We start from the raw sequence: 122,157 nt of genomic DNA, 5'->3' as shown, positions 1-122,157 counted from the left end.
CGCAATGAATAGCCACAGTGGAAGACAGTATTAATACAGCCCAACTCACCATGACTAAAAACTCTGCTTGTAATCTTCATCATCTCCTGCTGAAAGGCTTGAGGGTGATGGGAAGAATAGGATTGGAAGAGGAAAAACGGTATTTTAAGTGGTGCTTCAAGGTGAGCAATTACAACTAACTGCAAAGCTGGTGTTCTCCTCCCACATTGTAGTGCTGGACTTATTTTTTGGCCCTCTTACTCATATATAGGATCTGATGCAGCAGTACTCCAACTTCAAAGGCCTCCTTTTCTGTAAGCATGTTCACCCACCCCTCTGGCATGTATACATATGCTCCATCTCCTGCCCTTGCCCAGGGTTTTTTCTCTTGCCATGTAGATAACTCTCTCTCTTCTCTGGTCTGCTTTCTACCACGGCGGCATGCACTTCAGTGCTCTCCTCTTAATGTAACTCTCTCCATCACCTTTTCTCTCCCCAACATCCTCAAAACAGCAACCCGCTCATATAGAAAACTTTCAGTAAAGTCTGTCCTGACTCTCTTCAGTTCAAAACCTGTGCTGCCCACCTCGGTTTCCAGCAGATGATCAGCGCCTTGTACTCCTAGTAACAAACACTTCCCTTGCCCCCACTAAAATCCTGTCTGTTCCAGCTGAACTCTCGGGCCTCCTCTCTACTCTCAGCCGGCTCCTCTGCTCACACCACCACGTTACCCCAAATGAATCACTCTTTCATCTCTTTTCTTTTGTATCAGAACGAATTTTTCAGACGTCTCTGTTGCATCACACTTAAAAATGGCAACTTCGCTACTTTATTATTTCCTTTCCATCCAGGCTAGCATTGATTACCTAGCCATGTCTGGAACAAACATTCTACTGTCAGCAAATGCTCGTCACACAAGATACGAAAAGGAGAAAAAGCCAAGAAAGTTCAGATCATGTGGCTGTAGAGTCAAGACAAGGACTGACAAGACCACTTAGCAGTGTACCCTGGGGGTACAATACTGGGTCCAATATTGTTCAACATCTCCATTAATTAATTGGAAAATGGGGCAGGGTGTTCCCTCAGCAAGATTGCTGGTGACACAAAACTGGGAGGAGTGGCTCAAACAGCACGTGCTGCCACCCGGAGGGACCTCAGTGGGTTGGAGAAATGGGCCAAAAGGAATATCATCAAGTTCAACTCGTGGCATTGGAAAGTCGTGCACCTGGGGAAGAGCAAGCCCGTGCACCAGGATATGCTGGGGTCTGACTGACTGGAAAGCAGCTTGGCAGAAAAGGATCTGGGGTCCTGATGGACACCAAGTGGAAAATGAGACAGCAGTGTGCCTGGGTGGCCAGGAAGGCCAAGAGGCAGCTGGGCTGCATTAGGAGGGGTGTTGCCAGCGGGGCGAGGGAAGAGAGAGCTGGGGCTGCTCAGCCTGGAGAAGAGAAGGCGCAGGAAGGATCTCATCCAGCTGTACAAATCTCTCGAAGGAGAGCGTAAAGAAGATGGAGCCAGGCTCTTTCCACTGGTGCCAAGCGACAAGAGGCAACGGGCACAAACGGAAACACAGGAGGTTCCTCCTGAATATCAGGACACACTTTTTTCCTGTGAGGGTGATGCAGCAATGGCACAAGTTGCCCAGAGAGCTGCTGGACTCCCCATCCTTGGAGATCGTCAGAAGCCACCTGGACATGGTCCTGGGCAACCGGCTGTAGGCGTCACTGCTTGAGCAGGGGGGTTGGACAAGAGGACCTCCAGAGGTCCCTTCCAAGCCCTGGGGCTTTCCCATGGCAGACAAGGGGCGAGTCCTTCTTCCCTGACAAGCCCTTGGAGGAGCCCAGGCAGGGCGCTCCGTTGGCACCGAGGAGGTCACTGGCGTTGCCCGCCTGCCACGTTACTGGGCTGCCCGTTGCCAGGTCGGGGGCAGCCCCAGAGCCCTCTGTGATGTCACTGGGAGGCATCTGTGACAGCCCCAGCCTCACTGCTCTTCAGCAGCCGCAGGCTCTGTCCCGGCGCCTTTGGTCCAGGGCTCCTGTGGGTGCACACGCGCAGCGTGCAAGCTCCATCAGGCCTGTGGACCTCCACCTGGAGTGCTGCCTTTGTGCAGAGCCTTGGCTGGCGGGGTGCTGCGGGTCCTGCACGGCGGCCGTGCCGTGGCTGTGGGCACCACTGAAGGCTCCCAGCCAGTTCCTCCGCCTTCCCTGACCACCTCCTTCAGGTGCCCTGTGCTAGCTCGAGTCGTGCTGGTTGTCCGGGGGGGAGCGGAGGGGCTGGGGGTCTTGGACTGTGGGCAGTGTCCCTGGGGGGAGGCGAGGGGGACAGGCGGGCAGGGAGGGCAGCCCTTGGGGCGGGCTGTGCTGCGGAGCTGCTTCTGCTGCCACTTTCCAGCCCGCAAGGAGACCCTTCGGGAGGCCCTTGCCTCCCCTCTCCCGCCGCTTTCTGGGGCTTTCTTTGCTTTGCCCTTCCTAGCGCCAGGACAGCTCTGAAGATCTCTCTCGGCAGGACATGGCGTCGGGTGCTGAGGAGGCTCTGGAGCAGAGCGGCTCTGCCGCGACGGCCGCCACCAGCCACCTGCAGCGGGCAGGGCAGTGGGAGGCAGCGGCACGCGACCCGTGCTCCATCTGCCTCTGCGAGGTCAACAACGCAGCCTATGTCGAGGGGTGCTTCCACACCTTCTGCTTCGGCTGCATCCGGCGGTGGGCTGCCACGAGAGCGGCGTGCCCGCTCTGCAGGCAGCCTTTCGACCGCATCCTGCACACGGTGAGGGCGGACGACGACTACCAAGAGTACGTGGTGGGCTCGTCCGCCCGCCGGCAGAGGACCACGGCCAGGGAGCGGGTGCGCAGCAGGTCCCCGCAGCGGCGCTACCACCTGCGCCCAAGGCCCACCAACAACCAGCCTGCCGCTGGGAGAAGGAGACCTGCGGGGAGGCAGCGAGGGGTGCGGGCTGATGCAGCTCCAGGGTCCTCCAACGCCTCCGCCTGACAGGCTGCAGGGGAGCGCCCGGCTGGCCCCGTGGATGGACCCGTCCTCCAGTACAACCTGGGGCTTCTGAGACAGCGGCTGCTGGCCTTTGTGGAAGCCCAATAAAGATCCAGAAGATTTTCAGGGTGTGTTTCTTTCAAAACCAAAGCACAAGCCATTGCAGGCAATGCTTTCCAGCCTCCCCGCCGCCCCCCCTTCCAAACACCGGGGCAGAGCTGTCTAAGTCCCTTGAGCATCTGCCGGGCCGCCTGTCCTGAAGACCCGCAAAGCGGGGTGCCATGGGCAGAGGCCACGCTGACAGCCCTGTCCCTGCTGGGTCCTGCCAGCACCTCCGCACCCAAACGGCCCCTGCCATCCTCCAGTCACAGCCCCCTCAGCCCTTCTCTGGCACTGCTCTACAACAGCAGCCCGACTCCTCCAGCCCTGAGCCCCGTGGCCATGGCTGGGAGGCAGGAGGCGGTTGCTCTTCTCTTCTGGGGACAGGCTGCCTGCTTCCCAAAAGCCACTGCAGAGGGGAATGAGGCCCGCCTGTCGCTCTGAACGCCTTGGCTCGGTCTCGGTCACAAAAGCAAAGCTCCAAGCCCCGAGCATCCTGGGATTTCGGCAGCCATCCAGAGGCAGGCTGCCATTCCAGCAAAGCACACTCGTGCCATGGGCTGAAACGTGCTGCTTCCCCACATCCAGCGAGACCCAGACCCGTCTCCCGCCTTTCAGCCTTCCCCCAGAAACCTCGGCATGAGCCTTGCACATTTCCACAAGCCCCTCAGCAACACCCCCTCGTAAAATCTGGGCACCCCCGAGCGCTCTTGCCCCCCCATCCCACAAAAACTCCCCCAGCCCTGCGGCCACTGACCCCCTGCTGCCTATTGCCAGGCCCCTGTGCTCAGAGGCGTGAACCTGTCATCATGGGACCTGTGAAATCTGAGGTTAACGCCTCCCCTGCCCCACTGCCCCAGGCCACAGGAAGATGTAATGTCCTTCTGCAATTGAGTAAGTGCGTTAGTGGACAACGGAAGAGCTACTGGTGCCATCTACAGGGACTTCTGTAAGGCCTTTGCTACGGTCCCCAACAACATTCTTTCCACTACATTGGAGAGATACTGAATTCATGGATGGACTTTTAGATGGATACAGAATTGGCTGGATGTCCGCATCCAAGGAGTTGCAGTCAATGGCTCCATGTCCAAGAGACGCAGGAAATAATATCCTAATATGTTGTTTGTTAGATGCCAGTAAAGGAGTACTGGTGGCGGCAGTATTTTTTCTGTGCATGTTTATATGCTGCCAAGGCTTTGGATAAACCATAACTTTCGACGGCAAAAGCATCTGTCAATGATATACTTGCTCTTACAACTGGGGCACTAAAATACCTGACGGCTCACTCTCAGAAATAGCACAGACCTGAATACTACAAACAGGTTAGTACATACTGTCCTGTCATATATGCTGGACAATTCACGTACATAACTCTTTGCAGTCTGAGGGCGTTCTGGTATGTTCTAGTGTGGCATCCGTTGTGCTCTTAATCTGTACTATTCAGTGGCTCTTTCTTTTCTTTTCTTTTCTTTTCTTTTCTTTTCTTTTCTTTTCTTTTCTTTTCTTTTCTTTTCTTTTCTTTTCTTTTCTTTTCTTTTCTTTTCTTTTCTTTTCTTTTCTTTTCTTTTTCAGCTTTCTTCTTGGTTTCCATGGGATATTAGTAAGGATTACAGAACACATCAAGTTTTATCTTTTATTTCTTTTTTTATCTAATCCACTATATGCTGAATGACGTCTTGAAGCTGAAAATTTTGGGGGGTTTTCACTTCTCTTCTCCTGCCTAATCAATATTAGAAAAAACCTGTCTTTTTTGTTCCCTAAAGAAACTGTTGGACCTTTGTGCTTCCATAATAACCTACTTGTTGAAACCCTAGCCCGCTTAAGTCAGTAGCAAGATTTCAGTTTAACAGGCTAGTATTCTCCTTAAGACTGTCTTGCTCTGGAGAGAGAAGAAAGATAAGAAGTTGTCAAAGCCTTTGAGTTCTCAGGAAACTATGGAATATGTTTATATATAAAATGAATTGAATCAGCTTTTTCTTGTAAAGTTATACCAATTTTTGTATGAAAAAAATACCAAGACTGTTGGCAAATGGCTTAGTTATTTTAAAATTTACTCTGAAGAATTTTGTTATCTCAGCAAGGTTTTTCTCTTGTAGGACACTGTCCTTCCTACCATCACTTCAGGCCGCAATGAATAGCCACAGTGGAAGACAGTATTAATACAGCCCAACTCACCATGACTAAAAACTCTGCTTATAGCAATCTTCATCATCTCCTGCTGAAAGGCTTGAGGGTGATGGGAAGAATAGGATTGGAAGAGGAAAAACGGTATTTTAAGTGGTGCTTCAAGGTGAGCAATTACAACTAACTGCAAAGCTGGTGTTCTCCTCCCACATTGTAGTGCTGGACTTATTTTTTGGCCCTCTTACTCATATATAGGATCTGATGCAGCAGTACTCCAACTTCAAAGGCCTCCTTTTCTGTAAGCATGTTCACCCACCCCTCTGGCATGTATACATATGCTCCATCTCCTGCCCTTGCCCAGGGTTTTTTCTCTTGCCATGTAGATAACTCTCTCTCTTCTCTGGTCTGCTTTCTACCACGGCGGCATGCACTTCAGTGCTCTCCTCTTAATGTAACTCTCTCCATCACCTTTTCTCTCCCCAACATCCTCAAAACAGCAACCCGCTCATATAGAAAACTTTCAGTAAAGTCTGTCCTGACTCTCTTCAGTTCAAAACCTGTGCTGCCCACCTCGGTTTCCAGCAGATGATCAGCGCCTTGTACTCCTAGTAACAAACACTTCCCTTGCCCCCACTAAAATCCTGTCTGTTCCAGCTGAACTCTCGGGCCTCCTCTCTACTCTCAGCCGGCTCCTCTGCTCACAACACCACGTTACCCCAAATGAATCACTCTTTCATCTCTTTTCTTTTGTATCAGAACGAATTTTTCAGACGTCTCTGTTGCATCACACTTAAAAATGGCAACTTCGCTACTTTATTATTTCCTTTCCATCCAGGCTAGCATTGATTACCTAGCCATGTCTGGAACAAACATTCTACTGTCAGCAAATGCTCGTCACACAAGATACGAAACGGAGAAAAAGCCAAGAAACTTCAGATCATGTGGCTGTAGAGTCAAGACAAGGACTGACAAGACCACTTAGCAGTGTACCCTGGGGGTACAATACTGGGTCCAATATTGTTCAACATCTCCATTAATTAATTGGAAAATGGGGCAGAGTGTTCCCTCAGCAAGATTGCTGGTGACACAAAACTGGGAGGAGTGGCTCAAACAGCACGTGCTGCCACCCGGAGGGACCTCAGTGGGTTGGAGAAATGGGCCAAAAGGAATATCATCAAGTTCAACTCGTGGCATTGGAAAGTCGTGCACCTGGGGAAGAGCAAGCCCGTGCACCAGGATATGCTGGGGTCTGACTGACTGGAAAGCAGCTTGGCAGAAAAGGATCTGGGGTCCTGATGGACACCAAGTGGAAAATGAGACAGCAGTGTGCCTGGGTGGCCAGGAAGGCCAAGAGGCAGCTGGGCTGCATTAGGAGGGGTGTTGCCAGCGGGGCGAGGGAAGAGAGAGCTGGGGCTGCTCAGCCTGGAGAAGAGAAGGCGCAGGAAGGATCTCATCCAGCTGTACAAATCTCTCGAAGGAGAGCGTAAAGAAGATGGAGCCAGGCTCTTTCCACTGGTGCCAAGCGACAAGAGGCAACGGGCACAAACGGAAACACAGGAGGTTCCTCCTGAATATCAGGACACACTTTTTTCCTGTGAGGGTGATGCAGCAATGGCACAAGTTGCCCAGAGAGCTGCTGGACTCCCCATCCTTGGAGATCGTCAGAAGCCACCTGGACATGGTCCTGGGCAACCGGCTGTAGGCGTCACTGCTTGAGCAGGGGGGTTGGACAAGAGGACCTCCAGAGGTCCCTTCCAAGCCCTGGGGCTTTCCCATGGCAGACAAGGGGCGAGTCCTTCTTCCCTGACAAGCCCTTGGAGGAGCCCAGGCAGGGCGCTCCGTTGGCACCGAGGAGGTCACTGGCGTTGCCCGCCTGCCACGTTACTGGGCTGCCCGTTGCCAGGTCGGGGGCAGCCCCAGAGCCCTCTGTGATGTCACTGGGAGGCATCTGTGACAGCCCCAGCCTCACTGCTCTTCAGCAGCCGCAGGCTCTGTCCCGGCGCCTTTGGTCCAGGGCTCCTGTGGGTGCACACGCGCAGCGTGCAAGCTCCATCAGGCCTGTGGACCTCCACCTGGAGTGCTGCCTTTGTGCAGAGCCTTGGCTGGCGGGGTGCTGCGGGTCCTGCACGGCGGCCGTGCCGTGGCTGTGGGCACCACTGAAGGCTCCCAGCCAGTTCCTCCGCCTTCCCTGACCACCTCCTTCAGGTGCCCTGTGCTAGCTCGAGTCGTGCTGGTTGTCCGGGGGGGAGCGGAGGGGCTGGGGGGTCTTGGACTGTGGGCAGTGTCCCTGGGGGGAGGCGAGGGGGACAGGCGGGCAGGGAGGGCAGCCCTTGGGGCGGGCTGTGCTGCGGAGCTGCTTCTGCTGCCACTTTCCAGCCCGCAAGGAGACCCTTCGGGAGGCCCTTGCCTCCCCTCTCCCGCCGCTTTCTGGGGCTTTCTTTGCTTTGCCCTTCCTAGCGCCAGGACAGCTCTGAAGATCTCTCTCGGCAGGACATGGCGTCGGGTGCTGAGGAGGCTCTGGAGCAGAGCGGCTCTGCCGCGACGGCCGCCACCAGCCACCTGCAGCGGGCAGGGCAGTGGGAGGCAGCGGCACGCGACCCGTGCTCCATCTGCCTCTGCGAGGTCAACAACGCAGCCTATGTCGAGGGGTGCTTCCACACCTTCTGCTTCGGCTGCATCCGGCGGTGGGCTGCCACGAGAGCGGCGTGCCCGCTCTGCAGGCAGCCTTTCGACCGCATCCTGCACACGGTGAGGGCGGACGACGACTACCAAGAGTACGTGGTGGGCTCGTCCGCCCGCCGGCAGAGGACCACGGCCAGGGAGCGGGTGCGCAGCAGGTCCCCGCAGCGGCGCTACCACCTGCGCCCAAGGCCCACCAACAACCAGCCTGCCGCTGGGAGAAGGAGACCTGCGGGGAGGCAGCGAGGGGTGCGGGCTGATGCAGCTCCAGGGTCCTCCAACGCCTCCGCCTGACAGGCTGCAGGGGAGCGCCCGGCTGGCCCCGTGGATGGACCCGTCCTCCAGTACAACCTGGGGCTTCTGAGACAGCGGCTGCTGGCCTTTGTGGAAGCCCAATAAAGATCCAGAAGATTTTCAGGGTGTGTTTCTTTCAAAACCAAAGCACAAGCCATTGCAGGCAATGCTTTCCAGCCTCCCCGCCGCCCCCCCTTCCAAACACCGGGGCAGAGCTGTCTAAGTCCCTTGAGCATCTGCCGGGCCGCCTGTCCTGAAGACCCGCAAAGCGGGGTGCCATGGGCAGAGGCCACGCTGACAGCCCTGTCCCTGCTGGGTCCTGCCAGCACCTCCGCACCCAAACGGCCCCTGCCATCCTCCAGTCACAGCCCCCTCAGCCCTTCTCTGGCACTGCTCTACAACAGCAGCCCGACTCCTCCAGCCCTGAGCCCCGTGGCCATGGCTGGGAGGCAGGACGCGGTTGCTCTTCTCTTCTGGGGACAGGCTGCCTGCTTCCCAAAAGCCACTGCAGAGGGGAATGAGGCCCGCCTGTCGCTCTGAACGCCTTGGCTCGGTCTCGGTCACAAAAGCAAAGCTCCAAGCCCCGAGCATCCTGGGATTTCGGCAGCCATCCAGAGGCAGGCTGCCATTCCAGCAAAGCACACTCGTGCCATGGGCTGAAACGTGCTGCTTCCCCACATCCAGCGAGACCCAGACCCGTCTCCCGCCTTTCAGCCTTCCCCCAGAAACCTCGGCATGAGCCTTGCACATTTCCACAAGCCCCTCAGCAACACCCCCTCGTAAAATCTGGGCACCCCCGAGCGCTCTTGCCCCCCATCCCACAAAAACTCCCCCAGCCCTGCGGCCACTGACCCCCTGCTGCCTATTGCCAGGCCCCTGTGCTCAGAGGCGTGAACCTGTCATCATGGGACCTGTGAAATCTGAGGTTAACGCCTCCCCTGCCCCACTGCCCCAGGCCACAGGAAGATGTAATGTCCTTCTGCAATTGAGTAAGTGCGTTAGTGGACAACGGAAGAGCTACTGGTGCCATCTACAGGGACTTCTGTAAGGCCTTTGCTACGGTCCCCAACAACATTCTTTCCACTACGTTGGAGAGATACTGAATTCATGGATGGACTTTTAGATGGATACAGAATTGGCTGGATGTCCGCATCCAAGGAGTTGCAGTCAATGGCTCCATGTCCAAGAGACGCAGGAAATAATATCCTAATATGTTGTTTGTTAGATGCCAGTAAAGGAGTACTGGTGGCGGCAGTATTTTTTCTGTGCATGTTTATATGCTGCCAAGGCTTTGGATAAACCATAACTTTCGACGGCAAAAGCATCTGTCAATGATATACTTGCTCTTACAACTGGGGCACTAAAATACCTGACGGCTCACTCTCAGAAATAGCACAGACCTGAATACTACAAACAGGTTAGTACATACTGTCCTGTCATATATGCTGGACAATTCACGTACATAACTCTTTGCAGTCTGAGGGCGTTCTGGTATGTTCTAGTGTGGCATCCGTTGTGCTCTTAATCTGTACTATTCAGTGGCTCTTTCTTTTCTTTTCTTTTCTTTTCTTTTCTTTTCTTTTCTTTTCTTTTCTTTTCTTTTTCAGCTTTCTTCTTGGTTTCCATGGGATATTAGTAAGGATTACAGAACACATCAAGTTTTATCTTTTATTTCTTTTTTTATCTAATCCACTATATGCTGAATGACGTCTTGAAGCTGAAAATTTTGGGGGGTTTTCACTTCTCTTCTCCTGCCTAATCAATATTAGAAAAAAACCTGTCTTTTTTGTTCCCTAAAGAAACTGTTGGACCTTTGTGCTTCCATAATAACCTACTTGTTGAAACCCTAGCCCGCTTAAGTCAGTAGCAAGATTTCAGTTTAACAGGCTAGTATTCTCCTTAAGACTGTCTTGCTCTGGAGAGAGAAGAAAGATAAGAAGTTGTCAAAGCCTTTGAGTTCTCAGGAAACTATGGAATATGTTTATATATAAAATGAATTGAATCAGCTTTTTCTTGTAAAGTTATACCAATTTTTGTATGAAAAAAATACCAAGACTGTTGGCAAATGGCTTAGTTATTTTAAAATTTACTCTGAAGAATTTTGTTATCTCAGCAAGGTTTTTCTCTTGTAGGACACTGTCCTTCCTACCATCACTTCAGGCCGCAATGAATAGCCACAGTGGAAGACAGTATTAATACAGCCCAACTCACCATGACTAAAAACTCTGCTTATAGCAATCTTCATCATCTCCTGCTGAAAGGCTTGAGGGTGATGGGAAGAATAGGATTGGAAGAGGAAAAACGGTATTTTAAGTGGTGCTTCAAGGTGAGCAATTACAACTAACTGCAAAGCTGGTGTTCTCCTCCCACATTGTAGTGCTGGACTTATTTTTTGGCCCTCTTACTCATATATAGGATCTGATGCAGCAGTACTCCAACTTCAAAGGCCTCCTTTTCTGTAAGAATGTTCACCCACCCCTCTGGCATGTATACATATGCTCCATCTCCTGCCCTTGCCCAGGGTTTTTTCTCTTGCCATGTAGATAACTCTCTCTCTTCTCTGGTCTGCTTTCTACCACGGCGGCATGCACTTCAGTGCTCTCCTCTTAATGTAACTCTCTCCATCACCTTTTCTCTCCCCAACATCCTCAAAACAGCAACCCGCTCATATAGAAACCTTTCAGTAAAGTCTGTCCTGACTCTCTTCAGTTCAAAACCTGTGCTGCCCACCTCGGTTTCCAGCAGATGATCAGCGCCTTGTACTCCTAGTAACAAACACTTCCCTTGCCCCCACTAAAATCCTGTCTGTTCCAGCTGAACGCTCGGGCCTCCTCTCTACTCTCAGCCGGCTCCTCTGCTCACACCACCACGTTACCCCAAATGAATCACTCTTTCATCTCTTTTCTTTTGTATCAGAACGAATTTTTCAGACGTCTCTGTTGCATCACACTTAAAAATGGCAACTTCGCTACTTTATTATTTCCTTTCCATCCAGGCTAGCATTGATTACCTAGCCATGTCTGGAACAAACATTCTACTGTCAGCAAATGCTCGTCACACAAGATACGAAAAGGAGAAAAAGCCAAGAAAGTTCAGATCATGTGGCTGTAGAGTCAAGACAAGGACTGACAAGACCACTTAGCAGTGTACCCTGGGGGTACAATACTGGGTCCAATATTGTTCAACATCTCCATTAATTAATTGGAAAATGGGGCAGAGTGTTCCCTCAGCAAGATTGCTGGTGACACAAAACTGGGAGGAGTGGCTCAAACAGCACGTGCTGCCACCCGGAGGGACCTCAGTGGGTTGGAGAAATGGGCCAAAAGGAATATCATCAAGTTCAACTCGTGGCATTGGAAAGTCGTGCACCTGGGGAAGAGCAAGCCCGTGCACCAGGATATGCTGGGGTCTGACTGACTGGAAAGCAGCTTGGCAGAAAAGGATCTGGGGTCCTGATGGACACCAAGTGGAAAATGAGACAGCAGTGTGCCTGGGTGGCCAGGAAGGCCAAGAGGCAGCTGGGCTGCATTAGGAGGGGTGTTGCCAGCGGGGCGAGGGAAGAGAGAGCTGGGGCTGCTCAGCCTGGAGAAGAGAAGGCGCAGGAAGGATCTCATCCAGCTGTACAAATCTCTCGAAGGAGAGCGTAAAGAAGATGGAGCCAGGCTCTTTCCACTGGTGCCAAGCGACAAGAGGCAATGGGCACAAACGGAAACACAGGAGGTTCCTCCTGAATATCAGGACACACTTTTTTCCTGTGAGGGTGATGCAGCAATGGCACAAGTTGCCCAGAGAACTGCTGGACTCCCCACCCTTGGAGATCGTCAGAAGCCACCTGGACATGGTCCTGGGCAACCGGCTGTAGGCGTCACTGCTTGAGCAGGGGGGTTGGACAAGAGGACCTCCAGAGGTCCCTTCCAAGCCCTGGGGCTTTCCCATGGCAGACAAGGGGCGAGTCCTTCTTCCCTGACAGCCCTTGGAGGAGCCCAGGCAGGGCGCTCCGTTGGCACCGAGGAGGTCACTGGCGTTGCCCGCCTGCCACGTTACTGGGCTGCCCGTTGCCAGGTCGGGGGCAGCCCCAGAGCCCTCTGTGATGTCACTGGGAGGCATCTGTGACAGCCCCAGCCTCACTGCTCTTCAGCAGCCGCAGGCTCTGTCCCGGCGCCTTTGGTCCAGGGCTCCTGTGGGTGCACACGCGCAGCGTGCAAGCTCCATCAGGCCTGTGGACCTCCACCTGGAGTGCTGCCTTTGTGCAGAGCCTTGGCTGGCGGGGTGCTGCGGGTCCTGCACGGCGGCCGTGCCGTGGCTGTGGGCACCACTGAAGGCTCCCAGCCAGTTCCTCCGCCTTCCCTGACCACCTCCTTCAGGTGCCCTGTGCTAGCTCGAGTCGTGCTGGTTGTCCGGGGGGGAGCGGAGGGGCTGGGGGGTCTTGGACTGTGGGCAGTGTCCCTGGGGGGAGGCGAGGGGGACAGGCGGGCAGGGAGGGCAGCCCTTGGGGCGGGCTGTGCTGCGGAGCTGCTTCTGCTGCCACTTTCCAGCCCGCAAGGAGACCCTTCGGGAGGCCCTTGCCTCCCCTCTCCCGCCGCTTTCTGGGGCTTTCTTTGCTTTGCCCTTCCTAGCGCCAGGACAGCTCTGAAGATCTCTCTCGGCAGGACATGGCGTCGGGTGCTGAGGAGGCTCTGGAGCAGAGCGGCTCTGCCGCGACGGCCGCCACCAGCCACCTGCAGCGGGCAGGGCAGTGGGAGGCAGCGGCACGCGACCCGTGCTCCATCTGCCTCTGCGAGGTCAACAACGCAGCCTATGTCGAGGGGTGCTTCCACACCTTCTGCTTCGGCTGCATCCGGCGGTGGGCTGCCACGAGAGCGGCGTGCCCGCTCTGCAGGCAGCCTTTCGACCGCATCCTGCACACGGTGAGGGCGGACGACGACTACCAAGAGTACGTGGTGGGCTCGTCCGCCCGCCGGCAGAGGACCACGGCCAGGGAGCGGGTGCGCAGCAGGTCCCCGCAGCGGCGCTACCACCTGCGCCCAAGGCCCACCAACAACCAGCCTGCCGCTGGGAGAAGGAGACCTGCGGGGAGGCAGCGAGGGGTGCGGGCTGATGCAGCTCCAGGGTCCTCCAACGCCTCCGCCTGACAGGCTGCAGGGGAGCGCCCGGCTGGCCCCGTGGATGGACCCGTCCTCCAGTACAACCTGGGGCTTCTGAGACAGCGGCTGCTGGCCTTTGTGGAAGCCCAATAAAGATCCAGAAGATTTTCAGGGTGTGTTTCTTTCAAAACCAAAGCACAAGCCATTGCAGGCAATGCTTTCCAGCCTCCCCGCCGCCCCCCCTTCCAAACACCGGGGCAGAGCTGTCGAAGTCCCTTGAGCATCTGCCGGGCCGCCTGTCCTGAAGACCCGCAAAGCGGGGTGCCATGGGCAGAGGCCACGCTGACAGCCCTGTCCCTGCTGGGTCCTGCCAGCACCTCCGCACCCAAACGGCCCCTGCCATCCTCCAGTCACAGCCCCCTCAGCCCTTCTCTGGCACTGCTCTACAACAGCAGCCCGACTCCTCCAGCCCTGAGCCCCGTGGCCATGGCTGGGAGGCAGGAGGCGGTTGCTCTTCTCTTCTGGGGACAGGCTGCCTGCTTCCCAAAAGCCACTGCAGAGGGGAATGAGGCCCGCCTGTCGCTCTGAACGCCTTGGCTCGGTCTCGGTCACAAAAGCAAAGCTCCAAGCCCCGAGCATCCTGGGATTTCGGCAGCCATCCAGAGGCAGGCTGCCATTCCAGCAAAGCACACTCGTGCCATGGGCTGAAACGTGCTGCTTCCCCACATCCAGCGAGACCCAGACCCGTCTCCCGCCTTTCAGCCTTCCCCCAGAAACCTCGGCATGAGCCTTGCACATTTCCACAAGCCCCTCAGCAACACCCCCTCGTAAAATCTGGGCACCCCCGAGCGCTCTTGCCCCCCATCCCACAAAAACTCCCCCAGCCCTGCGGCCACTGACCCCCTGCTGCCTATTGCCAGGCCCCTGTGCTCAGAGGCGTGAACCTGTCATCATGGGACCTGTGAAATCTGAGGTTAACGCCTCCCCTGCCCCACTGCCCCAGGCCACAGGAAGATGTAATGTCCTTCTGCAATTGAGTAAGTGCGTTAGTGGACAACGGAAGAGCTACTGGTGCCATCTACAGGGACTTCTGTAAGGCCTTTGCTACGGTCCCCAACAACATTCTTTCCACTACATTGGAGAGATACTGAATTCATGGATGGACTTTTAGATGGATACAGAATTGGCTGGATGTCCGCATCCAAGGAGTTGCAGTCAATGGCTCCATGTCCAAGAGACGCAGGAAATAATATCCTAATATGTTGTTTGTTAGATGCCAGTAAAGGAGTACTGGTGGCGGCAGTATTTTTTCTGTGCATGTTTATATGCTGCCAAGGCTTTGGATAAACCATAACTTTCGACGGCAAAAGCATCTGTCAATGATATACTTGCTCTTACAACTGGGGCACTAAAATACCTGACGGCTCACTCTCAGAAATAGCACAGACCTGAATACTACAAACAGGTTAGTACATACTGTCCTGTCATATATGCTGGACAATTCACGTACATAACTCTTTGCAGTCTGAGGGCGTTCTGGTATGTTCTAGTGTGGCGTCCGTTGTGCTCTTAATCTGTACTATTCAGTGGCTCTTTCTTTTCTTTTCTTTTCTTTTCTTTTTCAGCTTTCTTCTTGGTTTCCATGGGATATTAGTAAGGATTACAGAACACATCAAGTTTTATCTTTTATTTCTTTTTTTATCTAATCCACTATATGCTGAATGACGTCTTGAAGCTGAAAATTTTGGGGGGTTTTCACTTCTCTTCTCCTGCCTAATCAATATTAGAAAAAAACCTGTCTTTTTTGTTCCCTAAAGAAACTGTTGGACCTTTGTGCTTCCATAATAACCTACTTGTTGAAACCCTAGCCCGCTTAAGTCAGTAGCAAGATTTCAGTTTAACAGGCTAGTATTCTCCTTAAGACTGTCTTGCTCTGGAGAGAGAAGAAAGATAAGAAGTTGTCAAAGCCTTTGAGTTCTCAGGAAACTATGGAATATGTTTATATATAAAATGAATTGAATCAGCTTTTTCTTGTAAAGTTATACCAATTTTTGTATGAAAAAAATACCAAGACTGTTGGCAAATGGCTTAGTTATTTTAAAATTTACTCTGAAGAATTTTGTTATCTCAGCAAGGTTTTTCTCTTGTAGGACACTGTCCTTCCTACCGTCACTTCAGGCCGCAATGAATAGCCACAGTGGAAGACAGTATTAATACAGCCCAACTCACCATGACTAAAAACTCTGCTTATAGCAATCTTCATCATCTCCTGCTGAAAGGCTTGAGGGTGATGGGAAGAATAGGATTGGAAGAGGAAAAACGGTATTTTAAGTGGTGCTTCAAGGTGAGCAATTACAACTAACTGCAAAGCTGGTGTTCTCCTCCCACATTGTAGTGCTGGACTTATTTTTTGGCCCTCTTACTCATATATAGGATCTGATGCAGCAGTACTCCAACTTCAAAGGCCTCCTTTTCTGTAAGCATGTTCACCCACCCCTCTGGCATGTATACATATGCTCCATCTCCTGCCCTTGCCCAGGGTTTTTTCTCTTGCCATGTAGATAACTCTCTCTCTTCTCTGGTCTGCTTTCTACCACGGCGGCATGCACTTCAGTGCTCTCCTCTTAATGTAACTCTCTCCATCACCTTTTCTCTCCCCAACATCCTCAAAACAGCAACCCGCTCATATAGAAACCTTTCAGTAAAGTCTGTCCTGACTCTCTTCAGTTCAAAACCTGTGCTGCCCACCTCGGTTTCCAGCAGATGATCAGCGCCTTGTACTCCTAGTAACAAACACTTCCCTTGCCCCCACTAAAATCCTGTCTGTTCCAGCTGAACGCTCGGGCCTCCTCTCTACTCTCAGCCGGCTCCTCTGCTCACACCACCACGTTACCCCAAATGAATCACTCTTTCATCTCTTTTCTTTTGTATCAGAACGAATTTTTCAGACGTCTCTGTTGCATCACACTTTAAAATGGCAACTTCGCTACTTTATTATTTCCTTTCCATCCAGGCTAGCATTGATTACCTAGCCATGTCTGGAACAAACATTCTACTGTCAGCAAATGCTCGTCACACAAGATACGAAAAGGAGAAAAAGCCAAGAAAGTTCAGATCATGTGGCTGTAGAGTCAAGACAAGGACTGACAAGACCACTTAGCAGTGTACCCTGGGGGTACAATACTGGGTCCAATATTGTTCAACATCTCCATTAATTAATTGGAAAATGGGGCAGAGTGTTCCCTCAGCAAGATTGCTGGTGACACAAAACTGGGAGGAGTGGCTCAAACAGCACGTGCTGCCACCCGGAGGGACCTCAGTGGGTTGGAGAAATGGGCCAAAAGGAATATCATCAAGTTCAACTCGTGGCATTGGAAAGTCGTGCACCTGGGGAAGAGCAAGCCCGTGCACCAGGATATGCTGGGGTCTGACTGACTGGAAAGCAGCTTGGCAGAAAAGGATCTGGGGTCCTGATGGACACCAAGTGGAAAATGAGACAGCAGTGTGCCTGGGTGGCCAGGAAGGCCAAGAGGCAGCTGGGCTGCATTAGGAGGGGTGTTGCCAGCGGGGCGAGGGAAGAGAGAGCTGGGGCTGCTCAGCCTGGAGAAGAGAAGGCGCAGGAAGGATCTCATCCAGCTGTACAAATCTCTCGAAGGAGAGCGTAAAGAAGATGGAGCCAGGCTCTTTCCACTGGTGCCAAGCGACAAGAGGCAATGGGCACAAACGGAAACACAGGAGGTTCCTCCTGAATATCAGGACACACTTTTTTCCTGTGAGGGTGATGCAGCAATGGCACAAGTTGCCCAGAGAGCTGCTGGACTCCCCATCCTTGGAGATCGTCAGAAGCCACCTGGACATGGTCCTGGGCAACCGGCTGTAGGCGTCACTGCTTGAGCAGGGGGTTGGACAAGAGGACCTCCAGAGGTCCCTTCCAAGCCCTGGGGCTTTCCCATGGCAGACAAGGGGCGAGTCCTTCTTCCCTGACAAGCCCTTGGAGGAGCCCAGGCAGGGCGCTCCGTTGGCACCGAGGAGGTCACTGGCGTTGCCCGCCTGCCACGTTACTGGGCTGCCCGTTGCCAGGTCGGGGGCAGCCCCAGAGCCCTCTGTGATGTCACTGGGAGGCATCTGTGACAGCCCCAGCCTCACTGCTCTTCAGCAGCCGCAGGCTCTGTCCCGGCGCCTTTGGTCCAGGGCTCCTGTGGGTGCACACGCGCAGCGTGCAAGCTCCATCAGGCCTGTGGACCTCCACCTGGAGTGCTGCCTTTGTGCAGAGCCTTGGCTGGCGGGGTGCTGCGGGTCCTGCACGGCGGCCGTGCCGTGGCTGTGGGCACCACTGAAGGCTCCCAGCCAGTTCCTCCGCCTTCCCTGACCACCTCCTTCAGGTGCCCTGTGCTAGCTCGAGTCGTGCTGGTTGTCCGGGGGGGAGCGGAGGGGCTGGGGGTCTTGGACTGTGGGCAGTGTCCCTGGGGGGAGGCGAGGGGGACAGGCGGGCAGGGAGGGCAGCCCTTGGGGCGGGCTGTGCTGCGGAGCTGCTTCTGCTGCCACTTTCCAGCCCGCAAGGAGACCCTTCGGGAGGCCCTTGCCTCCCCTCTCCCGCCGCTTTCTGGGGCTTTCTTTGCTTTGCCCTTCCTAGCGCCAGGACAGCTCTGAAGATCTCTCTCGGCAGGACATGGCGTCGGGTGCTGAGGAGGCTCTGGAGCAGAGCGGCTCTGCCGCGACGGCCGCCACCAGCCACCTGCAGCGGGCAGGGCAGTGGGAGGCAGCGGCACGCGACCCGTGCTCCATCTGCCTCTGCGAGGTCAACAACGCAGCCTATGTCGAGGGGTGCTTCCACACCTTCTGCTTCGGCTGCATCCGGCGGTGGGCTGCCACGAGAGCGGCGTGCCCGCTCTGCAGGCAGCCTTTCGACCGCATCCTGCACACGGTGAGGGCGGACGACGACTACCAAGAGTACGTGGTGGGCTCGTCCGCCCGCCGGCAGAGGACCACGGCCAGGGAGCGGGTGCGCAGCAGGTCCCCGCAGCGGCGCTACCACCTGCGCCCAAGGCCCACCAACAACCAGCCTGCCACTGGGAGAAGGAGACCTGCGGGGAGGCAGCGAGGGGTGCGGGCTGATGCAGCTCCAGGGTCCTCCAACGCCTCCGGCCGACAGGCTGCAGGGGAGCGCCCGGCTGGCCCCGTGGATGGACCCGTCCTCCAGTACAACCTGGGGCTTCTGAGACAGCGGCTGCTGGCCTTTGTGGAAGCCCAGTAAAGATCCAGAAGATTTTCAGGGTGTGTTTCTTTCAAAACCAAAGCACAAGTCATTGCAGGCAATGCTTTTCAGCCTCCTCCCCCCCGCCCCGCTGCTTCCAAACACCGGGGCAGAGCTGTCTAAGTCCCTTGAGCATCTGTCCTGAAGACCCGCGAAGCGGGGTGCCATGGGCAGAGGCCACGCTGACAGCCCTGTCCCTGCTGGGTCCTGCCAGCACCTCCGCACCCAAACGGCCCCTGCCATCCTGCAGTCACAGCCTAGAGACAACACAGATCCCACCCTGTGGCATCATATCGTCCCACAGGGACCATCAGCAGGATGGAGTCACTCAGCTCTTCAGAATAACTGGTAGGATTTACAGTTTACCAGCGTTACGCAGAGAGGACTGAGCAGGGGCGAAAGGCAGGTGGAGCCTGTGGGTTCCGCTGCTGTGGTCTGACAGCAGAGGAATGACGTGCTGGGTCCTTTACCTGCATCTGGAGGAAACGTCTGCCCAGCCGAGCACACTGCCCATCCTGTTTCACCCATCAAATTTGAATAGTTCTGTCCCATCTATCACACCCCATTTCACCCTCTCCTTTTTTGGCTCCTCGGGTCTTTAGTATCTTTGACTTGCCAGTTCCAGCTTATAAACATCAGACTTCTCTATTCGCTGCCCTAGCATTCTGAAGCCTTCTTTCTATGATCCACCTTAGATTTTCCCCTTCCTAGTTTTTCATTGAATCAGGCTCCCTGCCTGTGAACCTTTTTCAAGCTTCTCCCACAGGATTTTAGCCCTGGGTGTTTATCTGATCTCTGTTTCATTCTTGATTCACTGGTTCCCACTCCTTTCCCTGCCATTTCTCTCTCTGGTCCTTAGTCATGGTTTCCATTTGGTCTTCTGACTGTTTTCCCATAATGTGAAAAGCTGGTCTGACTTTTTATCAAGCTGGTCCCAGTCTCAAATTTGTCTTCTCTCTTAAGCCTGAGCTGCAGAATGGCACTGGAGCAATCTTTACAGATTTGTAGGTCAATTCCCAAGTGTGTGTGAAAAGCAATTTTTTTTTTTTCAAAGTTTAGGCTGCTGTAAATTAGACCAACCTGCCGGAGGAATGGAAGAAGGCTAAAAGTGGAAAAAAAAAATTACTCAGAATGCTTATGGCCAAATTTAGTTTTTCTGCTTCACAGCACTAACAAGTGCGTCTCAAAGCTTGGTCAAACTATTCTCACATGGACAAAAAACATTGTATATGCTAGGACTTCATTCTCAGCAGCAGCTGAAGTCCAGGTGCATGGAAGCTCTGTGGAAATAGTTGGAAGTTCTGGATGTTCTTCATGGAAACGCTTACAGAAATATAGCGTAATTTTCTCTAAATATGACTTTTTCAAAGTCTCAGAAAAACTCACCTCTAAGAAGGAGAACTCAGGCAGAAAATTAAGCAGTTTCTTCAAATATTCATGATGCTATTGTTAGAACGTGTACAAGAACTCTTAAAAAATAACTAGGAAAGAAAAACTGCTAAAACCAGAAGCTAATTATTCTAAGGCAATCTCATATTCACCAGTGAATGAGTACTTCATATACTACAAGCTTTCAGACCCTGAGAAATAAACATATTAACTATTACTTCAAAGACAGGAAGCCTGGATAGAGAAATCATGGGTGATGTTTGGAATTTGTTAGTTCTACTAGAAATCAGCTTGGTCTGGTTTGGCAGGAGTGACCAAAAAGAAAAATGCCATATGATTCCTATGACTTACTCTTTCTGAAAACACAGACCATATTGTCTATAATGTAATTATGACTGAAAAAACCTTTTTTATCAGTATGTGGTTTCTTAGATGTGATCCACAGAGGACACACTAGAAAAGACAACTCATTGTGTGCAAGTACAGTTTTGCCAAGAAAGGAATGCTGTTGGAGAGGTTTCAGATCCACAATGCCATTATTGCTACATTTCAAAACTCATAAGTAAAAAATACACTGGGGTTTTTTTTACAATATTTTCAGCATCTCCAGCTGACACTGCAAAAATACCTGCAAGGATTTTGGGAAGCAAAGCTGAGTGATATACCTAGATAAAACTTGGACTAATTAGACAGAAATGACAAGATGACATAATCAGTCTACTGGCATCAACAGTGCTTTCTGTATGGTCAGAAAAAACACTGGAGGAAATAACAGCCACTGATAAACCTGACTAAGAAATGAAAGCATTACTCAGGGCTCAGTATCTTTAAAAAATTCCTGTAGGGGTGTAATGCCACAGAGCTGTGTAGGAGATGTGCAATCTATTTCTGGTGGTAAGACAATGAAATGTTGGAAGTGGGTGCCGGAAAACTAGCATTCACTGGCAACAGGCCAGAGTTAGAAATATTGGACCATAAGGCATTTCAGGGAATTATGTCATACAGTTGCTTTCAAAGACAAATCTAGCCTTAGTTTGAGAGTACCGCATTTACTTGAATATAAGGCAACACTTAGGTTTCTTCATCTATTCCAGGAGAAAAAATGGTGAATATAAATGTCTCCAGAATTCCTCCAGGCCCACCTGATATGACAGCGAAGATGCTTCTAGTCTGATGAAAATGCAGACAGAAAGCTTGGGCCCAGGGAAAAGGATGCCATATACTCTCTTCCCCTCTTTTCTCTACTTCATTTATAAATTAAACGCAGATCCTGCAAGGGAAAATGATGGAGAAGTGATCCCACTCACTGAAAGAAGCATGTGTGTGGGGAGGGAGGTTTGTGATTAGACAGGAGAAAGGAGGGCAAGGAAAAGGCATAAAGGAGTAGGAGGAAGGAAGAGACACAAAATAGCATCAATGCATGAGAAGTGAGGGAAGTGTGAGGTGCTGGCTCCCCCATCTTCAAAGGGAATAAACATCCTCGGTTTCCTTAGGGATTTCGGAATTTGCATTCATCTGGTATTAAACCAAACAGCAGCTGATGTAAGGGAGCAGCAGTAGCACCCCAGCCCAGAGCCCTGGAGGAAGTAGTGTCTGCGGGCTGCGAGCCAACAGAGGAAGGATGTCTCTATCCTTCCACCTTCACCTCCTCCCACATGGAGGCAGTGATGGCTGCCATCTGTGATTACTTTTCAGTCATTGTTTCTTTTGCACCCAGTCCTTATTTTGGAGGGCTGCTCTTGAAGCTGCCAGCTCCTTGAAGATGAACAACCTTTGGAGTGCCGGGAAAAAATCTTTATAGCGAGTTTATACTTATTTATTCTTTTGCACTTTAATAGCTCTTTTTGGTCTCTTACTTGTGTTGACTTCACCCAAAATATTTGGAGAGCATAATAGTATGTCGTATTGGGTTTTAGTTTGATAAGCCAAAAAAGCCAATTTTTATTTTTCTACTCTCAACAATGGCTCTGAGTTCCCTAAACATCCTTAGAGTTTCTGTCTGGTTTTGGTGCAGCTAGAATACCTTTTTTTTGAATGTGCTGACTAGAGCTGAACAAGGAATTGCAGTTCAAATATTTTCAGTGCTTTATCCAGTGAAATGGGATTTCCCTGTTTCTTACAAGCACATTTGCCTTTTCCATGGGAATGGTAGCTCCTAACCAATGTGCGATCAACCACTACAGATCTGGTGTTGCATGGAGAAAACAGAGGTACTGTGGAAGGTGAGGCAAAATGCAGACCCTTGCAGTGCTTCTTGCTTTTCCAGCCCTGTTCTGCTGCTCTTCCAGGACTTTGGCCAGGCCAGTGGCCATGTTGATACTCAGCAGGCTTGAGATTCAGACAGCACAGCCATCTGCTTTTTTTCCATCTACAGGTATCCCACCGGGAGGTTCAACCCAAAACCCCTCTCGGAGGTATCAATACTGCTGCCAAGTTTACAGGTGTTGCCCCAGGTGGTTGGCCATTCAGAACAGGTTTGGCAGCTCAGTCGTTGGCTATGAATATACATGCCAGGAATACGCTAATTCAGAGCAGCGAACAACAGTCTTTCTCCTGCACCACCCTGTGCCTTACCCTGCCTGAAGCCATCCATCCACCTCTTGTTTGATTGTGGCAATCCGTGGTATCTTTGCGGAGTAACAGCCACTGAGCTGCTGATTGTTGCCATCAGGCAGCGTGCTCTGCAGCTCAAGACTGCCTCCATCAGAGGGCTCTAGACAAAGAAGTGTTCTAAAATAGCAAGGGAAAAAAACCAAACCAACCAACTTAGAGCTGAGCCTCTTGTCATCACTATTAAGTTTCTCCATGTTACATTACTTCAGTCTTCAAGAAGAGGTGATTGTGTATTGTTTGTCCTGTTAATGTCTATGATTTAATCACCCAGCTTGCTTTCTTTGTATCTGCATGTACAGTTCAGCCTCAGCTGATGGATGTCACCATGTTTTTGTATCCTAGATTAATTTGGGGAATGGCAAGACAGAGAAGTGATTTCAGTGAGCTTGGCAAGCATAAACAAAGGCTTTTTCCACAAGACAAATAATGTTACCTCAATCAAATCAACCTGGAAACTGATCAAAATTGTAAATGGGTGCAATTGAGACAAAGCTTAAGGCTTAGAGAAAGCTCAGTCAGACCTGGAGGAGCAATAACAATAAATATGGAAGGGAAGTAATCAGTTATGTGGAGCTTCTACACTTAACTGTAATAATCAATTAACACTGTTTAAATGAAGGATTAAGAGGAAATAAAGAAAACCCATGAGATTTACATGGAGTGATGTTTTCTTTGTCCCTACAGCTCTGTTCCCCCACCCAGGATCTTTTCTGTCCCAGTACTCATATTTTATTATAGAGGAGCATGAAATGTATAGGGCATTTCACAAGTCAGTAAAGACATTCTTGGTATCCCACACGGGGTTGTTCTGGAGATAGCAGTGTTTCTTTGTCCCTGAATCTGTTCACACCTCTCATTCTCAAGTGAACATGCAATTCTTTCCCCCCAGGGCTCTCTGTGTGTTTGGTTTCTTTTATATCTTTTCTTTTATCTTCAGTCTCAGGGATTTCTGGTTTTGCACGGTGGGAAAACATACTTCATGCAAGCCAAGTATGTGAACAAGTTGAAAGGCAGAGACAGATGGAGCCATCTCTGTGATATCTCAACAAAATACTTTGGACATAATGAAATACTAAAGCATTTGCATTCGTGTGTGAGCTTGAGCTGAAAGAACAAAAATGATGCAAAAGAGTTACTCATATGTGGATTTAGAGCCTTAGTTTCTTTGCTCTTGTCCTGACATTACTGCATGCAAAATGCCATGTGGGACTTTTAGAAGCTAATGAATCTAGGCTCCTAGCTACTTGACATCAAACAATATATTTATAAGCTGTATGTTGTTTACAGTTGCCTAGTCTGAATTATTTTTTATCATAGTCTCTTTCACTCTTATTACTCTTATCATATGGAAGAAAGAACTGTTGTGGATCTTCATCTTTCCCCCACCAACACTGGGGACTACCTCAGACAGTTTTACTGACAGAAGCCTGTGCACCTAATTTGATTTTTAGTGGAAAATACATAGATCTTCCTATGTTTCAGAGTTAGCACGTGAAACCCAACCAAGAAATTACAACTGGACAACATCAGTCCAGAACAGTAACGCAGCCTCCTCGTAACTGTGCATGTTCTGAGCATTGCCCATAACAAACCTTAGACTGTTGCCACTCAGTCTAAAGTTTTTGCAGCTCAGTGCCTTTACTTTAGGTTATGAGGTAGTGTGTGAGAAATGGGAAACTGAGGAAGCCGTTGTTTTCTTCCTTGCGAGGCAGTCTGCCTCACTGCTACTGCTAGGAATGATTCATGCTAAGTTTCTTATTTTCATTTGGAGAAGGTTTCCCTTGATATTTAACTTGTCATCTTCACTCTTCCCAAAGCTGATTACTTTTATAGGTCAGAATGTTGAAGCAAGGGTCTGTAAAACACGTGCATGTGTGAATTAAAATAACTTTGGAAAACGTCTGTCCTTCCTCTGGGGAGACCAGATTACTAGGTAAATCCTTTTGCTGTCTTGCATTCCAGCCTCTTCCTGGGATACACTTGCTCCCAGGTAGTAGAGATCTCAGGAGAGGACAAACAACCTTTTGTTAAAGCAACGGCTGTGAACGTACCGTTGTTGGTTTTGGCATGTTTTACAATGCCATGACATCCATTGGTAAAACTTGGGTCTTCTTCCATTTTTACGTGGGGACATCTAGTATCTTATCGATATCTCCCTCTTACATTCATTATAGTTTAATACGCCTCCGGTGGCTACCACATCGCTTCAGCAGGAAAATACCATGAAAACAGTGAAAGTGGTCCTGGCAGTAGCAAGGAGCTGGGATGCACGTTCCACCTGGGGTATCCCGGTGCCATTGGCATTGCCCAGGAGCAGTTACACGTAATATTTATCAATTCAGGCCAACTTGGAGAGTTGAGGGAAGTATTTGCTGAACCTAAGATGAGGTAGGTGCCCAGGAAGGTGGTAGGTCGTGCTGGAGCTTGGGCTGCTCTGTTGAATAGAAGCAGCAGGAGATGCTGCCTGTTTGCACGGCACCATGGGAGGACCGAGCCCAAGACAGCCGGATCTGGCAAGCCCACAGTGCTGGCTGTTTCTTTGCAACGCTACTAGCACGGACGTGCTGGAATCTACATTTTGGGGGCAATTCCAGAATGGCCGCCGTGTTTCCTTCCCATTCAGGCAGCAGCGCTGCCGCGTTTGAAGTGTTTGCAAAGCAGGGGGATGCGGCCCTGCCTTTCGGCCGCGGACTGGCTGCCGCTGGAGCGGGGCGCCCCGCCGTTCCCCGCCCGCCCCGGGGCAGGAGGCGGGCAAGCTGCCGCAGCCGCATTCCGGGGTGGCTCCGCGCCGCCTTCACGCGTGGCTGTGAGGCTCTCCCCGCCGAGCCGCAGGCCGCACCGCCCGCGGCGGGCGCGAGGCGCGGCGGCGGGCGGGCGCGCGCGGCGTCGCCGTGGAGACGGCGCCGCAGGGGGCGGGAGCGGGGGAGGCGGTCCGCCCGCCGCCAGCGCCCCGAGGAGGCGCGCGGAGGCGGCCGCGCCGCGGCGGGCCCCGGCCCCCCCCCCCGCCCCGCTTCCCCCGCGCTCCCCCCGCCGCCGTTCCCTATTATAGAAGAGCTTCCGGCGGCGTGGAGCACTCTGACATCATCCCCCGCACCCTGGTGACGTCAGCGCCGGGAGCGGTGCGTGACGTCGGTGCGTAGGGGAGCGCGGTGACGTCTGCTATTTAAAGCTCCCCGGGCGGAGGATGGAGGCAGAGCGAGCAGGTGCCGCCGCTGGCAGGAGCGGGCTGGCCGCGTGCGGCGGGGTGCGCGCCGGACTGTAGGGCAGGGCGCGTCCCGGCGGGGCTCGGCCCGGCCCGGCTCGGCTCTTGCCTTCCTCCCCTTCCTCCCTTCCCCTTCCCTTCCGTTCCCTTCCGTTCCCTTCCCCCGGGAGGAGCGGGACGGAGGCGCGGGCTGCGCGCGGCGGCTGCGCCTGCCCGCCGCGAGGGGACGGGCGGGCGGTGGCGGAGGTGTGAGGCGGCGGCTCGGGGGCGCCGGAGCAGCCGGGCGCCGCCTGACGCGGCGCTGCCTCCCGCCCTCCCTCCGTCCCACCGGCGGGGCTGAGCCCGCGGCCCCGCCGCAGAGGAGCGGGGGCTCGGCGGCGGCGGCAGCAGCGGCCCCTCCCGCCGCCCGCTGGCAGCGACCGGCCCGCCGCGCCCCAGGACGATGCCCGCCCGCTCGCCGCAGAAGAAGGCGTGACGGCGAGGAGCGGACCCGCCGCCGCGGGAAGGAGGAGCGGCGCCCGTATCTCCGCAGCCGGGGGCGGGCGGGCAGGCGGATCGGGGGAGCGCGGCGCCCCGGCGCCCGCGGGGGACGCGCGGCCGCAGCCCGCCGCCAGCCGCTTCGCGCCGGGAGCCCGATGCCAGCGCCGGTGCCGCGGCTCGCTCTGCCTCCTCGGGAAAATGCGTCGGTGCCCGCCGCGCTGCCGGCGGGGCTGCTAGGGGGAGCGGCGGCGTGGAGCGCTGCGCGCACCGCCTGCCCCAGCCCGCTCCGCCTCTGAGGCGCACGGAGCCCTCGGCGGCCGCTCACGTCCCGGCGAGAAGCGCCGCAGCCGCCGGCAGCCCCTCGCGGAGAGGGCGAGCGCCTCCGCGTCCGCCCGCAGGAGGGGACCCTTCCGCCCCCGGAGCCGCCGCCGCCCGCCCGGGGGCCGGAGCCGCTGCCTGCGGGCGCCTGGCGCGGCCGGCGGCCATGGGAGCTCGGCCCGCGGGGGGCGCTCCCTAGGGCGCGGGCGGCCCCGCTCGGCCCGGCAGCCGCCAGCCGCCAGCCGGCGGCGCGGCCCCCCGGGCCTGCGCGGCGCGGCGGGCCCAGCGCAGCGGCCCGCCGCCACGGGGCTGCGGAGCTGCCGGCGCGGCGAGGAGCGCCCCGGGGACGCGGCCCGCGCGGCACCGCCGGTGCCCGGCGCCGCCGGCCGCCATGGGGTAAGGATCTCGCGGGGGCCGCCGGGCTGGTGCTGGTGCCGGTGCGGGGCGGGGGGCGGAGGCGGCTGTGGGAGCGGGCGCTGCCCGAGGAGGCGAGCGGTTTTGCTGGCGGGGTGCACGGGCGGGCGGCAGGAATCCTGCTGCGAGCGGTGCTGTGCACCAGCCCGGGGAGGGGAAGGCGGGGCGCTCCGTGCGGGGAGCACGGCGGTCTGCAGAGGCTTGTCTCCGCCCGAGCCGCATCGGATCGCGGGAAGAGCCGTCCTGGCTCCCGCATCCCCAGCGTGAGGACCTTCCCCGGGCCGCTAGGACACGGTCGGTCCTGAAAACGACTGCTTTAGGCTCAGTGTGACCAGGTGAAACTTCAGAGCAGCGAAGGCTCGTTGTAACTCTTCCGGAGCTTTCAGAGGATATAAAACAACGTGTGAATTTCCCAGTAAAGTGAAGGAGGCTCTAAGGCAGCCTGCTTTGCAGCAGGTCCCCTAGTAAATGGGGACATCTGCTTGAGGCTTTAAGGAAATGAGGAGGAATAAAATCTTTAAAATTAATCTGATCGCATCTAAATTAGTAGATTGAAAACTGACATAGATAGATACCTGTGAAAACTTTCCACAGTTGTATCCTTAGTAATTTGTATAGTGAGATGAAAAAATAAACCCTACTACTGGGCTTGTCTGATAGCCTCTGAACGGAATGGAAACTCATCCATGGTCAAAAGCAACAGAAACCTGGTATGATTTGGCTAACTGCAAGGTGGAGGCAGACTTTTAATGCATGAACAAGATGCTGTTTTTCTAAGACTTTATGACATAGTTCAAAGTGTAAAAGTTACAAATCACGTCCTTTGTATTTTGGTCACTCAAGAATTCAAATGTGAAATTGATATATTAATATGGAAGTTGAAAGTGTCGCTTTCCTCAAGCCGTTAAGGACACTTGGAGTTCTTCAATTTATTAACTTCCTTGCATGTGGGGTGGTAACAGCTGCATCCTTGGCTCTGTCCTAGTCACTGGAGTTTGCTGTACAAGATGTAGGAAGGAATGACTTACTAGGCTAGCTTTTATTTTGCTGCTGTCTTCCCTTCCATTTAAAAAAATAAAAAAGAAAAAAGAAAAAAAAGAAGAAAAAAATCCCAAATAGAATAAACCCAAGCTTGCAGCTATCTACATATTCAAGAAAGTGATAACATGTTTCAAAAACCTGCCAAAAGGCTGAATGATGTTGCGATGGTTTTGGGATATATTCTTAAAACTGTTAAGCAGACACAGAATTGTGTAGTTTTTTAAATTCAAATAATGGGAAACCTCTCATTTATTTAAAATCAGTATTGTGTTTGTAGATATGTCAGTTAAGTGTATCATATTACAAATACGGGGAACTGTTGAAGAGGAATAAATGTTCTTTCTCCAGAATTAAATTGAGCATTTCTCAAAACAAAAACCTGACTTCAACAACAAAAAAAAAAGATGGCCCCATTTCATCAACCCCAGTACTGCTGGTGTTTTAATGTCGTAGCTTCTTAACGAACAGTACAAATCCCTATCTGTAGAGGGATTTTAAATAATCCTAAATACTGAAGTTGTTGGTGTGATGACTTGAGTAGTATGTTGGCACATTGAGGTCAAGAAGACACAACTTGCTGGCAAAGATTTTGAAGACTCTTTAGACAGTACAGATTGAGGTATTGCAATATAAAGTTCCTTTGCAGACCACCTTGTAACAAGGTGGACAAAACCAGAAATGTAGATGTGTATTACTGATCATCTCCCTGCTCTCTAAATGTGAGCGAGCGCATCCAAGCCAGGGCCATCACCAAACTCTGTGAATCTGCGGTTAAGTATCAGACGTTTGCTAGTGTTCAGAGCAGAGGTCTGGATTTAGTAGCTATTTTGTATTAGCATCTAAATGCTGTTGCCCATGGATTTTGGAGTATTTCTAGACCAAAGTGTATGGGACTAAAATAGTCTCCTGATACTCTACTAAGGTCTTAAAAGTGAGTGCTCTAGAAGGGAGTTGCAAAATGGTTGATAATCCATATAACTGGCCATGGGCGGGTCTGTGTACTATATTCAGTATTTAATGGATACTGCTATCCTGTGTGAGCTTGCAGTACCCGGCTGGTGGAGAGTTTACCTATTCCAATGGTCAGAACACAGAAAACTTGAGATGGGGGAGAGGAATTGGCTTGCCAAACCAGCAGTGGCTTTCTTAGTCTCATTTATTATAGTGAAGAATTCACTGTTCTGCCAGTGTAGTTCAGCCTGCTCGGCGCATTGAATGCCATCAGGCAAGCCAGGTAATTATGCGCTGTGGATGTGGTGGATACCAAGCTGTGGGTGACTGGTCTCTGGACCAGCGCTGCTATTAAATACTTGTTTTGAGAAACTTGAAACTAGAGAATGGTCTATAGGGTGCAGTAGTTCAGGAGACACTCTTCTTAGTGCTGTATCCCATATGTCTGTGGGTGTCTCTCATCTCACAGGAGAAGGTAAACTAATCAAGCTCTGGGGACTGTATAGGCCAGGCACATGGGATGTCCACTCTTGCTTGTCTACCTGCCAGTCCGTCTCTCCTCTCCTAGTTCCTCATCCTTGTTACATAAAGGCAAGCTCTTACCCACAGTCACTGTTGAGTGATATAACCATGTATTTGTGCAGGCCCTTCTGTTGGGTTGACCACACAGAACAAAACGTTCTTTAATAGGAAAACATGGATTTTTGTGTAAATAAGATGACCTCAGTATGTTCTGTCCATGTCTCTCTTGTATTCCCGGTATTGAGAAATACAGAATTGGTCAGTATTGCGCAATCAGTCTTCTTTGAGCAGAGGTTTGTTTACATTAAAAATCCTCAAGAAAAAGATCTTAAGTAAACACACTCAGAATGTGTATTGGTAGCCTAGATTATTGTATACATTGACCAGGTAAATTCCATGTTAAAGCTGCAAATCATCACTGTATTTTACTGGTCATTGGTACTGCTTTTACTTTTAGCTGGGGGCAGGGGAGTTAGAGGTTTGTATTTGTGGGCTGCCATTGCTTAGGCTGAAATGAATACACTTCATGCTAGACACAGTATGGAAGCTGCACAGCCATAAATTCTGGTAGGGGTGAGAAGTTGGTGTCCTGTTAAACTTAATATCTTGGATAAATTCCTGGTTTATTAATGGATAGTCTCTCCATAACTACTTTTCTTTATGGCCTCTATGCTGTGGACAAGTATCCAAATTTATCTTACTAGCTTTTCCCTTCACTCTTGCTGAATGATAAGGAATTACAAGGTAAAAGCTTTTGTAAGATGTGCTTGTCTCTGTCATGTCATGTTAATCAAGATGTCTTTATAAAAAGACTTCAGCTTCTCTTCACTTTTGTTGGGACTATATTTAGTATTTTATCTTCATAAAGGTGGTTATGATATGTGTCAGTTTGAGATGGCAGAATTAGAATACTAGGGTTCTTAAGTCGGCTGGAGAATATTGTGGAAGATGAGTATTTTAGGGTGCACTTATTAGTGTTGTAGGTGCCTAGAAATAAGTATTTTAATTTAATTTTTGGCACTTGGGAAAATGTCTGGTGGTGGTTGATCCGCTCCTAGCTCTTACGCTTTTTGCAGGATGGGGAGTTAGTCAAATGCATTTCTTTAAAACACTCAGGATGCAGGGTCCCATTTTGAAGATTGGATATTATAGTTGTAGGGGAACTGGCAAATCATGCTAATTCTAAACTGTAGGATGTAATAATTTTTACAAAGCCCATTTGAAGCTTTAAAATCTAAAAATATGTGAAAGTCTGTACTGTTTGAACATATGGGACAGACAAATCTTGCTGCGGAAATTGGTTTTGGTTTGCTGCCTGTTGACTTGCTCTTTTAGGTGTTTCCAAACCATGGTCTTGTCCTTTAACTTTTCGCTTTCCTTTCTCTGTCTGGGTAGCAAGACATGAACACTATAAAGCTGTTAGGAGCCAGAAGCGAATTTGACTTGACTCAGGTTCTTCAACCTGTCTTTTTCCCTCCCACAAGGCTTTATGATAGCTCTCCCAAAACTTCGTATTAGCAACAGTTCCATCAGCTGTGCTCCTCTGACACAGAAATATTGCAGATAATAGAGCAGAAGGTAATGCTTCTTGGCAGTCGTTCCGTGTTACTGCAATTCCTGGCCATCTTGCTATCTCAGGGGTAAAATGAGATGCTTATTGTATGAAAGCAATGGCAGCAAAGTAGTTTATGCTGTCTTCTGCAGCAGCGTGGAGGGTGTAACAAGAACAGATCAACATCACTTTAGATAACACCCACAAAACTTGATTATCTGAAAAAAATTAGAAAGGTATAAATACCTAGACAGATTGACTGTATGTAAATCAGCTTGAAATGGTTAATGAACTACTTTGTCAGGCAGCAATGTGTGGAGACCTCTACCGTGCTTAAATTATCTTCTGTCACAGTAGTTTTATGACCATGAAATAAGCATGAGAAATCTAAACCAGCTCTTCTGACCTGGCAACACATAAACGAGTGTCCTGGACATCATGGGGGATGATTTCCATTCTGATCTAGTGAAGGTATTTGTAATGCCTTAAGGTTGCGATTGATCTGTTTCAGTATTTCCATGCATTATAAAGATTATATAGACCAGCTCTTTGGGTGAAATCCTAGTTCTGCTGAAAATAAACATTTCAGTCCTTCATATTCATCGTGTTGAGATTATTTTTATTCTCAGTGTCTCAAGGCAAACATCAGATGAATGCTTTCTGTCTATGTTCTTGTGATTTCCCTCTCCGAAACAGTGCTTGCCCTACTACTATTCCTGTTATCTTTGCAGGACTGATAACCAGATATTGAGCCAATACTTGAGGAAATATGCAGTCTCGAAGCCATAGAGATTGCAATAGCTTGAAATACTGTAACAGGCCAGCACTTCTAATTGGGGAAGGCAATGACACCTAACTGGATGTAGAGTGTTTCTGCCTGCTAGTTAGTAAAAGTAATAAGTAGAATTCAGATATTACTTTTATGGGAATTTTGTTGGAAAACGTTTATTCTTTATGACTGTCTTAAGACTGTAATTTGATTTAAAGCTCTTAGCTGATCAGTCTTTGTATCACAGCTTTCCAAATCTATGTCTACGCGTTAGTATACTACAAAGAGAAGAGCAATATCTTGTGATGTAGCACTAATTTACTAGTAGTTTCTCATTCATATAGGTGTCTGGGACATCATTTTAGCTGAGCCTATGGTTTTCCAGTGTATTCCAGATCAGTGACCGTCTAAACAATGCAAACACTTCATACAGATTAGAAACCTAATTCTTCTGCTCTTTTAGATATCTAATTTTGAAGCTGTTGAGGCCTAAAGTAATTACTAAGAGCTGATGTCTCTTCTAGTCCAAAAGTTATCGTTTAAGAGGCGCTTAGCAAGGGAGCAAATGTGGTGTAGAGATAGCCAATGAGGCTGAGATCAGATCTGGAACGGAACTCACATGAGTATATGTATATATATATGTATATATATATATATGCACACAGAAATTAAATGTGTTTGTGTTTTAACAATGTGCCCTTTGTATCTGAGACAGTCCTGCCCTTGAGAAAAATCTCGGACTTCCCCATATGTGTGGTTATAGTCTTAGTAACAAGAAAATGTAACAATGAACAAAGGGACAAAGTATTCTGTATTATTTAAAGTAAAACCAAAAATCTGAGTACTCAGTCCATCTCTTTCTTTTTTTTTTTTTTTTTTTTAAAGATACCATGTTAGGTTCAAATGTGTATTTAAAAGCCCTACTTAGGTCAAAGCCTTCTGTAAAAAAAAATTGCAAGAGCATGCTTTCTAGTTCAGAATTTCATGCTGTTCTCCCTGCAAGGCTTTTTCAGATGTATTCAGTCTTAAAGGTAGGGTACAATGGGTGTGGAAACATTGCATTATGAGAAATCCACTTTTGATAATAGGTTTCTATTCCCCATTCTGTTGCAAGTATTTTAGTTTTTATTTTTTCTAGGGCTGGGTTGTGTCAGATCCACCAAAATTAGTATAGTGTTCAGGACAGGGAAGATAGAGGGGAGAGGAGGCTACAGGGAGCCGTGGTTTTATTCCACCTGGCCCTTGCATCATGCAGTGTTCAGCTCTGTTGTATCTACACAGAGCCCTGGTAGTGGCATTAATGCTATCTGCTCCATTCTGCAAAGGAATAGACGTGTGTTTGAATACTGTATTGATTTGCTAGAACTGCATCACAAATATGCTTCCGGCAACACACTGCATTCTGACACGCTTCTGTGGTGGCAAGTAGTGGTGAATGCCAGTCATCATTAAAAAAATTAGTCTAGGGAGATGCTGTTTAAACATGCAATAGATGCTGCTGGATTGCTAGATACAAGCATATATTGACATTTCCAGTATGTAGTCGTGATTTTTTTTTTTTTTTTAGCTACACATATCAAGTTAGCTAACTTAAGCAGTCCACATCGCTCATTTTGACTAATGGCTTTTTTTCTGAATAAAGAGGGAAGAGCTTGAAATACATAGATCCTCCAAGGTTTTTCTTCTTCCTCCATATACATGCAAATGATTCACAGGCGCTAGTTTGTCCATCTTTGTGGCTGTATTCTTTGTCAGCATCTTGATCGTTATGTTTTCGCTGAGCTTGCCACCAAAAAGTGGGAAAACCAGAAGAAGGAGGCTGCTTTTTCCTGTTGTCTACTGCAGACAAACGTTTGTGCAGTGAGCCGCATCACTACTGTAACCTAGCTGACTGCATGGCTGTACAAATACCAGTGGTGGCACAAGGGAAGTGTCCTTACAGATGGGATAGACCTACCTTTTCCTACAGCAGTGTCTTTTTATTCTGGTGGGAAGTGTTCAAAAAGATCCAGAGTCAGAGCTATCCCTGCCCAAGTTTGCTCCTCAGTTTTGAAGCTCAAGTCTGGAAAGGTTTTTTTTTTTGAGACTGTTTACCAGGCTGAGTCTCAGCTTGTTGAGAAATGGCATTTTTTCCCCTTTTCTGTAGTGTCTTTCATAGTAAAAAACATAGTAGGTAATATTGCCAGGGTTTAGAATTTGGGGTTTTTAGATGCTTTTAAATGACTTATTCTGTAAATAGTATGCTATGGTCTTGAATCCACAGTCAATCTTGAAGCTATTCTTGCAACAGGACACATAATGAGATCTTCCTTGAGTTTTGAAAACAGGGGAATGAGCTTTAAATGGTCAACACTTTACAGTGAAGTGTTGGTGAAGTAAGTCATCTTTGACATGTATTCTCGGCATTCCTACTTCTTCTGCCTGCATTCCCAACAGTCTGCTAGCCCTGGCTTGTCTGTGCAAAAATCTAAAAGAATGTACTGTGTGATATAGGAGAAACCAGTGTTTTCTCCAACACATGACTTACTGTGGAGTATGCAGCCATGCCAGGGCTTCTTAGGGTATGAAGTGTTTTCCATACCAGCGAAAATAAGCATATGGAATAATATATGCTGTGTAGCTCTGTTGTCAAATCATTGCATGCAGTAACTGTGGTCCTAAACAGCTATTTGGCCAATTGACTTTGAAACTGGAACACCTGTACTTTCGCACAAGCCGTATTTTCCACAGGCTTGTGTGTGACTAGAAGAGTTAACCTGCAATTAGACAGGAACAATTTCTCTTGGATTAACTTACTTTCAATTTCTGGATACTGATTTCCAAGTGCTTTTTCAACATCCAAGTATATGTCCCTCCCATGTCAATATTTGTTCTTGTTCTTTTACAAAACATAGAAGGATTTCCTGTGTCTGCTTTAGCAAGCCTATGACCCAGGCATCAAGAGCTTTCTGCATCTAGACGTACACAGGAACTGGGTTCCTACCAGAACATGATTGGCAGTGTTTGGGAATAGGTGCTGTCCTGCTGATTTGAGTCCTAGGTAGGCTTGGTTCTTCAGAAGCACTGCACAGCTCAGATGGTAGCACGTCTGGCTATGCACAATACTAAAACTCCCAGAATCTTTGGGAAGTTTTCTGGAAAAAGACACAGGTGCTGAAGAACATGGTTAAGTAATGATCCATCTTGATGGGATTTCTGTGAAACGTGAGCACCAAACTCTAGATTCCTTAAGTTACCTCACATCTGAATGCAAATGCTGCCCGTGTCTCTTACAACAGATCTTGATGATCTGAGATAATTTTTGCTGATAACTATGTATTTGATGACCTTAAATGTGAGATACATCTTTTAAAAAAAATCCTCCCTTTTTGTCCACGTTAATGATGAATTTTTAAAATTAGGTTGGAACAAAAGCTGGAATAGTTCTATTAGTGGGATAGATTGAAGGGCATTATAGAGGCCTTTTCTATAACATCAGGATTTGAGAATTAATATTATTCTGGACAAAGTTTTTAGACAAAGGAAAACAATCTGCTACTTCCCCGACTGTTCTTATAAAGAAGAACTTAGCATGAAAATATATTTAAAGAGTCCTTCTCTTCTGCTCCTTAGTAACAACCTTAAATCCTAGATTTAAAGAATATCGCTGCTCTTGAGTGCTCAGATATGGACATGGTCATCCTCAAACCACTTGCACTAATTCAGCCTTTACAGATAGGACCCAAGTCTAGGTCTTGTAAAGGTTACCTTCTGTTCTACCTTCTTGCTTGTCGTCTTGTCTTGCTACTTCTGCCACTGGCTATTGTTTTTGTAATACTCAAAAACTTTGCTGATTCAGAGGACTTTGTTGTCACGTAGAACAACACGTGTAGGATGTGCCATATGTTTCTGGAATCATTTGGAAAAGAATAGTTGAACACCCTGGCGGGAGGATTCTGTCAAGGAAAAATATTAACTGTCAACGCCATGTTCACATTCAAAGTGGTTTTACAAAATCCAACCATCCAAACAGTTCTGCAACCTTGGAAAATGCTATCTGTTGTAGTGGGAACCTGGACCAGAGGTTTGATTTGCTGTCCTGTGTGGCTCTGGACAAATCCTAATGAGTCTATTTAGACCCTAAAAATTGCTGGCTTGATGATCCTGCAACTTGCGTATGACAATACTTTTCTGAAGTCCCTCAGGAAGAGTATGGGTGGAATTTAACCAGTTAGTAAGATACAGACTTTTTTGTCTTCACCCTGTACAAGTCCAGCTAGCTTCCTCATTGTAGAGGAGAAATATTGGGAGGGATAGAATGATGATTTCGGACTGTGGTAAGTGAACTGTTTTTTGGAAAGAAAACCAGATCATTGAATGCTGCCTCTTCTGAATACCAGTTTTGCAGCAAAGTACATGACTGTGTGCTGCTATTAAGAACTTGATGATAATGCACAGTTTATGATTAGTATTGCTGGTTATGATCACGCAGTGAAATTTCGTCTTTCACATTTGAAAAATGCAGCTAGTGTTCTTCTATGAGAAGCTTGTATCGAACAAGAAATATCCCTAACCAGAGTGGTACAATAGCAGTTAACCTTCTTCATTGAAACTTGACAGTCATGGTGACCTGTTTATGTCACTGGACACCTTAATGAAGGCTATTACAAAAAAGACAAAAGACAAGGATTCTGGCTTCAGATACCATTATGCTTATAAACTAATACGCTTGTATGCCAGAGGTTTGGGAAATTAGTGGTCATGATCAAACTTCACACAGAGCTGCTTAAGTAATGATTAAAACTGATACTTTAGACTTCACCTGGCAGATAGAAAATTTTGCTCTAAATCATGTTGTCTTATATGTATACTGTTCATTTTCCTGAAGAACTGTTCCTCTTCATTTTCTTGTAAACACTGAGGTTTTTTTGCAATTAAGTATGGTATTAGTACTTCCTACTCACGATATTCTATTTACTAGGTTAAGCCGTCATATATTGTAGTATGTATTCTGTTTCTAAACACAAAACCTGTTAGAGAGTGGGAAATGGCAGTTTCTGCTGCATGGACTTGTATTTGATGCTTCAGTTAAGTCTCTTTTGGAAGTAAACATGTGAGCACCTAAATGCTCCAATTTGGGAGGACTGCAGTACATTTAGCATACATGAGTAAAATGTTTTTAAGTACAGGTTTCTTTAAAACTGACTTGCAATGCAAGCATTCTGTAAGTAGCTAATAAACCTTGTTTCTGGCCACTGTTAATTTCATGGATACGGAAACACTAGGGCTTGGCTTCTACATTTAATATCTATTCTGATATTTATGCAAAGTAGTGGGTGGGGGAGGCTTTTCTAGTTCTTGGTTCGTACATAGGTTTTGAATGTGTTGAACCCTACCAGTTCTTTCAGGTACTGAGTAAGGAAAATCGTTCCTGTTCATAAAAAATGGTCATACTGAAATAACTAACTAGCTCTTAACAAGCACTGGTTCCTGGTCTTTGATTAGACACTTCCTAACTGTAGCAGCCTATACTTATTGCTTGAATATTTTTATTGAACTATTAAGTATAGGCTGCTAATGTAGGCAGTTCCAATTCCATGTGAAATAGGTAAGAAAATTCCACTTTTATCTGTCATACAGATATTTGAGCCAACACTTCTCCACAAACTGTATGGTCTGTATTTTGTTGCTCAGTTTGTCAAAATGCTGAGCAGTTTCCCAAGATCTGATTTCCTATAATTACACTTCCAACAAGTAAAGTAACTTCCATCTACGTAAAGCCCTGATACCTACCTGCTATCCTGGGGTTAGAACTACAGTCGTTGTAGGTGCCTTTCTGAAGTACAAGCTATATTTTGAAGTTTGCTTTGCAAAGTCGTTGATAATCTAGTTCCAGTACAACTAACACACAATACTTTGTCTTTACCAGCCTCCACCAGCACAATCAAAGCAAGCATATGAGCCATCAGTGAAGAGGTGTTTCTTTACATTATTTGGATAGCCATACCCAAGGGTAGTACTGATGCAGCCGTTGTGTTTCCAGCATGGTCGTCTTCCCTATGAGCTGCTCATCAGTGAGACAGCCTAGTCCAGGTATGGCCGTTCCTCTCCAGCTGTTGGGGCCCATCCCCACGGCACAGCACTTGGCACAATCCCTTGGCTGACATTGACTGTGCAAACCTGTGTACGTATACCCATGTCGGGCTCTGTAGTGGGCTGTGCAGGGCACCGTTTGCTCCGTGCACAGTGTGTGGTCATACTGGTATATTTAAAAATGGATTGTGCCCTGTATGCCTGTTGTGAATCTCACCATTACGGTGGGAAGTTGCCTGACAGTGCAAGGCATGTCATTGGGGAAACAGGATTTGGAGCTGTCCTAGGAATGCCTTCAGTGATCTGATGAGTGAACTGCTCTGGAGGCCTGTCAGGAACTGTATTTGGGTGTCCTGCCTTAGGACATGTTGCAGAATGTGTTTGGCATATGTGTGGTGTGAACAATCAGGGAAACTGAGATCTGTCACTTCCAGTTACAGCTCAATATAGATGCAACTACGGCTTCCAAAATTCAATAGTGTTTACTAGGCTGTAAGTTATCAGAAGGGAGGGACTTGCTGGCCTGGTAATGGCATGCTCAGAGTGAATTAAAGAGGCTTTATAGTTCCTGCAGTGCTCAGTGGGATGATTCAAATTGATTTGTTACTTATGAATATAAAATTAATTTGTTTACCTTTCTAGGAGTTTAATTCAGTTCCTTGATACAAATTAAATAATCTAATTCTCATCTCGTGATGTGGACCAGTGATTCTTTTTGAAACTTAGCATGCAGCTGTAGCAGTCTGGATGGGATTGCAGATTGTTTGCAGATCAGTTGATGGTGATTGTGATGAAATGCATGTTTATTCAGACTGGTTCGTTCTGCTTGCTCCATGTGTAAGTTCTGATACTTCCACTGGTGCTGGTGGAAGCATGACTTCGGCTTTGAGATGTCTGCAGTCAACGTGCAGGTTGTGCTAATGATTTGTCTCAGGGTGCTTATTTCTGAGGGTTAAGTGTAAAAGATCTCAAAACTGACTGTTAACTGACAACTTCTTAATGTTAAATAAGGGGTTTGTAGGTTTTAAGCTGGACATGAAAGGAATGACAAGTGCCAGGCCCACTAAAATAAAAAGCATTTTCACATGTAGAAAGCATGTCAAAATTAGTAACTTGGAGATGCAGAAAAAGGTGAGGTGGTTGATGGGGTGAGAAGTGGTAAGGAGGTGTGATCATTTCTGCATGAAGACCAACAAGGAAGCAAAATAGAAGTATGAAGCCAATAAGGAGGGTAATGAAAGAAAACTGGTAAGAAGCATTACAAGGAGGGGTTGCTGAAGATTGTGGTGCCAAGTGAGGAAGCCTTATTTTGCTGCAGAAATATGTTCGAGGCAAATTCCAAGTGTCTTCGAATAAACAAGGAAGATATGTATTCCTTGTTTTTTCTGTTGTGAACAAGTTACTGAGAGATATAGTCTTTAGAATAGCAAAATTTTGACTAGTGTTAGTTGAGTGTTGTCTCTCAAAGTCAAACATGATTGCAAAAAGAGCAGTTAAGCTTAACATCATCTAAAAATACTAATTTTTAAATACTATCACTGTTTACCATATAATTGCTGATTATCTCAGTGGAAACACATGATGAATTGATTCTAGGGTGTTGTCTTCCTTCTATTCCTTTTTGGGTTCCAAAATTCTTATCTGTCTCTATTGTCAAATGCCCCAGCTTTGTCTCTGCTGCCTCATACCTGTGAAATACAGCCATCAGAACAGAAATTCTTGTCATAGGCAATGATGAGACTTGATGGAGCACACAAAATCACACTGAATGTCAAATTAGAAAATACTGCATTACGTTGTTTATTGAACTTTGCCATGTTTTATGGAACTTAAGCTAATGTAGGGTTGCCACTCTATTCAGTGCTCTGCATGACTGCATGTCCTAGTGCCAGCCCTCTGTTCTTGGTTCCTTCTTGCTGTGCACAGTGACACTTGTCAATGCTGCTGAAGGATTTCATTACAGCAACTAAATTGATCTAATCAAACTTTAGAACAGAGCGTGTTGATTTTTGGACAGTCTTGTGCTTTCATGTTAGGACAAAGCAAGGAGTTTCAGTCTGTCAATTATTTGAATGTGCTGCTCTGGGTAGCACTTCTACCACTGCTGTCTTATGACCCTTATATCCCACCAAACAGTATGATTAACATCAAAGAATCTTCATGCGCTTGCAGGGTGCTGTTTTTCCCCATCTGTGCCTCAGCAACAGCACCAAAGTGGCCCCATCCAATTTGACTTAATTCTCACCTTGTTTAGTCAGCATCAATCGGTCTAATTACTTACTTGTGAGTGGCATTAACAGCCCTTCTCACAAACTGAAAATTGTTTTGCAAAGGAAGCTACTGAACTTCAGATCTCAAAGAGTCCATGAACTAATATGAGAGTGTCTGTGAAACCTGACAAGGAAAACATGCAGGATGGGAATAGGCTTGCATTCTGGAGATTGCAGTGGATTGAAAATCATGTCCCGTCTGGAGCCTTCCTCCTCATCCTCTCCCTCCATGCCCCTGGAAAGAAGAGCTGGGCCTGCTTGTAAAGCGGAGCACAGAGTCCTGGCTCACCAGCAGCATCTCTGGATCCCAGAGCAACTTGGTGCTCTTGCCCTCTCTGCTTCTGTATTTGGAGAGCTGTGCTTGTTATGCTGGTAAAGGGGTTTTTTTTCTTCCTTTTCTTTTTCTTCCTTAAAACTGTAGGTCTTGTAATGGTTCTGAAGACTATAGATACTGTCCCTGGGGACCATGTCTAGAAAATGTCTGTTTATTTAAACTGGAGAAAACTGGTGGTGCAGAGGGCAGGAAACTGTAATTTACGCGTTGTATGACTCTGTGTTGAAGTCCTATGCTGAGTAACAGTAGAAGTTCAAGCTGAACAGTTAAGCTGCTTTATGTTCTCCCTTAAAATACTTGCATGAGTTCTGGAAGAGTAATCTGACTGACACACAACTCCATTGCATGGGAGGTTTTAGATGTAGATTGCAAAGGAAAGATTGCCTCTATACAAAGATTAGCAAGGAACTAGGGGAATTAAAAAGAAGATCTGGTTATCAATTGCTTTTGGACCTTTCTAAACTTTTTTCCCTAACAGGTATGAATGATATTATTTCTTCCTTTGCTACATTGTGCTGTGTAGGCTTCATTCCTCTCATTTCTGTTTGTGTTGCAAGTGTGGCAAAGTTGCTTTTTCATGCTGTGTAATGGAGGGAAATGAGTATTTTTAGACTGTTGCCTGCCTGTTTCTTATTCCAGATGCAGCTTAGCTTAGTTTACTAGCATGTAAGGGCTGTTGCAAGAATGTTAACATCTAGACTACTTTCAGTAATGTCTCATTAGCCAGGGTTCTTTGTTCATAGAATAGAATCTGACATTAGGTGTTTTTTTCCGTTTGCTTCTGGTTAACACTTTCAGTGACTAGATGTGGAAAATAGCTGTACATCTTAAAATTAATTGTCTAGTCGTAAAGAAAGGGGAACTCATCTCTTGACTTCCTTGGCAAGAATTTTTGGACAGAGCAAAATCCGGGAATAAAATACAACTTTGGATCAATTTTAGCTATCATGATTACTTAGTATTTTTACTATAGGTAAATATCTATCCTAAAATTCAACCTAACATAGTTTAGCTGCTCTTAAGTTATTAAAAGCTGATGTTAGTTCTCTCCAATCTTGTAATTTAAGAACAAATCTAAGGTAAAACTTAATTCAGAGATACCTTTGTCCACTTACTTGCATGATTTGGAGGGATAACCACTTAGGTACTTAGAAAAATTCTGAAGATGCCTATATCCCTGGAATAACTTAATAAACTGAAGTGAAAAGCGTGAAGATAAAGGTGAGTACTTGTCCTTGATAATATGCTTTTTGTTATCTCATCTGACTCCCAAAGCTCTCACTTGATTTGTGGTATGAAAATGAGCTTTTGGAGGCTGGGTGGGAGGACAAAAAAGGAAAACCTTAGAGAGATGGACCTTCATGCAGCTATTAGAGGAACTTTCACAGTGATAAATTCTTGGCATGGATGTTTCCTGCAACACTTCAGCTGGTTGCCTGCCTGCAGAACTGGAGCAGCATGTGATAGCTGGGGGCATTGGAGAACAGGCATTTCTTAAAAATCCACAGAATTATAGAAGTGTAAGCAAATCCAATGTTTATCTATTTTTCTCTCTCCCCCCCCCCCTTTTTTTTTGATCAGGTTAACATTACACTGTACATATCCTCCAGGTACCTTTTTTTACTCTTTAGTGCAAGCAGCTCCATGTTCACTGACATTATACCAAAAATTTAAGAGTGTTTTTTTTTCTTTGCTCTAGAATATAAACCTTAATTTTAAGTAGTATCTATTTTATTCCAAATGTAGGAGTTTGCATCTTAATGGCAAATGTAGTTCACTGTGTTCTGTTTTGATCAGGACTTTGAGGGCATGTTGACTCTGCTTGTTAGAGCTCAGCCGGAATGCCTTTACCATCTTGGGAGCTCCAGAAAACAGCAGTGCTAGGCTGCAAGCTGTTCTGTGCAGTTAGGAGGCAGACTTCTAGCAGCGGTTCAGCATGGTGAGGACAAGCAACTAGTCAGATACTACTTAGATAGCAGGATGAAATGCCTGAGCTCCAGGTGTAATCGTTACTCACATCTAAGTAAGCTGAATTTTGCTGCAGAATGGTATGCACTATGTCCTGTTCTTTCTCTGAAGAATGTGCATACATTTTCATGTTTCAATTTTTGCTTTCTTCAGTTTGTGAGAAAGCAAAACATGAGTTTTTGCTGTTGATCTGGACATTGAGCATATCTAGTAAGACCCATCTGATTTCACCATATCATGGATGAATATGATCCATTGCTTGTCTCAAGAAAAATGAGTGGACACTGTCATTCAGATTTTCACTGTATTCTGAGAAATTGTAGTGCAACTAGAGAATTCACTTAAGTCTTCTCTACTGATATCTCAAATTTGTGCTGGAAATTAAGAAAAGAAAAAAAAATTAACACATCTGTTATGCAGTGAAGTTAACGCTGACCTACCAAAATAATTTATTCCATCCATCTCATGAATTTTAATTTAATGCCTTAAAACCGTCCCCACCTGATGTTAGGCATCTGGAGATGGGATGAGACAAAAGACAATTCTTGGCTTCTGAGTGCTTTTCCATTTTCTCTGCCTTGTGATATGGTGAGGGCCAAGGAGGGCTGCTGAGGGGGTTGTTCCTAATGCAAGATATGGAGGGCAGAATCTGTTTGCTTGGTGTGCTCAAAGTGCGCTAACTGAATTAGTGACCAACTTTATTATTAGCACACTTTGTAATGTCTTTGACATGGATATATGTGTGTGTGTATGTAAAAACTCTGATCAGAGCATGTCAAAATGAATGTGATGTTAGGGCCATGAAGGCAAGCAGGACAAGGAAGAGTATTGGAGACAAATTTTTAGGGGACAGCTGTTTAAGGGACCCTTGTTCACAGTTTCACGGTCAGTGAGATGCTTAAACAGAAGGGCTGGTGAAATAGATTGAAAAAGTGTATTTTCTAAGAGGGAAGGTGCCAAGGAAGAGTTGGTCAGGTCAAATGAATGATTTGCAATGAGGCAAGAAGGTACGTCTGAGAGATGGATCGAAGCCAGGTCACTTGGGTCCTGGTCTAATACTCGCTCCATTCTGTGCCTGGGTCTGCCAGCACAGGCAGTGTCCTGCCCTGCCACCACCACTGTCCTGACAATAAACTCATCGTGCCTGGCTTTTCTTGTCCTCTGTGGAGAGTGGGAACCTGGACACTGATTTGTCCTGTGCTTTGCGGCTCTGCCAGCTTCCATGCTGTTGATGTTACTAAATTTGTGAGAGTGTAATCTCTGTGCTGTGCTACAGTTAATTTTAAATCTGTGCTGTGGAAGAATATCTTTACTATTTTAAAGTTTACCAATAACTACTATCCTTCAGTGGTCTCTTATGAATGGGAAGCTCAGACGGAAGAGGAATGAGTTTAAATGAACTTTCTCATTGCTCTACATAATTACAGTTTTTGGGGTTTTGCTTTGTTTAATAGCAAGAGCCTTATTTCCCAAGGTATGGTAATCTTAGCTCTTGTGATTTTATGTGATGACTACAAATTTTAATTGCTGTCTGCAGTTGTCTTAGAGTGCCTGTTTGTAGGATACTCCTCTGCCTTTTTTTTCTCCCTTCATCCTCTGGAAGGTCTCATGTATGGGCTTCCTGAGCATTCAGTTGAGATTGGCAGATACTGAGTAGTTCATTTTTTTCCCGAATGGACTATTTTATTGGATTACATGCTCATAAATATGCCATCCACATAAGTGGATGTGCCAAAATGTTATCAGAAGGAATTGATTTCAGAAGTGTATTCTGCCCTACATTTTGAAGTTACCTGCTTTCCTGACTTGCCTCCTGTGGCATACAGTAACTTTTATTCATTTATGCAAATAATCATAAGTAGAGAGTTTTTCTACTAATGAAAGTCCACAGTCACTGACTTCATTAGAGTTCTGTCTACTCATAAGTGTCAAATTTAGCCTAGCTTCTGTAAAACTATGTTCTTTGCACCTAGCTGCATACATACATGTTTTGCATATACTTCTTAGCCCATAGTAAAATGTTGTAAGTTTTTTTGTGTTTTTTTTTTTTTAAAGCCTAGGGGTTTGAGGTATGCAAATGTAGTGCGACTGTTCCCCCTCCTGCCTGAATAGCTCTCAGATTTTGACTAGTCTTTATAGGGACAATGACATTTCAAAGATAATAGATTTATGAGAATTTTATGAAAATAAAAAGCCAGGTCGAAAAGAGTGCTTGCAGAGAGAGCAAGAGCTCAATTCCTAATAGTCACAGAGGAATCTCTTGGGTCAGATGTTCTGCCCGAAAATGCAGGAAGGTTTCAGGTGGAAGTTTCCTTTTGTTAGACACTGGAGGTCCAACTGTGAGTTAGAATTTTGGTTTAGACCAATTTTTATTAATTCTGCTATTTGTACAAATACTTAAAAAAAGGCAAAAGCAAAACTTGGTAGAGAAGAGAAAAAAGGGTTGCCATCATCACCAACAGCTTCTTATTGAATGAACAGAGTGTGGGACTGTGTGATACACTGTCTCTGTAGGACGATACAAAGTGATGCAAGTGTAAAATTGGATGAATATGAAGTTTTCTGTCACATTTCCACTGGAGCGGGTACCGTGATATTTCTGTGACGTCTAGTTGTCTGCCTTCACTATAAGCGATACCAGCGCTCTGGAGTCTTTTCCTGTAGGCTGTTTTCCATGGACTTTTGTATGAACCCATCACCGAATCATTCCCAGTAGTAAACAGCTTTTACAACTTGCACAATATCTTAGAGCATGTTGTGATTTCTCGTTCGCTGGACTAAAGCTACCAAGTCAATCTGGATTCTAAAACCAGCTATGACTCAATCCGTTTAACACTAGTGTCACCATTGTGCAGTGCAGTTTAAGAGGGGAGTCCAGCAATGCTTTTGCTTATTTATATACCCTTTAATGTTAGAAGCTGTTTCATCGATTCTGGGGGGGCTGTTTACTATTATCTTCTAAAGTTATTTGACATCTAAGGAACTTTAAAAATATAACGTTTGACTAATTCTTCAGTATTTTCAAAGTCTGATATGTAATTTCATAGGATTGGAATTACTTCAAACCATGTTCTGTGTTTCTAACATCTTTGAAACTTCTTTGTTCACATTTAAGACGAGCTAATGAGCAAAGAGCATGGACGAAGAAGCATAGATGCTGTAGTGTGAGCAACGGTGGAGGGGAGGGGGCAGAGTTTGCAGGCTGGGATTTGAACCTTTCCTTCCAAAAAATGGCAATGCGGGGCATCAAAATGTCTACCGTAGATGTATAAAAATAAATGTTAAAAACATAGGCTACAACTTACCCTTGGACCAGCAAAGATGATTAAGCCAGCAGGCCTGGCAGCTGTCTTGTGGCATATCAGCAAGGCCTTGTCTCCTGATCACCCATGATAAAACATTAATTTCATAGAAATGTAAATATAAGCAGATCACTAAATGATTTTCTTCTGACTTCCTGTATCCTATGTCCATTAAGTACAGTGCGGTATCTGATTTCCAGCTGAAACACTTTAGTTGGTCAAAAATTCAGATCCTTGAAAATCTAACGTACAGTATGTAATGATTTTTCTGTCAAAGGTAAACGTATATTTTACTTTGCCTTATAGGTTTAATGAAAGGTTATAGATAATTTTTCTCCCTTCAAATCCTGAAAAATTGCTGGTATTATTTGTGATGGTATGCTAACTCAGAAGTGGTTAAAGATCTAATTCTAAAAGCTGATTGATAAATGGGAACAAAATAGTGTAGAAAAAAGCTTGAAGGCACTGCTCTGTGCAGTATTATGTAGCTATAGAATATGTTCTATAAAGTAAGCCATTGAACTTTATAGGTAAATAGGCGCATATGTGCATTAACTTCTAACTGAATACAGAAAACTTACCAAGCTTTTTAGGAACAACTTCCCAAGCTTTTGCTAACCTTGAGTAAATCTAACTCAAACCCAAAACATAACAGCAAAGGAGGTCTAAGAATGTAAGTGTAAAACTAGATAAATTGCTGGTGGCATCAGAGAGATTTCAATCTGGTTGCTCTATTTTAACTTCCACTTTTTTCACTATCTCAAAGCTTGTTTTGGGACAGAGTTGTTATTGTATATATGTAATATAGAAAGCAAAATCTTAAGAAGTACTCATTTCACAAGTATGCTGAGTATATTTTGTTCAAGTACTTTATAAATTTAATTTTTATTCCAAGATAGCATTCGTCAGTCACTTTCTGCCCAGAAAAAGATTTTATTTCAGAACAGTTTCCATACAACAAGAAGCCAATGTTATGCAATGCTGTCCCACAAGCTATCATAGACAGTATTTATCGGACTTCAGAGCATTTTTAGGAATAAGGAAAACTCTGTTTTTCTGTTGCTTTGAATTGTGTTTCCAGAGCTTGACTCAGACTCCTGAGAAGCCATTGGCTGTGTTTGGATGCCATAGTTGACAAATTAGTTTTGACTATAGCTGCACTTTTAATCACTCTCCTCATTTCTTTTCAGGGATCTCTCCTCAAGCTGCTTAGAGTAAGAAAAGCTTACTACGGTTTTAAAAACAAGCTAGGGAGAGTATTTTTTTAAGACTGTAGCAGGGCATTGGGAGAAGGCTGTAGTTTTGATATGCTGTCATTTTGAAAAAGCAAAAAAGGTCTTTGTGCTATCCTAAATCTGAGGATAATCAGCAAATGCCTGAGAGATCCTGCAGGGGACTCATGTTGTCTTATATGAGGAGAAATTACCTTGGATGACAGATAGTATGGTGACTCAGAACTCACTGTGTGCAAAATTACCACCTGCAAAAACATGCGTGTGATGCCTACTGAGAGAGTTTGCAGTCCTTGGGACTGCCAGAGCACATGTGTTGAGCATGCAGGCTGCCATGTGGCGGGGTCTGCTGTGGCTGTAATGGACTGAGGGCAGCACACTTTATGTCCAGTCTCCACTGTGAATAGGGAACTTGGAGTGTGATTGTACTCCAGTTCTGAGCACAGGGATGTTGTCCTGTTTTTGGATGCACGGGGCATCATCTTCCTCTGAAGCTCTGAGACTGAAATCTGAAGGGTGGGATCTCGCTCTGTTTGCAACTTGCAAATGTGATGAAAAGGACTTCTAAGGCACATGTTGTTGGACTTGTCTTGAAAACAGTCTTGTATGTGGACTAGAGGTGCATCAAAAAAAGTAAGTCTGGATAATGCACTTTGGAGTTTTTAAGATCCATATCAGAGAAATAGAAATTGCTGACATGATTGACATAAATGTTCATTCTCATGGACTTTTCATTACTTGATACATACTTCAGAGCTATCAAAGCTGAGCTGAGTAGGAGGACCCCATCACACTGGACCTGCTTATTCATCCCCTTTTGTCCTGCTGCTTGGGGACAATAGCTCTGCTTAGAGATCTAAAACTTCTGGTGTATTTGAATGCTTTGGGGATCCAAGAGGCTGTTATATAAAGTTTTAGGTCTGTTTTTTTTGCATTTGTGGCAAGAAGGGAGTGTCATGCGCAACCAAACCATTTTGATTCAGGAAATTCAATTAAATTTAGTTTATTGCCAATGAAGATGAAGACAAACAATTAAATAAACACAGAAAACACACCTCATCTTCCCTGCGGACACCTCTCCAACTCCTTCCTGGTCTTCCGTCCCCTCACCACAGGTGGTACTCAGAAGATGGTGGTCAGTGCCTGTGATGGCTTTTTTTTTTTTTTTTTTTTTAACTCAATTCCTCCACGGGCCACAGTCCCCTCAGTGTTATACCTGATCCCGTGTCTGCTGTCTGCTCCTGCTTGGGCAGCTCTTTGCTCCAGCCCCTGCTCAGGTGTCATCTCCTGTGTCTTTTTTTCTCTAGTCCCAGTCCTGTTCTGTTCTTGAGTCTGCATAGGGCAGTCCCTGACCTTGTCCCACATGGTGCAGCACCCTCCCTACCAAAACCCTGTCAATTTATCCCAGTATGCAGGGGGAAGAAAGGGGTGTGTGTAACTTTTAAAATCTTCTTTAGCGTCATTAACACACCATAAGGGGAGGCAAGAAAGACATCAACTAACGTAGAAGTTTATACCTTCTTTTCAGTGGCCTTATTGTCTTTACAGTAACTAAGACAACAGAATCCCAGCCTTGAGAAGTTGTAGATATTATGGCAATGAAAATAACTTTGGAGTCATGGTAAACAACAGTGTGGGGAAAGAAATAAGAGGAAGGAGGTCTCCAGCTCTAGCATTGGCATGATCTGGAAGTACCAGACACATCAAAGAATAGATACTTTTTCTTAAAAAAAGCAAATATTAAGTATGGATTAGCAAGGAAAGTTCTTCCTATCCTTCTGTACTAACTTAAGCTTCTTTTGTGAAAGCTTTAATTAGTCTAACATATGGAAAAATGAAAGCTTAGGTTCTTATATTCAGTAGTCTGCATTTTTTTGAAAAGGAAGTGTTAAGATGTCAAAATGGAAAGAGTGGCTGAAAACACTGTTCATTCAACTGTTAGCTTTTCTCCTAAGCCTAGCCTAGGACTGATCACATACCAATGAAAGGATTTCTGTATCAATGATGAAAAAAACTGGTGTGACTCTACCTGCTTAAGAGGTACTTCTCATGCTTCTTTAGTCCCCACATTGCCACTCAAGTCCAGGAGGACTTAGCACTTATTTCTTTTTAGTCTGTGTTTGGCCATTGTGATGTTGCAGTCTAAGCCAATTAAAAACAGCAGCATATTAGCCTTAATGTTTCTGCCATGCCTGAGCAGACATTTTTAATAGTCAAACTGTGTTACTATGGCATTCTTGTTAGTTTCTTTTGGTTTTATTCAGCATCAGGATATTTCTGGAAAAATGAATGACTTCTCTTTGTAATTAGTGATGAGTTCTTGTCTTAGTTCCTATTAATGTCTTTAATGAATACTAAATACTTTCTGATAATGAAAGAAGGACAAGAGAAAGATGAAAAAGGAAGAGAAGAGAGGGAAGAGTAAGAAACTGATAGGGTTTTTTTACAGGATTGTTTTTTCTTATTTAAAGCTGTTCTATCTCAACTCTATATAGGCAAAAGTAGATTTTTAAATGTTTACATATATGTAATATATAATGTATATTATAAAATATAATATAATCGTATACATATTAATTGTATGAGCACTTAGCAAGGGAAAAAGGAAACTATTCTCCTATTTAACTAATACTAATACTCCTGTAACTGATACTACTTCAACTGAATTAATTGAAACTTCCAGACTAGGGGGTGTCATGTCCTGTGTGGATAATGGAAGAACAAAAAGTTTGAGTAAAGATTGATTAGCTGAAGTTACAAATCTTGTATATGTTTTAAATATTACCTTTTGTTTGTTCCTGAATGTTTTAGCAAATCTAAAATTTAAGCAGCTCTACAGTATGGTGCTACAGAAAATTTCAGATGACCTGATTGTATAGCAGCTTCGAAGGACTTCAGTGGCACATCAGTGACTGATTCTCTAACACTTTTAGTCCTGTAGACATAAGGTCCATAACTTCCATTTGTTTGAAGAAATAATCATTCTAAATGTTCATTATCAAGTGTCTAAACATTGGTCTAATTCTAGAGGCATCTGAAGTTTAACGTCTTTGTCAGAAAAAAATCCTAATTACCCCATTAATCTGGCAAAATCATGATTTATCCAGCTAGTTTAACGAAGGGAGCTATGCTTTTTTCCACAGAGTGTAGACAGCTTGTCATTCAGCAAAGCTGTAGTTTCAGTTAAAATATGGAAAGAAAAGACTGTAACTCTAGTTTTATCAGAAGCGATTTAAAAAGTGTAAGTAAGCTTCATTTACGCTCTTCCATACCTAACTGTGATGTCTATGCCGGACCCACACATGTGCCCTGCGAAATGCTCTGGTTTGTCTTTGAGCAACACTGCTGAGCAATCAGCAGGAATAAGCAGGCCACCTCGTGAAACAAATTGAGGATATTTAGCTGGGGCTATGGGAGATATTTGTGCTGCCAGTGCAGGAGAGCAGCAACTCAGGGCTGAACAATCAGACTTTTACTGACACTCCCGCTTGCTTTTAGTTGTAGAGTTTTTGCCTACCTTTTACATATTAAAATGCTAACCTGTGGTATGTTGAAAGTCCCACTTGTGTGATATACTGTACTGTGACAGAATTGAGTATCAGTGCTGGTCAAATGCATGTTCATTAACTACACATCTGCAGTTTGGATTCAGCTCTTCTTTGGTCTTTTTAGTCAATGTGGTCAGAGCCTTTATTTTCTCCTTTCAATGTCAGTCTTTATCCAAATAATTGTCAGGCTTCTAAGATTTTTGTTTTGATGGGCTCTTTAACTTTCCAAAGTTAAAGAACTGGTTGCATTACTGTAGTTTGCATCACATTACATTTGGATATGCTTAATTGGGAGGTAAATGCGAAGTATCTAATATCGAAGTAAAGAACTGAAGTTTAAGTATGATTGAAGAAGTAATTGTAGATATTTGAAAGAGCGATAAGATGTAAAGATTCTGTTAAACAAAAGGGCTACAAAAGTCACCTTTGCATAACCTGTGTTCGTGTGCAAGAGATTGGGATCAGGAAAACAGCTACCCACCCTCTAATTGCTTGGTGACTTAGAAGGAGAAGATGAGCTGGTGCTGAGGGTACAGTAACATTTGTATGGAGGACTAGCATGTCCATTGATCCCCCTGGCCTGCCTTCTCCTTTAGCTTTCACTGAAACTCTGTTTCGCTGTCTCTGGTCTGTTCTGTATCCTTTCTGTCACTTCTTCCAATGCCCAACATAGGAGAACACCACATCTTCTGGCAGATGGGCTTCAAGGAGCCGTAACTCCCAGCTGAGTAATACGATTCTGCTGCTGAAAGCAGCTGGTCTCAGCTGCTCTTGCTGCCAAGCAGGAGAGAGATTTCCGAGAGTTCACATGTACCCCTTTGTAATGAGGCCAGATTAAAAGCCTTTGACTATAAGTACCCCAAATCCTAATTTTTTCTTTTGCTTCTATTTTGGGCAGAAAAATGTATTAAAAACTTCCCTCTTAAAGGGAAAAGAGGGCAGGGACAAAGGATATTTTTCTTTACATCCTGGAAATGGGAGAAAAGAAGAGAGTCCAGAAACCTAAAAAGTTAAATCCAGCTTAAAGTTCTGGTACTTAATATCTTTGGGATTTGATGGCAATATTCCCTGAAGAATACAGCAATCTTTGTCACTAAAATGTAGCTAAATTTAAACTGACACCTATCTTGGTGATACTAAAATATTTTTAGATTTTTGTGCAATACTATATGTCCTGTTAAAGATCATGGGTTTTTTTTAGCTTATGTAATTTTATTTGCTAACATTTAACTTTGAACTGTGTATGTTATACATATTTAGTGTTGCTATGAAAATATTCAGGTGTGAAGCTGCAGAGAGTGAGGGTTTCACAACACATGTTCCTGGCCCTACTTAATGTTAGTTTTAGAGTAATTGCATTGAATCAGCCAGTTCAGTTTCAGATTATGGCCTAAAATTGATTAGAATAATCAGAGTATTAAAAGATTTTTATGAAGATGGGGGTTTGAAGTCATACACATTCAGCGGTGTAATGAAATGAAGTTATACATGTATTAGTGCCAGTTAGTTTAAAGGGACAGATGGAGGGTGAGGGCTGGGGACATTACGGGACATGATGGGCTGAGTCTATATTAGAGATGTCTGTCTTTATCTGACTCTATAACTGGGTGCTGATTTTTGCCTTAGAAGGCTTGCATTTTGCTTGCGTATGCTTATTAATGCACTTACCTGCTCTATGCAGCAACATATACAGAAGTTCTTAGGAAAAATTTATCATGCAAAGTGAAATGTGTACGTCCTAGTGGGCACAACTGGCAGATAACTTGTGTGCAATGATATTAGGTACAAATTAGATTAATGACTTTTACTCTCTGTCCTTCAGGGAACAACCCATCTTCAGCACCCGAGCTCACGTCTTCCAGATTGACCCAAACACTAAGAAGAACTGGGTTCCCACCAGCAAGCATGCTGTTACTGTGTCCTACTTCTATGACAGCACAAGAAATGTCTATAGGATAATCAGTTTGGATGGCTCAAAGGTAAGTTTTATTTCAGAAAAATTGCTTGCTTCATCAATTTTTGTATTTATCTCCTAGTCTGATATCCTTCATGTATCTTCTCAGATGCTTTTGTCATTATTTGAGTAATAAATTACTGACATGTTAAGATGGTAACATTGCTTCATTACGTGTTTTAAATGCTTCATTACGTTTTAGGTGTTTATTTGAAAATACTATTTTCCATGCATTCATATTTACTTTGAAAAATCTGTTGCTGAATTTAAGTGATGACCTGTTACATAGTTAATATTATGAGCAGGCTAAAAAGACATTCCCTGTGAGATGCACTAAAAAGTACAAATAGGGTTACAATAACCTGTTTTCGTCTCCACACATCAATATCATTGGTTTCAGCATTGTGAAGGACATCTGTTCAGTGCCTGTAATCACTTAGTAAATCCTTTGTTATGTAATCTTCCGATTTTTGCTGTAGAGAATATGAGGATTCCCTCCTAATAAATCTCTCCATGGTAAGCTTTTATCAAAATGCAGTTGGTTTGGGTTTGGGTTTTTTGGGGGGTGTTTTTCTTTTTTAATTAGAAAGGTTAATGTGTTGAGCTGCTGTTGTAAGAAACCTTGTCTAAGAAATTAATTTGATGTGGAGAAAATACTTGACTGTTCCTTAGATTCTGCCCCAAGTGGGTATAAAAACAATAACTTACAATCAGCGTATCAGAAAACTCTGCAATAAGGACATTAAAGATAGAGCGTAATCAAAAGTTGTAATCCGTTCAACTTGCACTTGCAGTTGCATTTGCAACTTCTGGAGATGCATCAGTTCATGATGGTTGGAACTGAAATACTCTGTTAAAGCATAGCAGTATTCACAGAGGTTTTGTGGCTATTGAAAGCTGAAAAATATTACCCTGATTGTTTTTTTTTTAAATATCCAGAGTATTGCTATTTTAAATGAGAAAGGAGAATTTCTATTATAAAGAAGTATACAGAAATAAATCTCATAGTCAAAAGATCTCTATATGATACTGCTTCAAGTGATTGAGACTCTGGTATCAAAGCCTACCAGAATTTTTCCAAGTTTAAGTCTTACTTTGTTTCTTCCCTTCCCAGCCTTCCTTCAAATGATTCTTTTAGTTCTGTCAAATAATTAAAACACCTTTTGTGTGACTGTTTATAAATAAAGGCTTTGGGATTGGAACTAGATGCTGTATGAAATCAAGGCTACCAGTTGTGATCTGTAGCACTTTAACTGATCTGCACAGTTTACAAAATCCTTATTCTGGTGTCCACTGGGGTTCCTCTGCCTTTGTCCAAAGCTGCAGCTCCTGCAAAGTGGCTGCTGAATTAAATTGTCAAGCCATTGTTCATCTATTTATTTGTTCTTTTGTCTACCGCAGCATTTCCTTTACATCTGCAGTACAATTGGCAAGGTGTATTGATAATGCAATCTATCACTTTTATTTACTCTCTCTGTGATTGCTGCAATCCTAATAATGTTTTCATCCAGGTGTTAGATGTCTGACTAAGATCTAGCATCCCAATCATGATTACACGTCCATTGTTTTAGGCATCACAACATCGCTCTGAAACACAGGTGAATAGCAGGAGGACCCATGGAAGAATTTTAAGGAGGTTTTCAGCATAATTCCCAGATAATTTTTTTGTTTTTAATTAAAGCGCTGTCTTTTTTAACATGTCTGCACATATACAATATAGTATGTACAAAGGGCTAAGTATAAATATAAAGCATTCTTAAGTTTGGAGTGCATCCAGATAATGTCTCTGCTATATGGCATACAGCTGAGTGTCAGTAACACTAGTGGCATCTGAGCTTGCAATGCCTTATATTGTTGATTGGTCAGACAGAAGTGTTTAATTTGCAAAGAAGAAAAAGCTATGCAATTTCATTCTCCCATTTTAAGTTTTGAAATGAAACTGAATAAAGATGATTTTGTGGTTTGTTTTTTTTTTAAAAAAAAAACAAATTTTACATAGAAAATATCTCAAATACACATGTTGCTAGTGGCCAAAAACACTTGTTGAACCATACTGGTTTTGAAGCTGTCATGCTCCTCCCTCAGAGGGAATAGATCCAACCAGGTTTTGTTGTATACCTTGGTGCTGGTGGGGTTTACAGGACCTTGTGGGTTTGTACAGTGGAGAGAATGATGTGCATGTGGCTGCTCAGTTGCAGTGGTTCTGGTGCAGAGCAGTAAGTCTTTTATTCTAAGTAAGTCTTTTATTCTAAGTCAGTCAGTAAGGGATGGGAACTCATACATATGTTGACTTAGACTGCAACAAGGAAAGTTTCAGAGAGATATACTTCAGGTTTGAGTGATAATCCTATTTCTGTCCCACACCCTTCCCTCTCTTTAGGTCAGTGGGTTTCAGTAGGATTCCTGGATAAAATTTAACTTCTGTACTGATTGTCTGAAAGTCATTAAATCTTTCTTCTTGAAAACAAGAGGACGTTTTTAAGACATGATCTTCGCTCAGCTCTGAGGGTTGCTATTGTACATTGCAGATTCCCACTTGAATTTGCTTGTGGGGTCTTTGGTGAATTTTGAGAGAGATATTTTTTTTTCCTTATTCCATATCAATGGGTCTATGAGCCAGATTCAGCTGACATAGGTCCTATAGAAGCAAGTTCTGCTTGTTTTTAATGCATTGCGTGTAATGGTGTTTTCTGAACCTACAGTCTCCTCTTAAAATACCTTGCACAAGAAATCATGCATCTCCCTCTAACTTGACTACAGAAAATGTTCTAGGACCATAAGGTGTTCCGTGTACAGGCCATATTTTATAGTGACGTACAGTATCTGGATCCCTGTTGCTCATCGCAGGGAGATCCTGATGCAAATAATCTGATAGAAGTCAAGGCTGGTTTCTGTGACCTCTTGAGTAAATATCTTTTATGAGACCTTTTTCTCCTGCCACTCTAGGAATCAAGAGAAAGCCTGAAAAATAAAATTTCTTATGCAATATGACATGACAACGCTGAGCAGTTGTTGCTAAGGCTTCCAGTTCTCATTAATTATATAGTCATTTCATAGCTCCTTGGAAAAATGTGTTTTAGTTACTCCTTTCTCCTAGGTGATGGAAGGAAGCCTCCATTATTTCTCCAGTAACACTGCAGACAGACACTAGGATTATTCCCAGAATCCCACTGTCTTTTCCATTCAATCTCTGGCAGTCACTGAGAAAAAAAAGGAGATAAGTAACATGTTTCCTGCAGTATTTGTTAACTCTCTGATAATTTTTTCACAGGTGCAAGATAGGAAAAAATCCCTAATGATTTGTGCTCATCTAAAACAAGACTCTGGAAAAGAGTGGTTTTCCAGTCTGTAGGTTCCATGAGCCTTGTATATATTACTTCTGAGTCAAGTCTCCCATCAGTGTTACTGCAATAGATGATCTTTACGTTTTCATGACAGTTATAAAACAAACTAGTCACACATTAAAGTGATAACCTGTTTAGTGCTAAATACAGTTTCAAGTAAGGCTTGTAAGCACAGGTCTTCAGTGATCTTCCTTTGAAGAAGTTAAAAAATACTGTGTGTCTTAATTATTGTTGCTATCAATTTTAGCACTAGATAAAATCATATTTGACCACTGCTGTATACCTTGCAGCTGTTGGGTTTGCAGTCAGTAAAATGAACAGCTAAGACACATGCCCTATTTTCTTATAGCTAAACTAATATGAAAGGAAAACATGAAAGCTGTTTCATTATTCCAACAAAATCTAAAGATAACAAAATCCATTTTCTTCAAAAGCTAAATGTCTGCCTGTCAGATTGACTCTGTTCTGTTTTTAAGATATTCTTGTACATTTATACTAACAGCATTCTTAAAAGTTGATGAAACACTTGATGCTTGTTATACTAGTAACTCTACAGTGAAATCTGGTGTAGAGGAGAGTAGTTAAAGGAGTACTTATTTGAGTAGGCAAGACAGGCTTAATTATAAGTTCTAATTTAAAAAATAAATCTTTTTTTTTTAAGCTAAAGATATGAAGGGTTCATATCTAGTATTTTCCAGAAGTAGCTGACGCTGACTGTATCTGTAGTATGCTCTAGCATTGCACTTTTTAGAAGCATAATTAATTTAGCATGTCAGAGATCTAGCTTAATAATAATAAATAAAAAAATAATAGTAATTAGTGCTTTTAATTCAGAGAAGATTGAAAGCCTTGATTTCCTTGTAAAATTTGTAAATCTAGTGAAAGGGCTCTTTTTTGTATCACCGGGATCTGAATGTAGTCTTCCCAGTGAGAAACTTGCTGTCTTTGGACTGATACTGTCCACTGGAGTGGAGCCGCTTCATTTTTCTCTGCTGGAAAATAAAGGGAAGAATCACAGCAACTCTTTCTCAACACAGTTGTTTTTTAAAAAGTTTTCTTCCTATCTTTCTCCCTTGCAAGGAAGCAATTTAACAGTCACTGTAACCCAGCCTAAATGCAGACTGCTGTCAAAACAGATATCCTATTCTGGTCCAGGCAACCTGTTCTGAGTTCTCTTGTACAGCCAGCCGCGTGGTCAGCTGAAGCACTGAGCGGTCTCAGCTAAAAACTGATTGGTTTCTCCAAGGTTTTTTGCTGGGTTGATTTGCAACCAGATATGCCACTGCAGCAAATGCCAGTCCTGCAGGCTTTAAACCTGCCTGTTGCTTGGAGGTCATAAGTCCCTATCCATAGAGTCAGCTTCTACGTTGAGGAAGTTACGTCCATGACCTAACATGCACACTCTCAAATCTGTGATGTAAATTCAAATTAATCAAGCAATGGATGGAACTAGGGCTTATGCAAGCTAGACAACACAGCTAGAGCTTGATTTGGGAGGAAGACTCTCTTCTACACTGTCCCCAGGATATTTAATTTCAAACATATTACTGTTGACAGCTTTCACAGCAAGAGAGATTGAGGTTTAAGTGAACTTGCACAACTTTGTTCAAGGCTTCCACCACGTTATTTCAGAAGTGGGCTTCCAAGCATTAACAGTGTACAAGAAGACGAGAAGCATACAAGAAAAAAAAGAGCTCCAGAACACCTCCTTTCCAAGAAGTCCACCTGCCTTTCTCACATTATCTCTTCTGTCCTATGTGGCATAGACAGCCATTTTCTATGAGCTCTGTTGGAGGCCATGGTGCAAGTGCAAGCGTGCTGCCTTTAGTTGGGCTCTGAACCTTATGCCTAAAAAAAGGAGAATGATGTTTGAATTACCAGTGACTTCACTGACAAGCTTCTCCTATATGAAAATCTGAGGATACATTTCGCGAACAATTAATGCCGGAAATGGTTCTCCAGTCTCTGATCACACAGGAAATCCTGGTTTTGACCTGATGAGGCTTGTTGGTACAAACGTAAGTTTTTTGGCATTCCAAAATTTTCCAGGTGTTGTTCACAACGATAGCCAAAACTTGCATTTTGAGGCAAAGGTTATCAGAGAGAATTGCCTGTTTGATATCCTCAGCTACACCCAGATTTGCTCTTCTAATTTAACGCGAGTATAGCGGAGCTGCCAAAGCCACTGCAGAAGATGCCAGTTCTGTTAAATTTGTCTGTGCTGCCATATTGTTGCTTGTCTTTCTACATGTTGCAATACAATGTGTTCTTCTGAACTTTCTTGCGGTACTCCACCACTTCATCTGAGAATCACTATATGCACATGGCAACTCTTTTTGGGCTTAGCTGCCCCCTCAGCTGTAAATTTTTCAGACTTGCCCTGCAGAATTCCGACAAAAATTTATGTTGATCGTAGCTGTGCTCCAGTGCTACCCAAATCTCAGCAAAAGCAAAGGGGGCTAAGTAAACTCCCTAACTACTCATTTTAATATCCACCCAGAAGGCCATCTCATACAAGTAGTATAGACTAATTTTGACTTCTAGAATGTCTTGAGCTTGGAAGAGCAGTACTTGGTCCCTCTGGTGTTGAAGTTTCTCACTGTCACCATCCCGAGAAAATACTGCTATTCTCTATGCATCTATACAGTTCCTGCCATTCAGAGAATAAAAGAAAGATTTCATTATTTACGACGGAGAAGATGTTTTAGTCCCTGTGGATTTTGTTGCTGCTCTAGGATTCTTCAGTAATCACTCGCTTTAACCTGCCAGGGGTAAGGCAGGGGTTGTGGTTTCATGGAAGCAGGAAACATTCACGCTGATGTTCAAAAGATTCCCAACTTGGTACTGTAAGACAGTTGCAGTAGGACACATACTGACAATAACCTTTGGAGCACAGTAACTGGCACGTAAGAAAGATTCTTGCTGAATTGTTCTGCTCACAGTGTGTGCTATTTCCTGGGAAGTTTTAAGGACGTTCTCTTTCACGTGGGTGTTACAAAGTACCAATGATTCATGAAAAGGGCTGTGAATTATTTAACAAATGTGGCTGAAACTCTTAGTAGCACCAGGCAGGTGAGAAAGCCTGCCTGCATTTCACTTCAAATACACCTGTCTTTGGGTTTATGGCTAGCCTTTCTTGTTCATGTTGGCTGGTTGTAAACTGTACTAACCATCAGATTTTTAGTTAAATGGAATCCATTGGTTTCACTATAAGACTTTATCCTGACATACTTTAAATCAGCTGGACAGTTCCACATCGCAGGTTTAGAATATGTTAGGCAAACTTTAATGTGATAGAAATACTGTTGAAATCCATGATAAATCTGTAGTTGCTTTTAGTGGAACCAGCATATCATCTAATAGTTGCATTTTTTGTTTGCATTAGCAGAAGTTGAATGCTGGAGGATGTGCTTCTTCCATCCTGTATGTAACAAGAACTAGAAAAGAAAAATGATTCTTAGAGTAGCTCTTCTTTTGTAGTTGGTATATGACCCCGTCGCTGTTAGACATGCTTGTCTAAAGCATACTTGTATAAAGGAAAAACAGATTCTTACAATACAGAAACTTAAAAAGAAATTGTCCTTCTTGTTTTATTGCATGTTTTCCAGTGAGAATCACATACGCAGCGGGGGTGGGCGGAATGCAACAGTGAAGCTTACAGTGGAGCTTGAGAGGCGTTGCCTTAGGGGACAAAGAAATACACTTGTGAGACAAAAAAGGACTTTGCTAGTTATTCTGATCTCATTAACCTATGTAGATGCTTTAAAGGACTTTTTTTAGACTTGGTAACTACTAAATGACTGCTTACAAATGCAAACAGGTGTGTGTGTGTCCCCAGCTTTTGCTCCTTTTACAGAATGTATGTGAAAATATGCTTTTGTAATTTTAGCTGTGATTGAATTAGAAAACTGACTACAATATTGGCATTTTCAATTACGAGTAGTTTTTAAAAGAAAAAATCAAAACCACAAAACCCCATTTTTACAACTATTACTTTTTTTCAGGCAATAATAAATAGCACTATCACCCCCAACATGACATTTACTAAAACATCCCAGAAGTTTGGCCAGTGGGCAGACAGCAGGGCGAATACAGTCTATGGCTTGGGATTTTCATCTGAACATCACCTTTCAAAAGTAAGTATGACCAGTGGTAACTATTCAGCTAGTCAAGCTGCTTAAAAATATTTGATTCCTTGACTCAGTGCTCACTACTGTTGTTATTTAAAAATAACTTATGAAAAAATGTTCTTTATCAATCCTTATAATGTAAAAAGACAAGACAAAGTGTGATACCTGCAAATTTTCTTTTAACTGATGGAGGAAAGAAGGGGGATTTAAGCTATCAGAGTATATGTTGTTAATGCTTTCTAATAATTCATTTGTTAGGTTTCTCTTTTTAAAAAATCGTTCTTCCATTACAGTTTTTCATGATAGAATTTAAAGGAGTAGACAATTTAGTGTTTCTTCTGTACTTAGATCTCCTAGAAAAAATATTGTTGGTAGTCTTCAGATGCATTTTTTTCTTTTAAGCCACATTCACTTTCACTTTTCTACTAGATAGTGCATCAAATTACAGATAATTTCAACATCTGCGGTCTTAAAGTGAAGCTAGTGGGAAATATATTCAATGTAAAAGAAAACTATATTTTCTCGTTGGAATACAAAAGTTGAAATGTTTACTAAAGAAATTCTGTGCCATACGTGAGTTGTTGTTGTTTTTTTTTCTCATCTACTTGTGCAGGAGGGAAGTACACCTTATTCTGAGGAAAGCAGTAACCCCTGTTTCTCAAAGTGATGGTATAGTGCCTCTGAGCACCTTCTCTTCCATACCTATTGCTACTGATACTACTCTGATAGTCCAGGAACCTGTACAAGCCAGTGTCATTTTTCTCCAGATGAGAAATTTCAGTTCAGTTTAAGAACATGTCTTTACATTAAGCAGAGTATTTTCATCTTTGAAGGATACAAAAGGTCTGGAAACCCAAGTGCAATGAAAGGAATGTATAGTACATGTTTAAGTAAGGAATAATGATTGGCTTGTTATTTAAAAAAAATAATCATACCAACGCTTTTGAGAAAGTAATTGTCACTATCCAAGGATAAGCATGGGCCTGTTAGAAAACCATTCAAATGAGAACCGGTACATCTGCTTTATTTGGACAAGTGTTACATTTGTAAAATTTCTTCGTTTCATAATCAGATAGCTTTCATTTCCATGAAGCAACACAAACACAGGAAATTCTGAATGCCACTAGTATTGCATGTGTGTTTGTGCACCTATCACTGCTTCAGTGAACTTGGAAAATTTGTCACTCACTTAAATTGGTGTGTATGTCCTAGAGGCACTTGCTTACCAATGTGGTAATAACTTTTCTTAGTATTTCACTGGATTTAGCATAAATGCTGATTTAGTTTACCTCTCTCAGACTAGCTCGTTTTCCTTAATCACAGAATGCTTCTTTGGAGGCAAAGTATCATGCTGTAGTCATGCACACTCTGTGTTTGCCTGACTTTAAACACTAGGTTATCCTTGCCAGTGGAAATATTTGGCGTTTTTTATCTGTCCTATCCTTGACTCTTGCTCTCCGCATGTGGTACTTACTGCCTTCTTAATTACAGTTGTTTCAATCCCATTCTTTCACTGACCTCAAACAGATGTGTAAGAGTTTTAATCATGCCCTTGGCTTAAGACTTTATATTGCTGTTGAAAAATAATCTGAAAAGCTACAGTAGATATTTTGTCTTAAGTACGTTTGATTAGCAGTGACTCAGATTGCTGTGTTTTACGAAGAATATGCAAATCTGTTGAGAAAAATACCAAGTCGCAGACCTTTTCTGAAGCTTATGGTTATGAATCTTCAGGACCTTTTCAGCAAACTGTTCCTGTTGTATTATATCTTAATTATCAAACAGATATTCGTGTGAGTTGAAATTGCTGATCGTTCCTACTAAAATCCATGAAGGTAAAACTTTTTGTGTTATTTTAAAATTAACAAACGTATTTGATGGGGGAAAGGAAAATTTTCTTTAGATTACAGTCTATCCAGTCACTGGAGTTGGTAAATATATTGGTCTTGGAACCAGAAAAGCTGAATTAGAAACCCTGGATCTGCTGTCTAACTTTAGAGAAATCACATCTATCGTCTCTTTCTTGTCTTGTCTCTCTGCTCAGATTACTAACTCTCACTTCTGTGCGCTGGCATTGTAGTCAGGTTTACCAGAGCACTCTTTGGTACACCTAGCACTGTAGGACATGAAATCCAATTTAGGGCTCAAGGTACTACTGGATATTAGTAATAAGGCTAACAAATAAACGGTGTTAATGGGTTTGTTCAGAAACAGGGTGCTTCTGGAAGTTGCCTTAAAAATTGATTCTGGAACTTCTTTTCTGTATTTTGATTTATCAAAGTCCTTAAGTGAACCGCCCTGTTGTATGTAACTTGTTCTGCAATAGTGTCTCTGGGCCCCAGGGAAATATTTGAAGTTCCAGGGAGCAGAAGACAGCCTGCAACCGCAAAAAACTTAGTCTAGTCTGTGACTGATTTCAACACATTAATGAAGCAAATAATCAGAGCAGATAAGAATAAACTGTTTATTCTCAGGTCATTGTCTGCTTAGCTTATAGTAAATGTTTGACTTTTAGGTTATTTGGGTTTGGTTCATGTGCCTTTGTCCTCCTAAACTAATTACTAGGGTAGAGTGCAACAGTGGTAACCTCCTTCTGTACAATTATTGTGACTGAGAATTAGCAGAGTGAGAATATCTGATAGAAAAATAATGGCACTCTAATCAACTCCATACACAAATAGTATAGAAGGAAACTAATTGAACATTTATTTATCTTCATTAGACCTTTTCTCAATATGTTAGACAACAAATTCACCTCAAGATTGTTCCATCATAAGTCAGCGATACCTGAAAGATGATGCCTATGTTGAAGAATATTCTTTTCTCAGGATCAGGATTTGCTGGCAGAGTCCCTCTTGCTGCAGTAGGAGGAACAGAATGTCCCATGATTTTCAGAAAAAACTGAGATGGCTTTCTCATTCAGAATATAAGTCTGTGCTGTTGATAGTATCCTGATACATGAGAAGAAATATTGCTTTCCAGGTTTGCTGTCTGTCTTACCCCTTTGAATTAGTTGACCTGATTTATTCCACATAACTTAAGAGTATGCTAAATGGTAAAAGTGCCACCACAGATACTTGTAAGAGCCTCTTGTAGTCTCCCTGCACAATTTTTCATCTTTTCCTTAAAATACTGATCTTCCAGAGAACCTTTTCTTTCATACCATGAGATCTCTGTTATCAGGAGATTGCTATTATCCATAACCTAACTGCCTCAAGGAATTCTAGTAAATTTATGAAAATTTCTACTACATTAGCCTTGTTGGCTCTTTCTTAGAATGTTACCTATTTATGTGTCTATTATATATTTTTTCACATTTTCCACCACTGTGATACAGAAGATCATACTTACTGCCTTGTGTGTCTTCAGCCATTTATTCTAAGCCTCAGCATCATGTTTTCCATTTACCAATCCTCTAATCTTAAAGCTGATTTAAATAATAGGTTACCCATCAGATTTTGAGGTCTATGTACAAATCTTAAATAAGTATCTAGTTCTGGTCATCTGTTGCCAATTTTATCATCTGTTCTGAGTCGGTTTTTGATGCTGGATTAGACTTTCAGGGTGGTATCTTTTTGTCTCCTTCTCTATTCAAGAAATGTATGCTTTTAAATAACCTGACAGGTGAAATATAGGATACAAGTGGAGAGAAAATATATTTCCTCAAATACTAATAGTCTACCAGGAGAAGAAGTTTAAAGACAATAAGGTTTTTAAGGTCTTGCATAGCAAGTGAAGTTCTGATTGAAAATAGTTGAGGAGATTGTGTCACACAAAGGGTAACCTTCGTCCCTTCTAAATACATGCGGTGCAAAACACTTTCTATGTGTGCTGCTGCTGGAGAGATGTAGGAGCTGTTAGTGAAGCTTCCAATGTTTTTGCAGAATGATTTCAGTCTTAAGCTGATCATAATAATATAATATTCTGTTTAAAGCAGTAGGAAAGAAAAACAAATGCTTGGCTACTATAGCAATTAGTGTAGTGTCAAGCTGAGATCTGTGAAGCCAAATTTTTCTCTAGCCAGACAAACTAGGCCTTATTCTTAATAAATTGATTTAATCTCTCAAGTTCAAGGGTGCATTTATTTCTAAATTGCTGCTTTAGCTATTTTCTGGAAGAGGTACAGTAGCATAGAAATTAAGCTTCATATGGCAGTTCAATGTGCAATTCTTGAATTTAGTGTTTAGTATATGCAAGTGCTTAGTTCAATGAATTTGTTCTTTAACTTGATTGATGTCAATGAACAATCAAGCAATGAACTTGACTCAATATTCCCACTGCTGCTTTTGTAATTAGCTATTGAAATTATAAATGCTGTTAAAATTTGGGAAGAAATCAGTCTTGTTTCAGTCATGAAAGAATGAAGCCCATTGAAAGCTCTAGGCTAATAGTGACCACAATAGGCTTCAGAACCAGATCATTTGTTGTCAGGAGGAGAGTACAACCTGACACTGAAAGCAGCTGTGTAAGGCAGTTTATCACTATTATGAGCCGTTTCTGAGGTGACGCTTTTTAACACTATCAGCAACAGATCAAACTTTGTTGCATCATAATTTTCCTGACATATGAACAGTGTACATTATGTCTGAAAGGTACTGAAAGGTGTATCACTGTGTAACTCACTTAAATGACTATCTAATAAGGAGAAAAATTTTTAAAAATCTACTGACAGAATTTGACTTTGTAAAATGTTAAGTACAGCATTCTGTTCTGCATGTAATGTACTATTTCACGCCTACTCTTTCTCTTTTTCCTTTTTTTTTTTTTTTAAACATATGTACCTTCAGTTTGCTGAAAAATTTCAGGAATTCAAAGAAGCTGCACGACTAGCAAAGGAAAAATCCCAAGAAAAGATGGAGCTAACAAGTACACCCTCTCAAGTGAGTCTTACTGCCTGATTCAAGCCTAGTACTTCATATTTGTGCTACTTACTATATTGTGTCTTACACACGCATGCTGTATTAAAAATGAATGGGATACTTCCCAGTTACCCTGAATCCTCTCAGCCGTCAGGTAGAAGTGTCAAGAAGTCTAAGAATACATTTAACGTACAGTACAGAAATGTCAAAGGGACTTGCTCTAAAATAAAATTGGCCTTTTGTTTATTCCTATTCCTTTCTCTGAGCTTTTTCCAGAAAATTAGTAAATATGGTAAGTGGTTATGTAAGTAAATCTACAGTAAACACCTTTTGTGTTTTTTCTTATTGTATCTATGAAACTTCAGGCAGTGCACTGTAAAGGATTTTTATAGAAGAATCATTACAACAAAAATCAAAGCCAAACCAGCAAACTATTTTTACTTATTTCCCACTGTGTACTATTCACTTGTGAAATGTGTTGAAGGAAGATGACAGATTCACATGCTGGTTCTGGAGTTTTATTACAGTTAGCCATGATGTAAAAGAAGAGTTTATAAAAGGTATCTCTGAACATGAACTGGGTTAATATAGGCCTAACAGGAGGATAAATTAACGTAGCCACATTTACATTAGTCATGCCTAACATTAATTTACTTGAAAATGAATACTTTCAACTTACTTTGAGAAAAGAAATCGCATGAGGCTTTTATGCCCCTCCACTCTCCCCCCCCCCCCCCCCCCCCCCGAGTGTTTCTGGCTCTATGTGTAGCTATTTGCTTTGTTTTAAGCAATAGTGAAGACTTCCTTCTCTTGGAGGATAAAGCAGCTTTAAAAATGCAGTGTGGTTCCTGAGTTGAGTAGGATTAATGCAGCTGAGTCTTTTTTCTGGGGAGTCTTCATTCATTGAATCAGTGCATCTCTTGGGTGCTTTGCGCTGTAATATGCTCCTGATCTTTGACGGAATAAGGATAGCAGGCAGTTTGCAACATGCTGTATGAATAGTTTTATTGCCACCAGAAAGCCACATCTGGTGTCCTTCCAAAAGAAGTCAGTGGAAACCAGAAGAATATACACAATGAACCAACCTCATGTTGTTTTCCCAGTAGGCATTTTGCCCAAGTGCTAGGTTGGCTTTTGCTGTTAACAGGAAACCACTTGCTTTACTGTAACAGGAGAAAAATAAGGCAGTCTTTTTTTATTAGTTTTCCTGACTGTCTCTAAATTTCTGATAAATTCCATAAACACAGAGATAATGGAAATAGGTATTTCAGTATTATAACCTAATGTACACTTGGCTTTAGAAACAGTGTAGTGCTTCAGCGAGGCCTCTAGTTACTCGATAGTATAGGCAAAACAATTACTCTGCTTCTCTTTTGACATGTTGATTAACAGTCTGGACTCAGAAGTTAAATCTGACATTGTCAAATGGAGTGACTTATTATTTGGTTTGGACATAAATTTGAACTACTCGCTCAGAGACAAGATGCTTTCTTGTAGCAGCTGCCCAGGGTTAAAGCTTTCTCTTAAACTATATGAGCTATTAATATGGTTCATTTTCCTGTACAGATTTCCTTTTATACTTGGAACCTAACATTTTATACTGTAGGCAGTTACAGAAATGTTACCTTGAGCGATTCTATAATGCACATTGAGAGCTGCAATTTAATTACTGCACACTTAGGAATAATTTCATATTCAGGCCTTACTTTTCATCTCTTGGCTTTTCACTGTGTTGATAAGTTAGCATATTATTCTGAAAGATACAGTTAGTGCAAATGCTGACACATCAGCATAATAGTCTTCACATACTTAATGCTTCTCATTAGTTCCCTAGAGAGAAGGGAGTTGAATCAGGAACCTTGGAGTTTGGAGCAGAGGAGAAGCAATGGCTTCATGGTGAACTGAAGCACTTCCATGGTGCGGGGGCTTGTCCACAGAGATTTATGACTTGGGGGAAGATGGGTGCTTGGTAGTGGCAAGGGAAAGTGGGACCCTAGAGGCATTTGAAGGAGCACTTGCTGTCACTTTGATTATCTGCCAAAAAGCAGCTGCAAGGCAAATAATTCAAGTGTTGCCTTTCTCAGTCATTTTACTGCTGCTCTTTCCCTTTTGCATAGTGATCCTTTGCAGAGAGGCAGAGTAAAAGAGGAAGGAGATATTTTCAGTGGCCAGTCAAGACTTCACAGGAACCTGGCTTTTTTAGGAAGCTTTGACAGGGAAGGCATTGGGAGGTAGCATGTGAGTAGTGAGCTCTATAACAGTAACCCGGTTAGCTACAAGTGTCTACCCCTCTGCTGTCTTGGACTTGCAGATATCCTTCTGCATTAAATTAATAATAGGTAGGAAGGTACTGCCTATTAAAACTGGAAAAAAAAAGTGTCAAACTTAAATAAAATGTTATATTTCTCTTGGTACTGCTTTAAAAATGCCCTTATTATATACCAGTTAATTGAAGTACCAGATATGGTACATTCCTCACCCTCTCTGCCACACCATTCTAAAAGAGAAAAAGGATGTGTTTTTTTCTGCATTCATTATGTCCCTACAGATTGAATCTTTATTAAAATATCTCTACAACTAGTGTAACAAAACCCTGCACAAGGTATTTGCTGTTCACTATTGTTTGATGTAACCCTGCAAATACTGCTGGTATGTGTGAGTTTCAATTCTGAATGTCTTGCAAAAATTTGTTGTGAAACTAAGGAGAAATAGAAAACAAAAGATAAGAACAGAAATATCTCAGAAATAGAATATGTATTTGTAGTTCAAGTACTTACCAGAGTTAGACATGTTAAAACTTAAGAACGATCTTATCTAAAATCCACTGAAGTTAGGCTACTTCTCTAAGGTGTTATACGCTTTAGCAAAGTGTTTGTACTATTTGGCTAGATATTTCCACCAGAAGAGTGCTTCAATGGCCAGGAAGTAGTAGTTCTGTGTTGAGTATTTTTTAGATATACTGTTTCATCTGATGGCATATATTCTTTGCCTTTTGTGTATGTGTGTGTGTAAAGCACGTAGTAGAAAGAAAACAATACATAGCCCAGTTTGCAATTACTTAATAGCAGGAGTTCCTTTTCCCCTGAGCTATGCTGCTGCTAATTTTAAATGCTGCATTCTTACTGTTTCTTCAATACTGCCTGTTCTCCTCCTATTTACCAGCGGGCTTTGCTTTAACTTCCCAGAATATCGGATAATATATAAAATCCCCATTTACCTTGACTGTGAAAAGAACGTAACTTGTCCAGAGAAAGACAGTGGCCTGGAACAACAAATTACAAGAGAGGTGGTGCTTTGTTATGTGTAAGTCCCACCGAGTGCATGGTGCTTTCCTGAAATGAAGAGGAAAGCATTGTTTCTGTGTCAGAGAACTTGTACTTTCAACCCATCTATATTAAGATGGATTCATATAATAAGACACACTTTATCTATATCTGTTATATCAGGAGGCTTCAGTCTAGAAAGAAGTTGTCTATTTTGGTACTTCTAAGACCACCTATGCACACAGGTACCCCATCTGGTGTCCCTTTAATCAGCCTTAGGTAATAAAGCTTTGCAATGCTCTTACCTTGTTTATATAAAACTAAAATATGGGCTCCCCTGCTGTGCCACCTCCTATTTCCCAGACTCATCCTTTAATACAGGGAATTATTTTGCTCATGTCATAAACTCCTGGATTGTACAGTGACAAGCCACCCATGGTCCAGTTTCAGTTACAAGGCTTGCCTGTGCACTGAAAGAGCAACACTTCGATCTGGAGTTCACTCAGCCATATGAAGCAATAGCCTGAAATCTGTGTCTTCCCCCCCTCCTTTTTTTTTTTTTTTTTCTTTTTTAAGCTAAGCTTAATTAGGTTCAAGTACAGAACTGAATGGAGCAGTTTGTGCAGTTTGCAGTCATACCCCATCAGTCTTAAAACCAACTGGAGTCTGAACCTTAGTTCTTCTTCTTTAAGTGAGAATCTGTCCTTAGATTTTTTTACTCCAGTCATTTCAGATTAAGAGCTCTGATAATTTCTGAAATTGTATGGTGAGTAATTTACTCAAAGTAGTCTTGTCTGCGATTCTGAGCCCCTCCTATGCAGACTATTAGGAATATCTATTGCCTGAGAAGTTTTAGAATCACAACATTTTTTTGTGCAAGGAATGGGTTGGTTTTGGCAAAATGGTTGTGGTTTATCATCTTTTGGCTTTTTCTTTGTAGAAGTACAAAATTTACTTACTTTATGTTGTAGAAGTACAAAACTTACTTACAAAAGTAACTTTCTGGGAGGTTATGTGAATTTCTATACTGGAACAAATGTTTCACGTGTTATGGTATCTGAGTCAGTAGCTGGCAGACTTATGCCATTGGCAGTCAGTAGTGAACAGAGAAGCACTATGAAGAACAGCGACGCCAGGGAAGTATATGGAATACTTAATGAGAAAACAGTATAACACTTAATAAGAAAACAAGCTGGAATTGGTTTGGTTTGTTCATGATTTTAGAACCAGCTACTTCTTTTTTTCTGTTCCGTATTTAGCCACCATTAAAAGGTGGCTTGATCTGTGCTGTGAAGTCTGCTTGTTTTACTTTAAAGACTCTTTTGTGAGTCCATGCATTTTGTTTATAATATTTTTAAATTTATGGCATCTTTTGATGAATTCCTCTCCATTGTGTTTTGTTTATATGCTGTAGGCACTGTTATTTTTATACTGCTTGGCATCACTGGAGTCCTGCATACTCATTAGTAGCACCAGAGCTCCTTTAGACCATGCAGATGTCTGACAAACTCTTAAATAGCAAAATATACCTGAGTCAGACTCTCACATTTACTTGTCACGTAGAAAAATACTAATCCTCAGTCCATGTCTGAGTCCAGGACTGGTGAGTGACTTAAAGTTCAATACCCTCCAGAAACCTATATATGATACAATAGTGGTTTTATACCACAGGAGAGCTGTTAATCCTTTCTTCTCAAATGCATGAGATGTCTATTTGTGGCTGTTGTGACTGGGAAGTATTAGGCCTTAAAATACATCATTGATTTACAGGAAGACTGTCGTTTTCAGTTTAAGCACTGGGTTTTTTTCCATGTAGTGTCTATACAGTTGAATATTAGAACTAAGTTAAGCTGCTCTCCCAGCTAGACGGGAAGGGTGAAAATATCTTTTTAAGATGACCGCAATTTCTTTCCCAGTTCTGTAAAGTCTGGAGTGGATGTGTGAAGTTACAATGATATGGAATAAAAACTTCATTACATATGAACATCTCATAAAGATCTTTCTAAAACTATTTTAGTGTCTCTAATTAATATAAAATGGGAACATATTATTTGTAAACATTTGTAAAAGGTTTGTTCTGTGTAAGTGGCTTTTTCTGTTGCCTTTGGTGCTTTATTCATAGCCAGCTTCATTATAGTTGGCTGCAAATAAATCGTTTATCAGGCATGGGTAGTTGTGAGTGTGTGAGAGCACTGATTAACCTGTGTTATTGGTGGAAGAAATACATTCTAGAATCTGATGCTTCTCTCGTACATAAAAAATCAGCCCTTCATGAATTTGCAGGCAGTGAACTTTTAGGTATTACATAGGCTGTGATGTTTGTCTGCATTAATTTTTGTCACTTGGATTTCATTCACGTTAGAAGTCTATGAAAGTGCTTTACTGAAAAATAAGCCTAAATGGAACTTGCACATTTGTTTTTCTTCTACTGAAGCAATTTTTATGCATTCACACTTAAAACATTTTAATAAGTAGGCCCTGGCTTTATGTGTCTAATAATAGTGATGTAGGAATTTTATCTTAAAGATACAAGCCATCCAGATTTTGTAGGATGTGGTATGTATATTTTAGAATATCTAGTGTAGTTTGGGAAGAGGAGGAAATAAAAGAGAAACTCTTGGGTCCATAAAGGCTTTCATTTAATGTCAGTGGAAACTGTTTATCAAATCAGAGAATAATAATAGACAAAACTATGTAATTTGTATAAAATAATTCATTTGCCTGATTATCTTGCCAACTTTGCTCCCCTTTCACACTTAATTTCAGTTCAGTTTCATTCAGTAAAATTGTTCTGTAAAAATCAAGATTTAATTTTGACTTTTAAAGTATTAACACTTAAAATAATAGTTTTGCGTGTAAAATAACAAGATTCTTCCTGAAAAGAGGTAACAATTTGCATTCATATAATTAAAAAAATTACATTTGTATTATAAATAACAGTTTATATCTGTGGAATTAAATCAGTGTAAGCTAATTATTTCTGCTTTTTAATCAGTAGGAATTTAATAAGAAGGTGCAGAATGGAGACACTGGTGCATGTGCATTGTATAACTTGATGAACGCTAAGTGTAGTAGAAGTCAAAGTCAGTATTAACATGTTGTATCACCCACTAATTCAAGTTGTAGAGTGAGATACAGATCTCTCACTATGTGAGAAATATGGCAGAATAAAAGCAAAATTTTGACAATTGTTGTGCTGCAAATGCTTAATGTAATTTAAAGTACAATGAAAATGTTGAACAACAATACTTTTGGTTAAGGGACTCCAGAAAGGTGTGGAAGGTGACGATGACAGCCAGGTCTTACTTTCTGTAAAAGAACGGAGTTTTTCCATCTAGTTAAGTCTCAAAGTCAAGGACAACATTTCCTATAGATGGACGATCAGATTCAGTGTTGGCTTTCAAAAAGCCTTATTCTTGTAAACTAGTTGAAGGCTACAAATGGAGGCTCAAGATTAAACCCTGATCTTATAAGATCATGACCATCTTCAGATACCTTGCAGTTCCTTCTGAGATTGCTGTTCTTCAGCTTCCTATGCAGAGTGGCAAAGAGCTGGGAAGAGGAGCTGCTGGCCTTCCAGAGACTGTGCTTGTGCTTCAGTTTAATAACATCAAATAGCAGTTTATCTGTTCTCCATGCAGATGGTAGAAGGCTGTGTGGCCATAGGAGATGCTTAGCTTTTGGAAGTACTGTAATTCAACCAGTCCTCTGCTGAATAGACACCCCTCCATGACATCCATTGAACTCTATTCATTAAATTCTTCTATCTTAAATGTTAACACTTGATTACTAAAAGCCTACTAAGACATTTTAAAATTGAGATGAGCTACTTGGCTTATATGACTGCTTATCTCCTGCAAAAATCATTACTTGAAAAAGAATATAATAGGAAAGAAAATACTAAAATTAAACCACATACAGGGACTGAAAAGCTTATGATGTTCTAACTTAGGATGTGGACTACAAGGGTGTACTTTGTTTGTATAAAAAAGAAGTACTTTTCAGTGACTAGAAATTAGCAAATGGTGTTTGTTGGCCAAAACATAAATGTACGTGTTGGCATGCGGTTATTAAAACCGCACCAGTGCCTCCTGCTGGGAGGCTGCCATTAAGTTTTTCAGGTGTCCAGTTACATAGCAGTAGCAGAAGCTGCTTGGGTGTAGCTGGAGTGTTCTCCTCCCCAGATGATACCATGACCAGCAAGAGCTAGACCAGGCTAACATGCCTATGAAAGTTTTGCAAGGACTCTGCTGAACAAGTGTTCTTTACAGATGGCTCATACATGAAACTGTGAAAGCACCACCAATGTCCCTTCTACTGTTCACTTTGGTTAATACAACAATATGAAAGCTAGATTTTGAAACAAATATCAGAATTGTTTGTTTCACTGTGTTAGAATATGAAGTAAGAGAAGAATCTTGGGTGTCAGTAGTCACCTATTGTGTAGCGGGATGAGGGATGAATGTAATACCAGGTAAGAGAGAGAGGTCTGTAATAAGCAGAAGGCTGGATACTTGCAAATAATTCATAGGTCAGTTGTGTTTTGTACAAGATAATGTGAATCTTATGGTAATATACTTCTAAATCCAGTTCACATGATGAAATATGACCATGAGGGATGCTGGAAATCTGAGCCTCACATTAATACTACCTGAAATTTGTGTATCATGTAAAAATTAATGTTAGTGCTTATACGCACATAACCTTCCTGAGCAGGTCAGTTTGTAATTTTAATGTGTTGTTTGTTTTACTTAAGGAATCAGCTGGAGGGGATATTCAGTCTCCTTTAACGCCGGAAAGTATTAACGGGACAGATGATGAGAGAGCGACGCCGGAAGTGACGCAGAACTCAGAACCAAGGGCTGAACCAACCCAGAACGCATTGCCATTTACCCATAGGTACAGATTCCATTCCCACATCCTGATTAAGTGATACCTGTCTCCTTCCTTGTTAAAGGGACCTTCTCCCATAATTGTGTGGGGAAAAAAACCTAAACACAACCTCCCCTGCCCCCCCTGCCCAAAAAAACCCAAAAAAAACCCTGGACTAGTTTTCAGATTTGCCATATAATCTTTGTTTTAAGAAAAAAAAAAAACATGGCTGAGAAAATCTCTTGGAATAAGATTTGGGGGAGTGTTGCTTTATAGTTTAATCAGCTTAACGTGAGCCCTTGAACACTGGTTAGTGCAGGTGTCCCTTTAACAGGAAGCATTATTTCAATGTCTGAGATCTTAGTAAAATTAACTGCTTCATAGGATATTCCAATTAAATTATTTTTGCACACATTCTTTAAATGACTGATAGGACTGGATGTCAGCCTTTCATTGACGAGTTGTTGGAAGAAAAGGGACTCTTACAACACTTCTGGATTGTGAAGTTTAAAGCAGCCTTTAAGTGAACAGTTCTGACAGTTGAAAACGTTTTTCAACTTCTTTTTGAAATACGAGAAAAATGTAGTTCTGCTTCAGACTGAATTATAATTCATTGCACTAGGAATGCTGTGCTCTGTTGTTCTTTAAGAAAGCTAGGACTTTTTTTTTTAATGATACAAATAACGGGTTAAGATGGATATAGAAATGACTGTAAATGGGTCACTCTCAGTAAAACACATAATGTATTGAGACCATGGAGAGTAGCTGAAACATTTAATAAACTTAGAACAGAGCTAGAAATACTAGATTTATTTTTTTAAACATTGTGTAATACAGTTTAAGTAGAGTTTAAGAGCTCTTGATTAAAGGTTGGGGAATAATAGGACGTCAGATATGTTATGCAATTCAGAATGAGCAGAGATGGAATTGGAATTGTGCAGGACTTCTCAGTTTTTGTAAGAGAATAATGCTATTAAACGTATCTGGAAAAATAATACATTTTCAAATGAGAAAAAGATTATACTTTTGCACTAATTTTTTAACAGAGTGATTGTGTTTATTTTTATACTTCAACTGTCACCAGTTCATCTATTATGTGTTTTAGAAGAAATGGTGCTTTGTAAGAGTGCTATGTGCATGTTGAAGGAGTATTACAAATGTTGCACATCTATCAGTGTTCTGTAAAGACTTCATTTAAAATGTTTGTGTGTTGGAATTCTCTATCAATATTTTTGTGAAAAGGAGTTGTGATAAAGTCCACACATGAGTAGTGGTGTTCGTTTTTTTAAAAAATGATAGCTGCAAGATCTCCCTTGTCATTCTGCACATATAAATATGTTTTTCTGGTATGCCAATATAGTAACTACGCTTTGCTCTGCACTGAGCGTGACCGAAGATATGTTTTGAAACTACCCAGTTGTAATTTTTGATGGTGTAGAATAGAGGTTACAAAACTTCTACGTGCTTTGCGTTTTTATATCTACTTCATGTATACAGTGTGAGTGCCTGCTGTTAGTTTTTTATCCTGTTAAATACCACTAGCTAGAATTGGTCTTCCAACAATAACTCTGCATTTTGAGGGTCACTTCTCATGATGATTCTCAAAAGACCAGAGTTTTGTCTTGCTAATGGTAGCTTCAGGTTTGTTAGTGAGCTATTACTGAAGAAAATGCAAATTTTTAAAACCCTTTGAAATAAATTGAATTTTGGACTAGATAAGGTTTTTATTATAAATAAATCAAGATTATTTATTACAAATAAATGAAGATGGATGAAACGCATGCATGAAAGGGATGGGAAGTGAACCCTCCAGGATTGTGTTAGTGCTGGTTAAATGGGCATGTTTTTGTGGAGGCATTTCATAATACTAAGTTGGCAACTAGGTAGACAAGCCTAGCTGCTTGTGCTGGCTGAAAGGGTGCTGTCTGCAGGCAGTCTACTTACCCTGATTTACAAGAAAAAAAAGAAATTAAATTTAAAACCTTACACCCCAATCATTGGGAACTCCCTGGGTTTTTCATGTGTCAGGGGTACAGAAAAGGGTTGTGCTCCTCCTTGTTCCCTGCCCTTCTGATAATGCTGTGTGTTGGTGGCACTCCACGTGTGACAGAGAGGGGTTGCTGAACTGAGCCCTTTCCTTGTGCACCTTGGTAACTCCCGCCGATCACTGAGCCTCTTCCTCCTGCACCCTGCGTTTCAGCAAAGGGAAAGTTTAGCCAGTGCTTCTGGGTGAGGACAGTAATGCTGGAAGAGCATTTGAGTGTTGTCTTGTGCATGGCAATACTTTTTACATATTTGCTTTTACTCCAGGAGCTTTTGATCAATCACTAGGTGCTTTTCAAAAGAAAAGGCACTGTAGTCTTCCCTCCAATGAGTTCAGCTGTAGGGGACATGAGAGTCACTGAGGCTGGCTATGCTTCACTGAAATAACACTACCATAGAAAGTTCATTTCTTCCATAAATAGCAAAGGTATATTGTGCTCTGGCATTGACAGTACATACTTATCCTGTGAAGAACCAAAAGGAGTGGTCCTCAGTGTAGGCTGGAGCACAGGAAAGGCATGCGTGGGGCTGCACGGCAGACACCTGGGCAGCCATGGGGCAAGCGTTGGAGCTTCGTGGGCAGGATGAGGTGCCGCAGCTCTGCACGGCGAGGGTGGCTGGTGAGGTGGGAGCCACGTTGCTGCTGAGAGGGTCGGCAAGCTCAGATGCATGCAGGTGTCTCTGTGGCAGAGGACAGGGGTAGAAGGTTTGAAGGGGGCTGCTGTCAAAACAGTGATATAGGTAAGGGGTTTTCATGTCTTTGTATGAACTGGAAGGGTCTGACAGGAGTTAACAAGGTCAGAAATCACCAGGTGTGGAGGTCATGCTTTAGTCTACATCTTACTACTTGTCAGTTTTAATCTGCACACCTGAAAAATGTTCAATTTGATATTGTTACAACACATCCTCACTGGCCATATATGTCCTCTTCTGCAAGTGTTCTTTTCTGCGCTTTCTATGTCTTAATGTAAGTAGTTGGGGCCTGTCATTTCAGCAGCATAAGTGTAGACTACATTGGCATTTATAGTTATTTTCTGACGACTTATACCCAAAAGCCAAAAAACAGCATTACTTAAGTCAGCAGAGTTTTGTTATTAGTACTCAAATTTCTTATTATTTCAGTAAATAATTGTAAATATTGAAATGAATGTTCTCCAGTATATGTCTAAAATCCTTTTCATATCCCATGAGCATAATAAAGCGGAAGCCTAGTTGCTTCAATTTATCCTCATCTGGAAAGTCCTCATGCTGTTCACAAGCAGTGTAACTCTAGTCAACCGCTTGAGAGATAAGGATATGAAAGATTTACGAGCCTTGCACAGAAGATAAACTCTTGTAATTTAACATCTTGCCTTTTTTTAAACTATCTATGATGGTTAATGTTGAATTATGAAGTAATATTACTTGGGAGCTCCCACATCCTATAATATACTATAGCCTGAGCACTGCTCTCATGAGTGAATGTTGCCAGAACAAATGAAAGTAAAATGTAGCCTAAACCTGGCATTAGAATTTTTAAAAATCTTGGCTGAGACACTGATCAGTCATTTTCTGAATGATAGCTAGTCCAGGAAGGCTTTTTTCTAACAGAAGCTAGTTAATCAAATCTAATATTTAGGATAATTAAGACTAAAAAAAGTACCTGTTTTCATTCTTAAGTAAATCTTAGTTTCCTCAGACATCTTCCTTGTTAAAAAAATATTTTCCACATTCTTTAAGTTGTGATTTTCTTTTTTTTTCCAACTAACAACTGTTGATCATAAAATGGGGTTTGGAGAGAAAAAAGTTGCTAAAAAATTTTAACTACTTCTGATGTGACTGGCTTTTAAATAAAAGTTTTAATCCTGATGGTGCATAGTATACAATTCCTGGTCGTCTGAATGAGTCCAAAGAAATACTATACTAAGCTCATTCAGCCTTAGAATATAATTCAAATATTAAAACTGAGTAGTATATCTGGCAAATTCTGCAACTGCTGCTTGGGGCTTTTTGGCAACTGTTTGGTGAACTTTTTCACCGTTGAAGAGAATACATTTGTTAATAACAAGCTTTATTCCATTTTTGGCACCTTGTGAAGCTGATAAAACACACTTTCAGAAACAAAATGTAAGAGGATTCTTCTGGGACAAATCTTGATAGTCTTCAATTTTCTGTCAAATGTGACTTGAACCTGTTCCCTCATTTTTTCTTGTAATACATAAAATTGGAATTTCTATTACATAATGTTTTGATCAGACAATATATATGTGTGTGTTTGTTGCTTGTTTGTTAAAATTCCTATTTTTGTATTCAAACAAGTTCGTAATAGGGAATTTTGTCTCATTGCCTTAGTGAAAATGGACTTATTTCAAATGATGTTTATATCTTAGATATGTTATTGTCTAGATAGCTTACCATTTAATAATGCTGCATGTAAATCCAATGCTGTACAACAAAGAAAAAACAAAAATCTTGCTGCTAGCTCATGTTCCTTCACCGAGTTTTCATTAAAAGTTGTATGCAGAAATCTCTTTAGTAGATTATTCACTTTGTGTATTAAAACTATTTACTTCTACAAGCTTAAATATTTTAGTTATGTTACAGTAAAGGTACTTTGTGGATCATGTTGAACTGTTAAGTTGGCTTTAAGGAAAAGTTTTGAGTTAATAATTTTTGTGGTGTTTTGTAATTTGAATTTATACTCAAATTCTAGTATTTGGATGTTCTTTATAGGGTTATGCATAGCTTCCTTATCAAATAGCCCTGGGAGTGTGTATTTTTTTTTCTTTTTTAATTCTTGGGTTTGTATGTTATTTAACCCGATCACAGGATAATTTCTTGTTGCGAGGAAGCTCAGGAGCTCTCTAATCCAAGCTCCTGCTCAGAGAAGGTCAGCTATGAGATCAGACCAAGCTGCTCTAAGCTTTATCCAGTTGGGTTTTCAAAACCTTCTAGAATGGAGACTGATAAAGCCAGGCTTTTTAAAAAGGTCTCTCTATAGCATAAAAGGCAGTAACTGTCTTCACGTTGCACAGTGCTATAATGAACTGTGACATTTTAGGGCACACCGGAGGAACTCTGGCAAATTCAATTACCCTGTTGAGAAAAGATTATTGAGGCACACTCAGAGAAGAAACTCAAAGGTGCTATGTTCCTGCTGTCAGTGTGAGCAAAGAACTGGTTAATATAGCAACTTAGACATAGGTCTTGACTTCACCTCAACCAACATTTGTTTGATGTTGTGAAGGTCGTAGCTGTACTGTTCTTCAGCCTTTTGTGCTCCACCGGCACGAGCCTGGTGGTCTCTGGAAGAAGCACACAAGGAGGGATTGCTCTCCCCTCCCTCCCTGACCCAGTTCCTGCTGCTTCCCACACTCCTGCCCTTCTGCCTAAGCTGCTGGGATCTAGCTCAAGTAGGCTATCCTTCAAAATAAAAGTTCTTGCTAGGAAATTACTAATTTGAAAGGAAATCTTACCTTGTGTTCGTGTAATTTTTTTTTCATGTCTCTGACTTTCCTGATTGTGACAATTTCTAAAAATTCTTTAAGGTATCTTTGTAATATGTAGTAAACCATTACATGGTTTTAAACCAGTAACACGTCAAACACAGCATAATACAGCTCATCTGTAACATTTTCTTAAGATATCTCTGGTAATGGAAGGAGAGGTGGAGAGGACTTGTATCTACTATTGGAAGAATGGTCATGGTGCATGTGTTGCTTAGCTTTTCAACATGAAGAAACTCTGCAACTAATAGAGCTAATTTTAATGGCTGGGGGAGTGGATGAGAGCCAAAACTAAAAATAGCCTAACACTTAAGAGAGTAATTTCACCACCTCCCTTGTGCACCTAAGCACTCTAGTTTGGAGCACGTGAATTGCCAACTTCCTGCCGTTTATGTAGTGAGAGTTCCAAGGGGTGATTCAGATGATGTGAGCTGGATGTTTGAAATTAGATAATATAAATACCATCCTGAGGGACAAGTGAGCACTCTTGAAACATATCTGTCGAGTACGTTCTTAGAAAAGGAATATAATCCTTATGCAATTTATATTTAAAACAAACTAACAAAACAAAACCAAAAACATACTACTTGTACTGTGTAATTTTTTTCCCCCTTTAATCACATACATAAGAAAAACAAGCCCACTAAAAGTGAAAGGAAAAAAACCCAAAGGAACTATCTTGCTTAAGGAATGAACTTTATTTTCTAAAATATATCCTTTGTGTTCAACCTATCCAAAGTATGGATGACATTAAAAGATTGTTTGTTAATACTTCAGCAACTGTAAACATTGGCTCTGTGAATTGGGATATATGATAACTCAACACTCAGTCAGATTCTATAGAGTGAGTGGTTTGGGGTTTGGGTTTTTTTTGGTTGCATCCATTGATTCACAACCATTAATTTTGTTAGGTATTTTCAAGAATACAGTTTTCTGAAATGTGTTACTCGTTTTAAGAGCCTACTCTTAGCACGCAGTGACTTTTTTGTCATTTTTAGGCATTGGTGGAGGAGCTGTTTTCTTTATTCTATATTTTCCTAGTAATTTATTTGAATAATTAACTTTTTCTATTTTGCATTTTGATACCAGTGTGTATGCTTATTTAAATTTGTGAGCACTGTCTGTGAGTTTTGGTTTATGGTATGATTTGTACATTGATCATTTAGAATCTACTGTTTTGTGAGTTGTAAGCTCAAACATGCAACCATCTTTTCAAGAAGAAGAATTAAAATGATAGTTATAGAAGATCTTATGTAGACAGTTGATACCTTATGTTTTCTTTACTCCTACTTCCATCAGTGGTTTTGTTACTGTTTAGCGTCATCATAGGAAACCTTTCAACCAGTAAGCAGGGATAAGCTGCGAACTGAACTTTCCCTGGACACCGTGAAGCCGCCTAAGGTGTTGTCTTTAATACACCAGAGATCTCTCTGGGTAAATTTTGCTGAAGTTAGGTCAGCATTTCCAACTATAACCAGTGTCTTTTCAAACATTTTTTTCAAAACTGAGAAGTGTCATTAGTATCAAAGAGAACAGACACCAAAGAAATGCTGCAGGTCTCAATGCACTATTCTCCAGAAAAAAAAAAAAAAACCCACAATGAAAAATTTGGAGAGGAAATAGCCACTTTGTAAAATTGCTTTTTATTTTAAAAAAATCATCTGTGAAAGGACTTAATACTTTGAAACTACAGATGTCATGCCTTGTTTGGATTGGAAGCCTCAGTGCATACTTAGAATTTTTCAGCCACCCATTAAAGAAACAGAAAGCTAGTAAGCCTGAAGTTACCAGGAAAAAAACCAAACACGTAACTATTGATCCCCTGACTCTCAAATGAATTTTCTAACAGTCATGACCTTTGAAAAGACAAGTCTTTTGTGAAAAACAAAGGCAGAGGGGATGTTTTGCAGGACAAACATATTTTTCACAAAGTCTGATCACTCAAACTTCACTGTCTCCTTGTTGGTTAGGAAAATTGATGCGTGAAAGTATTTCACAACCAAGATAACGTGAACCATTCAGGCCCATACCTTCAGCCTGGGATTAGTTCTTGATGAGGAGGTGGGGGGCTTTCTTCAGAGCCTGGAATTTTGGCCATTTGTAACAAGACTTTCCTATGGCAGTCTGTTCTGCAGGTAAGAGTATCACATAGTTTGCACCCATCTGTACACACACATGCTTTGCCTCTCCAAAGACACCTCTTCAAATTGTGCCCCAACAGCCACTCAAAAGTATATGTTAGAAGGTAAAGGCACCTCATAGCTCGTGTATAGCTGTTTGATTTCAAGTGCAAGACTTAGTCCTCTTATCTTTACCAACACAAAATACAATGCTTATGCAACCATCTATATGGGTAGACAAATGCTAAAGAAATTTTTCCGGACTTGTTCTTTTACTGCTTTCTGTCTCTAAATGGACTCTGTAGTTATAATCTGGTTCTATGAAACTGGAGAGTCATCTAGACTTGGGGTTTAGGGTACATATTCCCATCCACATAGAAATTATTGAAAAGGTTACACAGTTTTAGAGAAAGGAAATTAAAGAGAATTGAAGATTTGTGGCCTTCAGATCACTTCTAAGTATGCTGCAGAACAGTCTGCATCACTGTCTTATGTTGATTTTTGTGTATTTTACTCATCTCAAGGTTCACTTATTGTCAACTTTGGATTATTTTGTAAAATCATTATACAGAACATGGATGAACTTGTGTAACTTACAGTCATTGTAGTCATGGTGGAATGCCTCTGTCATATTCCTTAGAAGTAAAGGAACTCAAAGTGTTGCTGAACAGTTTTGAGTTCAAAGTCCACAAGCTAAAAAACATCTTTAAAAAAACTCAGAAAGCGAGATAAAACTTGGCTTTTTGTCAGTTTTGGTATATTAAAATATGTTAGAACTCATAGCAACAATATATTCTCAAAATACAGCCTTACTTTTTTAAAGCCCACATAAATCTACCCCTCAAAACCATACTTCCTTAAACATTTGTGAAGTGTGTTTTTTTTAATGAAGAAAGATCTCCAGTTGTTCAATTGCTTGAGTACTGGAATATTTTCACCCAAATGTCTTACGATGAGGGTGGTGAGACACCAGACCATGTTGCTCAGAGAAGTTGTGGATGCCCCATCATTGGAAGTGTTCAAGGTCAGGTTGGATGGGGCTTTGACAGTCTCTTGTAGTGAAAGATGTCCCTGCCCATGGCAGGGAGGCTGGACTAGATGATCTTTAAAGATTCCTTCCAACCCAAACCATTCTTTGATTCTGTACCAGGAATTAGCTTCCTGCTTTACTGAGAAGACAGGAGCTACAATTAAGTCACATGAAACAAACAAAAAACTAACTCCAGCAAAACAAAAATAAAAGCCCAAACCTTTCAGTTAGTGCCTCTTTTCTAATGTAGGCTCTTTGTGTTTCCAAGTCACTGGGCCCTTCTACCCCACACCAGGTATACTGTCTCTTTTGCCTGCTCCTCCGCTCTTCTGAAAGGTCTCTGTGTTGCTGTACCTCATCTGTCTGCTTTATTCTAAGAGAAAGGATATACGTTAAGTTTTTTAGGCAGCAGGGCGAAACCCAGTGGAATACTTGAGGGAAGTATTTTTAAAAATGGGGGGGGGGGGGGAAGTCTGTAGCCGAGTACATTTTAGTGAAGGTGAAGGTCCATTGAATGCATCTGACTGATACCGGTTTAGTCCTTCTCTTACTGATACCAACAAGATACTCCGCCTTCTGTGTTATCTCAGGTGTAGTGGTGGATCATGAGATACATGGACTGAGAAGCTGCACATAAGTATAGATAGATATCCACTTCTAAAATCGTATATATGCTATAGGGTTATGGTTTCATTGCTGTCTGGAAGGTCTGATGATAAACATACAACTATTATGACAACATTAATGACTAAATAATTACTATTCTTGAAACAGTGTAGAACTCATTTTTCTCAGACTTCCAAGCAGAATATAAATAAACATACCTTCATCCTTTAACAGCTCACATTGGGAATGAAGTTACCAATTTACTTTATGGATTTTTATATTTCTTTTAGTCTTTTCTGTATTACTCCCTTCTTAATTGCCCCCTCTCCTTAGAGAAGAGGTACGCTCTGGGAACAGAAATCAGTCTGAGTAGCACCATCTTCTGCAGATGTTTAAGCTTAAGGGCCTGTCATTCATTTTATTCCTACTGTCATTTATAAGGATACTATTAGGTACGGGGTAGGGGAATTTACATTACACGTGACCTGAGTTACAAGATGCCAAGCATCTTAAGTTATGGAGTGTTTCCACTTTAAGTCTTGGTGAATTATTAATTGTGGATTCACCTAAAATGCGCTACATGGATCCGTGGACCCTTGGATTTTGCCGTTTATAAAGTGCTTAGATGGTGTTAATGAAGCCCATACAGACTTAATAATTAGCTAATTTTTAATCAATTAGATAACTTTCTCATGACCATGAAAGTCAGAGCCAATGATAGCTGGCAGCAAATATTTAAGTTATGGATTCTTTTCCTGTTGAAGATGTGAGATAGATGTGCTGCTGTGCCAAACTCTGCTTGGGCTGAAAGGAAGCAGAGATGGAGCATGAGTTTAGGAGGTGGCTGCAGCTCCTATTCCTTTGCTCCCTCTCCGATGCTGTAGTTAAAGCTTCAGAATTAGCAATGGCAGTTAGCAACTGTATCTTGAGCAGCTGGTACAGGCTCCTCCAGCAGTCACACAGAAAGGAGTACTGGATAGAGCTGCGTGAATGCTTCTGTCCCCTGGAATATTTTTCACTCCCAGACATGTGTGGCTTAGGAACTAACTGCGCTGTGTCTGCTGACTTGTCCAGTTCAGAGCCAGCTTACAGTTGTCTCTGTGGTGCAAAGAAATCATGGTGAACTTGGTGAAGCCACTTTCTGGTCTTAGATATTTATAGATAGGATTCAGCCAAATGGATTACCCCTGCCTACTTCTTGAAAGAACACATATTTAAAAACTAAAGTTTTAAGAAAGCAGAGAAAAGCAATTTAGAAAACCCTCTATATTAAAAATACATAACATGAGTACTAACTTAGTATCTTTTTTTAAAGAATTGTTTCATATTTAAATGAATCCCTTAGACAAAAAATAGCTTTCATCAAAGTTATATTTTTCTAGAATTTGTCTGGAATAGAGCTGAAATTCATAAGCTGTGTAGCTGTGTATTCTTTGAGGGATCATTTTGCATCCCTGCAAGACATGTAGGACCAAGGTCCGGGAGCTCTTAATTTTCACATGAAGTAACAAGCTTGGTTTCAAGTCTAATCCAAAAGATCCATGCTGTTTTACTAACATGATACTCTTTGGAGTGTGTTGGTTTTGTCAGATGAATTAAGATTGCTAAAGATTTCTCCCTTATTTAGAGGTAGGCTTTACAAGTAAACCTAGTTATGGTAGTATTCCTTTGGAGAATGTTGTGGCCTGGGTCCTCTGGGGGAGAATCAGCAAATTCTGCCACATCCACATGACACTGAGGTTGAAAAATTACGCTTGAGGGAATTTCATAGTGCCTGGTGCGTTTCCTCCTAGATAGGCACCTGAGACTGGTCAGATGAAGTGCCATCTCAGGATGCTTAACCTGTCTTAGCTTTTAAACGTCTAAACCTGGGGAAGATGGGTTTCATCCACTAAGCCCTCCTTAACCAGGTCCAGCCTTAAATTGTACCTCCTGCCAACATTACGATCCCGAGTTGTGGTTCCTGTTTTCTATGGCGACAACACAGTGTCCTGTTCCCCAGCATTGCAGTCACCCTGCCCTGGCTCCCTGGTGAGCTGTTTCATTCACTTTCCCTACTCTGCAGGTCATGGTTCCTCTTCAGATAGCATAAGCCCCTGGAAGACTAGAGTAAAAGCTCACTGATCAAGTAAAAGTCAAAGTTGCTTTATTGTAAGCCACTTCAGAATGTGTATGAATGTGCAAACAGTATTCAGGCTCCACCCGAACGAGTTGTCTTATTGAATATAATTGTGTCGTGTTGATTATTTTCTGTCGCATTGTAGTAGGCAGACCCCTTGCAGTGGAACTTCGATAGCATCGACCTACTTCCTGCAGACACAGGTAGAAGTTAGGGGCAGGCACACATAAACACAGAAGTGGAATATTTTGTCTGTCAAAAGTATGAAGTATTTAATATGTTCTCTTCTTGAGGTAAGAGTTAGCTTGAAGAATAAAATGGGGAGTACAGCTAAACGGAGATGAACATTTCCGTCAGCTTTAGGCTTTAGGGAAGGCTTCTGCACCTAAAGAATCACATCTTCTGAGTTCCTTTAATATTGCTGTAGATGCCAGTGACGATTTGTGGTACAGGCAGAAAGTGGTTTGTGTTGATCAGTGTTTACAGGGGGCTCTGCTGAGATGAATATAAGTTGCTGATTAGCACTTTGGTGAGATGTGGACAACTGGCAATTCATAAGCATCATCAGAGTATTTCACAGTAACACCAAACAGCCATCAGGTTTTGCCTGTAATGAATTGAGCTAGCACAAATCAGCAGTGAACTAGAATATAAGAGGGTTTTTTTTAATCAGGTTTTAAGCCATTTGGCAAATGAAGGAAGCTGGAGCTGGGTGAAGGTGCTGAAATAAAATGTCCGGGATGTCTAGGACTCTGTTTTCTCAAGTACGCAATAATAAAACATTACGTGTGGTCCATTTCTTGTGATGAACTTCGATTGTAGCGTTGTTGCTTTTGCAGATTTTACTCTATGGCACTGTGGTGTAAGGATGTGCTGTCTTCCTGTCATGAAAAGCAGAGGGTTTGGTTTCGAAATTAAAGTTAGAATAGTGGAAACTGTTCTTCTGGGAGACTGCAACCACGTAGGAAATTAAGAAGTAATTTTATTTAAACAACATGGCTCAGACAAAAAATCCAAACCAAAACAAAACCCTAAAACTGAATTGACTGAATTGTAATAAGTTATCCAACTCTGTAGTTTGCCAAAGGAAGAAAAATAAAAGTTTTTTTCCCCTCACTATAGTAAAAATAGGTACAGAAATAAGATATGGGTTCATTGTCTGAAGCAAAATGCTTTTTCATGTAGGCAATACATTCAGATTAAGTTGGCCTGAATTTTAAGAATATAGCTAAAATAGTTTCCTACATGCCCAAAGTGTGATCCAACTGATCACTCTGTATGACTGCGACTTACCTGTTTGCTTTATTTAGGAAATACTCTGAAATTTGAAACCAATGTAATTAGATGACAACACCAATTGTGTAACACTGTCTTTCTGCACTCTCCAGAGATTTTAGTATTCTTGTTTAATTCCACTTTAGCACTTTAGGGATCATTTGTGCTGGGCTTATGTTCAGCACAGCGGGATGCTGAGGAAAGCTGGCTTTTAAACATCTTCACATCATGCTGTTTGCCCTACCCTTTTCCTAGTCTAGGTGCCTTATCAGGGAAAGTGAAATAGAGCTCACAATATTAGAAAGCAAACGTGCTGAAATAGTGCCGTGGCACACAGGCATAGCCTCATGAAAGGATGGGAGCACAGCATCTGTTCTGCTGTCTGTGAATTCACAACAAGCAAAACTCACGTGCAACTTCATACTCTTGGCATCCCTCTTGGGTTTGTGATGAGTTAAGTAAGACGGGGCGGGGAGAGAAGTGGGGAGCCAAGCTTTATATTCCTCTTTGAAACTATTGTGTCAATTAAGTGTTGAATTGGGAAGAACGGGTCTATAAATTACTGTATTTTTAACTTCCAGCTGAGTTTTTGAGCCAAATCATCTGACCTATACATTATTCTGAAGAGAAGCTGAAGAAAATCTAAGATCACTTAGTCTAGACTGAGTAAATAAGAACTAGCAACTACCAGTGAATTAAGGAAGGTGCCATGTTAGGTTTTTTTCTTAAAAACTGGAATTTTTTACAATAGGGGAGAGAGAGAAACTTATATAGGTACTGCTTCCTCTCAGCGTTAACCTGTAGTTCATAGAAAAAGTGCCAGTATCAGAGACTTGCCACGTATTAAATGCATTCTTTTTTTCATCCATTTAATCTCTTTTTAGTAAATTTTACACTAGGATCAACATGGTGCAAGAAATTTAGTCTTTTCTTGGATTCAGATTTTGTTTTAACAAGGCAAATTTAATAATTCCATTCTCTTAAAAAGCTGGGATGGAAAAAAACATGAGTTGCAGTACCCACTTATAAGTGTTGCAGCTCACTTGCGAGTTGTTTTCTTCAAACCTATACAGTCAATAAATGTTTTACTGTGATGATATAGTTCATGTGACTTACTGCTTGTTCTTCAAAGTACTTCTGACAGCTCCGTAGATGGTTTAGTTTGGGCTTTATATATAGGCTATTGACTCTTAAGTAACTGTATGTCTATCACAGGAGATAAATGAAACTTAATTAAATTTGCTGTGCTCTCGCATAGCTTCTGTTCCCTTAATGGAATAAAATTATTTTGTTGTCAGCATGTAAACAGACAGTTCATCTCCTGCGCTAACTGTGCGGTTAATGCATGTCGTATTTACCGGGATAAGCAAACTGGCAGTTGTAATGCAAAAATGAATTGCACCAGTAGTTATTATTTGATATTGTAGGATAACCTAATGCACTAGCTGGGTGAAGGCTAAATAGTCACAATTCAGAATCTTTATGCAACTGCCTAACAACGTATTTCTGTAGGTCATTCTACAGAATGTCTTTCTGTTGCTGGTAGTGGAGTTGTGAGACGCTGCAGCTGTAATGATTGTTCTGCTGACTTCAGTGCTTGCTATGAAAGTAAGAAAGACAGGAACTAGCATTAAGGGGTCTTAGAGGCTGAGCTATGCTGTGGTATCACTAACAGAAGGTTCAACTAAGATCTAAAATAGGCACTTGCAAATCTTTTGCATTCCGCCACTCGTAACAGCTGCTGTCTTCAGCAGAGGCACAACACACTCCAGTTAAAGCTGTAACATTACCTAGAAATGGAGGCAGAGGCTTGCGCTGAGGATGTCCACCCCTTCGTTGCATGTGGTGTGTGTCAGATTTAGAAGGTTGGGAGAGGTCCCTTTGGCCACATCACTGCTCTACATGTGGCTGCAATTGCTCAGAGCATCTCTCTTACTGTCTTCACTCTGTTGTTGCAAAGCTGGGAATCTCTGCTGAGCTTCATAGAATTGACCTGTAGCTGCAAAAGACTGATGGGATGCTTCTAAATGGCTAAACAAAATGGGCCTTGGCGCTGAGGGCTGTGGGCTGAACCATTTCCACATGTTACAGCAATGACGCTGGATCTGTTCTGTGCCCATGCAGTGTTCTTGTGGCTGTAAGACACAGGTACTGTTTTGTATGGAGTCCTTTTCCAGTTCCACATACCTGCAATGATTTGAGGGCTGCATTACCACCCACTGGAGTGGTATTCTCCTTGCACATAAACAGGGATGTGCATTGCATGCCCAGAAGTGTTTAGGGTGGCCATGGGAGGACTGCAGATCACATAAAGCCTTGGAAGACTGTAGAGATGGAAGGGTGCTAAACCTCACTATATGCAAACTCTGCTTGAGATCTGTCTGGCCAGCTGACACGGACCAGGGCAGTTTGCGGAGAGTGTAAACTCCCCAATCTATGTGGCCTTCAGAAGCTCGGGGCTTATTGGCCCTGTTTTACTTAGTGGTGAAAGTATGGTCAATGGGGAAAGAGTTGTTCCTTGTCCTTACTACCACAGCATTTTTGTGGTGAAACCAGGGATGGTTCTCAAACTCACTGAGGTGTAACTGAGAGCACAGTTCAGTGAAACTCTTAAATACTCTCAAATACTCTCTTCTCTTCTGTTATATTGCTAACAGAGTGTGGATTGATTCAATGCACACACAAATTGTTATGCGTAGGATTTTTGAAAGAGACACAGAGTTTTATCTAGCCAGGGGCCTCAGCAAGATTAATCTGTACTAATGCCAAGTGTGAATTTACAGTTAAACTGCTTTAAATTCTTGTGTGTACAAACGAGTTCCAGAATGAAAGTGGTCTTAATTCAGCTCATTTTAGTGTCAGGGTCACTGTGTCCTGGTATCTGACTTGCCGATAACCACATCATCTAATTGCTTTCATAAAGTGATTAAGTACTATAGAAGCCCAAGTCAATTTGACTTTCTTCACAGTCAAATACCTAGTCATTTTAGAAAATGGGACATAAGTTCCTAAATAACTTAGGTTGCTTTTGAAAAGGAAGTTTTGTTGGAATATTTGAAGTATTCAGCACCATAGCAACAGGAAGGAATTATGCCTGGTGTTTAATCCACTAAAAAAACTTATTGGGTATCAGTTGTGAAAAACATGACACATTACAGGCGTGAGAATAAACTACTTCCAGTGATACCAATAAGCAATTTCAGTAAAGGAACAAGGGCAAATCTTTTTTTACTTTTTCAGAGTATGTGATAAAATTTTAAGTCTGCAAGGTCTCACAGGCGTGAGAATAAAATACTTGCAGAGATACTGATAAGCAATTTCAGTAAGGGAGCAAGGGCAAATCTTTATTAATTTTTCACAGTATGTGATAAATGTTGGGCCTACAAGGTTTTAATGTTTAGTGCCAAAAAAAGCTAGAAATTAATTAGCTATGCTTGCTTTTGCAAAGGGCTAAAAGTTATAAGACAGAGTTACTGATTTTGGTTTATGGTCTATGGCCTTCATGAAGAGATAACTTAGTGTATCTTTACTATATAAAATTAAATGACTAAGACAAAAATGAGATCTTTTTAAAAGAATAAAATTAAAATAAAAGTTGAGCCTCTTCAGAGAAATCAGGGATTTTCTTAGTGCTACTGTGATGATTCAGGTTACATACAAGTGTTTTGCATTGTCGTACAGCATACAAAAGACATGCATAAAACTGTTCTTAACAGTGTAAGTTTAATGAAAAACAGAGTTTAAATGTCACCTATGTAGACACATCCAGCATACAACAGCAGACAATACAAGAAGCTTGGAAACTTCATTGTTTCTTGTGGAGAAGAGTGACTCTTCTCTTTGTCCCCTGCTTTAACTTGGGTCAGGACTGCGATCTAAGTCCCTGATTGATAAGGATCATAGCTGAAGCAGTAGTTCTGTGCTAATACCCAGTCTTCTGCATCCCATGGTGTGCCTTTCAGGAGCTCTTCCATTACTATTGACTCTTAGTGTTTCAATAAGCAGTGAACACCACCATACTTGGGCATTTTTTTCTCTGGCGTTGGTGTCTTCTGCAGGAATACCGTGCTGGGTTACCATAGAGAATATTTCTGTGAAATTTTCCTTCCTTAAAAAGAATTTGATATCCAGTGTATTCCTCAGTGGTAAGCTTCCATATTGAAAGGTGCTCTGTGGTTTGTATGGGCCCTGTGATAAACAAAGGCTGTATTACAAAATGCAGAACATGGATTTAGGTGGTGGATCTAAATAGGGTATAGCCACCAATTTGCATTGCATAGTGGTCTGCTATATAGTGGATTCTGTACCATTACTCAGCCTCTTTGGTCATCTTCATCTGTCAAGTCTGCAAAGATCTTGAGCCTTCCCCAGTGAGCTGATAAAGCATAGCACAAGAGATGCCTAAGAACAGGACTGCCTGTAGCAGAACTAGAAAGGCAACTCTTCTTCTGTCCATGGGCTGCACAGGTACTTTGGGTGATTCAGAATCTGAGAGCATGGTCAAACTGAAAGGCTAAACAAAAGCGAACGGTCATATATGAAACACCTTGAAAGAGAAATCTGTAATAGCTCCATAAGCACCCCTCTGGCCAAATTTCCAAAAAAAAGCTTCTGCATTTCTGTCTTCTACACTGACATAGAAATTGGGAGTTCAAGCATGTTGTAGCTCTGAGTTGAACAAAGGGGTGTGCAAAACAAAACAAAGCAGTATATCCTGGAGTGGGATAAACCTTCAACATTTGTAGAGAATGATAGACTCAGAAAAGTCAAGCTCTCATCTGCTGATTTCAGCCATTCTGCTGCCTTTCTCACTTTCCAATAGGTGTGTGTGGCTTTGCTGTTAGTCACCTCACTTAAAGTAAAATGTGCTTCAAGGGCCTCCTTCATCTTTTTTGCTATAATCAAATTTGTCATTTAACCAGTCTAAAGAGCTGATTCACAACTATGTTTCCCTAGTTTTGTGCTGATATAACTCCACTGAAATCATGAAGATATTCCTTATCCCAAAGGGAAGAACAGATCTTTCATGCTCCATTAATGTTCCTACTTCTCTCCCCAGGGGAGCTATCCTCCTTTGCTAAAAATTCTTTTGAATACTCTAATTAAGGATAAGGATCTCTTTCAATATTAATTAGTTTTTCATTGGCCTCACTCAAAATATTTAACTCAAAGCAATTTCCTGGTAATTATCTCTTGATTATAACTTTGAGAGGTTTTACCCTTTTTTAATAAATTCCAGTTTATCAAATAAGACTTCCTTTTGTATGTGTCCAGTTAATCACAACTACAGATAAGACAATAAGCAGTAGTGGTAAAGAGGCAATTTTGTTTTGTTTCTTAAGTTTTCTTCTTAGAAAAGCTGCCATTCTTACCATAGCTTTCCCTCTTTTGCTGGTCTTTAATTATTTACACTGTAGATGACTGTGTCCCCCATGCACATAAGTCTTGTGAGTGACTGAATCGACTGGGCCTGTACAAGCAGACAGCTTTGTACAAAGACTAGAATGGCAGAACAACTCAAAACTTTTCTTTCTTGCCTCTTCCAGGAATGGTGAGATAGGACCTGATCTACTCCACTGCTCTTTCTTCAACTCCCCACTCATTCTAGGACTCCTAATTAGGTATAATTAAATAAATGACAAAACCCCTTTCTGTTTCCAATTTTGCTTTGAATGTTCAAGAGAGAGGGAGAAATTTCCTTATCAAGGGCATATGGTACTTGGGACTAGCAGCAGGACAAACTCTAAAACCATCATGTTTAAATCCTTTCTATCATGAAGTAATTTTACACATTTAATAGATGGCCACAGAAGATGCCTTTTGAAATCTCTGAAAAGGGGTGAAATTCCCAAAATACCTGTTTAAAATTTTTTCTAAATCAGGACATGAAGTGAGGAGCTTAACTCTCATTCCCAGCATGAATAAGATGAGGACTCTTGTGAGCTTTTAGGAATACCTTGAGGGATACTGCACTCATTTTCTGTGCTAGCAGAGTCAACATCTCCATCTAATAGGACAGTCACATGATTCCCATGTAGGCAATAGCAAGCATAGCCTGTTGCAGAGATCTCACCCTTCCAGCCCGGGACCTCAGCGTTACCTGAAGCTTATTTCATGTGGAGGATTTCATAAGGACCTTGTGCAGAATTCCTTCCCAAATGCACTAGGGAGTTTTACATAAACCCAAACACTTGCCTTACACTTCCAAAGAGAAGAAGTTACACTACTTGAGTTCATTAGAGCTCTTGGATACTACTGTAAGAGAACCAAATCATTCACAATCCCCCTTTGCTTCCTTAAGCTTGAAGAGCTGCTCCGTAAGGCTCACCAGCAAGGCTGTCAGAAAGGATCACCCCTTGCTGCCAGCACAGCTAATGCATTGTAACCAGCTGGTTGACATACCTCTCCCACTGGTAGGTAATGCTCACTCCACCAGACTCTTGGGCTGCTTCCAATGCATGCCACTATTTATAATCTGGGCAGCAGCTACAGAGACTCTGCTTTGTTCGTATTTGTCAAGTCTTATGGATTTAGTTACTATGCCAGTTGCCAAATTTTGTAGTGAAAGTACTCCATTCTCTACTCAGCTGAATTCTTCCTCATTTCTGTTGTCGCAAGACAGCACTGCTCACCATACACCTGCAGTGCAGATCAGAGTGACACCTGAAAAGAATTTAAGTGCTCTTGAGTAACTGTAGTTCTTTGAAACCATGACTACACTATAGTAAGAAATCCAATTTTTAAATTAATTAGTTTTATGCAATGAATCCAATATTAAAACCCATAAAATATTAATAAAGCACAATTCTGTACACACTTCTATAAATCTGAAATAAAGCTTGAACCATGTTTTATAGTGTTGGTACTGCATACAAGTTGGCAAACAATGAATAAGCAATACTGATTGAAAAAGCAGAAAACATCTCTTGATTTGAACTGCTGTGGTGGTTTTGACTGGGGTAGAGTTAATTTTCTTCACAGTGGCTAGTATGGGGCTATGTTTTGGATTTGTGCTGAAAACAGTGTTGATAATACAGGGATGCTCTTGTTATCGCTGAGCAGTGCTTACAGAGTCAAGACCTTTTCTGCTTCTCACCCCACCCCACCAGCGAGTAGGCTGGGGGTGCACAAGAAGCTGGGAGGGGGCACAGCCAGGACAGCTGACCCAGACTGACCAAAGGGCTAGTCCATACCATATAACGTCATGCTCAGCATATAAAGCTGGGGGAAGAAGGAAGAGGGGGACATCGGGAGTGATGGCGGTTGTCTTCCCAAGTAACTGTTATGCATGATGGAGCCCTGCTTTTGTTTCTTTGTTTCATGAAGACATCTCTCAAAAGAACTCCATTCTGAATGCAGCTCATTAATGTGTGCTCCCCGCCCCCTGCCTTTGCAAGCCTTCTCCAACTGCCTAAACGTGGTGACTGGAGCTTTTTGGATTAATTTTCCTTAAGTGACCTACTTTGCAGAGAAAGATAATCATGCATTTATAGCCTCTGGCACTCTATTCAGGTCACAGATGGACAGATAGCAAAGCTATTCCTCAGTGATTGACTGGGGTTGTAACTAATCCCCAATGAGAAAGGAGCTTGGCCTGATGTTAATTGGTCAGAATGCCTAAAAGTATGGAAGATCATTGACTCCTACTTTAATTTTCAGAGGGTGTTACAGTTAGGCTGGCTGATACCAGCCAGCAGTTGTTCTAGAAGGGTTTTGTGGTAGTGATCAAATTACTGGATGCCATAGATGTTAAATATCTGAGTTTGAATCCTTTGCCTTGACAGTGGAGCACCATGTTGTGTTCTAACTGTGGATATGTCTGACGTTACACACATACCAGATATCGTGGCCAGCACCAAGGATCAGAGATTCAGGAGAGTTCTGACCTTTTGCTTGCTAACAAATGCTTATGATCCCGTGAACAGTTGTCATTGTAAAGACAATTTTTTGTGCAATCAGACCTAAACCTCTGTTATGAAAGAATTTTTTTGTATAGCATGATCAGTTGAGCCAATAAAACCCATATTTTGCTGTTATCCATTAGAGGCCCATTCTCCTTGTATTTGGCACTAATGTAGTGATGTATGCAAAACAGCTTGTTCTCTTATATTCAGATGTTCAGACGTTTCACAAGGGAAATAACCAGGATTTATTCTCTGTTAGGATATGTTTAAAAGTTTGATGGAGCTTTTCACACTGAGAAAGAGGCAACAAGCAGGAGTGTTAAGGATGTCTCGTTTTTTGAAGGACCGTCTTGAAACTTTGAGCGTGCCAGGCAGTCAGTGAAGTTAATTCTGACAGGTCTGAAGAAATAACTGTTAAAATTGTGACACTGCCAGCAAAGGGATGGATGGCTTTCAGAACAGAACAAAACACGTATACAGGTTGAATTCTTGCACCACAGGACTGCAAACGTGTATGCCTGTGTCCCCCAATGTATACATACAGCTTTGCACTTTGCACTGCAGTGCAAAATCGAAAGGTGTTCTGGTAGAAGTTGCATTGTAGTTTGGATCACTTTGATCACTGAGTAAGCGTTCTTATTTCATGTGCCTCCTAGAGCAAATAATCTCCAAACACGTGAGGAATGATTTAGGCTTGGTTTAGATATTTAAATCGGTTAAGACAACCTGACAGAGCTCTGTGTGTATTTCCTATGACAGAATCTAATGCATCGAGGGCAAAATCAATTCCTTTTACCAAAAAGCCTTTCAAACAGGAAATAAGTAAAAGGTTTTAGAAAGAGTATGTGCAGCCTTTCTGTACCTATCCTGAGGGACTGTAGTGCAGCTCTTCCGCCATCAAAATTGTGGCTATGGGCTCTAGCAGTTGTTGGGAGCCCTTTGAATTTTCCACACGTGTCCTTCAGCTGCTGGATCTGTGTGTTCCCTCTCCCAGGTGTTAACCCCAGCATCTTCTCTTCCAAGGGATAAATCTCATTGTGCCTGAACTGCATGTTTCTCAGTGTTTCCTCTGGAAGTGTTGATAAATTTGAACCAATGTAGCTCTACAGATATAGGCATCAATGCAGATATTCTTAGTCTAGTTTAAGAACAGCCTGCTGTAGGTGTGCTTTTATTTCGTCCTGAAATAATTAATCTAAATTGAAATAAATCCAATTTTAACCAAAATAATCCACAAAGCATAATTTCATTTACTTTTTTTTTTCTTTGTTAGTTTGTCAGGAAAATATTTGAAAAAAGTAAGACAGCACTGCCAGGACTGGTTATGGGCTGTTTTAATCAAATGGCAATTTTATGAAACAAAAAATTGACATCTTTGGTTCTGTGTTTCCTGGTATGATATCCATCATGTGGTTTTGTTTCTGTCAGAGAATGTGGAGTTTTGTAAAAAGAAACGGGATAAGTCTAAATAGTTGGGAAGTCATTATGTATTATCAGATACAAAACTAGATTAATTTAAGTAATAGGTTTCTATTTTATGGAGCCATAGTACAATCTATAGAAGATACAGTAAAAATTATTTGTAGAAAAAAATAGTATATGCTACAAACAAATAACATCTGCAATACAATAGACATGTTCAAGCCTGCCATGTAGATCTCTTAGGGATAAAAGGTATGGCTGAGAAATAATACTGGTGCATTCCTATTGAAAACAACCAATTTAAAAATAACTGGTTCCAAAGAAACCACCTAGCTTTTGAACCAGGGTAGCGATAGCAGTAATAGAAAATACATGCTTCATATTTAATGCTGACTTCCAGTATACAAGCAATAACTTAAGAGCTCCTGGCTGTTTTCTTGGCAGGGTGTTGAGGGCACTGGGCAAAGATGAAGGTGAAACACGCCACGAATCCGCCTTGCGTTATTACTCGGCACTACTAGGGAGTCTGTCTTCTGGGTTCTTCGTGGCTTAGAAGTTTACCTTGTATCATTGTGGGTGTACAAATTATTACACTGAAAAAAAAAAAAATCCATTCACTTCCCTGTTTGCATATTAAATTAGGATACTAAGTGATCAAACAGTTCTCATCATGTAACTGTCCCGGATACAAAGCTTTTAATCTGCTGTGTAAGATCAATATAAAATCTTGTGTGTATATTTCTTATGTGGGGAAAGATGAGTAGTAAGGCACATTTTGTAAACATGTATAGGTGTCATACACACACAATTTGCTGCTAGTTCTGCCATTGCAGGACTACTAAATAGAACTACTCACTTGCATGAAATGGCTGGAATGAATATTTGTTTGCCAGATCAGAACATCAAGGAGGAGTTATGAATATGATAATGAACTAGATTTTTTTTAGCATATTTTTTACAGAATTTGTTGATCTGTTGTGCTACTGTAAGTGAAAAGTAAATCTGATTAGAGAAACAGAAGAGTAGACATTGTTACAGAAATTTGTTCTCATCATCTTTCATATGAGTCAGTGTTCCCTGATGAAGTAGGATTATCATTATTTTAGTTTAGTCATTTAAGATTTAAAATTTCCAGTGGTGAACTTCTAATTAGTTGAATAGATCATGAAATGCTAGAGCAATTTGAAAGCACCTGTACTCCTCTTCTGAAGGAACTTGTATTCCTGTTTAAGGGGATGAAGCAGTGTATGTGGAAGGAAATGCTGGAGCGTGGAAGAATCAGACATCATGTTTTAGTGAAATGGTAGATGTGATCTGAATTGGTAATGAATGTTCCTTGGTGGCTTGTTGATTCTGAACACCTAAGGAGCATTTGTAGGAGTCATAATGTTTTTAAAATATGCTTTGGTGGGATGGGCTGTGCATATGCATGAAATGGAAGAAGGAAACTCAGTGGACAAAACGATGGCGGAATGTTTCATTGTTCGTATGTACAAAGTTCAAATAAGCCTATAAATTTACATGCAAAATAGTAGTAATTGATAATTAAATTAAGGATATTAAAATGTATTTATTATAATAAGTAATTAGATTATATTAATTCCTCATAATTCATCACAAACCTATATACAAAATCATTTTGGCCACGGTTACAGATCTTTGGTTTTCAATGATGCCTTTAATAATAAGCCAATTAGACAAAATGAATTATTTTCTGTATGTGTTTTCCATGTAGGTGTGCACCTCATATGCTGTTATCATTATACAAGTAGCCATTAATGTGCTATGTGCATACTAATACATTCACCTGATGTGTCTGAGATGTTTTTCCCTTGCATACTGAGTGCAAAGATACGGTCTGTGGATGATGGCAAACTAATTACCTGTGAAAATTAAAGCCCTGTGTTTGCTCAGAGAATAACTAAACTGTAGGCAAGGATTGTTCCTCCATAGGCTACTTCAGTCCCCAACATTGGCTGCCTCTTTGCAAGAAAGCAATAATATCTCTATGATCCTTGATCTCCAGTCTCTTTGCTGATATTATTGAGGAAAGGCATATTCATAGTATTATGGTGTTGAAATTCAAGATCCTTGAGTTTGCAAGAAGAAATTAAATATGGTATTTAATAAAGAAAGTATATTTCAGGGATAGAAGGCTTGCATTAAGACAACTAAGCTGTAGTTCCAAAGCTCTACATTAGCTTTCTTTACTCAAGTTGGTGACGAATCTTTATCTGCAATATATTTTGTAAAGTAGTAGATTAAAAAAGCACTTTCACTCAATACTTATATATTAAAATAGTGACTAATCTTATACATATTCTAGAATTACACTGTTGCTTTTGGGAAACTGATATGGATTTTATCATCCTTAACATTCTCTTAAGAAAAAAAATACCCTGTTGAACTGGGACGGTAGACGGGTTTTTCCAATAGTGATACTTCTCTATTTTCTGAATTTATAGTTGATGATTTGAGCATTTGGATTCTCATTTGGACATTCAGTCATAGGATTTTAGCATAATTCTGTTTTTCCTGAGTATTTGGAAAATAATTATAAGACATTTTAAGGGGAAAAAAAAAGAAAGAGATCTGGGGGCTCTGACCATTCTCATTCTGTCTGTGCAGTTCGACAATCAGCAAGCATTGGGAGGCAGAACTGGCGACGCTCAAGGGAAATAACGCTAAGCTCACAGCAGCCCTGCTGGAGTCCACTGCCAACGTAAAACAATGGAAACAACAACTTGCTGCCTATCAGGAGGAAGCAGAACGTCTTCATAAGCGGGTAAGTCGAGGCAAACAGCCAGGATCCTTGAGGTGGAAGTACTGGTGACTGTATTAGCTCATTTTCAAGTAAAACAAGTAAGTTTATTTTTGGGGCTTTAGGTTAATCTTTGAGACAGAAATGAATGATTACTTTAAAGCACACAGGGTTCCTCCATTGGGAAAATCTTTCCTTGGTAGCAGTTCTTTTTCTGCAAAGGGTATTGTTGCAGGAAGAGTTATCTAACCTTTTGACATGTTTGCCAGCTTTCACTCTTCATTTGATGCCGTCACATCTGTTTCAGGACCTTCTCCATAGCATTACACTTCAGTCCCTCTTGCATTTATGCCCACAGAAACTCGACATCAAATCTGTAAGTTAAAGAAACCCTATTGTAGTTTCCACATATAACAAAGACGAACAGCTTCCTCTCATCCTTGCACCTAGAGAAAACTGAACATAGATTGAAGATCATTATATGCAATTAGAGATCTGCTCCCACTTTCATGCAGCAGGGGCTGGGTCCTGTTCCCTTCATTGTAAATTTTGCAGAGGTCATTTGGCAAACCAGAAATCAGTGCACAGTGGGGGAAGGAGTGACAGTGTTTGAGGGAGGAATAAAGCATGCAAGTCTGAAGCCTGCATTATTAAAACAAGTATACAATATTTTAATTTCTCTTCTCTTTTCACATGTAACTCTTTACATATTGCATAATCTATTCACCTTTATCCATATGAATTTGTCATCATAGCTTAGGACACATTTTTGCGCCAAGTGAAGGCAAGATTAGCACATGTATGGAGGGAAGATGTCTTTGACGAAGCTGTATTGCTTTTGTTAATATCAGTTAACTTAGAAAAATATCAAGGAGATGTACTTAGTTAAGAAAGTAAAAACAAACAAAAGCATTGCTTTTTTGCATGAAAACTAGTTTTGTGAATATGATGACAAGAAGGGAAAGGTCAAGTAGCAGACATGGCAGACCTTTTAATTTGGTTTTGAATGCTGTACTCATCTGTATGAAATAAGGTATGGCAACTACAGGTAGCCAAATCCTGCAAATTGCAAAAGGTTCTTTCAGACCTGAATTGGACCTGTCCAACTGGAGGCTTAGTAGACCCAAGAGCAAGGCTCATATTCATCTGACGGGAGAGAAATTCAGCAGACTACTTCTAACCTGGGGATGTGGAAGAGTAGCAAGAATTCCCTTGAGCTTGAGAAACCTGGGGAAATGGCAGGTTGTTGGGGCTGTCCTATACCTAGACTGACTTGCAGACAAGGATCCTGAAGTCCCAGCCGAATGATTTGGTAGGGAAGAATGACAGTTTCCGATAGACTGTAACTGTGTGTGCCATAGCTGGCTGGATGAAATACATAAAGCGTAATTAAAACTGGTGGTTTTTGCCAAGTGCTTTCAGTTCAAGAAATTGGCAGTTGCTGATAAAACTGCTTTGCTTCAGAAATTTTCCAGTCAGGCACAAGCTTTTCATGTGTGTCTGTACAGAGGGAGACTTTCGCTTTGTCTGTCATCTCATTTAAGCTTCTCCTTTGGAAGGGTTGGAGTTCTAACCTGTGCTCCAGGTTTGTGAATAGATGATAATAGTCATTGTTGATATCTCATGTAGAATATAGGAACGCTCTGTGCCTATGTCTCTCTTGGCATGCCTGTAAATTATGACAGGATAGTTCGTCAAGAGCGCTGCCCTCTGTGGGAATTGCCTTCAGAAAAATACAGACTTGGCTAACCCAATAAATTGAACTCTCTAGGCAAAAGTATGCGGAACGTGAAAAAAAAGCAATCTCAATCTGTTACCCATACGGTGCAATACAAGAGCTCTTCTAACCTGCATGCTGGAGACTGATCTTTCAAACTGAAATAGTGCCCCATTTCAGAAAGAAATTGCAAGTCAGATACTTCTCTCTTAGACAGATCAAAAATGCGCTGTTGAAATGGCAGATCTGGAGACTGTTGGTTGTGGTACACGTGCTAGCAGTGTTAAGTCACTGTATTGTGTTATCTTCCTGTTTGGTTCATCTGTTAAGCTCAGTATAAACACATAGCTGCAGCTGATCCAAAAAATGTTCCTCAAACTGGAATCCATCTCACCTGAGATTATGTAGAAGTTATATATCATGTCTAAGATGGTCATCTTTTTTTCTTGTAATTCTTGGAGAGACAAAAGCATGAAGGGTAAGTGTCCCAGTCTTAAGAAAACTAAGGTGTTGAGTTAAATTTGCTTCTGTAAGTGCTTGTCTTTCTCCATAGGATAATCATCTGGATATACTTTTAGTAAGATGAAATTAACTCCATCCTTAGTTCATAGAATCACAGAATAATTTATCTTGCAGGGGAACTTTGGAGGGTATCTGGTCCAATTCTCCACTGAAAGCAGGGCCAGCTTTGAAGTTAGATCCAGTTCCAGGGCTGGATCAGGTTACTCAGGGCTGTGAATCAAGTCTCAAAAAGCTGAGATCCCACAGCCTCTCTGGGCAGCCTGTTCCAATATTTGACCACCCTTGTCAAATTATTTTTCCTAATATTTTATCTAATTGAAATTTGTCGTGCTGCAACCTACATCTGTTGCCAGTTCAGAAGAAAAATAGGGTTTGATCCAAAACAAACTTTGGTGAGAAAAGTTGAATAGACCAGACTTTTAGAAATACTCATAGGAAAATTGATTTAAAGGAGAAAGCAAAATTCGGAAATTAGTTTGCATGTTCAGTTGTAATGTAATTGGTTTTTTATACAGAAAAGTTGGCTGTCACAGCATCTTGCCCACTGGAGAAGAAGAATATGTGTAGATATGTATGCATTGGAGGGATATGCTCACTCACAAGATCATAGTCTTGTAAAATAGACCATCCTCCAAAATGAAGAATGTCACTGCTGACATTAGCTGCTATATTTAGTTCAGTTTAATAGTATATTATGTGGTTTATATATAATATAATTGTGGTATTCTCTCCCTACATGCTTTATGTTTATATATAAGTTTTGGTGCCCGAGTCATCTGTCTACAAGCTACAGCAGACTCATATCCTCTGTCAACTGGGGCTGGGGGGGAAGTAATGCATATTGATTAGCAAACTTTGCATTATTATTTCCATCTTTAGTTTCTTCTTTATATAAATAGCCTTATAAATAGCCTTATTTATATAAATAGTTTCCTCTTTATATTAAAAAAAAATATTGCTAATACTGTCTTATTAATTGACTTCTTATGGTACCTTTTTCCGCAGTCTGAACTTAGTCATGTTTTATTTATAAACATTCTTTGATTTTACATTATATTTCATTCTTTTATCTTCTATTTTTTTCATTCACTGTGGTAAACTGAGTCTTTCGTCTCATGCAGTATTTGTTCTAAACTTTGCTTTTTAAGTTGTTTTCAATTATTTTAAGCCCAACATTTTTTGTTCTTTAATTGTTTTCAAAGCTGACTGAAATAGTTTTTCTGTGTATCACATTGTTTACACATTTAAAATACAGAAACAAAACTAAAATGCCCCTTTCTTTGATTTTGAATGCATTTTGTAAAATTAATTTCATTTATTTTTTGCCATTTCTGATTAAGTATAAGATTTAGTCATCTATCAGTTCAGTTTTTCCTATTAACCTACATTTATTTGCTTTCTCTGAGGCCTTTATCTTCTTTCTTCCATTTCTTCTCTGCATTAATAATGCCTAGAGCTGAGACAAAACAGAATACAGATTCAGTGTGGCTGAGTGCAAAGTTCTCAATAAATTAAAGTTTTGTACTCTCTTCTGATACATTGTGAGCTTAAGCCAGAAATACTGTACTTTGATATTTTGTCAGACATTGTATTTTTCAGAAGTTTGCTAAATGAGCCTATGGATTTTTCCGTCTCAAATACAAAGAGATAATAACTCTGGGAAGATGTGATGCCCAGTCAAGAGCTTAGCTTAGAGCTCTCAGCCTTCTCTCCTCTGATCTGCTCAGAAGCAGCTTAACAACAAGGTTTTCCCTTAAACAGGGTTGGGGAGCACTCCTACGTATGTTGCATAGCTTTTTGAAGTCAAAAGGGATTCATGAGTTTAGAACAGCTCAGTAACAGAAAGAAAAAACCCTGAGGTGAGCTACTTCAGACAAATAGAATACCATTGGTACTAACATTAATCCTGATACCACAAGAAGGAAAGGATTGAATGGTGATATGAATTATGGAAAGTAACCCAAAGTTCTGTCTTTGTCATGTTAAAAATTAAGATGATGATTTTTTTTCTTGCATGCTAACTGTGAAAGTAGATCATCCTATGACACTGGGCCATAGCACAGAGTAATAACACCAGTGCATAATAGTAAGAGCTGCAGTCCTTGAAGATCATTCATCTGCAGGAAAAGAAACCTAAGATAAAAAGAGATGAAGGGAAGTGATAAAGCTCTTGGGTATTCCTGAAAGAACAGAGGGGTAAACTCTTGAATTCTAGCTTGTTATTTTACCAGGATTTCCTAGGAAATAAGATAAAATTAGCCTATTATGTTCTGGTTCTTTTATTCAATGAATGAAATAAGTACGAGGACATCTTCTGTAGTCATCAAAACCACCTAATGAATAATGGACCCTGATTTCACTACTGTTAAAAGGAATTTTAAAACGGATATTGAAAAAATGCATAAGCATACAGAAACAAAACCATGGTCATTTTATTGGGCTATTTCTGTGCTACTTAAAGAAAACAACAATCTATAAAAGCAGTTATTAAAGTCTGCAAGAAATATGGGATACTGTATAAGCCATCTGCTCAGATTATCTATAGAAAATCTTTCCAGACCCTTTAGCAGTCACCTCCACGTTTCCACCAGCTGCATTAATAACTGAATAACCAAAACTAAATTTTGAACATGCAGATGTGATGAAGTTGCTTACTGAATCAGAGCCCATATTGTGGACTTCATACTTGCTGAGAAGTCTTACTAGCACCACTGTAGGACTACCTACTGTTTCATGTTATGTGGCCAAGGAAGGACATGATCTAAAAGCGGAAATATGAAAGAAGGTCACAGAAAGTGTGGTAACAAGAAATTTATGAATGGCGTTTTGATCCAAAAATTTATTGACAATGCACCTTTTCTATGTGATGCCTATCTCTTGTCGTCCTCCCTTTAAGACTGTGTCCCTTCTACTCCCACTGAACAATCCAAACTTACATTATCTTTAAATTTGGTTTGATTGGTTAAAGAAAGAAGTTATCCAAGTATAATTTCCTTCTTAAGATATTGTAATTAGCATGTGGCTAGATAGCAGCTTGGTACCATTTGTTTATAATGAAAATAGATGAGCATTTTGCAGGGTAGATATGGGTAGCTTGGCAATTTAATCAGAACAGTGGGATTATAATTTTGTTAGTATTTGTCTAAGCATTTATTTGAATATGTGTGCAGATGGACCAATTCTGAGTGCACAAAAATGGACAACTAAGTGCATATATTTACGTATGCAGTCCTTTCATCTGGAATTACAAGCAAACTCTTGTTGCACTCAAAACTCCTGGAAAGGAAAAAAACAGGGCAGCTCATGCCCAAGTGAGGTCATAGTGTTAAATATTGACCAAATGTTCAAGAGAGATGTTCTGGGGAATATTACAGTTTTGAGGGACACAGTAAGATCTGGAAAGGCTAATTGTTCTGTGATAGTCAGTTTTTTAGAAGACATATGGGAATATAGTGACTGTTTTTTATTTTTGAAATTACAATCTTGCCTTAAAAAGGAGTTTATGTTTCAGAGCAGGCTGTAATTATCTGTGTAAGGTCAGTTATCCTTCTCACAGTGGAACTAGTTTCTAGTAAAAAGAAATCCAGAGTAATATTTTAAAAATCCTTGAGAAACCATTGCAGAGGCTAGTCACATTCTTTGCATGGCATTAGGGGATACCAAAGGAAAAATACAAGCATTTTATTTCAGGGGATATATATTTTTTTTATCAGATGTACATTTTTGTTCCTCCAATATCCATTTCAGCTATCATAAGTTCCATATGATTTTTGAAATGGTAAGTGTTGTCAGTCTTGACGTTGGACTATCAGAGCATTTCCTAGGACAGGATTTCTGAAACCAGCATATACTCTCAGCTCCCTTTCTGTGTGTGATTCCTAATACAAATAATCCACATCTAGCCTTTATCAAGATTCAACCCTTGGTTAATAATTACAGTTTACTAAAGACAGTCTCTTTTCAGACAGAGAAGGTGAATCAGGTTATGTTCCTGAAATCAAAATGTGAATTTGGCTTTTTTTAATGAGCAGTGAACTGAAGGCGAGTCTTTTCTGTCGTTTTCCATTTGCCTTGATTTGTTTTTAAAGCAGATTGGCATTTAGGAGCCAAGACTATTTCATTAGGTTTTTTTCTGCAAATTCACTTTCACTGAATGTGTCATATATGAGATTATAATTTGAAAAAAAAAACAAACCACCGACCAAACTACTGTCATTCTGGGAAAGGAAAAAAAAAAGTTTTCACAGAAGGGTCTCTCATCGCCATCTTAATCTTTCTAAAAAACCTAAGAAAAGCGTTAAGATCCATTTATCTGCAAGTTATAAAAAGCATACTTTGTGGAGGCATGCCACAAAAATTTTATGTAGTCAATGCTTTGTAGAATGAAACATATCCTGTAATTCCAAAACTCCACTGGAGAATGAGGAAATTATGGGATTTAAATCCTCAGGATTAAAGGATGACATATCTGTACTGTGTTTGCAATTACATGTATTTCACGAGCTGGCCAGATAGCTGGAAAAAGTATTTGCTAATTAGGTTGCATAGAAAGGGATGTCCCCTGAAGTTAGTATTAGCATTATCAGTTGCAAACAATAATGCATGGCTGAAGCTCAAAGCATCAATTTTAGTAAACTTCTTATATTTTCAAATATTTCTACTGCAGTGTCATTACTTCCTTCACAAAAATAAGCAGATGATGGATTATTCCTCTTTTATCTCTGTAGAAGTAAATGACTGTGGAAAACATTTTGATATTTCCATGGCTTGAGGCATCAGTGCCCACAGAGAAAAATGTGTCCCTTTCAGCAAAATCTTTAATTGTTTTCTCTGTTGAAAAAACTAATATATTGTTGGTAATGGGTAAAACTTCCCCCTGCCCCAGGTTATAATTTTTTCTATGAGTAAGTCTTGGAAAACAACAATAATTAATTTGCTGTCAGAAGTGATGTATATGAATAGTACTATGGTGTGCTTTTTGTTCTTTCAGCAGCAACCTTGAAAAGCAATTTTCCTTGTTTTCTGCATTTTCACATTTCTTAGCACCAAAAATCTTTCCAGAGTTTTTTATTCTTGAAAGCTATACTAGAATTATTTTTATGATGGGCTTGTTGCATGCTGTCTTGCATCTTACTGTCCCCCATGAAGAACTTAGAAGCTTCTTCTGCATAAAATATGTGAAACTCTGTGCAGTTCTTCCTAGCTTTGCTGAGCCACACAACATCATTTCTCTTCTCCCTGTGGAAAGCAAAGGACTCTTTTCTCTTTGTAGGACGTTCATCTTGAATTATTGATGGAATAATATTGTCACAGTCACAGTTATGATCCATTTAGGGGTGTAACTCAACCAGCTAAAAATACATAATTAATACTTAAATTCAGTGTTGCATGGGAGCACTGTGCCTGTTCCACACTGTAGCCTGGGCTAGTAGACCTTGGATGTTGCATTCCACAGTAAATAGAAGGGATAAAAATACCTTTAGGAAACAACAGGTTAATAGTGTCAGGTATATAAAATAGGCTACAGCTACACTGAAAATTTGTTCTGAACTGTCTTTCTTTGCATTTCTGTAGCAGTTGAAGTAATTTCTCTATGAAGTTTAGAAGGAATTTCATGATCTGTTGGTACTGAATTTAAGATGCTGAATAAAAGCTATTGTTGTTTGACATCAACAGTGTACCAATTTATCTCAAGAAAGTGGTTTGAAAAAATGAATCAACCTGCAGCAAACGTAGAGCAGATCCATTCAGTCAAGAATTGCTTGTGGAAGGTGACCACTCGAAATATTTCTGTCATTTCTTTGCCTCTGTCTAACTGACGTCTTTACTTGTAAAGTTGTTGTCTGTGTTGGAATTTGATACAATCTCCTCTCTTGGTTTCTTTGTGATTTGATTTGGTTTGTTTTCTTTGAGAGATTCTTCAGTCTTCTGAAGCTTTGGGCAGTCACTGCCTTAAGCTCACATCAAGGCTGTTACTCTTTGTTGTGTTACGTGGCCAAAAGCCTCACTCCTCCAGTCTTCCCAACAGCCCAGTGTGTGCTAGCTGTCTGCTGCAATGAAAACTTCTGCCTGACATCCTCCTCTATTTGTAGACTGTTGACCCTAGATTAAAATTTCCAGAAAACTCTAGAATGGCCTCGGCTGAGAAGGTCTAGGTTCTGCCAGAACAAGTTGCCTTGCTGTCTTATTTCAGCTGATGTATTTCTCACTGAAGTACACAGTTAAGTATAATGCCAGCCATATACTAGAAGAGTTAACTCGTTAAATAGTCACTAAAAAGCCCATTCAGAATTTTTTTCCCAACGTGCAATCCTTACCTGGATGATAAATGCAAAATAAAGAAGCAGAGGCTAAGAACAATACTTTTTCAGTCTCAAATATGAAGCCACAATCTTGACTTTTTTCAGATATGCAAGTCAGTGCAGTCTTATGATTGCACAATAGAAGAACTTTGTTTAATCAGTTATTGTTCAAAGACTGTTCTTTCAGTCCGAATTCTGTACTGGAAAAAACACTTAATCACAGGTACATTGCTCAATGTTGCTGTGCAAAGGCTTGAATGATTGATTGAGCCTTACTCTTAAACATGAAACACTGACTGAGGAGATGTCCCTGAAAATAGCATGTGGGAGTGTCAGACTAAAGCTTCCTTTTATGCCCCATTCTGTGAATAATGCATAAACAGTTATTTTTAATGATTTTTGGACCACTGGTCATGAGAAAAATAAATTCAATTTGAAACAAGGAAATAGAGCAAGTAAATGCTATCCAGATTTTTGCCTAGAGCTTTATCTTTTGTTACTTCTGTTTTCAATTGCATATTCTTTATATCACATCATTTTCCAGCCCATCTTACTGTACAGATTTTTTTGAAAGGGTCACAATATGATTTTCTTTTTTATAGGTACATTCAAGAAGATAACATCATGAAGATATTTGACATCTTTTCAGATCTTTGTAGGGATGGGCGTTTAAATAAGACTGCAATTAAAGTATCCCTGTTTTTTAATTGAATTTGTTCTTTTTTTCCAACTTACTGAATTTTCAACGAACAGTAAACAAAACAGTTGAACAACGCATTATTTTCTTGCATAAGCAGTAAGAGGTGGACATTTGCCCAGAGAAAACCTGGACCAGAGTAAGACATCACAGCCCTTTTAGTGCTGGTAATTAATTGCCCTTCTAACAGCAGTTGCCTCTCTTGGCAAGAAGGTTTGTGAGAGGACTCCCTGCTCTGCTCAAGCAAAATTAGCTGTGTTTGCTTAAGCAATTTCAATAGGTGTCTGGAGTTAGTATGGACCAGAGTGTACTGAGGAGTGCTCACATGAGCCATGCAGCTGGTAGGGCTGTTGAAGAAGGTATTTTCAGCCAGCCACAATACACGCAGCCGAAGGCAGTAACATTTCATCCACTGCAGTTCAACCCATTGGCCCCCTTGGATTCCAAGCTTGCACCAACACATGCATCCTCTCTGTGTGTACCAGTCCAGAGGAAACCATGGGGAGAACAGTGGGGGTCCAAGTGCTTCCGTAGTCACAGGCTGAGACACCTCTGCATACTTGCTTCCAAGGCAATAGGACAGAGGCGGTCTGGGGACTGGATTTTCTTCTGTCTCTTCAGTTGAGGCTCTTACACTTTGTATAAATGAGTATTCACTGTGCCAGTGCTTGGTAAGAGCCAGTGGGTATTGCTGAGTGCAACAGCTTTAAAAGAGAGATTGACCACCTTGGAGGTTACCATACAATGTTCCAGTGTTTCACAGTGGGTGGGAGAGGGCCTGTCCCTGGGTTCCCCTAACAACCCTAGCCCTGGGTTCACAGAGGCTTCCACCTCCAATTCAAGACTCAGTTCAGCAGAAAAGCTTGGAAATGTTTAAGAAGTTAAACATCAGAAGGGGTGAAGGTGGGTGAGGTGGGTGAGTCTGACAGTTCCAGCAAAACTTAGGAATGAACTAGAGCTCTGCATAAACCTGCAGTATCAGAAATATAGGAACCCGTGTAAAACTGTGGCAGCTCTACTAGATAGTGAAGGGTTCTTGACTGGGAAAGACCCTGAGCAACCAAATGTGACCTCAAAATTGGCCCTATTTTGAGCAGGAGGCCTTGGCCAGATGACCACCAGGGTCCCCTTCCAGTTTAAATTATTCTGTGATTCTTGCTGTATCTAGATGTTAGTTCAGACACTGTGTAGACATAGGTGTATCCCAGTCGGTGTGTTCCAATTCCACTTGTTTGTGTTTGTGTAATTGTAGAGGTGAATACTGTAACAGTCACAATTGGTAGCAGTCATAAGGAGTCTAAATAAATATGTTACTGTGTAATTGAAGCAAATTCAGAAAATTATCTAAGACTTCAGTTGTAATGCTCAGTGGCATATAAAACTGAGCAAACTGCTATTACTTTTTACCATGAGCACTGATATTTCTTTTGGGCCAATTCCAGCAAATAAGATAGTTCTTTGGGGTGGGGGGTGGGGTGTTGTGTTACCAAGCCATATCCTCAACCCTCATTCCCCTTACCCTTCCAGGAATTTGCTGTAATCTCAGTTCTCTCCATTTATAAACCTTATGTTCAAAAATGTCTAATCACAGTTTTCCAGTAGAAGGAACTAGACTCGTCATGGCTGTTACAAAGGGGAAGTTCATGCCCTGTGACTCAGAAAGGAGAAGCTGATAAGGATTTTGTTTTAATTTTCTTGTATTTCATCTTGGCTTTCCTTTGACTTTTCTCTGCACTAAGTAATCTACCTTGTGAGCCTACAAATATCTGAGAGTCTGAAATTACTGGCATCACAGTGACTTCACTAGTGAGACTACATTGGTGCGGAAGGGCACCAACCTGGATTCCTCGAGATGTTCTTTCACCTAAGAAATAAAATTGCCCTGGAGAATGCATGCCCGCTGTCTCAGGGCTACTTCTCCAAGAAAGTTAAATGGAGACCGAAAGGTTTTCATTGCAGAATTGGGTAGCACTTTGTTCAAAGGAGTTTTTGGGCCAGATTTGCTAGTTACTGTAGGTAGATGATGCAGCTCTGTTGAAGACTGTATATGAAGATTGACAGGCTTATATCTTCTGGAAAAAAATGAGTTATTAGGTTTTAAATAGAATTTTAAATATTTTAAGTTTGTTATTAAACAAAAAGGTTTTAGAGCACACATCCACACGGACTCGCAGTGTGCGAGTTCTCTTAATATTTTGATCTGTAATTTGAGAGGTACATCAACAAAGACTTTTCCGTGCAGAAGCTGTTTTTTGACAACTGTTTATCTGTGAATGGCAGGACATTAACATCTCTTCGATTAAAAAATAAAATAAAAAGGACGTACCACTGCCAGGTATCTTAACTTATCCGAGGGCAGATGGAGAGCGTTCGCTGTCTGCTAATAAAGAGGAACTGTGCAAATCCAAATTGTGCCATTAGCTGTTGGCTTTGTGACTGAGAGATGAGATCTGAAACTAGAGGAAGTAAGAAGTTGGCAGCTGTACCTTGGTGGCTGAGTGTCTGCTATTACACTGTTGATGCCGAGTCAGAAATTGAGGCTGCAAAATGTTAATTGGCTTGCTAGGAAGTGGGTGAGCATTGTGGCTTAGTTGATTAAGATGATACAACATTAAAAATTGTCAGATGGAGAGGTTAGTTAGACAGACAGCTCTGTGTTTAATTGTCTAACCATTACTGTTTCTGAAATGATAATTCAGCTTCTTTCATAAAATTTTCAATAATTAGTAAGTGTAAGTTTTAATTAATGTTCTTTTCAGCCTGCAACTTATTAAATTTATTGTTTCCAGGAAGTCATAGCAACCATTTTATGCTAAGCAATTTGTTAAGGAATTTTATGCTAACTTCATAAGAACACCTTCACCATTTTAATCAACAGAAGTCACCCTGTACTAAAGGTGTATTTCAAATGCACCTATCTATGCGAAGAAGTAATAGTACCTTGAATTTGTTGAAATTAATTCTGCATGTGTTGTTTCTACTTATTTCAACAGGTGACTGAGCTAGAGTGTGTGAGCAGTCAAGCCAATGCAGTCCACACACATAAAACAGAATTAAACCAGACAATACAGGAGTTGGAGTCTACGCTGAAGAAAAAAGAAGAGGTATTTGCTAACATTTATTCTTGACTTTTCTGTTATGTCATTTCTAAAGGCTTTCAATATTAAGTTTGTGATGGCTGGTAAATTCTGTATTATTTCCTATAGATATTACGAAGTAAATTTTTTTTCGGTTTCTTTGAAATGGTTAATATTTTTCCTTGTATACAATTACATCAGTCCAATATAGAGCTGGGTATCTGAACAACCAAAAAAAGTATCATGTTGCTTTTATCCTGTTTGCTTTTACCAAGCCTCTCTGTTTGCAGAAGTAAGTCATAAGTGGTTTCCACAGAGCAGTCATCACACTGATGCAGTCCAAATTCACTAAGAAGGGAAGCTGTCGTACGCATTATTTCCTTTTTCTGGAGAGTAGGGTTTGGGACAAGTAATAGATCAATGCCTTTTTTGGGCCAATCTGTTTATCAGGCTATGTTAATATAGCTGACATTTATGATCCCTAAGATCAGCATTTTCCTTAAACACTTGCCAAACCCCCGGCCTGAAACTTGATGATATTATTTATTGTGCCATCTGCCTTGGGCTGGACGAGCAGCAAGAAAATAAAAGGAATTGGAGTAACACCTGCACTGGCACAGGTCCTAGAAGAAAGCAGATTTGTGTCACAGGATGATCGAGAATCGCCCCGTTATGGATGGGAAAAAGGAGGTGGAAGGAGCCGTATATGAAGGATTATTTGCCCTGTGTAAGACCAGATCCTGAGCCCTCCACGACAGACGCAGCGGGCATGGGTGCACGTGTTCGTAGGGCACGTGTGTCTTGCAGGGTCTTGCCTCCAGCAGGGCAGTTGTTAGGTGTTTCCAAGGAGGATGCAGGAGAGGCACAACAGTTACAGAATATCCTCCCAAAATGCAACAAAGCCTTTTCCAAACTCCCTCATACTTAAGAGGTTAGCCTCAGGTTGGTAATGTTTCCCATTTTGGTGCCCATTCACTTTTGAATTATGCTGAGCTATTGGCTGCCAAGAGATCTTTCCAAAAGGAGTTCTGGGAGGTGAATATGCCCTTCTGGGGAAAAGTACTTAATAGTTCTAAGTTCAATACCTTTGAGTTTCATTAACTGTTTCTGTTCTTGTCTCCTGAAAGTAAGCTAAGAAAATGTTTCTCTTCCATTCATTATTTTATCTATATTTGTTGTTTTTATACCTTATTACTTTCTTCTTGCTAAATTAAAGATACTATTTCTTTTAGACTCTCTTTTTACAGAAATCAATGGTCAAAGCAGGGAATTTTTTTATGCTCAGTCCTGCTGCTAGTAACATAATAAGCAGCTCACAGATGAAAATTGGATTTTTCTCTTGAAAAAATGGAGAAGGATAGATTCAAATAGAATTTCAAGTATAAAATAGTTTCTCTAATTACAAGAACCCTTGATTTCAGATCTTTTGCCTGGGAGAGGAAAACTTGGACTTCTATAAAAGAAAATGCTTATCTCTATTGTTGTTTATTCACACTGGAATTGCTGTTTTAGGACTGTGATCCAGGAGTATTAAGAGCAGGGCTTAAACTTCATGTGCTGTGATGGGCAGTAGCCAACTGCCAGTTTTGGTATCATTGCAATGGCTTGCTCAGGAGAAGTGGTAGCCAGCTTACCTGCACTGAGGCCAAGCCAGGTAATGTGTTGCTAGCAAGGTTGTTTCTTCTCCCTTAGGAAATAGAAGGATTGAAACAAGAAATCGACAATGCCAGAGAGCTCCAGGCACAGAGGGATTCTCTGACCCAGAAGTTACAGGTGAGCTATAGTGCATCATCTTAATTTAGAGAGAAGGGAAAAATTATCAAGTGAGTGGTTTACATCAGCAACTTGTGCTCTGTTCACTGAAGGTGCCAGATAAATATGTAAGTTAGACTGCATTGCAAAGTGGTGGGTTGGGATGATTCTTAGGAATTCCTATCAAAATTTTCACCTGCTGTAAGTTGCTATTTTTGCCCAAGGGAACAGACCCAAATTTCATTTACAAGCCCACAGAGTACTCTCAGGCTAGCAGATGTCCCTCATCGATACATGTCCTGGGCAGTTCTGGTCTCATTTTCACTGCAATGTCTTCCCATAGGTCTTGTGTGCCACTGAAACTGTGTATCAGGCTGTGTATCATCAGGTTGGGATGAGTTTGTATTCAGCTTTTAAACATGCCCTGAGAAAGTTACAGTTAAAACATTTTTGTGTAGTACAGACTTTAAAAACACACTTAGACTTGTTCTTGGAATTATTCAGAATCATTATGTTTTTATTGTTTTTTCTGGGTTGTTTCTTTACTGTGTGTAAAGCCAGATACCTCAGCCTACTGGAATCAGTGTGCCCTCAGTATACCCTCTCTTGCTATGTCTGAGCTGCTGTCTATCTGTCGCTGGGCTGACTGGCCAGCACATACGCACCTCCCTTGTGAAACCTGCCTTCAGAATGAGGCTGACCCAAAGCTTAGGTGGGTTAAACTCTGAATTCAGGCTTCAGAGTTTTGATAGGACTGGAAATTCAGGCATTAAATAGCTCCAAATCCAAAGTGCTGAAACGTGACCCTTGCTGTTCTGTGGCTCGACCTAAATCATGCTGAAAGCAAGCCCTTCAGACTAGCCACGGCTTACAAATCATTAAGCAGGTATTCTTTGAAATGCATTAATGAATTGGAACTTCCTTGAATCTCGTTTTAACCTACAGAATAAACCACATAAGAAGAAAGTTATTTTATTCATTTTTTCCCATTCTTAAGTCAAATTATTTGGAAAAAGTATGTTATTACGTTAAACAATCTTTAAAGATTGTTTTGAGTGCAGCTGAGCTTGCCTGTTCCACTATTGCAAAAATTGTTGCTGGATTTAGGGTAAAAATGGGAGTTTTCATCTGAAAAGGTGCTTATCTGAGAGACTCAAAAGGGAGATTATAATGAAAGTTGGAAATTGTTCTAGCAGTAGCATATGCAGTAATTTCAGTGTAAGATCATATGAAAAGTAATAGTGAGCCAGGAATTGGCTGTCCTTAGCAAGCAGAATTATCAGAGGCTAGTAAGAGATGAAAGATTAGAAAATGCTAAATTTTTATTAAGATTTGTACTTTATAAAGTCAGTACCTCCCTTTTGGTATATTTATATCTTTAGTAACCAAACGGATAAATTATGTATGTGTGTCCATACGTCACATTGTAGGCGATCAGTTTCTGAAAATAGTTCTATGTGGTTCTATTCAAATAAATATAAAGCTTACTTAGGATCTGAGTTAAAAGTTGCTTTTCTTAAGCGTAAAGCTTATTCTTGACCTGATGCAGCCCATCTAAAAGATCTTGAGTCTTTACTTTGCTATAATCATCCTGCTTTGATTGTACTGGCCTTCTTTGAGCCTCTTCACCCTACATCTGTGACGTCAGTGAAGTGGTGTCTTCTTCTGTAGCTCCAGACTAACCGTCTCACATCTGTTCACTTAGTTGACTCATCATCTGTTTTCAGGGTGATTGTCTCCAGGGTCCATATCTGTTCGTCTCACTCCTTTTTCTTCTGCTTTATTTTTTCCCTCTTGTGCTTGCAAATGGATTAGGTAACTCTTAAAATATTTCAGAATATAGCCTGTATGAAAAATGCTATACAAAGAAATTACTATTTCAAGGTGTATTGCATTTCTGACACAGTCATATCAGGGAATGAATTAGAAATCCATCATTGGCAAATTCAGTGAAGAGCAGTATGTTATCACTGTGAAGGGTAAGTATTGGGGCCCTTGTTACTTAATTTCAGAGAAGAAATCTTAATAAATGCAGAGAAGACGTATCAATGAGTCATGATCAGTGTGACTCTCACAGTAAGTCAGGGTGTCTTTATTACTATGGCTGATTCCTAAATATAGCTGTTGTGTATGGTTTGAATATTTTATTCGGATCCTTGCACTGAATTCCACGAAAGATTATTACAGTGCAAACAACAAACATAACGTATTAATAATTTATTTCTTTTCTAAAAGAAAACAATGTATGAGAAATGATTATGTCTGCTGAAAGAAGAGTTTGAAAAAATGGTGTAAAATACTCCTTGCAAGGGGCCTGAATGCATCAGAAGAGTCAGTTTATTGTTAGCTGAGATTAAGTGCAAATAAAGTGAAATGACAGAACTGGGGGAATAGATTACATTTAATGGACACCTCTCCACTTCTTCCAATCAAGAAGCAACAGGTTTGAGGTAGACTGATTTGTAATAGGAAACTGCACATGAGCTGGACATGAACTTGTAATGCAATGCTATTGCAAAAATCATTAATGCTAATCTAGAGAAACTATGTGTAAGGATCAAATGTAAAATTTGGGAAGAAACATATTCCAGAAATTAAAAGCAACAGCTCCTTGCATATTTCAGTTAGTTCTACTTCCCATATGCCATTAGATATGTTGAGCATAAGTTAGGGAAAATAAACAGGAGGAAGTGTGGGAGAAAGTATATCTGAGGAAATGTTTGAGAAGCTGAATGTGCATAGATGAGGAAAGAGATTTCAAGAATGGAATATAAATAAAATATGCAAACTGGAAGTTTAAACAGAAGAAGGGAGCTCTTCTGGTTTGAAGAGATACAGGGCAAGGACTAGCAACTGAGAGTTAGCCTTTTGTTGAATATGGATGGAAGTTTCAGCGTCTAACATAAAACTTTCAGTTTTACCTTGGTGCTGCCACCCTAACAGCTCACAGCAGAACAGTTCCTCAGTTCAAGAGTGTCTGAGGAGGGCCTGAAAGATGATCTTCATCTCCATACAGGCCAATGGGATGCTTTTCAGGCCCAGATACTACAAAATAAGACCATATATGTATCCGTGGATTTGTTCCAAAGTGGTCCCTTTCATCACTGGCTTGCCTACTTATAGAAATTAATTATTTCTGGGGTAAGACCAGTGGCAAGGAGACTTCCTAGAGCACACACATTTGGTGCGTAGAAGAGGAGCAGGGACAGGAGAAGCAGGATGCGTGAGCAAACATGGAAAAACAGCAATAGGTCTTGTGTGAGCTAAAGAAAGGACCGTGTCATTCCTGCAGAGCTGAGGGGACCTTGGATTTCCCTTTTTGTCCTGTACTGCAGTCACTTGGCCTCAGAGGGTCTTGAACCCATGCCATCACTATACCAAGTAGTACTTATCAGTACCAGGTTTGGAGGGCAGGAGTAGGGTAAATGAAGGAAAGACTTCAGAGGGTATGGCTAGGTTATAATCAGTTAGCTTGTTCATTTATAGCAGCGGTGGGGTAGCTAATCACTACATAAGCATATATGTATTTTAATTTATATTGTTTCTACAAATATTTTTTTCAGTTAGCTTCCTTTAGTGCTTTGGCAACTATATTGTTCAGTGTTAAACAGATTAAACTAATTCTTCTCTTGGTCCTGGCAGCAAGGGGTAATTCTTGCCCTCAGCTGTGCTGTTCAAGACCAGTGCCTAAAACTCTGTAATTTTTAACTTGCCCATTTACAAACAAGAAGTAAGGGAGGTATTCCAGTTCAGCTTGGACATAACCCTTGGCTGCAGAAGCAGCCACAATTATGAGGAGATCAGGTTCCTGAGGCTCTGCCTTCTCCACCTGCACCACTGCTGGCGGTTCCAGAGCTCTCCCCTGCTGCAGAGGCTGGGAGCCAAAACTGATCACTGGCCACATCACCCCATCCCTCCTCTGGCCAGGGATGCAGCGGCCGATGGACGCTGCCAGCAGACCCCTCACGGATGGAAACGTGTCTTGGGCCACAGACTTTGACACAAGGCCGCCGTTTTATACCTGTTACTCTTGACTACCCAAATATGTATTCTGTATGGGTCAGGTTGTTTCTTATGCGATCTCTCCAATGTAAACATGAATATATTTGTTAGCTTTGAGGGAGACAGAACAATCATAACAAAAACAGTGGGAGGGTGGGAGGGCAGAAAGAGGAGTTGCTCATGCTGCGAGCCAAATCTCCCTCCCTATGGCTGTGTGAAACCAGTCGTCGTAAAAACTCAGAGCAGGCCCGTTAAAGCTTTGTGACACAAAGCCACTGTAAAGGGAAGCGGTGTTGAAAAAATGTTAATGTATGTAAATACGAATTCATTATGCACTTTTCCAGAGAATGGCTGCACAGGGTGTATGGTATACTAAATACACTGTCCCTCTGCTGCCTTTGAAAGTGTTTTTCATAACTGAAATTAGGAAATTTAGCATGAATTTATGAGACGCGCAATGAATGGGGCAAATCACAATATGCTATTCCAGACCCACGTGACTGCTACATTAGTAATTTGATAGAAGAGAGGGCACCGGGTTTGCACAGAGCCGAGCAGCCGCGACCTCCCTCCACTGTCCGGTGCAAGCCAGAGCTGTGAGGGGTCCCAGCGGGCTGGCACCAGGGGAGCTTCTCTTCCTTGTGAATGAGAGCTGAGCTTGCTCAGGCTCAGATACCCTCAGCTGCGTGTTAAGATGCCACCGCTTCCACTGTATGGGAACAGCTTGTCCATACCGCACTGGTGGCTCGCGTGCTTTCCCTGCTCCCACAGCTGTGGGGCTTGCAGGTGGGTGCTCCAGGGCACTGTGCAGCAATACAAGACATTCAGCTTGCACTTGCTGGTTTAAATTTGTTGCAATCAATGTCATCTTGACATCAGTCTTGCTAGTTTATGTTTTTGTCTTAATTTTCAGGGTGAAAAGGCCTATAATGTGGGACAGGAGTAAGGTAGTACTCCTCCATCCATAAAGCAGTATTCTGGATGAGTTTCTGTATGAGACCATTTAATGGGGACTATGTCCTGGAGCAATTCATGTAGTCTAAATCAGGGAATACTTGAACTTAAGTAAACCTTTGAGAAGCTGTTTTCAGTAGATGGCACATTTCTGAATGATAGCAGCAGTAACTTTTAGCTGGATAAGTATACCATATACGCTGTTCAAGTTTTACCCCTCTCCAAAAGTTTCTGTCCTTCAGATGAATTATTTTAAAAATGGAGGAAGTGGTAGTACATACGCAATTGTAGTAACAATTTGGGTTCTGGTTTTGGCTTAGTGGAAACTGTAAAGGGTCACAAACTATTTTAAAAATGAGTTGACAAAAATAGCACACAAATACCAGCAGGAGGTTAGACTGCTTTCTGTTTACAGACAACACATTAACATGTTATGTATTTTCTCTGAAGGAAGTAGAAATTCGAAACAAAGACCTGGAAGGCCAGCTGTCTGATCTAGAGCAACGTCTGGAGAAAAGTCAGAATGAGCAAGAAGCTTTTCGCAATAACTTGAAGACACTTTTAGAAATTCTTGATGGAAAAATATTTGAACTAACAGAGTTACGAGATAACTTGGCCAAGCTAATAGAATGCAGCTAAAGAAAATGGGATTTCAGTGCCAATCAGCTTAAAGATGCACTGTCTCTCTTCATAGGACTGTGTTGGGCTCTGCATCAAAGTTGCACAAAATTAGGAAATGCTCCTCTGAGAGGGCTTGTTTTAAATTTGAGTCATATTTCAATGTAAAATTTAGAACTCAGCTTGTAGCTAGTTGAAGAAAAAAACAACAAACAAAAAAACTTGAATTACAAATTACCTCCTTGTACATTATTGGCCATAGATAACTTGAAAGATATTAACAGTAATTGAATGCAATCCTTTTCTAATTATCAGTGACAGAAGAATTAGCAGTGTCCCAGGTCACATCCCCTTTTTGTGATAGATACAATATAGGTTATCTGCTGTTTTATTTATTTAAGATATTTAATTGCTGTGTTTTGTGCAAGAACTTAGTGATGACAGCCCTGTATTTTGTTGTTCTTAATAATTTCTCAGGATACTTTGCACTGTGGAGAAGCAGTGCCATTACCAATTTATTCTTGCCAGGAGTGAGAGAGAGTTGCATCTTTAATTGAAACAAAGTTGCTATAACTGCTTGTATAAAGTTCTTCCTTTTGGGTTTTTTTTGGTTGATTGGTTGGTTGGTTGTTTTCTGGGTTTTTTTATATATATATAGATATATATATATACTGGAAGATACCGTATTTCTTTATGGAGCTTACTCTGGTGTTCTACAATATTGTCCAATGTAAGTTTTACTTTTTCATATGAATTCCATGTAATTACAGTGAGATACTATCTTCCACTTAACTATATTTTGAAGCCAACCAATGATAGAAGGTGAGTCCCCCAGGAAAAAAAAAGGCAAAAAAACCCTGAGAATTTTAAATGTAAAATTTGACATGCACAGATAACAAGGAATAGCCAGTTGTTTGTTTTCTGGCCTTGATACATATATCGAATATGTATGTTCAATTAACTGTTAACCTGTTCTGCAGGAGACTTTTTCAGAATGTCACACGAATTTCAGGTTTTGTGAATAATGGCTTATGGGGAGCACTGTTTTATTACCGATTGCATTAAGGGCATAGAGCTATTGCAAGGGATTACTCGTACACTGAACTTGTCCAGCCAAGAAAGCTGTTTCTAGAAGTTTTGTTGTCATAGCAAATTGAAATGGAGACATGTTTACTCCTTTATGGGTCTTCATATCACATCTTTATTGAAACTACACCAGGCAATATTCTGAACTGTTAACTAAATGTTTAAAAACAGGAAATTGGATTCAGTTATCCTCAGTGAGCAGGTTTTAAAGTTGTTTTGATGTAATTTTAACAGACTTTTGGCAAACACACATTTCTTTATATAATAGATTTATTTAGAAAAAAAACCTCTTTGAAAGGTAAGCCAAGTGTCATGTGTCTTGCATCAAAGTACATTCTTGCCATAAATTGCTTGTAATGTTGAAGAGGGCTTTTTTAATATGTATGAATGTCAGACTTCAGAGTCGAAAGATGCACGGACCTTTGTTTGCTCCCCAAATTAATTTGAATGTTAAACATGAAATCTAGCTGCTTATTAAATTTGTACAACACTATTTTCTCCAGTTAGAGACTGCTATTCAAAACCAGAAAAAATAAGTTTGTTTTCATGTGTGTACTGTGTGTATGTACCATATAATACACACAGGTTCTCATTTATATTAGAAATACATACTTTATTTCTAAAATACCGTTTTTTTTTCTTTACCAGTGATTTATCAGGTCTCCCCTGACTAGTCAGGGAAATGGTTTACGTCAAATGCTAAACCGTCATGTATTATACGGTATGTAATGTACACAATGTTTAAGCTTTCTCCATATTTTTAGGGTATTTTCTCACTGATTTTATTTATTAAAGGGTTGGGGGGAGCTTGGTTTAGCGTGCTACTGGCTGAAAACTTTGTGGTGAACTACATGTTTTTCATTTGGTGGATTTTAGACAGTGGTGTGTATATCTTCATCAAGTCCAGATGAGCAGATACAAGCAGTTTTTAATTTACCTGGGGATGTTTGGGCCTGATTCTCCTGTCACTTGAGCTGCTGTAAACCAGATGTGTCCTTGATGTGATGTCAGCAACATTCACTTGGCATAGCATCTGTGGCAGTGCAAGGAGAATCGGGCCTCTTAATGCTCAGTGGACATAATAAGGATGAAGAAAGAATAAAAACACAGAAAGCTGATGATGGAATAAATGTAATATTATTTTTATTGATATTATTATTGACATTTTTAAAGATATGATGTCATTTACATGTGGGAAAATAGTGGACAGAAATATTTCCACTTAAATTTTGTGAATATGTGTGGTACATGGTATTTCTATGTATACGTACACACACATATGTATATACAGAACATGGAAAAATTTAGATGTGCACATTTTTAATATTTTCCTATTGAAATTAAATTTAAAATTGGAAATTGATATTTGAGAATTTCGTTTCTCATATAGTAGATACATTTCATTTCTTTTTTTTAAATAATACAATTACTGAGGGCTTGCACCTTTGAATTCCCAAATAGTTGCCAAACATAAATATGGGATAAGGTGGACATACGTGCACATATAAATAAAATCCTATTGCTAAAATTATTTTTAATGTTTATGTACAGTAGGTGAGTGTTTAGAAATTGTGACCTAAAGTTCATACTTAGGTGGCTAATCCTACTGTAGCCTCTCCCACTTGTGTTTTAAGATAAAAGTTGCCTGTTTGAAACATTACTTTCCCAGAGACAGGTATTATACATTGTATCTATCTTTGATGAAACTGTGGGAATATGTATAGGAGAAAACAGTGTTGAGTACTATAGCCTGAAAACATGGCCATGAACTTGCACTGGAGGGGAGATCAGTCACATGGCGTATAACTTCTTACATGGCAACTACAGTCTTGTAAAAAAAAGGCAAAAAGAATTACCAAAAAACCTAACAGAAATACCCCTCCCCCGAAAAAAAAGAAAAATAAAAAATACAGTTTTTTATTTTGAAATACACGTGCTGTTCTCTGGAGAATGTACTTTTACTCTTTATTCTTTTCTTAAATCTTTTTCAAGTATGTGCAAGTGATAGCAGCAGCTACCTTAATCTTTCAGGTGCTACTGGATTTTGCATTAGCGTGTTATGTTGTGAAATCCTGACTTTGACATAAAAGATTTTTGTAAGTATATTCCCGTCTAGATAGTTAGTTAGTTTTTGGAGTGTCTTGTTCATAATCCATATGCCTCAATGATCCAGAAATTGCATTTTTCTATGTGGACAAAGTAAAATATGTGAATTAATCTGTCTGTTACAGACTGGGGATTCCTTTTCCTGGCTAATATATCCAGGAAAGAAGATAACTAAATGAACTGATAATGCAGAAATGCTGTTATAAGGTCTTTAAGAAAATACGTTTTCAGGTAAAATATAAATAAATAAAGGGCTAAACCAGATGTAACACAAATAAGTATTGTTTAATGCTATCGGTGGCATTCCCAGGATAATTCCTTTAAAGAAAACCCTGCAAGAATGAACAATGTGTCAATTAAAGATTAATATTTTGGGATGTGTCTTTTTAGTTGTCAGTTGTGAAAGGTTTCTCATTTCTGCTCATTTTTCTACACGTTAGGGATTAACTTTAGGTTTACCTTCAATAAGAGGCTAAACCTCAATTTGTTCTGCCATCTTTAATATTCTGTACTGAAGTGGCTACTGAACACTGCACTCAAAAGTCAAAATCAAAACCATTTTCAGAAATACCACATGGAGAGAGGAATGGAAAACTGTTGCAGACCTTAATTCTCTGCAGAACTGGGGATGTCAGTAAAAGCACTTAATTTTGTTGATTGCAGAAATCTTGGATCTTGAGGCCAAAGATAAATCTGATTAGAGATTGGGTCTGGATGTCAAAAGACAGTTAAAAAAAAAAAAGGACCATCAAGAAACTCCATCCAAATGCACGTAGTTCAGTCTCAGTAACTGGACGTGCCGGCTAAGTGCAGAGCTATACACTGGGTTTTTTCAGGAAATGGACCTGACTCTGCAAAGCAATGTTCAGATTGTCTTGTTTACATTTTCTTAGCAATGCTGCATATGTGCACTACCTCCGAATGGTGCTAAGCAGAGAACATATCACGGAATAACAGATATTTTTTAAAATCTCTATTTTTGCTTAGTAGCATTAGTTCCTTGTTTTACTCCACTTACTTCAGACAATTAGGATTAATTTTACCCCATTTTGTTACATGTTTGGGAACAATGAATAGGGTTTTGTGTTAGATCCTGGAGTCGGTTCAGCTCATATCCACTCCTCTGGCCATGCAACGCAGCCAGAAGGCAGGTGCAACTGTTTATATCACAATACCTGCAACACCTCTGGATACTATAGCTAGAAGTAGGTTTTCACACCATATGGGGTCTCGTAGCTTGCCCACCACAACCTCTCAGGGATCTGTAGCTGCCAGCACTGCCTCTGCACTGCTGGCAGCTCATCCTAGGACCAAAGAAACACAAGCGTAATTTATACTCACTTTCTCCCTCATTGCCGGGTCTTGCACAAGCAGAGCTCAGCTGCAACAATACATCTGGCAGTTTGTGTCATTTTCAGATACAGGCATGGGAAGGAGGAGTAACCATCAAAGATGTTTTTGATTTGGGGTGGGGAGGGGTGTGGAATGCAGAGTTGTCAAAAATATTCCCTTACATGGAACTGGTAGCTCTAAGATAGGCGAGAATGGTTTACATAGCAAAGGACAGACCACCTGAACTGCACATCAGCTACAAAAAGTTGGTTAGAAAGGATCTTGCTTTCCTTAGGTATTCATGTCGTGCTAATATTGAGCACGCCTGGC

The 122,157-nt window shown here is 41.6% G+C and overlaps 1 protein-coding gene across 1 annotated transcript; it reads left to right on the top strand.

Moving 5' to 3' along the window:
* Window positions 1-26,808: 26,808 nt before the first annotated feature.
* HOMER1 (homer scaffold protein 1) lies at window positions 26,809-120,870 on the top strand. Its single transcript, XM_087742181.1, has 9 exons — window positions 26,809-26,896; window positions 52,298-52,454; window positions 59,778-59,909; window positions 64,691-64,783; window positions 72,782-72,924; window positions 97,530-97,686; window positions 109,894-110,004; window positions 111,670-111,750; window positions 117,136-120,870. The coding sequence occupies exons 1-9, from the start codon at window positions 26,892-26,894 to the stop codon at window positions 117,322-117,324; spliced, it is 1,068 nt and encodes a 355-aa protein (XP_087598307.1). The 5' UTR covers window positions 26,809-26,891; the 3' UTR covers window positions 117,325-120,870.
* Window positions 120,871-122,157: the final 1,287 nt, after the last annotated feature.

This window comes from Nipponia nippon, unplaced genomic scaffold, assembly GCF_047370975.1.
Source record: "Nipponia nippon isolate SJK-2023a ecotype South Korea unplaced genomic scaffold, ASM4737097v1 scaffold_8, whole genome shotgun sequence".
Classification (NCBI taxonomy): Eukaryota; Metazoa; Chordata; class Aves; order Pelecaniformes; family Threskiornithidae; genus Nipponia; species Nipponia nippon.
Note: the sequence above shows the minus strand (reverse complement) of the source record. Positions and strands in the feature narration are given on the sequence as shown.

What these genes read in the sequence shown, in the direction of transcription:
- HOMER1 (XM_087742181.1), top strand. An exon ending in CAGAACGTCTTCATAAGCGG is followed by an intron (nt 97,687 to 109,893) that starts GTAAGTCGAGGC and finishes TTATTTCAACAG; the next exon opens with GTGACTGAGCTAGAGTGTGT. An exon ending in CTCTGACCCAGAAGTTACAG is followed by an intron (nt 111,751 to 117,135) that starts GTGAGCTATAGT and finishes TTTTCTCTGAAG; the next exon opens with GAAGTAGAAATTCGAAACAA.